Source organism: Capra hircus, chromosome 4 (genome assembly GCF_001704415.2).
Source record: "Capra hircus breed San Clemente chromosome 4, ASM170441v1, whole genome shotgun sequence".
NCBI classification, from domain to species: domain Eukaryota; kingdom Metazoa; phylum Chordata; class Mammalia; order Artiodactyla; family Bovidae; genus Capra; species Capra hircus.
In genome coordinates, this window is record NC_030811.1 from 8,296,287 (window position 1) to 8,438,402 (window position 142,116).

Below are 142,116 nucleotides of genomic sequence, written 5' to 3' on the forward strand. Positions count from 1 at the left end.
GGGGTGAGGCACCCTGGGGAAGTCATTGATTACCCCCTTCTAGGGCCCAGCTCCCCATGAGCCTGCTCTAGAACCAGGGAGCTCTTCCTGTGCTGAGGTCTGCACCCCAGTGTCCAGATCCCATGAGGTGCCTCTGCTCTTGGGAGGCATCCTACAGGGACTTCACCCTCTGGCCAACACCCTTCCCCAAACCTCCCTCTGCTGACCTTGGGTCGGCTCTGTGTCCTCTCAAGCTACCTTGATCATCCCGTTTGGGGAAGGACACCCAGGACAGTAGGGAGGACGGAAGGGATGAAGCTGTTGTGAGTCCGGGCCTCTGGGGGACCTCGGTTATTGTGTGAAAACAAAAGGGACTCCTAGCAAGGGACCAGGGGCTTCCCAGGGGGCACCAGTGGTAAAGAATCTGCTGGCCAATGCAGGAGACCCAAGATATGAAGGTTCAATCCCTGGGTTGGGAAGATCCCCTGGTGTAGGAACTGGCAACCCACGTCAGTATTCTTGCTTGGAAAGTCCATGGATAGAAGAGCCTGGTGGGCTACATTCCATGGGGTCACAAAGAGTTGGAGCAAGAGAACCAAGTGAGCATATGAGCATACTGTAATAATAATAATAACAACAGAACAGCAGCAGGAATCCTAGGGCCCTGGAATCAGAGAGAACTGGGGTTGACTCCAGTCCTGAGTTTCAATCCTGGTTCTAACCACTTACTAGCAGTGGGATCATGTATAAGTCATTTCACCTCTATGAGCTTCTAATTCTCTATCTTTAAAGTGAGCAGCAGAGGATGAGATGGCTGGATGGCATCACGGATTCAACCGACATGAACTTGGGCAAACTCCAGGAGAGGGTGAAGGACAGAGAGGTCTGGCATGCTGCAGTCCATGGGGTCGCAAGGAGTCAGACACGACTTAGTGACTGAACTCAACAGCAAAATGGGGAAACCAGTAGTACCTGTTCTGGTTCATTGGATGCTAAATGAAACAGGTCACTTAGAAGTCCCTGTAACAGAGTAAATATTCAACAAACATTAGCTCTCAGGACTATTGCTAAAATGTTACAAAATGGCCAAGTGAAAGTGAAAGTGTGAGTTGCTCAGTCGTGTCTGACTCTTTGTGACCCCATGGACTATACAGTCCATGGAATTCTCCAGGCCAGAATACTGGAGAGGATAGCCTTTCCCTTCTCCAGGGGATCTGCCCAACCCAAGGATCAAACCCAGGTCCCCTGCATTGTAGGCAGATTCTTTACCACCTGAGCCACCAGGGAAGATTCCTTAACAAACTCCCTGTCCATCACAAGTCTCCCTAAAATGGAAAGGAATTTGAAACGACCTAAATATCCAAGCTTTAGGTAACTGCGCAAGTCAGGTGTATCAGAGGATGACATGGAAAACCCCTCCCTGTCTTTCCAGCCTGGCTCCATGACCAAGCTCTTTTGCTGGTCTGCCAGGAATGTTCCACACTCTCCACCCCCAGAATCCGCCAACCAGACCCTTCTGGTCTCAAACAACTGTTGGTTAAGCCAAGGTCACGTGTCACTGTGTCTGTAGAGACCCCCACTCCCCCACTGCCTCCTGCTCTGACTCCCCCGGGGCCTCATGCACACCTCCATCATCACACACGTCTCTGTATTCCTGATGGCTGGACTCTCACTGGGAAGCAAGGCTGGGGCCAGGACCACTAGCATGAATCATGGCAGACAACGTCAGCGCAGCCACACTTGCGCCTTCACCTTGGAGGTCTTGGTGATTTGAGGAGGAGCGTCGGAGCTTATGGTCCTCTCCGTGCGGTGACTGATGGAGCCCGAGGAGGAGAGAGGCAGGTGGTGAAGTGTCCTGGGCGTTTGCAGCCCTGTTCTAGGAAAAGAGGGATGTTTCCAGGGTATCTGGGTGGGAAGGGGTGGGTGACAATACAGTTTCATTGAGGTGGAGTGTGCTTGCCTCCACCTGGAGAGCCTTCCAGGAGCCCCCCAGATGGCTGCTCTCCCTGCAGGACGCCAGGGTTGCTATCAAGCTCCTGGGTTTCATTCCTATTTCAGTCTGCGCGAGGGGAAGCCATCAGAGGTTTGGAGCGGCAGGAGAACGAGATCTCGCTCCGGCCACTGCGGGGAGAATGGATTCGAGGGGAGGACAGTGCAACCCAGGAGATGAGGCTGGAGACAGTTGGTGGGGTGGGGAGCGTTCTGAAGGAGGAACTGCTGGGAGTCACTGACAGGCTGGGTGTGAACCCAGAGGAGGAGAGTCAGGGGCCACGCTAGGCTCTTGGTGGGGCAGCTGGGCAGGTTTGGGCCCCTGTGTTCTACTGCAGTAGGGTTAGGAAGGAGCAGACTGGGGTGAGGGTGGGATAAATTAAGCTAGAGAATCCCATTAGGTAACCCAGGGGAGGTAGGTATTCAAGTCTGGAGGGTAAGGAGTAGTCCAGGCTGGGGACGTAAATCATCGACATAAGTCACCAACGTGTTACAGGAATTTGAAGCCACAGGACTAAGAGGTGAGAAGTCAGGCCAGGACATCACCCTGGGTGTCCCAACATTTCCAGGCTGGTGGAAGAGGAGAGCTAGACAGGAAGGCAGAGAAATAGCACCCCGTGGGGCAGAATGGAAGCAAAGTGAGGCTAGAAAGCTTAGCCTTTACAAGTTTTGAGGATGGAGTGATCATCCTTGTAAAAGTGCAAGAGGCTAAGTAGAGAGCAGAGAGAGAGCTGGTCTCTGCTGTCAGCAAAATATTACTCAAATACAGGTCACTGATGACCTTGATGAAGGCCATTTCAATGGACCAGGTATTAATACAATGAAAACTGGACTGGAGTGGGATATAAGAAAGTGGAGTCAGCGGGTACAGACAATTCTTCTGAGCCGTTTTCTGGGAAATGGGAGCAGAGAAACTGGGCAGGAACTAGAGGGGTCATGGATCAAGAGCTGCTGCTAAGTCGCTTCAGTCGTGTCCGACTCTGTGCAACCCCACAGACAGCAGCCCACCAGGCTCCCCTGTCCCTGGGATTCTCCAGGCAAGAACACTGGAGTGGGTTGCCATTTTCTTCTCCAATGCGTGAAAGTGAAGTCGCTCAGTCATGTTCGACTCTTAGCGACCCCACGGACTGCAGCCCACCAGGCTCCTCCATCCATGGGATTTTCCAGGCAAGCGTGCTGGGGTGGGGTGCCTTCACCTTCTCCAACGGATCAAGAGAGGCTTTTTCAAAAGTAAGTGCTAGGGCTTCCCCCGTGGCTCAGTGGTAGACAGTCCATCTGCCAATACAAGAGACACGGGTTCAATCCCTGGCCCGGGAAGAACCCACATGCCATGGAACAACTAGGTATGTGCGCCACAACTACTGTGCCTGAACTGGGGGGCTGAATATGCTGAGCCCACACGTGGCAACTACTGCAGCCCACACGCCCTAGAGACTGCGCTCTGCAACAAGAGAAGCCACCGCAGGGAGAAGCCTGAGCACCACGGCTAGAGAGTAGCCCCTGCTCGACACAACTAGAGACAGCCCGCATGGCAGCAAGGACCCAGCACTGCCAACACTAAATATTAAAGAAAAACACCCAAAGCCTCAATCAGGACTTCCCTGGTGGCCCAGTGGTTAAAAAGGTGGGTGATATTAAGGCATGTGGTGCGCCTAAGACAACACAATCCTGTAGAGAGGAATTAAACGCTGATGCAGGAGAGAAAACGCAGTGGGGTTCTTGAGGAGGCAAGAAGCGAGTTTAATTCACAAGTGATAGATTGACCTTGACAGATGAGAATGAAAACATTTCTTCTTAACAGAGCCAAAGGCAGCTGCTATGAATGCAGACAGACTGGTTGCTTGGAATTAATGAGAGAAAGGTGGAAATAGTTTTCATCTAATTGCATCCATTGTCTGAATTGTTAAGATATTCAGCTACAGTAGAGGAGAGGGAGGGAGTGTTGAGAATTTGAAAAGAGCATAGAAGAGGTGAAGAAGCTGTCTCAGAAAGTGAGAAAGCAAGCATATACAAGACTCCTGCGTGTGTGTGTGTGTGTGTTTGTGTATGTGTGTGTGTGTGTGCCGTGCGCTCTCTCACATCTGATGCTGTGACCCCATGGACTGTAGCCCACCAGGCTCTGTCTGTGGGATTTCCCAGGCAAGAATGGGTTGCCCTTTCCTCCTCCAGGGGATCTTCCCAACCCAGGGATTGAACCTGCCTCTCTTGTGTCTCCTGCATTGGCAGGCGGATTCTTTACCATTACTGCCACCCTAGCTACATCCAATACTGACTTGAGATTTTGGTCACAGGTGAAGTTTGTCAAGACGGCTGGGTGATTGTCCCCAGCAATGTCCGGCTGCTTGGATGTGGGCATGGAATAAGTGAATACCTGCACTGTGATTTTGCCAGGTAGATTCCATTCAGGGAGAGAGGGCCGGATACGTAAGAGATTTGAAAGAGAGCTGTTGGTTTGCTGGGTCAAGGGATCCAAGCTGTGTGGGCAAGAGGAGAGAACACGGGGAGGGGAGGCAGGTGATGAAAAGCCATATGGTGCCTTGAAAGAAGGCATGGCAAGGTCAGCAGACAGCGGTGATGGTCCGATACTGTGTTTGACATCAAGACCTCGAAGGCAGCAGCCTCACTGATGAGCACAAGATACACATCTCAGGTGCCTGCTTTCTGCACCACAGTGGACCCATGCGCTGGTCCATGAGCCCCTTGAGAACAGGGATCCCACCTCACTTTTCTTAAGGATGCTCAACCCTGAGCCTGAATCTGGTACGTCATGCGTGTGTGCTAAGTCACATCAGTCGTGTCCGACTCTGAGGCCCTATGGACTATAGCCTGCCAGGCTCCTCTGTCCATGGGATTCTCCAGGTGAGAATACTGGAGTGGGTTGCCATTCCCTCCTCTGGGACCTTCCAGACACAGGGATCGAACCTACATCTCTTGTGTCTCCTGCATTGGCAGGCAGGTTCTTTACCACCAGCACCATTTGGGAAGCTCCAAATCTAGTACATAGTAAGTATTTTAATTTATATTTGTTGAATGAAAGACAGGGAAATAAATCCTACATGAGCAGCTGTGCGAAGTGCCCCTACCTCCTCAAGGTGGGAAATGAGCTCCTCTGAGTTTAGGGCCGAAGGAAGGACAGGACTTGGGCCAGGTGGCCGAACCACACGTGAAAAATTCCAGGTACCTCTGTACAAGCACAGTGTCTTTCTACCAGCTTGGATTCCCCAGAGCCTGGTGCTGACCTGCAGGACCTTCTCCAGGTGCCCACCCTCTCTCTGAGCCTTTTCAGCAAGGACTTCGTTTCCAGATTTGCACCCAGGGAAGGCTGGGGGCAAGGCTGTAGTGAGAAGGGAAAGGATGCTGAAGGGACTCTGGAGGTCAGACATGGAGAAGGGGAGAGTGGGGAGGGCCCCATAGCCGGGTCATGTCTTCAACAGCTATTTCCTTTTATCTTGGGCTGTGCCATGTGGGATCTTTGCTCCCCCCTGCCCCCAGGAATCAAACCTGTGCCCCCTGCATTGGGAGCATGGAGTCTTAACCACTGGGTCACCAGGGAAGTCCCTCAACAGACATCCTTTGAGCCCCTACCGTGTTCCCATCTGTGCCAGGTGCTGAGGACTCCTGGCTGATTAAGGAGGTTCATGGTTCAGAGAACTGTGCCCGCTGCAGATATAACCGCCGAGGGACAGCGTGATCATCGTGGTTTCAGCCCATCAGGGTTAGTCTCTGCCCACAAAGCCAAGAGTCCTTTGTGAACTGAGCCGAGATGTGCAGGCTGATGAGAAATGATTTTCTTGCAAACACCTTGTGCACAGCAAGAGGGAGGGAAAGAGAAGGCAGCGAGAGCCGGGGCCCAGGAGAGGGAGCAGGGCTTGGGTCAGCTCCTCTTGCCATCAGCAGCAGTCTAGCGTCTCTCCTTCCTGTCCTGTCTCCTCCAGCCCAGACTGTGCAGGGCCAGACGTGGTTTTGTTGTCTCAAGTCTCAATCTGTTCACTCCCTCTAGTGGACATCTGTTGAGTCTGTTTACCCAGCATCCATCTCTCTAGCTCTTCATTAATCTCCCCTTTCTCACCTTTTCCCCCCAAATACTTTCTCCTGAAAGATAAGCCCTAAGGTGGGTTCTGTGAGTGAAGAAAACAAGGGGGCACCCGGACTTGAACCAGGGACCTCTTGATCTGCAGTCAAATGCTCTACCACTGAGCTATACCCCCAGTCACAACTGTCTAGCTAATATTTCATGTCCAGAATCATATCATGCTAACACTGACAATCAGTGGCAGAGTTAAATATCAACTGATTAAACAAACTCAGTGGGTAAAGAGTCAGCCTGCAATGCAGGAGATCACGGGAGACCCGGGTTCAATCCCTGGGTTAGGAAGATCCCCTGCAGGAGGAAACGGCAACCCACCCCAGGACTCTTGCCTGGAGAATCCCATGGACGGAGGGATTGGACAATCCCATGGACTGGTGGGCTACAGTCCATGGAGTTGCAAAGAGTTGGACAGGATTGAGGATGAACACGAAAACAAATCTTTAAGAAATTTAGATCAGAGAAGAAACTGACTTTCGGAAATTCAAAAGTTATCAGGACTCTCCGTTCAGCTTTTTTCTTAGCTTCCTTCTCAAATTAGCTTTAATCTCTCAAACAAACCTCTCCAGGCAGCTGAGACTCCCACATCAAACACCTCTAGGTGTACGTCACCACACTTGGGATGCCAGGGAGAAAAGTGTTTAATTCTGAAAAATCCTAGAGCCGGACCCTTATTGCCCTGGCTGGGGTTCTAGTGCAACCAAGGGGAGTTCAGTGATACAACTATTTCAGGAGTGGAGATGTCCTGAAATACAACTATATTGTATTGTATATATACAACTAATACAACAATAGTTGTCCTGATACAACTATTTCAGTGATGTCATGTGAGAATGTATCCGCTCCCACTCAGAATCCATGTCTACAGTACAGGGAAGGGGGGTGACTCCCCTGAAAGAAGTCAAGGGGAGCCAGGACACAGCCCAGGGGGCCAACTCTGCAGCTCTGGGCTCACCGGTCAAGTCTACTACGTGAAAGAGGAGAGCAGTCTATTGTTTCTGCTGCTGGAGTCAGCAGACGCCCTGCACGGCCCAGATTAGTTGCTCTGCCGGCATGCGGGATCATCCTGGATCAGGGATTGAACCCGTGTCTCCTGCATTGGCAGGCAGGTTCTTAACCGCTGCACCACCAGGGAAGCCCTGTGCCAACTTCTAAGGCCCACCTTAAGAGCAGGGAATAATGACTGCTCCTTTTTCCTGCCCAAGGTAGGCACATTTTTTGTTGTTGTTGTTAAATAAATGAATGAATGGAGATCATTCCAGACCACCAATATCTAATGGCCCCCCAGATCTTGAAACACTATGCCAGATTGTGCCCCCAGGACTACAGGGTACAGCTCTTCCCTTTCTGTAGCTCATGGAAGAAACTTTGACACAGCCAGCCCAGCCACTTGCTCCTGGCTGCCACACTTTTAAAAAACATTGTAGTTGACTTACAATGTGGAGTTAGTTTCAGGTGTATAACAATCTGATTCAGTTATACATATATAGACACATACATTTTCTTTTACAGATTCTTTCCCTTATGGGCTTCCCAGATGGCCTTAGTGGTAAAGAACCCACCTGCCAATGCAGGAGACATTACGAGACCTGGGTTTGATCCCTGGGTCGGGAAGATCCCCTGGAGGAGGGCATGGCAACCCACTCCAGTATTCTTGCCTGGAGAATCCCTTGGACAGGAACCCGGCACTACAGTCCATAGGATGGCAGAGTCAGACAAGACTGACAGTTTATTACAAATTAATGGGCATAGTTCCCTGCGCTATACAGTAGGTCCTTGTTGGTTATCTTTTTTATATATAGGAGTGTGTATGTGCTAATCCTAAACTCCTGATTTACCCCTCCCCCACCCCTTTCCACTTTGGTAACAGTAAGCTTCTTTCCTGTGTCTGTGGGTCTATGTCTATTTTGTAAATAAGTTCATTTGCATCTTTTTAGATTCCTATGTAAGCAATATCATATGATATTATGATATTTGTCTTTGTCTGGGTTACTTCAGTTAGTATGATAATTGCTAGGTCCATCCGTGTTGCCACGAATGGCACTGTTTCATTCTTTTCAAGTATATATATACGCAGCACTCACCTGTCAATGGACATTTAGGTTGCTTCCATGTCTCGCCTATTGTAAACAGTGCTGCAATGAACATTGGTGTGTTTTTTGAATTATAATTTTCTCAGGATAAGTTCTCAGGGTTGAGATTATAGGATCATATGACAATTTCATTTTTAGCTTTTTAAGGAACCTCCATACCATTTTTCCATAGTGACTGTACCAATTTATACCCCTACCAACAGTATAGGAGGACTCCGTTTTCTCCACGCTCTCTCCAGCATTTATTGTTTGTAGACTCTTTTGATGGTCATTCTGGTCTCAGTGTGGTGATACCTCACTGTCGTTTTGATCTGCATTTCTCTAATAATTATCGATGTTGAGCATTTGGAGAAAGGGCTGTTTAGGTCATCTGCCCATGTTTTGACTGAGTTATTTTCTTTCTTTTTTTTTTTTTTTGATGCTGAGTTGCATGAGCTGTTTGTATATGTTGGAAATTAATCCTTCATTGGTCACATCATTTGTAACTATTTTCTCCTTTTCTGTAGGTTGTGTTTTTGTTTTGTTTATCGTTTCTTTGCTGTGAAAAAGCTTTTAAGTTTAATTAGGTCCCATTTGTTTATTTTTTGTTTTTATTTCTATTACTCTGGAAGACAGATCCAGAAGATATGCTGCAATTTATGTCAAAGAGTGTTCCGCCTATGCTTTCCTCTGGGAGTTTTATAGTGTCTGGTCTTACATTTAGGTGCTTAACCCATTTTGAGTTTATTTAATATGGTGTTAGAGAATGTTCTAGTTTCATTCTTTTAGATATAGCTGTCCAGTTTTCCCAGCACCACTTATTAAAGAGACTGTCTTTTCTCCATTGTATTTTCTTTCCTCCTCTGTCAAAAATTAATTGACCATAGGTTCGTGGGTTTATTTCTGGGCTTCCTACCCTGCTCCTTTTACCTAGATGTCTGTTTCTGTGCTAGTAGTACACTGTTTTAATTACTGTAGCTTTATAGAATAGTCTGAAGTCAGGAGGTCTGATTCTTCCAGTTTCTTTTTCTTTCTCAAGATAGCTTTGGCTATTCAGGGTCTTTTGCATTTCCATACAAATTTTAAACTATTTTGTTCTAGCTCTGTGAAAAATGCCATTTGCAATTTGATAAGGATTGCATTGAATTTGTAGATTGCCTTGGATAGTACAGGCATTTTAAGAATTTGATTGTTCCAATCTAAGAACATGCTATATCTTTCCATCTGTTTGTGTTGTATTCAATTTCCTTTATCAGTGTCCTAAAGTTTTCAGAATATAGGTCCTTTGTCTTCTTAGGTCAGTATATTCCTAGGTATTTTATTCTTTTTGATGTGATGGTAAATAGGATTGTTTCCTTAATTTCTCTTTTTGATCTTTGCTAGTGTATAGATATCATCAGATTTCTGTGTGTTAATTTTATATCCTGCAACTTTACTGAATTCATTGAGTTCTAGTCGTTTACTGTTACTGGCTGCCACACTTAGATCAGGACTCTAACAACCAGGTTCCTACCACGCAGCCAAATCCAGGAGCTCCAAGGGTGCAGCTGATCAAAAGGTGCCAACAGGAAAAGGTCCCTAAGACATATTTATTCCTCAGTGAAGACAGCAAGCTGCAGAATGATACACAGAGTATGGTATGTGTGCTTTTTAAACCCTGTGTTTTTCTGCACTACCTACCTGTATGAATATGCATGAGAAAGAAGCCTGAAAGGCTACACACCAGAAGGAAAATAGTAGGGGCCTGGGGGAGAGGGTGGGGGATGGAGGGTGGCAGGCACAGAGAGCCCTTCAGCTTCATCTGCACACATTTTCTTGGTGAGAATGTACTCTTGTGAAAACACATTTGCAGAATCAAAAAAACAAAACAAAACAAAAAAAAAAACACTTTCAAAGGTTAGAGGCTGGTTAGTGTCTGCTCAGAGGGTTCCCCAGCCTTGGTTCTCCAATGTGGACCTGCCTCTGAATTCCCCAAGGAACATGCTAGAACTTTGTAACCCAGATCTCCTGAGGGAGAATGCAGTCTGCACCTTGCCTAGAGTCCCAGCAGGAGAAGCCGGCCCCTGGAAATATGAGTAAATAAAGCAATCTGCTCACATACTGTCAGCCCAAGATTTGAGCCAGAGGGTGTGGAAGCAGCTCCCACGAGCAGGGCCTGTTCTGGGGGTCAGGCGGCAGAGGGGCAGGCAGGAAGCAGAGCTATCTCCTGATGAATCTGGAAAAGCTTTCAGAGAGGGTAGAATGCAAGAAAGTAATTGCTGAAACCCCAGGGACCTCCTAGATCCCACGGTGGACCCCAGGTGCCCCTTGGACCTCATGCCTCCACCTCCTAGTGCTCACTTGAGCCCCCACTCAGGAGCAAACCCCCAGGCTCCACAGCTCAGCAGAGCTGAGCCGGGGCTGGGGGGCTTCTGCTCCCAGGGTACCTCAACCAGGCCTTGCCTGCTTGGCATCTCCATGGGAACCACCAAACAGCCCAGTTCTTCCACAACTGCTGTAGGAACCCAGCCCTGGTGGCTACGGCTGACCGCAGTGCCAGGCCCACCTCACTCCACGCCCTGCTGTGGAGGAAGTGACACCCCGGTTCCTGCAGTAACAGCACTCACAGACAGGTCAGAAACCACAGGGGCCACCCTGCCCCAGCAGGAGTCTGAAAATGCTACTTTTACCACCACATTTATATGCGACCTACTCAATACCCTGGTTGAGTACACCACCTTCTTTCCAGGTCTGAGCTCATGGTGATTTAATTTACCTATTCAAAGGACCAGCTTAAAGGCAAACTTTTCTCCCCAAAGAAAATGTCAGAGTCTAGAAAGCAATGGACAGGTGTCTTGGCGCGATTCTTTATGTTCTGAGAGAACAGAGCTCCAGGAGTCCTGTCCCCTGCTTCAGTTAAGGTGGTCCCACTTTGCCTTGTGTCATTTGAATAAAAGATTCCTCTTTTTTAAAAAAGCCTTGAAAACTGCATTGGGCCTTGGATCCAATGCTATTATTTGAAAGATGGAGAAAACTGAGCTCCTTTTGGTTCGTCCTTCATTTAATAAACACTCATTATTTGTTACTCACATATGTCAGGCACTGTGTTAAGTGCTGGGGACATTCCAGGAAGACTCAGCGCCTTCTCACAAGGAGCCTGAAGCCGAGGAGAAGACGGAAGAAAGCAGAAACTGGAGCTCAGAGTGAGGACTTGGGAGCAGGTGTGGAGAGACGTGGGGGCAGACACAGGTCGGAGAAGGTCTCAGAGGCAGGCCACTCTCCAGCCCACGATCGCCTTGCCATCAGGACTCTGCTGCATAACACCCTTCTCGACCTCAGGACGGGGTGTCTGGTCTGCCCTCCTCCACGCTCCCAGGACCATCTCAGGCCACGGTGACGTTTGTGTGGTAAGTGGCATGCCGCTCCCTGGATCTGCCCTAACAATCGGCCATGTGACTGCAAGCGGCTTATCCCACCCTCCTCTGTCTCTGTTTTTCCAGAAACATGGACCCCTGACACCAGGCTGCCCTCTGCAGGCAAAGGTGAGAGCCAGGCCCACCCTCATCCTGAGATGCAGGCTCCAGGGCCTCCCCACACCATCTCCGCAAGGGTGGGCAGCAAGGGTTGGTGGTGGCACCCTCTATGAGGGAGGAAAGGGAGGAGGTGGGGTCAGCTCTGCAGGCCCGTTTGGTCGGTCACCACATCCTTGTCCCTTCTCACGTTCTTCCACAGCACAACTGCTCCATCTCGGAGTCTGGTCTCTGCCCAGTGTAAGGTGTAGCCTGGAGGAGGCAGGTTCCGCCTTCACAGGTTAGGGAACAACAGCTGATCTCCTCACAAGTCTGGACTCCAGGCATGGATCTAAACCACTTTGAAGTTATGTCTACCAGGAGGTGACTCCTCTACCTTCAGAAACAGAAAAATTGTTACCGAAACACAAGTTGATGTGTCCGACTCAGTGAAGCCAAACAATACCAAGATGTTGGAGTTTGGAACAGAGAAAGGTTTTATTGAGGGTCCCACAAGGAGACAAATGGTTCATGCCTTAAAAAGCCCCAACTTCCCAAAAGCCCTCAGCAAAGCCCTTTTCTAGGAAAGGGGAGGGAGTAGCTGGGTGAGTTGTTACAAATGTCTTGGGGTCAGATCCTTTGTGCTCCGAGGTCAGGTCACACTCAGGTCAACATATATCTGTAAATATCTAACAAATGTTATCCTCTATTCTGACAAGAAAGGGCTTGGTCCCCAGACGCAGCTTTCACCCTTTCAGGTCCGAGGGCCTGGTTAACAGGCTGGTCTCAGCTGGCTCCCTCAGGGCCGGGTCCCCAGACCATGCCCAGCCATCATCGCTGAGGGAGACTGTGTCCACGGCTCAGCTGGGCCTCAGGTCGCCCAGATGGTAGGGGCATCCTATAAAGACAGCTGCTGCCTTTAGATCACAGAGGTGGGGAAGGGGGTGAGGTTCAGAGCTGCCTCAAGGCCTGGGTCCTGTCAGTGGCCTTGATGAAGGCTCTGGAGCCCTGCTGGACACAGCCCCCAGACTGTTCCCGGGGTGCCCCCCGCTCACCTGCTTACCTCACTCTTTGCCTGACCACCACTACTCTACCAACAGTTGGCTGAACGGCCCACTAACCGTCAGTGGTTCATTTGCTGTTGGTTGCTTGTGGGAGGGGCCCACTGCAGCAATGGGTGAGCAGGACTCCCCACCAATGGCTGAGCAGGACCACTAATGGGCACTCCCCCTATAACCGTTGCTTGGCAACAGGACACAGATTAAGGGCACACATAGTAATGGCTGTGCTCTGTTACAAAAATCTTGATAGCCCTTGTCACACTGGCCAGGGATGGGCCCAGTCAAACTGTAACAGAGCAGGATGAGCACGGCCCTTGGCAGTCAGCCATTGCTGGGCCTCATTACTCTGCACCCTGTTACTAGGCAACAGGTCTTGCTCAGCCATTGCGAGGTGCCTCAGTGGGCCCCGCCCACAGCATCCAATAGTCAGTGAGCCACACCATTAGTTGTCCTGCTCGGCTATTGGTTACCTGCCCACTGGTAACAGTCGGTGAGGGACCACTGGGGAAGTGATTCAGTCAAGGGTCAGCGGTGTGGTGGTCATCAGGTGGAGAGTGAGCTAAGAGGGAGATTCAGGCCTTCTCCTGGAGGCCCTTCAGCTTACCTATCCTTGTTGGGCCAGCAGGTGAGCAGAAGGGCTCAGGGAACAGATTGGGCACTGTCCTGAAGGGCTCCAGAGCCCTTACTAAGGCCATCAGCCTCGTTCCAGGCCTTGAGGCAGTGGGAACTTCTCCCCTGTGTGACCTAATAGCAATGACCATCTGTCTGGTCATAGTCTGTGAGACCTGGTCTCCCCCTTTGGTCCGCCTGAGGAGACTGGGGGCCAGTTGGGTTGAAAGCCTGGCTCCCTCAGGGATGACAGCTGGGCAGGGTGTGGAACCTGCTCCTTCGACTGAGATCTGCCTTCTCTTAGGCAGGACTGGGACCTGGGAGGGTGAAAATTGTACCGTGGGGCTTTGCCCTTTCTTGTCAGGACAGAGAATAGCATTCATCCGGTAGAGATTTATAGGAACATCGTTCCCCGACCATGACCAGACCTCAAGAACAAAAGATCTGACACTAAGTCTGCAACTAGCCACACTCACCCCTCACCTTTCGCTTTTAGAGAGACTTGCTGAAAGCTTTCAGTAACTTTGGGGTTCTTAGGGCAGGAGCTACCCATCTCCTTGTACAAATCCGTAATAAGCCTTTCTCTGTTCCAAACTCTAATGTTTGGTATTGATGGGGCCTCACTGTGTGTCCAGCACACAGGCTTGCAAGTTCGGTAAAAAAAAACAGAGGTTGAGACACTAGCCCCAAATCCTCTATGACACAGACCCCCTCTTGCAGCAATAGGAGGGACACCCTGGTGACTTGCATAAAAGAGTGAGTAGGCACCCAAATACATCCTGATAGGAATCAGAGTTGAGACCTAAAAGAGCTTTCCGGGACCCTCACACAGCTAGAGGCAAAATTGCTGACAGAAGGAAGCCAAGAACCTGGACTGGAGTGGGAATCACCTCCCCAGACAACATCACTGACCTTAGCTTAGGAAGGGGATGCTAATGGGGTCATGATCTCCCTGAGCTCATCAGTTAAAGGAAAAGTGAAAGTGTCAGTTATGTCGGACTCTTCACAACCCCATGGACTGCAGCCCACTAGGGTCCTCTGTCCATGGGATTTTCCAGGCAAGAATACTGGAGTGGGTTGCCATTTCCTTCTCCAGGGGATCTCCCAGACCTAGGGGTCAAACCTGGGTTTCCCCGCATGGCAGGCAGATTCTTTACCGCCTGAGCCACAGGTAAGCCCTCAGAGGGGTGACAGCTAAAAGACAGATCCTCAGGAAGGGGCCCCTGGAGCATCTCTGGAGTGAGGACAGTCAGTTCATCCGCCCCACATCCCGATCCCGAGCAGGATCCTAGGATGTCAAAGCTGGCGGAAACCTCGGAAATGTGGTTGTCTGCAGGTGAGCAAACGGGCCGAGAAAAAAGGGATTTTTATCCTGTGAGCTCAGACACCCTTCAGCTTCAAGTGCTGTTTACGTCCCCTTTCCTCTACCCAGGCTATGGCTCAGTTGGTAAACAATCTGCCCGCAATGCAGGGGACCCAGGTTCGATCTCTGTCCCCTGCAGAAGGAAACGGCAACCCACTCCAGTATTCTTGCCTAGAGAATCCCATGGACGGAGGACCCTAGTGGGCTACAGTCCATGGGGGTCCTAAAGAGTCAGACACGACTGAGCGACTGACACTACCCAGGCTGAACCTCTCTAATTCCAGGGCAGGGTGTGGGCAGGGTATCCTCTGTGAGGGCCGCCCTCACGGGAGCTGGGCCACCTAGACCATGGGCCCAACACCGTGAGGCCAGGCCAAGGAGTCGCCGCCTCCACTGCGGACGCCTCACGCAGGCCAGCTCTGGGGCTCCCCGATTGGCAGGCTGCTCGAGGCACTTGGGAACACAAGAACTCCAGGAAGGACAGCAAGTAAACCAACTGAGCGCGGCGAAGGGTGCCCCAGGTCTGCAAGCAGGGTCCCGGCCCCCCGCCCCCTCCACCAGGGCCAGAGGCAGCTCCCCATTGGCCTGACCAGGAAGCCCCGCCCCCCGTGCAATCCCAGAGCCCACCCCCATTGGCCGGCCCTGAGGCTCCGCCCCTGCGGCGTGAGCCCTAACGTGGCTCCCGGGGTCCCACTGAGCAGTCCACTCTCGTGGGGGGCGGAGACTTCCCACATTGCCGCTGACTCCCAGAGAGCAGGAATCAGATGACGTGCACTCATTTAAGTCCAGCATATTTACTGAGCAATAAGGCAGCCAAGGTTCCGCCACCGTCACAGTTCTTAAGGGCCTTTAACACCAGAACCCCAACTTCTCCTTTACGAAAGAGGCACCCGAGACCCAGAGCTGAGTCTGGGGGTCAAACCAGATTCCATCCTTCCAGGTCACGCAGTCTCCACTGATTCATTTTATTGTAAAGAAAGGTCCTTTGAACACCTATTGAGTGTCATGCAAACTCGCAAGGCCTAGCCTGGAGCCTGGCACACTGAATGCTTTGGAAGAAGGGGAGCACCAACGCATAGTCTGAGTCTCTGTATTTACATAGGGCATTAAGCATTAGAAAGGCCTAGAAGCTCTGAGCCCTGAGGCATCCCCAAGGAAACACCTGAGACTAACTCTGTAGCTGAGGGTTAAGCTCTTATCAGCTACACTAGCACCACATCCTGTGCAGTTGCTGACAGCCCAGTCCGGACTGTGGGGCCTCTGGCAAGGGCTGGAGGATGCAAGAGCAGACAAACAATCTATGGCAGGCCTGGCTGAGCTGTCATTGACGTGTATACTCTGTCCCAGAAATGAAAGCAGTGTTTCCATCTGCTCCCAACTCTGCTCAGGACTTTAGGAGAGGTAGGGAAATCACAGGGGGGCAACACGAAGTGGCACAGCTAGGGACCCAGGCACCTGGAAGCAGGCTTGAACACTGGACACTCCACACAGTGCCAAACAAATAAGACAACAATCAGAACAGCTGAGGACTCACGACTGCAACTTCAAAATCAGCCAAACCAAGGGCTGGTCTCTAGGTAGCACCCAAAGTGGTGTGATTTAAGAGGCACAAGAAGCTAGCTGCCATCAGGACGTCTCCTGGAGGCCCGATGCTATTGTACAAACCACCCATCTGAACCTCTTTGCTTTGGTAAGAGTTTGTTTCACTGAGGTACTGAAGGCACCTGCGGGATACAGCCCAAAGGGAAAGTCTCATCTCACTCTGCACCCGAAGTACCTTCCACTCACTCCGGAAAATAAAGGTCCTTCTTGAGTGATTCTGAGTGGAAAAAGGGCTGGAGATGAAGGGGGCCCTGAAGGTGAAAGGAAGGTCAAAACTAGGCTGCCTATGGGTTCTGTTGACTCCAAATCTATTATGACCGTGACTAATCTAAGGTGGAGGATGCACGTGGGTCACCTTTAACCGATAAGGAACATGAGGCTGGTGGTGGCTAAAAGTTTCACCTAGATCTCTTGGCCTAACTCTGCCATGAGCCCCAAGTTCTAGAAGACATTCCATCCTTTAACATGACAAGTCAGGCCTGGCAAACCCACAGTCCACGCTGGGTCACCAGCCTCACTCTGAATAGGACCTTTCCCTAGGGGAAGGACTTCCTGGGCCCATGGTGCACCTGACCACCCCCCACACCCCCCCAGGTATCAGGTGGGGTCCATGGAGCGTGCACACCCATGAATACTGAGACCCTGGGGGAAATGTCATCCACTCCAGGCTTTAGCTCCCCCCAGTCTCAGCTGATTACTAGAGTTAATCATGGATGCAAACACCCACTGAGGAAAGAACGGGAAATACTGGGAATCACTCTGGGCCAAGCACACACATCTAGGAAGACACCTGGTTTCCAGGGCAGCAGCTGAGGCACCACCATCAGCAGGGATCCCCAGCTGGTCTGCACAGTGCCTCTGCCATCCCCACACAAGGAGGCGGCAGGCTAATTCCTGTCCCTCAGGAGATCTTGGTCCCCTTTACAACCACACACAATACTTAACAAAAGCACTTAGAAAAACTATTAAAAAAGAAACAGTAACAAATTCAAATTTCCAGCGCCTCTTCTTCAGGCTTTCTGTCTACTCTGCTGTTTGTCTTGTTGACGGAGAAACCCCACGCCCTCAATGCCCCTATCACCCTGGCTCTCGTGTCCCTCCATGCTACTAGTCAAAGGCCCCCACCAAAGTGTGGACTCCCCTAAGCCTTAATGGAGCCGTTATAAGTCAGGAATGTAGCAAAGGCAGCAAAAAGTGACAAGGAACTGAGGCATCTGGTCACCCCTATACACTCTCAACATAAAGGCCACTGCTTCCCATTTGAATAAAGGTGGGGAGGCGGGGGGGGGCGGGAATCTCTCCTGAGCCATCTGAGAAGGAACCAGCATCAGGCACGAGTGGAAAAGCTCCGTAGGGGCGGGGAAGAGAAGGTCCTCCCCGGGATGACACTGCAGGCTCGTGTTGGTCAGCCTTCCTCCGAGCGGCTGGGCCGGGGCCGGGGCAGGCTCCCCAGGAGGGTGGGGGGCCCGGGGCAGGGCGGGCCCACCTGGCCCCGGGCGTGCGTCTGCATATGCATCGCTAGGTGGTGGTTGCGGTTGAAGGCCCGGCCGCACTGAGGACACCGGTAGGGCCGCTCGCCCGTGTGGATGCGCTGGTGCCGGAAGAGGTCGGAGGGCCGGCGGAAGGCCTTGCCGCAGTAGGGGCAGGTGGGCCAGCCCTGGCTGTTGCCCGTGTGCAGGCGCTGGTGCAGCAGCAGGCTCTTCCGCTGCTGGAAGAAGCGCAGGCACTCGCTGCAGTGGTACACCTTGGCTGTCGCCGGCCTCCGCCCCACGAAGGGCCGGCGGCCCTCGCGCTCCTCGGGGAGCCAGCGGATGACCGGGCCGGGCACCACCACCTCCCCCGGCTCCAGTGCCGAGTGCGCGTCCCCCCACCCGGTGGGCGAGCCGCCCCGGGCCTCCCGGTGCTCCTCCTCCACGTGGCTTCGCTGGTGAATGGTCAGGTTGATCTTCAGGCGGAAGCTCTGGCCGCAGTCAGGGCAGGGGAAGGCCCGCTCCCGCCGACGCGGGAGGACACGGGGCGGCTGGGCCCCAGCCCCCGTGGGCCGGGGGTCCCCCGCTCGCGCCCGGGGGATGCCCCCCGCATGAAGCCGGCCAGAACCCCCGGTCCTGCTCCTGGGCCCTTTGGGGATTCCACACGCGGCCCGGCTCGGGGACGCCCCGGGGAAGGGCGGCTCTGGCGTCATCTCATCCTCGGATGGTGCTTCCGTCTTGATGACCACAGCATCACCCCCTGGCAAACGGAGTCTGCGTTGATCTCAGGGCGGGGCAAACCCCGCCCCCCAGCGGGCCCCCCCTCCCCCCACCCAAGCCGGGATCCGGACACACCAGCCCGGCCCACACCGCCTTCCCAGAGCCCCTGCTCCAGAGTTCTCGCCTGGGGCAGGGAAACCACGCTGCAAAACCAGGAGCCCGGGCCAGGGCTCAGATCAGGGGACACAGATGGATGGAAAATGAAGAGGAGACAAAGACAGGCCCATATCCTCAACCCTGAGACATGCTGGCTTCACCGGACCCTCCAAAGTTCTGAAGACTTTAGCTCTGATCTATGACAATGAGCGCTGCAGGCCTCACAGCCCCTAGACTGTAAGAGGCTTCATGCCTGGAGCTGGCCAGTGACTCTGCCGGGTCAGAGCTACTGGGCTACATGGCAAATCCACACCAACTGTCCACCGCCTGCCCCACAGCGCGCTCTCAGGTGACAGAAAGCAGGCACGAGGCCCGGCTTCCAGGCTGGGCCTCAGGGTGGGTCCCCCTAACTCTGAAGGCAGCGACGGGCGGTCTCAGCCCCAGCTCGCAGGGGTCGCCATGGCCGGGGCGGGGGGTGGGGGGCAGGCCCTGGCCTCAGTCCTGCCTGGAGCCCTGTGTTCTCCCACATCCTCCATCTGCTGCTCCTCTGGCTTCCTCTGGAGCCAGCCCCCAACCACACTCTTCTCTGACCGACCCCCACCCCCAGACCAGCATCCGCCAGCCTTACCTGCCAGACCACAGAGTCGGCTCCCCGGTGACAGCGAACCTGGACCCCTGCCTATGAGAACAAATACCTCCACCCCCAACAGGCAACTTCCAAGGTTCAGGACAGGAGTGATTCCATTGTCGCTGAAGCCTGAGCTTAAACCACAAGCTGGGAGACCACTGAGGATGAGAGCTGTTAACTGGTGAGACCCCAGGGCAGCACCCGACAGCAAGACTGTGGGTTCTCTGCTCACAGCTCACCTAGGAGTCCTCACAGATAACTCATGGCAGAACCTCATTTCTACGTTAGAAATGACCCACTGTTTTTAACTTAGTCCTCCAGCTACAGAATCATTAAGAGTCTAAGAATTATCTAAACTTTGGGGTAAAAAACCCTGTTGCACTGAATAGGCTGCCACGGTATCCTCGGGCTTAGGAACCAGTGAAGGTCTCAGGCCGTCTTCTCTGAAGAGGCAAGCCTGCCAGGTCTCTTCATCTGAGGCCACCCACAACCCCACGGGGGACCCAGATCACGCACGTGCCTCCCCCAAAGCCGGAACCCGGGTGGAATGGGGGCAGGCTGGATCCCTTTCTATTGGGCCAGAATAGGCAATAATCGCTTTACTTTTTCCTGCTTATCAGGGTGTAAGGCCGGTTCACAGAATATGCACAGACTCTCAGCAGGAAGAACTAATTTCAATCACAGGCCATACTCAAACTGTAAGACGTGAGAGGCGGTCCAGCTGGGCTGTGTCACAGGGCGGCCGTGAGGAGGCCTCTGCCACCTGACTGCCCCCTGGCAGCTTGCGGCTTGTCTGCAAGCAGCACCTTCCCAGCCAGAGCAGACGTCGACGGGGAAAAACCGGACCACAGGTGACCGGGGTCCTCAGAGTCCCAGGAAGTAATACTTGGGGGTGAGGGAGGCGCCCTCCAGAAGAAAGCCCTCCCCAGGTCCATCATGCAAGCCCACCCCCACTCCCAGAGGGCCCCCAAGGTCTCCCGAGGCTCTGCTGAGGCCATGGGGCCTCCTCCCTTCACTCACCTGGCCCCAAGCTGGGCAGGATGTCCCTGGGAGGACAGGTTGGTGACTCCCCATCTGAAGAATCTTCCTCCTGTTTAACTGAAGACAGAATGCTGACGCCGGCTGGGGGCCCTGTGAGAGAGAGTCCCGTGAAGGCCTTTCCCAGCCTCCGGCCCCAGAAGGAGACACAGCCATCCCCCAGCAGGCCCAGGACGTGCTCCAGCTCCCGGGCCCAGGAAGAGGAAGCACCACGTTCTGTCCCAAGGGTAGCAGCCCCCCACCTCCAGCCCCCCAACCTCTGCCTCAGAGGTGAGAGAGGTGCGGCAAAGGCCATACCCCCAGCTCCCACGCAGGTGGTGCTAACAACTGGCCCCTAAGCTTCAGGAGGCCTCCCTGATGGGCCTCAAAAGGACAGAGAGTTTGGGGAGGCCCCAGAGCCCAGCACCAGAGCAGGGACAATAAGAAGGTCTAGTCCTCTGACACACTGGCTGGGAAGGACGGACACAAGGAATGGGGGGGGGGTGTCACCCATATTCAGAGGGGCCCATAGCCAGTGGGGAAGCACGGAAGTAAACGGACAGAAAGCGCCCCAGAGACTGAATGGTCAGGCTGGCAGGGAGGGGGATCACCAAGTTAGCAAAAGAGCAGTCTGGAGACAGAAAACAAGGCTCTGGGTTATCTGCTAGGTGCTCTCTGGATTATAAGCCATTTTTGTGACAGGACGGGCAAGAATGTTCCTCTAAACAAAAGCATAGAACACTGGGAGGGGTGACTGGAGCCACAGAGCCCCCAGAGACCTTCCGAAGGAGGACACTCACTGAGGGCTGCACAGGCTGGCACCGTGCCAGACACACAAGTCATACTGCTCCGCTGACCTGATGGTCCTCACCCCCTGCAGAGGCCCCACACCCCCCTCCTGTGCCCTTCTTCACTCTAGCCAAACTGGTGTATCTGGCCCCCAGCATACCTGAGGAACTCACACCGTTGCTCAGGCTGTGTTCTCCTGCCGAAAATACCCTATGTTCCGAGCAAAATCCACCTCTAAGACCCAGCTCGGGGCCGTTTCCTGGGAAGCCTGTCTGGCGCAGAGCAGCCTGGCCGCCCCCAGCCGTCTCTCCCACCCTCGAGCTGCAGCGCCTCTTCTCAGTTCCGCTTGTCGGGCCCCGCTGGCACAGCCGCCCAGCGGCCCTCACTCACCAGCGCCCGGTTCCGGCGGGGTCACCCTTGCTTCCCAGTCTCGCTGGTGCTCTAGGGCCTGACCCTTTTTCGGCTCCTCCTGGGCAGGGCTGACCGGGCTGGGGATCTGCTCTGGGCATGGAGGAAGGCCTGGGGAATGCAAATCAGTGCCACTAAGGGCGACGTTGAGGTCTCCCAGGACACTGGGGAGCAGCTGACTGCAGTCACCTGGCCATGGGGTATGATAGTGAAGTGAACCTCACTTATTGTCTAGGAACTAGATTCCAGGCTAAAGAGAAAAGAAATGGTACATATAGTATGTTAAGGTATCCGACAGTACCGTGACACACAGGACCAAAGATCTGGCTTTTTTAGGGAGTCCTGGCTCGAGACAGTTTAACAGCAGTTCCCAAACCTAAGTCCTCCAGCAGGCTGGTGTATAAAGATCCCCTGCGGAGCACCCCCAAGATTCCCCTCAGTTAGTCCTAGGTGGGCCTAGGAAGTATGCATTTTTTTAAAAAAAAGCTTCTGAGTGGAAGAGACATGAATATTTCACAGAATGAAAAATTAAAATGGCCCATAAACAAAACTATACCAGTACCATAGCCAGACAGACACTACAAGAAAATTACAGACCAATATTCTTTATGAACATTGATGCCAAAACCCTGAACAAGATGCCAGCAACCTGAATTGGACAGCACGATAAAAAGGTTAAATAGCACAACCAAGTGGAAATTTATTCCTGGAATGCAAGGATGGTTCAACATGTGAAACTAGATCAGTGGAATACACCACATTGAGAATGATGGGGAGAAAAAAAAAAAACATATGATTATCTCAGTTAATGCAGAAAAAGTATCTGACAAAATTCAATACCCTTTTATGAAAAAAAATCACTCCAAAAGTTAAGACTAGAAAGAAACTACCTCAATATAATAAAAGTCTTACTAAGGCAGAAATTCAAACAATATGCTATGGCATAGATGAACCTTGATGATGTTACGCTAAGTGAAATAAGCCAGTCATACAAACACAAATACTTTATGATTCCACTTACATGAAGTACTTACTTAGAGAACTCAAGTTCAAAGGGACAGAAAGGAGAATTGTGGTTGCCAGGGGCTGACAAAGGGGGAGAGTCACTGTTTGATGGAGCAGAATTCCAGTCTGACGAGACGAAAGGAGTAAGAGATGAATGCTGGTGATGGCTGCACCACATGTGAATGTATGTAGTGTCACTGAACTGAACACTGACAGTCAATGTGGTTAATCTTATGTTATACGCATTTGATTAAAGTAAGAAAAAAAATAAAGTGCTGATACACAGTACAATACAGATGAACCTTGAAAATATTATAAATGAAAGAAGACAGACGTGGAAGATCATGTATAATATGATTCTACTTATAGGAAATGTCCAGAATCAGCCAATCTATAGAATCAGAAAGCAGATTTGTTGTTGCTAGGACTAGGGGGCTTGGAAGGGGTTCAGGTGATGGCTGAAAGATACAGGGCTTGTTTCTGAGGTGACAAAAAATGTGATAAAATGGACTGTGGCTGCACTTATCTGTGAATATTCTAGGAACCACTGAAAGTGCAAGTGAAAGGGGGCTTCCCTCATAGCTCAGTTGGTGAAGAATCCACCTGCGATGCAGGAGACCCGGTTCAATTCCTGCGTCAGGAAGATCCACTGGAGAAGGGATAGGCTACCCACGCTAGTATTCTTGGGCTTCCCTAGTGGCTCAGATGGTAAAGAATCCGCCTGCAATGCTGGAGACCTGGGTCCAATCCCTGGGTTGGGAAGATCCCTTGGAGAAGGGAAAGGCTACCCACTCCAGTATTCTGGCCTGGAGAATTCGAGTCAGACGCGACTTTCTCTTTCCCTTTTACCGAACTGTATGCTTTAAATAGGTGAACTGTATAGTCTGTGAATTATTCCTAAAAAAATCTATTTTTTTAAACTACACTGAAATACGGAGAAGGCAATGGCACCCCACTCCAGTTCTCTTGCCTGGAAAATCCCATGGGTGGAGGAGCCTGGTGGGCTGCAGTCCATGGGATCGCAAAGAGTCAGACACGACTGAGTGACTTCACTTTCACTTTTCACTTTCATGCTTTGGAGAAGGAAATGGCAACCCACTCCAGTGTTCTTGCCTGGAGAATCCCAGGGACAGGGGAGCCTGGTGGGCTGCCATCTATGGGGTTGCACAGAGTCGGACACGACTGAAGCGGCTTAGCAGCAGCAGCAGCACACTGAAATATTCCTTACCTATCACGCAGACTAAAATCCTACGAGTATGACCACATTCCCTAGTGGCAAGGCTGTGGGGAAAGAGGCCCTCTTTCACGACACTGACGGGAATGTAAATGATACATCTTGTGTGTCTGAATGCCATTGAAGTTACATCAAAATGACCTATAGGTCAACTTGAAGGGGTTCCCAGGAGCCAAGAATGGGACAATGTAAGCATGAAAATAATGGTTGCAAAGGACTGCATGTATAAAACATTCACCTACAAAGTTATAATAATAAAAAAAAGGAAGAAAGAAAAGCCCAAGTATTGGCCACCGTTGGAGACTTCTAAGGAAGCAACTCTTCATTCCGAAAATTGATGACAAGAAATATTTAAGCAGCTAACCTGCCTTTTCTGTACAGACTATATTTCAAGGTAATTAAAAGAGCTGGTTAGGGAAATTATTCTTTATAAAAGAATTTCAGCTACTAGGTGCTGATGCCCGCATGCTCAGTCATGTCTGACTCTTTGTGACCCCCTGGAATGTAGTCTACTCAGCTCCTCTGTCCATGGACTTTTCCAGGCAAGAATGCTGAAGTGGGCTGCCATTTCCTCTTTCAGGGGATCTTCCTGACGCAGGGAATGAACTTGCGTCTCTTGCACCTTCTGCATTGGCAGGTGGATTCTTTACCACTGCACCACCTGGGAAGCCCTCAGTTCAGTTCAGTCACTCAGTCGTCTCTGACTCTCTGCGACCCCATGGACTGCAGCAGCCCAGGGCACCTAATAGGGAAGCCCTATTAGGCGCCAAAGTAATGACCAAATTTCACCATTTTACAACCCCTAATTCAGTAATGAATCCAGAAAGTCTTCAATGGCCATAAAACTCCTTAGGTGAAAAGTTGATGGGGAATTTTATAATAGAAAGATAAAGCTGATAATCACAAAAAGAAAGGCAACTGAGTGAGACATGAAACTACAAGACTCCTAGTAGAAAACACAGGCAGTAAGCTCCTTGACATCAGTTTTGGCAAAGATTTTTTGGGGATTGAATATAAAAAAAGGGACATCAAACTAAATATAAACAAGGGGAAATACATCAAACTAAAAAGCTTCTACATAGAAAGGGGACCATCAACAAAATGAAAATGCAACCTACTGAATGAAAGAAAATATTTGCAAATCATTCACCTGATAAGGGGTTAAGATCCAAAATACATAAAGAACTCACACAACTCAATAGCAAAACAAAAATTCAATTAACATTTGAAGATCTGAGTATCTGAACAGACATTTCCCAAAGAAGATGTACAGATGGGCAGTAGGCACATGAAAAGATGCAAAACATCACTAACCATCAGGGAAATGCAAATCAAAACCACAATGAGACATCACCTTACATGTCAGAATAGCTATTTTCAAAGACCAGAAACGACAAGGATATGGAGAAAAGGAAAACTCTGTGCTCTGTTGTTGGGGATGTAAAATGTCTCAGCAACAAGGGAAAACAGTATAGGGATTCTTCAAAAAATTAAAAATAGAACTACCATAAGATCCAGCGATATAGGTATTTTTCCAAAGAAAACAAAAACTAATTCAAAAAGATATCTGCACACCAATGTTCACTGCACACTGCGGCATTCTTTACAATAGCTAAAATATGAAAATAACTTGAGGGTACTGATAGAAGAAGGCTGAGCGCCGAAGAATTGATGCTTTTGAACTGTGGTGTTGGAGAAGACTCTTGAGAGTCCCTTGGACTGCAAGGAGATCCAACCAGTCCATTCTGAAGGAGATCAACCCTGGGATTTCTTTGGAAGGAATGATGCTAAAGCTGAAACTCCAGTACTTTGGCCACCTCATGAGAAGAGTTGACTCATTAGAAAAAACTCTGATGCTGGGAGGGATTGGGGGCAGGAGGAGAAGGGGACGACCGAGGATGAGATGGCTGGATGGCATCACGGACTTGATGGACGTGAGTCTGAGTGAACTCCAGGAGATGGTGATGGACAGGGAGGCCTGGCGTGCTGTGATTCATGGGGTCGCAAAGAGTCGGACACAACTGAGCGACTGAAGTGAACTGAACTGAACCAATAGATGAACAGATAAAGTGTGGTGTGTATCTATGTGTGTGTATGTATGTATGTATATACATATATAAATATAATGGAATATTATTCAGCCATAAAAAAGAATGAAATCCTGTCATTTGCAACAAACTTCAGGGTATTTTGCTAAGTGAAATAAGTCAGAGAAAGCGATCTCACTCATACATGGAATCTATTAAAAACAAACAAAGATGGAGTAGGAAATGGTAACCCATTCCAATATTCTTGCCTGGAAAATTCCATGGACAGAGGAGCTCAGCAAGCTACAGTCCATGGGATCACAAAGAGTCAGCCAGGACTGAGCACATCAGCACGTACCATGAACTAAAATGGTTGTTTCCTTTTGTATTCCTATCAGGAGAGTTTGGGACTTCCAATTCTTCCATATCCTTGCCAATATGTTTAGTCTTTTAAAATTTTTGACCTTTTTAATAAATGTATATCAGTAGGAGAAAAAACAAAAAAACAAAGAGGGGCTTCCCTGGTGGTCCAGTGGTCAAGAATCTGCCTGCCAATGCAGGAGACACAGACATACGGGAAGGATCCCTGGTCCAGAAAGATCCCACAGGCCACAGAGCAACTAAGCCCCTGCATCACAACCACTGAGGCAGCACTCTATAGTGTCTGTGAGCTGCAACTACCGAGCCCACCTGCCCCGACTACTGCACCCATGCTCCCCAGAGCCCGTGCTCCGCGATAAGAGAAACCACCGCATTGGGAAGCCCATCCGCGGAAACTAGAGAGCAGCCCCCTCCTGCTGCAACTGGAGAAAGCCCGCATGCAGGAGCAAAGACCCAGCGAAGCCAGAACTTAACAAATAAATATTTAAACAACAAACAAAGACAAGATCACAGATACAGAGAATAGGTTGGGGGGTGCCAGAGGTGAGGGGCAGGGGGTAGGTAAAACAGGTGACGGCAGCCAGAGCGTGGCCTACCCTGAGATAAGGAGCCTGCGCTCCTTCCTGGCCTCGTAGTGTGGGAAGTGCAGGAGGGCGGGGACACGCATGCACTGTCCCCAGCCCCGGCCACGCCCCCACTCACCTGCACCTGGCCTCCTGGGGCACGCTTCCTCTCTCTCGTTCCCTTCCTCCCGGCCCCACGGGCCTTCAGGACAAGGTTCCTCTCCCCTCTCCATCCGGGTAAGGATGTCCGGTTTGGAGATGGCATAATCTGCGTGCAGAGTAGAGAGAGAGCTGGGGTCAAGACTGGACACCCGCCACCCAGGTGCCCAGAGATGCAGTGACACCTGGAGGAACAGAAGCCAAAGCTGAGACACAGCCTGCAGGAGGCCCATCTGTGGGCAGGGGCCCCGAGCATCATCTGGACAGCCTTACCCAGGGAGACCAGCATCTCGTAGTTGCCCCTCATCACGTGCTTGTACAGCTCCTTCTGCCACTCGTCCAGCTTGCCCCACTCCGGCTCAGAGAAATACACGGCCACGTCATCAAAGGTCACGGGCACCTGGAACCACAGGGTCATCAGGCTCACCCGCACACCGACGGGCAGGGGCCGCGGGCTGTCCCACCCCCGGTGCCCAGGGCTTACCCTGGGGGCCTCGCCCTTGCTGCCCGGGGGCAGCCTCAGGATCCAGAAGTTCCTGTTCCTCAGCAGGTTCTCCACGTTCTCCAGCCGCCTCTGCAGCAGCCCGTACTCCTGCAGCAGGGTCCCCAGCACGGCCCACTTGCCCTCCAGCTGGTTCCCGAGCTCCATGGCCGTCTTCTCGCAGTCGGCCAGCTTCTTCTCGGCTGTCCCTGTCCGCCCCTCCAGAGTCAGCAGGCGGGTCAGGCAGGAATCCACCTTCTTTTCCAAGGCCTGGATGGCGGCCACCACCGTCCACAGTGTGATCTCCGTGGAGTAGAGGTAGGAATTCTTCTCAGCAGCCGGCTGGGGTGATGGAGAAGGAGTCGAAGGCCTTTCAACCCCTGTTAGTTTGTCCCTCTCTGGAGCCTGTCCAGCAAGAGCAAGGGGAGATATGATCACAATTATCCAGTGAGATGTCCATCTCAAAGAGAAACCTCAGAATGGCACCATCCTGAGGACCCAGCAGAAAGTGGAGGAGAGGGAGGAGCAGGGGGGATATCCATCTTCAAGGAGAGGCTAGACCAGGGTGTTAGCAAGTGGGAATCAGGAGGAAAAGCATCTGTCACCTAGCACAGGTGACTTCCCTTCCTGGTCTTGGTCTCCTCCGCTGACACTCAGAAGCTCGGTGGCAGTGGTACTACTCACAAGCTGGCTGAGCTCTGCAAAGCTTGTTATGCATTTCAACTCCAACCCCACATCTGTAAAATGGGGTAATAATAATACCTACATGATGGGATTGTGAGAATTAACGATACTGGTGTAGTAAACACTTAACATGACGATGTCCAATGTGGCAAACAATAAACATGAGCCCTGTGTTGTCGACAACAAGGAGGATGTTGAACTGACGGTGGGTCCAACTCGGGTGCAGTGAGTCGCTCACATGGCCTTTCTGCTCCACCCTGTTCATTACATTGTCCTTCAGTGTCTTGGGGGCTTCCCTGATAGATCAGTTGGTAAAGAATCTGCCTACAATGCAGGAGACCCCGGTTTGATTCCTGGGTCGGGAAGATCCACTGGAGGAGGGCCTGGCAACCCACCCCAGTCTTCTTGGGCTTCCCTTGTGGCTCCGCTGTAAAGAATCTGCCCACAGTGCGGGAGACCTGAGTTTGATCCCTGGGTTGGGAAGATCCCCTGAAGAAAGGAATGGCTACCCACCAACTCAATGGACATGAGTTTGAGTAAGCTCCGGGAGTTGGTGATGGACAGGGAAGCCTGGTGTGCTGCAGTCCATGGGGTCACAAAGAGTCGGACACGACTGAGCAACTGAAGTGAACTCAATGTCTTGGAAAAGGGCTTCTGAAGTACCTCAGCTGACCTCAGGGCCTGATGACCAGGCCTCAGCCCAGTTCGTCTCGCTAAAAGCCTTGCTGGACAGAGGGACCACTTCAGCCCTTCACTGTACTCATCCCCATGGTCAGATCACCATCAAGGCCTAACTGTGCATCTTCTAAAAGTATCTCAAGTCCACCCTTTTCTCTCCTACTCTGCCACAACTAGTCCAAGCCCCAGTCACCTTTGCCCGGAACCGCTACTACTCTGCCCGGTTGGTTTCCCCAGTTCACCCTTCTTCCCTCGCAATCAATTTTCCACAAGCTGACCAGTAATCTTTTAAATACAGACTAGAGCATTTTAGTCCCCTGACTGATAGCTTCCTGGTGTACCCAGAATAAAATCGAAACGTCTTATCCCAGCCTACCTCCTTGACTTTATATCCTCCTGGGTACTAACTACAGGCCAGCTCCCCTAGCCTCTTGGGATTCTTATGATGTACCTGGCTCTCTCCTCTCCGTTTGCCTGAGCGCTTCCCTCACCCCTCTTTACGCCTGGCTGCCTCTTCTTTGTGACTCCAGCTTAAACACTGCCTCACAGAGACCTTCACCAAGGACACATCTAAACTAGGGCCCCTGCTGGCCCTTCCTGTTATGGCTTGTGTTGTTCCCCATGAGAACATAAGATCCATGAGGACATCAGCTCCATGAAGGTATGTATTATTCACCGCTGTATTCCCAGCTTCTAAAAGAGTGCCTCATTCACAGCAGATGCTCAGTAAATGCCTACTGAGTGAATGAGTGAGTGACTAAACAATTAAACACAGTCATTCAATAACAATGACTAAACACCTGTCAACAGTCAGTATAATGGGGATGCAGAAAAAAATTATGCAGTTCTTCCTTGTGCTGGAGAAAAGTTACGTACCTAGATAGTCAAATTAACAGTGTGATACCAGGGGCTAATGAAAGTTGAGGGCAAGTCTATCCTGTTGGGTGAATGTTTTGGGGATCTCAGGTTGCTGCAAGAGAGCAGAAGGAGAGAGGTGGATGAGAAGGGCCAGGAAAAGTGCTGAGAAAGTGGTCCTGGGCTAAGTGGGAGCTGAAGATGACACCTGTAGCCCCAGGGAAAGGCCTTGCTGGGGGCCTCCCCCAGGGAGCAGGGCTGTAAGTCCCAAGAAGGCCCATCCTCTTTTTCGCCCTTGCACTCAGAGAGCCCTTAAAAACACACACACACACCAAACTCACCAAAGAGGAAAGAAAAAGAAAGTAAAAGTGAAGTCACGTCTGACTCTTTGTGAGGCCATGGACTGTAGCCTACCAGGCTCCCTGACTCAGGGGTTGAACCCAGGTCTCCCGAATTGTAGGCAGACACTTTACCATCTGAGCCACCAGGGAAGTCTTCCTTAAGGAAAGAAAAGTTCCTCCTTAAAAAGTATCCAAAATAATCAGCATCTAGAAAAATCAAGGCTTCAAAAACCTTGTTATGATGTATTAATAATGGGAGATACGGTTGATGTCACAGTGGTAAGGAACCCGCCTGCCAACGCAGGAAACCCAAGAGAGGCTGGCGCCGATCCCTGTATAAGGAAGAGCCCCTGGAGAAGGAAATGGCAACCCACTCCAGTATTCTTGCCTGGAGAACCCCATGGACAGAGGAGCCTGGTGGGCTACAGTCCACGGGGTCACAAAGAGTCCGAGACGACTGAGCGACTCAGCACGCTTGCACGGTGGATTGAGCTCTTCACAAATGTTTTTCTACTATGTCCAAAAAAAAAAAGGCTAAAAGGTTATTTTCTCCAAACTGGACACACTGTATCAGTCAACATTCCAGTATCTGCTAATCTTTCATGAACCACAACAGAAAACAAAACCACCCGCCTACAATCCCTGCAGCAAACAGCACTCAACACCTTCTCTTTGCTGTCAGCGCACGTGTGCACCCGAGAGGGGACCCAGCTCCGGAGCCCCGGGTGGGCGTCAGGCTCTGGCCTCGACTCGGCGTGTAACTTCGGGCGCGTCCCGCTCCCCTCCCGCCCAGCCTCAGACCTCGGTCGTCAGAACCGATGGGGCCGGAGAGCCTGTCCACCCCCTCACCCCGCCCCACCCCCCGGCCTGTCTCCGGGCCGCCGGGCCTCCAGGCCTCCAGTGAGACAATGGACGGGAGGAGACCGCCCCTCGGTTCCAAGACGAGGGCTTGTCATCTTAAGCGTGACCGCAAAGTCCGGCCGCTCCCCCGACGTCGGGGCCGCCCACTCGCCGCGCACGGCCTGGCGTTTGGGCCGCCCAAGTCCCGGCCGGGACGAGGGCAGCCGGGCGGCCCGAGCGGGCGGGACGCGCGGGCGCGGGGCGGAGGCGGCGGAGAGGAGGCCGCGCCGCGGGCCGCCGCCCGACCGAGACCCTCGCGGGTCCATGCGAAGGCCCGGCGCGGCTGGGCGTCCGCGCGCAGGGCGCTTACCGGGGCGGGCGCCGCTTCGGCCATGGCTGCCCGCGTCCCTCGCTCCGCGGCTCTCCTCCCCGGGGGCCGGCGCGGCGCGGCGGCGGAGGCGGAGCGGAGCCGCCCAGCCTCGGAGCTCCTGCCGGGGCGGCCGCGAGCTGCGTCCGAGCCACGTGCCCCGCCGGCCCTTTAAACAAGAGCTGCGCTCGCGGCCGGGCCAGAGGCCGCGCGCAGCGCCCCCTGCAGCCCGAAGGACCGCACTCCCGCGGCCTTCGGTGTTAACCAGCCCCGGGCGGCCGCGGGGGTCCCGCCGGGCGTGGGGGGAGCCGGCTGCCCGCCCTCGCCTGGGCCGCGAGAGTGGACGCCGGGGCCGCACGCGCCGCGGGGCCCACCGGCCCGGCTTCCGTCGGGCGAAGCCGACCCTCGCGCCCGGGCCGGGCGGGGTGCTTGGGGGGTGGCGGCTGGAATCCAGCCAGTGAGCTAACAAAGGAAACGCGTTGGAAACTTCGAGGTTTTGGGGTAAGACGTTCAGTCATCGCCGGGTGACCTCAACTGTGTATGCACTTGATCTGCCGTTTTAACACCTCTAATGTTAGTTTGGGTATACATTTTGCGCGGGGAAAGCCAAGGTGGGGTGGGAGGGATCCATAAGTATTTTTAAACTTTTATTAGGTTTCCGGAATAACGAAAACTGCATTTCGTTAAATAAACCAACCCTGCTTCCTTCGTTCCCTCTGGGGATCCAGGGTCTCCTCCGCCTTTCCTGGGGTCCGCCTTCCCAGCAGGTACGCGGCTGGAAGGCCCGCTCTGCCACATCCAGTTGCCACTCGCCTGTCAGCTACCAGCTGGGGGGTCCTCTGGATCGGGTGGACTAAATCCACCACTAACTCAGGCCCTGAGGCATTTGGAATAAACGACTCAATCTGGGACCTACTTCCCCCTCATTTGCAACCCACAGAGCCTTACACTAGAAAACCTCTTAATCACCGAATGTAAACTTAAATGGGCTTCCCAGGTGGCTCAGTGGTAAAAAATCCGTCTGCAAAACAGGAGTCTCGGGTTCCATCCCTGGGTCGGGAAGATCCATTGGAGGAAGGCATACCCCACTCCCGTATTCTTGCCCGGAAAAGCCCAAGGACAGAGGAGCCTGGTGGGTTACAGTCCGTGGGGTTGCAGAGCGGAACATGACTGAGCCTGCGCTCATGTGCGTACACCTAGAGCGAAATACACTTTACTTCCCTGGTGGTCCGGTGGCTAAGACTCCGCCTTTCCAAAGCAGAGGGTGTGCGTTCGATCCCTGCTTGGAGAATTAAGGTGCAGGGCAGCCAGAAAATAAAATATGCTGTATACAGTTTAAGCTTCTACATTTCACAACAATCTCACTCTGTCCGACAATCCTGGAAACTCTTCCGGGTTTGGAAGAGTTAGACATCAGTCTGCAGTTTTGTTTCTTTATGTTTTCTTTCTTTTTTTCTCTTGGGAGGGATGGAGAAGATGATTAGCCCGTATATCTGATCCAAGCAAAAGTGAGGTCAGTTAACATAGTAGGAACACAAATAAATTGATACTGTCTTCAGGTCAGGTTCACCCCTATAATCTGGTTAGGAAGTATTACTTTAAGGTAACAAGAAATAAAATCTATATATGGCATGGTTCATCCTGGGAATCCTTGTTGAAATAACCTGATCTAAGACAGTTGGCAAACAAAAGAGCGCCCCTCAGGTCTCAGCAGGGGTCAGGCAGTGTATTAAGGATTAAAAATTTCTTATAATTTTATAAGTTGTGATCTCATAAAATAAGAGTTAATGTCCAAGGCAAACAGAAAGAGTCTGGAAAATGGATGGGAGAGGAAGAAGAAGTTAGAATTTCACAAGCTTTGCCCCGGGAAGAGTGCTCTCATTTTTGACAGCTGGTCGGAGTTTTTTAGAAAAGAGTTTCCGTAATCAGTATTCAAGTTTTAGTATCCTGATCTCCTGGAGTGCTTATTAAAATACAGATTGCTGGGCACAAGTCTCAGAATTTCCAGGTCTGAGGCTGGAGTGGGTGGGGCAGGAGCGCATACAAAATTTTGTTTCTGTTTGCCATGAGATGTTGATTCTGCTGTTGAGTGATCACACTGCCGTGCCCATTAGCTCCCAAAGCTGCCTCCCGTTCCCAGGCTCTGATTTTATAAACATATTAAACAAAAAATACAAAAACGTGATAACATCATGTGGTTTCCTGAGCAGACCAGCCTGGGTGTCAGGCCAGGAGCAGCTCTAATATAAATTAAGATGGGGGTACTCTTTCTGCCCCCTTCTGATGCCTATGTCAGAAGCTTTCTCTATCTCCTTTATACTTTAATAAAACTTTATTACACAAAAGCTCTGAGCGATCAAGCCTCGTCTCTGGCCCCGGATTGAATTCTTCTCCTCCGGGGGCCAAGAATCCCGGCGTCGTGATTCAACAAGAACCTTTCATCTTGGGGGCTCGTCCGGGATCCTTCAGGACAAGATGGGAGCTAACAATTCCAGCCTCACTCCTTTGAACTGTATCCTGAAAAACTGGGATAGACTTGATCCCCAGGGCTTAAAGAAGGCACACCTGGTCCTCCTATATGATACTGCATGGCCAAGGTAAGAATATAAAGAAAACTTTAAAGAATATTATCAAAAGGTGTGAGATTTGTCAGAAAAATTACCCAAAGACTGAAAAGCTAGCAAAATCTGGATTACAACGAAGTGGGAAGTATCCTGGAGAGGACTGGGAAATTGATTTTACTCACATGCCAAAAGCTAATGGATATTCTTGCTTACAAGTTTGGGTAGATACTTTTACTGGATGGATTGAGGCTTTTCTCTGTTGTAGTGAACAGGCTAAGGAGGTTATAAAGATTCTCTTCATCAGTGGAAGGCTTCCTGTGGTGGACATCTCCACTTCAAGGAAAGGACTTTCTCCAAGTCTGTGAATACCTTCGACAACAATCACATGCGATGCCTCTTCTTCATCTGATGACAGCTACCAACCCTAAAATGGACTGGTACAACACTTTGTACTTAAACTATGGACATAATGTGACTTTTAATTTTGATTTTCACTTGTTTTTGCTGTTTGCTCCCTGCATCTGTAATTGCATAACTGGATTTGTTTCTAGCCGCATGAAAGCTTTTAAGTTACAAATGGTTGCTCAAACTCCTGCTACTGCTGCAACTTTCTCCAACTACTATTTGGGGCCCCTGGATCAGATATCCTCAATATGAGGATTAGGAGAATATGTTGCCTCGCCAATTTAGGGACAATGCCCCTTCTCAGCTCGGAAGCAGTTATGGAAGGAGAGTGACGCCCCTTTTCCCTAGGCAACATAATTCTTCTAAAAGAAAAAGGGGGAATGAGACAGTCATTTCCTAGGCAGGTTGATAAGAAGTCTAGGGGTCCCCAAGGAGAGAGGGGTCTGGAATTCTCAAGGAGGAAGAAAGGACAAACTCTTTTTCCTTCTCTACATTCCTTAGGATTATATAACAATAATGTATTCTGCCTGAGGACAGTCTCTGGATTAAACCTTCTGACTAATTCTGTTATTTTAAAATGTAAATTATGGGAGTAGGTCTGGTGAGGTCTTTACAACCTCCAGACATTCTTTGGATTCATTGGAGAGTATATAACTTCATTGCTAACACTATTTTGTGTGTGTAACATTATTACACACACAAAAAAATAAATTAAGATGATGTGCATCCTTAGTCATTAATCTTTCTCTTGTGCATTTGCTCCTTTCTGGAGCAGGTCTCCAGGGCCTGAGTACCTCTGGGTGAGCCGACAACACTGGATTTCCACAGTAGAGGCACAGACCCTGGAGGGACGGGGTGACTCCACTCAGGTGCAGGCCACTCTAGCACAGTCAACCATCGGCCTCTGCAGCAGAAGGTAGGCTTGTCAGAGGTTGAGGGCCACTCAAACAATACCTAGGGTCATGTAGGGTGAGGGAAGTGTCAAGGTACTCTAATGCTAGTGACCCCACCACTGCATCCTCCACCAGGAGATGGGGCAGAGAATTCCCATGCCCCCTACCTTTAGATTGGGAAGTAGACACCCCCCTCTAAAGTAGCAACAGGGGAGGTATTAGCAGAGGGAGGCCAGAGGGTAACCAAATCCCCTTGCTCCACGAAGCCCTCCCTTGTTGACAGAGCGCTGGGCTCCCTGTTCTGTGAATTCCTGTTAGAGCTATTCCCTCAGCGGACGCTCCGTGAGAACGTCCGTGCCAAGCCCGCAAGCGCGGAGCTGTGGAATCTGGATTCGATCGACACCTTGCTTTTAAAAAGCATCACCTCCTGTTGACTCTACCTCTGTGATCTCGTCCACTGCTCTCTTCCAGCCACAGCTACACCCAATCAGACCTTCATCGGCTCTTGCTGGTCTTACTCAAAAACCTCTCACATATCCCCCGTGCGCCCCCATCCTCAACAAAAACAAAAGCTCTTATTAGGGTAATCGTCCCAATTCGCAGCTAGATACGAATCACCCTTTTGCTCAAAACTCTCAGCTCCCCATTACTAACTCAGTAAAATCCAAACTCCCTAGTCTGACCCCAACCGCTCTTTCCAACTACGTCCCCCACTACTCCCCTCCTTCCACCCCACCCTCAACTGAGTCAAATGAATTGCTGTTTATTGGTACACACCCCATAATATCTAGTTTGGTCATATCACTCCTTCTTAGAATGTACTTCAAGGTCCAGCTCAAAAGCATCTCTTCCAGCCCAAAGGCATCTCTCAGAATGCCATTCCCAATGTCCCGCAGCTGAATGTAACTGTTCTCTGAATTCTTAGATTTTAGCTTCACTTAGGACATATCATTTTCGATCTTCTATTAGATATCCCTGACAACTTTTAAGCCCAAGAACAAAGTCTCAGATTTATTAACCTTTTATCCTTTCCTCTGTAGACTTTGCACATGGAGGAGACTTCGATATTCATGAGTGAACAAAATCTAAGGCTGTGCAAAGGTACAGTACACGAGGGGAACAGATTTCCACCCCAGGGTTCACAGCAGCAGTTTACAATAGCCAAGACACGGAAGCAACCTAAGTGCCCGTCCACAGATGCATGGAGAAAGAAGGTGTGTACATACATACAACAGGATACTACTCAGTCATTAAAAAAGTGGCATTTTGCCATTTGTGACAACATGAATGGACATGATGGGTGTTATACCAAGTGACGTAAGTCAGATACAGAAAGACAAATACTCTATGATATCACTTATATGTGGAATCTTAAAAATACAACAAACCAGTGAATGTAACAGAAACTGACCCACGAAGAACAGCCTAGTGGTTACCAATAGGGAGAGGGAAGCGGGGAGAAGCAACATAGGACAAGGGGATTGAGAGGTACAGACTATTATGCACAAAATAAGCTACAAGGATATATTGTACAGGGCAGGGAATATAGCCAATATTTTTAGTAACTATAAATAATCTTTAAAAATTGCGAATCACTATAGTGTGCACCTATAACTTACATATATCAACTATACTTCATTCTTTTAGCATTCTTTTTTTAAAAAATAACTTTCCCATCTTTTTTATTTTACTGCTACAGTACATGGTATATATTTTTTAGTACTTTATTCATTTGGCTGCACCAAGTCTTAGTTGTGGCATTCAGGATCTTTAATCTTCATTGCAGCACGTGAACTTAGTTGCAGCATGTGGGATCTAGTTCCCTGACCAGGAATCAAACCCAGGCCCCTTGCTTTCGGAGCATGGAGTCTTAGCCACTGGACCGCCAGGGATATCGTTATACTTCAATTAAAAAGATTTTTTTTAAGGAAACAGATTTTGATAGAATGTACATCACCGACTCGATGGACATGAGTTTGGGTGAACTCCGGGAGTTGGTGATGGACAGGGAGGCCTGGCATGCTGCAATTCATGGGGTCGCAGAGTCGGACATGACTGAGTGACTGAACTGAAATTCAACCAGGGCTAAGATTGTTGTTTTCTACACTGCTTTAACCCAAGCATTTAAAACAGTGCTTCAGTAACAGGTGCTCGACATCTATTTGCCGAACAAAAGAAATGAACGAGGGAAGCTTTCATAGAAGCGGGTCTACAAGCTGAGTCAAAGTGTCAAGTTGCTCAGTCATGTCCTGTGACTCCGTGAGCTATACAGTCCACAGAATTCTCCAGGCCAGAATACTGGAGTGGGGAGCCTTTCCCTTCTCTGGGGGATCTTCTCAACCCAGGGATTGAACCCGGGTCTCCTGCATTGCAGGTGGATTCTGTAGCAGCTGAGCCACAAGGGAATGGTATTGAATAGTTGGCTCACAGAGAAGGGCATTCCCAGGAGAGGCAACACATGAGCTGAATGTGGCCACGGGGAAGTGCGGCTTATTGATTAAATGACAGGACTCCCACCGCAACAGCAGCATAGAGAATTTAGTATGAAAGGTGAAGAAACCCGGAGCAGGTTAGGTGGTCCAAGTCTTGAGTTCTACACTTAAAAGCTTGCCCTAAGGCTCTGAGGAAAGGCCATATCCAATTTATGTTCCAGGACAATAACTCTGGTAGTAAAAAGGATGTGAAATGGAATAGGAGATCAATTAGGTTACTGAATGAAAAGCTAGGTGGACGACAATGAGGACCTTACCTGCAGGAACAGCAAGAAGATAGTACAGATTAGTCGCTGGTGTTTGGCATTTCATTCTTCACTATGTGTTGATTTCAAGCTAACTTGATCATTCTTGTCCTTCAGGCAGCTGCACCGCCTGTTACCTTCTCATCACCCAACAGAGCAGGCTTTCAATGAAGGACAGCTGAAGCAGGCAAGATTTTTTTGTATCAGTGGCAAACAGGGCATTCTGTGAGCAGAGCATGACCCAGAGATCTTGTGAAAAGGCAGATTCTGATGCAGTGAGGCTCAGAGTCTGCATTTCTACCAGGCTCCCAGGGAAGGCCGATGCTGCCGGTGCGGAGGCCACAGGCAACAAGGACTTAGAATCCAACCCAGACACAAGGTCCTTAATCGTGGTCCACCAGAAGCAGCAGAGCCTGTGGTCAAGCGTGTGGGCTCTGAGGCAAGATGGCTCGGTTCACAGCCACCTCTGCTTCACATCAACTCTGGGGTCTCTCCTCACATCTCACGTGGAAAATGGGGAAATACCCACCACGTAGGGTCTTGTGAGGAGGAAGTTCATTTTGATGTGAAGAACTTAAAACAGTGGTTCAGTCACTCGGTCCTGTCCAACTCCTTGCAACCCCACTGACTGCAGCACACCAGTCTCCTCTGTCCTCCACTACCTCCTGGAGTTTGCTCAAACTCACGTCCACTGAGTCAATGATGCCCTCCGACCATCTCATTCTTGCCATCCCCTTCTCCTCCTGCCCTCAGTCTTTCCCAGCATCAGGGTCTTTTCCAGTGAAAACACCGGGCTTCCCCTATTGCTCAATGGGTAAAGTATCTGCAATGTGAGAAACACAGGAGGTGTGGGTTTGACCCTGGGTGCCGCTACTACACTAGTCTGATGGAGTGATACAATCATTTCCCTTCCTCAAGAAGAACCTGACCTTGCTGGAGAAACAGGACCCTATCTCCTATTTTGCTTTTCTCACCACGATGCAAGGCAAAGGCCAGGCACGTTAAAGCACTCCTGGGATGGGATAAGGGGGTGTCTCTAATGCAAAAGGTCATGGGGAGGAGGCTGAAGAAGGGATTCAGGAGGTGCTCCAGAGGTTTCCTGCACATGGTGAAGCTTGAGCACCTCTCAGGGCCTCGTCCTACAATAACCTCCCTCCCCACCGTGTCTCTACACCAAGATTACCCCTTACCTTACAGAGACCAAGCTCGTTTCTATTTAATCTCCACATCCCTCTCGCTCATCTCACGGGCAACCGTAAAGCCTGGTATAGAACTTTTCAGCTGTGTGTTCTTAACAAATTATTTGATCCCGTGGACAGAGGAGCCTGGCAGGATACAGCCCATGGGGTTGCCAAGAGTCGGACCCGACTGAGCAACGCACACACACATACACACACACACATTTTTCATTTACTGAAATAGTACTGTGTTACAGATCTCATTCAATTTCTTACATTTCCCATCAGCACCAAGTACTTAAGATGGACCCACACGGCTATGTGGACACCTAAGCCAACACTCCTGTCTCCCCAAGACTCCTTGTGTACCACGGCATTTCACCTGCCCTCCCTACCGCCCACCTCCCACGACTCAGACACTCAGCCTGTCTGCAGCCCTCGACCACCACAGATACTGGTGAGTATCCCCTGCGTGCCCTCCTCTCTGCTGCCCAGGTTTAAGGAAGGTGCAGGCCAGGCTATGCCACTAGGCCTTCACCCTGGCCGTAGGAGGGAATTCTCGACAAATGGAGAAAGACATCAAACAGGAGCACTTTTTTTTTTTGCCAGTAGCAAGTTTTATTCTAGGCCAACTGCAAATCATCAAAGGGGACACTCACACAGGACCCAGGAGCCTGCTCCCACCTCCCCCACACAACAGGGGGCGGGCATCCAACACCCCTAAGAGACACGGTGCTTTTCCTCCGTCTTCTCAGGAAGTCAGGCCCAGAACAAGTGTGGAGTGTGTGTGATCTGAACAACCTCAACGAACAACTGGCGTAACTTGGACCAACTCAAGGGACCACTGCACGGGAACAAGCTGAGCCACCGAAGTGAAAACGGAGCTCTCCACCCCGGGAGGCTGTGGAACCACAGCGGGGACGGACTGGAAGGGCAGGGAGGAGCCACCTGCGCAGGAGCAGCCATACCCCAGCTCCTTTCCTGGACCCTTCACACCCAGCAGGGGCTCTGGGGGCTCCCTCACCACGCTGTCCCTTGTGGTTGATTAGGCCCCCTGGAGAGCCCAGGACTCCCACGACAGGGTGCTCAGCACTGCGTCCCGGTCTCTGGCTTGACTGAACGTGAGTGGGCTGAGCGAGCCTGTGAGTGACTCCCTCCTGGAGGGCAAGCCAGGTCCCTGTTAGGAACAACTTCTACGACTCTGAAAATTTAAAGAGCGCCAGGCTTTCTTCATAAACTAAAATCTAATCCCCCCAACCCCCCAAAAAAAGGTTCTTCAGAGCAGGGTAAGCAGTTCCCTTTAATTACCTCCTCTACTTGTCAGGAATCAGACCATGGAAGAGGAGGACCCACGGGGCTGTGCTCCCACATGCCTGCTCACTCCTCTGGTCCGACTCAATCCCTGGGAAGACCCAGAGGCTGGGAGAGGTCACTAGCCCGGCAGGGTCAGACAGCCACCCCCAGCCTGAGACTTTTGGCTCCGACGGGAAAACCAGAGACAGCAGGAGAGGCCTGGCCCAGGCTCCCCGCCTCCCCTGGATTTTAGGACAGCCTCTGGGCTCGGCCTGGCGCCCGGTCACAAAAGCAAACCAAAGAGAGCCCCCTCAGGAAGAAGTCAGTGCCCGACTCTGCAGTGTCTTTTGGGGGACAGTGCCAGCTCCCCCCACCCCCCCTCCACTGGGTGAGGGGCTGGCACCCCTAGAGCAGGCCGCTGGGCCTGGCGGGCTGCAGGGCTGGCCCGCCCCGCTCCCGCTGGTGGATCTTCTGGTGCTGCAGGAGGTGCTGCTTCTGCACAAAGCTCTTCTCGCACTCGGGGCAGCTGTAGGGCCGCTCGCCCGTGTGGATGCGCTGGTGCCGCACCAGGTCTGATGGATGGCTGAAGTTCTTGCCGCAGTAACCGCAGAGGAGGGAGCCCCGGCTCCTCTTCCAGGGGATGTGGCCGGGCAGGGCGACCAGACTGTTGGGTGAGAACCGCTCCTGGGCCGGGCGGCCGGCCCGAGCGGCGGCCTGCAGGTGGCAGCGCTGGTGGGTCAGCAGACTCATCCGGCAGCGGAAGCTCCTCGCGCACGCATCGCACTGGAGCGGCTGCGCCTTCCGCGCCGGCGGCTTAAGCTGGGGCCGGGGGCGGGGGCTCGCCTCTGGCTCCGAGGGCGTCTGCGGGTGTGGGGTCTCGCACTCGGGACATCCGCAGGGCCCAGCGCTGTCCCTTCTCAGCTGCAGGCCTTGCCCACACTCCCGGCCCGGCTGCAGCTGCTTGTGACACTTGCGCTTCGGGGTGCAGCCCAGAGTTCTGCCACTGCCAGGGTCTCTCCCACCCTCGGTGGGCTCCTGCAGACGAGTGTCCCCGGGACCTGACTCCAAGAGGATGGAACTGCCCTGCCCATCCCAGAGCTCAGCCTGCTCCGGGCTCCGGAGAGCCTGCTCGTCGGCAAAGCCCAAGCACTTTCCGGGAAGGTCCGCGGAGCTGTCCTGCGTGTACCGGGTCTCCTGCTTGGCCACGACCTCCTCCGCTGCCGAGAGAAAGGAGAGCCACAAAAGAGAGCACAGTCTAGGTTGTCTCAGAGCTAAACGCGCCTCGGCCAGCTTCAGAAGGGCTCAAATCAGAGTACTCCAGGACCAAGGGAACTGGGACAGTCTGAAAGAGGAGACTGAGCAGCTTGCAAGGCCTGAAAAACTAGACTGTGCTCAGGGAGAGACGTGCTGGCTGGACTCTGAACACAGTGTGCTTACAGGACACTGTTATATTCTCCAAGCTTGTCCACAGATCTGCTTTCAACCTCTGTAGAAAATGGCTAGATAAACACAGGTATAAGCTACTTTAAGTGTTAAGAGTGTTAAAATAATAAATGTGAATAATAAAACAAACACACACCTAAACCTGTACCTTAGAAATCCACACATCCAGCTCGGTTCTTCCTGCCAACTCTCCCCAGATGACCCGGTTCCCGGTGGCTTCTCCTGCCTCTTACCCAGCGAGCCTCACTCCTGCAGCTCTGACCCACCCTGCTCTCAGTCTCCGCCGGGTTCTGACTCCGGTCTATTAGGCACCCTACCCTGTACGGCACACGGAAAGGCGAGGCGGCCACGAGTCTTAAGGACTCCCCGCAGTAGTGAAGGAGGTAAGAGCCACGTGTAAGAGGTGACCTGACGACAACCATAAAGGAGTTTAGAACAAACAAACGCCAGACAAGGTGACTGCTGATCAGCATGGGGCAGTCTGGTGGTGGCAAAGCTCACAATAGGCTGCCGGGGACGGGACAGGGCTGGAATATTCTGGAGCCACTCACCTGGGTGGACACCACGAGACTCTTCCTCCTCCAAGTCACCCGGCATCTCTGCACCCAACTCCATTTCTCCTTCGGGCTGGCCAAGCACCTCTGGGTTGGAAAGGGCACAATGTGAGCCCAGAAGACAGGACTGGTCATTTGCCAGTGAACAAGGCAACCGAGGTCAAGGAGCTGACGGTAAAACTTCAGAAGATTCACCGTCACTCTCCCCGAGCAGTTTCGGACAATTCAGAAAGTCATGGCCAATTCGAAGGAGCCACTCGGCTAACGGCTGCCTTCACGTTCCTTCTCAGGCGCTGGGGGCCAGGCCCCAGAGCTCCCTGCTTTCCTCCCCACACCACCCCCACCTCCCACGGTCGGGGGCTCCTTTCCGGGGCTTTAACTTCATCTGGGCCACAGCCCTGCAAGGCAAGGTCAGGACTGCTGTCCCCACTGGGACAGACAAGGCAACAGCCACCAGCACCAGTGACCCAGCCAAGGTCACAGACTCCTCTCTGACCATTTGCCCCTTCCCTCTCCCTCCCTCCGCTTCGGTCACAGCGGCCTTCTGGACAAGCCTCCACGGACCTCGGTTCTAAAGGAGTTTAGAACCAAACAAAATGCGTTTATTATTTTACCTATAAAGATGAACATCTATCAAGCAGCACTTCTAATCAACACAGCATGAATTTTCAAACCACAGGACTGGCTAAATTAATTCCTCCCCACAGATAAATGCCAAGAAACATTGGTGAGTCCCTGCTGCCTGGCCATCCCAGGTAACAAAGGACTTCTTGTCAAGCCGTCCCAAGTATTAAAAACAGCTTGAGGTATCCTAGCTGTGTTACACTCTAACGCGTATGATGACATCTTATCTATCAGTATAAACACTATCAAGAACTGACTACATGAATACAAAACCTTCCCAAGAGTCGTCCTAAACCGAGGGCCTGGAGATTCCCATTACTCAACGCGGCGGAGGCCAAGAGAGGACCCACAGCCACGAGAATCCCAGGTGTAGCCTGGGTCACAAACGCCTCGGTCAGGAATTGCAGGATGTCTGAGGGCAAGGTCTAGGGAAGAAACCGCTACCTACTCAGAGAGACCAGAGTCTCATAGTTGCTCTTCATCACGTTGGCGTAGAGCTCCTTCTGCCAGTCCTCCAGGTTCTCCCACTCCTGCTCCGAAAAGCAGACGCCGTCATTTTCAAGTGACCTGGACACCTGGAGTCACAAATGTCACACAGTGAGGGCCTCCGATCAAAGATACAAAGGAAAAGCCAGCCCCTGAGAATCGGGCTTACCTTGGGAACGTCCCCGTTGCTGCCCGGGGGCAGCCGCAGGACCCAGAAGTTCCTGTTCCTCAGCAGGTTCTCCACGTTCTCCAGCCGCCTCTGCAGCAGCCCGTACTCCTGCAGCAGGGTCCCCAGCACGGCCCACTTGCCCTCCAGCTGGTTCCCGAGCTCCATGGCCGTCTTCTCGCAGTCGGCCAGCTTCTTCTCGGCTGTCCCTGTCCGCCCCTCCAGAGTCAGCAGGCGGGCGGCCTGGGACTCCACCTTCTTCTCCACGGCCTGGATGGCGGCCACCACAGTCCAGAGCGAGATCTCTGTGGTCTCCAGGTAGGGGCTTTTCTCCAGTGCTTGCAGGGGTGGCGTGGAAGAAGTCAGAGGGCTGGAGCGGTGCTTCCTCCTGTGCTGAAGAACCAGGTGCAGGGTCAGGCGGTCAGCGTCTCTTCCAAACAACAGGTTAGAAACACACAAGGGGTCCAGGAACGCTACGGCACCCAGTTTTTACTTTTTCTTTTAGTTTAAAAAGCACGTGCCTTTATATTCTGATACTTTAAATTACACGTATATGCCGTAACAAGAAAAAACTAACATGTATGTAAAATATCACCGTCCAGAAATAGGCTGTTGGGATCTTGGTAGGTTTCCTACAAGGTTCCCCCCGCCCCCCATCTTCTAACTTATTTTATTCAACAAAGCTGCCATCGTGTTGTAAGTGTCTTGTTGCCTGCGTTTCACAGCCTGCCTCTTCAGTACGCCTTTCCAGTGTCAGTATTCATGTCTTTAAGCCGATTTTTTTCTATTTGATATTAGAGAGTCTGTGTGATACTCTGCTACGATAAATGATGTGATTTCCATCCACTCTCACCTCCACATTCCTGCCAGACTTCACAGTGGATCACGTCAGCCCTGCAGGTCGCTCCCCACAATCAAGACAAAATTCCTTAGCAGGACCTACAAGACTCACCACATCCACCTTTGCACCTTACCAACCAGGAGAGTGAAAACTGAGTCCTTCGGAAACATCTACTTAAATGACCAGACTGAGTCCTCTGGCACTGTCCCGAGGCTTCACGTTTTTAGGGTCTGTCCCTGACAGCGGCTGAAGCTCAGAGCTAATAAAACCAGCACTTGGGAAGTGTTCTGAGCTGTCCTCTTGCCCACAGTATTCATGGCAGTCTTAAACCCCAAAGCTTCATATTCTATTATAAGGCACACACTTTAATCAAGGCTACTTCTCTAACTATAATGAGGACATGGAGAACAAGACATTGGAAGGAAATAGCTTTAGAAGAACTGCCAGGGCCTGAGCTTATGGTCTAGAGAAAGAGGGGATGAGATGAGGCCAACCAATGGCACAGAACTGAACACTTAAGTTTGGCCGTGACCTACTCCAGGTAACCAACTCAGTTCGTTACTGAGCTATTTAAGCCAAAGGCTTAAATATCCCCCTTAAAAATATCCCCCTTAAAAAGCATGTAAAGAAGTTTAATGTAAACGAAAAATACAAATGAAACCAAAAAATTCGATTACTGGATAAATTCACTTCCCCACACATTCTGTTCTTAAGTCTCTAGTTTTTCGGCATCTCTTTCCCTTCTGTGGCCCAGCACTGTGTTACTTGCTAGCACTGTTTTCCAAACAGGAAGGTGGGTTGGGATCTAAGCAGAGAAATAACATCCCTCCTCTCCCATGTCCTCAAAGGCTAAGAAGAGCAGGCAAGCCAAGCTTCCTCTTTTCTTTTGTTTTAAATTATCATGACAGAAACAATTTGAATGTCCATCAACTGGTGAATGGATAAACAAGCCAATGGTGGTCCATTCGTTCGTTATGGGTTGAATTATGTCTCCCCAAAAGGACAGGAGGAAGTCCTAACCCTGCACCTCACAATGTGATCTGACTTGGAGATAGTCTCACCGCCCATCAAGTTAAAATGAGGTCAGGAGGGTGGGCTCTAATCCAGAGTGACTGGCGCCCTAAGAATGGGGGAGAAATGAGGGAAGGCACACAGGAGCAGGTGAACGCGCAGCTCTGGAGGCAGAGGAGTTACGCTGCCACCAGCCAAGGGGCACCACCAGAAGCCAGGGGAGAGCAGGGGTCAGATGCTGCCCCACGGCCCTCGCAAAGAGCCAACCCTGCGGGCCCCTGGATTGCAGACTTCTAGCCTCCAGAGCTGAGAGACAATCAATTCGTTGGTTAGGCCACCTAGCTGGCTGGCCTTTGTTACAGCAGGCCTAGGAAAGATACACCTTATATCAGAATGGTTCATGTTAGTCACTCAGCGTGTCTGAATCTTTGCGACCCCGCGGCCTGTAGCCTACCAGGCTTCTCTGTCCATAGCATTCTGCAGGCAAGAATACTGGAGTAGGTTGCCATTTCCTTCTCCACCTTATATCAGAATCCTCCTCAGCAATTAAAAAGGAACAAATTACTGATGCCTGTAACAACATGGATGAATCTCAAAATCACAAACGTGAACGAAACCAGACACAAAATGCTACATACTGCATCCATTTACATGACATTCAGGAGAAGGCAAAACTACAGACACCAAAGAGACCAGCAGTTGCCAGGGGCTGGGACTGCTGCTGCTGCTGCTAAGTCGCTTCAGTCGTGTCCGACTCTGTGCAACCCCATAGATGGCAGCCCACCAGGCTCCCCCGTCCCTGGGATTCTCCAGGCAAGAACACTGGAGTGGGTTGCCATTTCCTTCTCCAGTGCATGAAAGTGAAAAGTGAAAGTGAAGACGCTCAGTCATGTCCAACTCTTCGTGACCCCATGGACTACAGCCTACCAGGCTCCTCCACCCATGGGATTCTCCAGGCAAGAGTACTGGAGTGGAGGAAATTAATTTCTTAGGGGGTACTTTTGGGGATGATGACAATATCCTGTAACTTGGTAATATGATGGCTACACATTTTTCAAAACTCATTGAACTATAGTTATGCTTAAGGAGTGAATTTTACTGTATGTAAATTATGTCTCAGTAAATAGGACGCAGAGTATCAAGGAAGGAGAAAATGTTAGCTATCATAAAAGATACCATAAACAGAGTCTAGAAACAAACAGGAAGAGAATATTTGTAAACAGGATATGAATCGGGAAGAAAAGATAAATAACCCAAATATAAAACTGCAGACTATAAATAATTTGCAAAAGTGCAAATGTAGGCGGTCAGTAAGCAAATGCAAAGACAACCATATTAGCAGTTAGGAACGCAGATACAACCAAGTGAAATCACTTTTCATCGACCTGGTTGAGAAATATGAAAGAGAGGGAAAGGGAACAACAATGAGAGCTGACTATGAAGTGGTAAATCTGGTACCTTCGTAACATTCCTGGAACAAGCTTTGCGGGAAGAAAATATCCCAAAGGTCCTTAAAAACCCTCTCACCTAGTGATACCACTAAAGGACTCTTCAAAAAAAAACATTACTATTCAGCGACATACACACGAAGATGACTGATTACTGGCAACATTCTTCGGAAGAGCCAAAACCTGGAAATAATCTCGATGTCTTTTTTTTTGTCTGCACCAAGTGGCTTACAGGATAGTTCCCCAATCAGGGATTGAACCTGGGCCACAGTAGTGACCAGCTCTCCACGTGGCTCAGTGGGTAAAGAATCTACCTGTCAGTGCAGGAGATGCAAGAAACGCAGGTTCAATCCCTGGGTCGGAAAGATCCCTTGAAATAGGAACTGGCAACTCATTCAAGTATTCTTGCCTGGAGAATTCCATGAACAGAGGAGCCTGGCAGGCTACAGTCCACAGAGTCGCAAAGAGTCCAGACACGACGGAAGTGACGAGGGACACGGTGACGGTGCCAAGTCCTAACCGCTGGACTGCAAGGGACTCCCTCTAGATGTCTATTAAGAAGAGGATGGTCACATAAACTGTGGCACAAAGATGGTGTCACACAACTGTTAAAAAGAATGAGTGAGACCTACGTGTATGACCTGGAAGAATGCTCATCATACACTGATAGGATAAAAGCCAGCTCTGAGGGAAATACATTTATTACGACTTCATTTTCCTAAAGAAGAGACAAGATAAGTGTTTATGTTTCTTTTAGTACACAGGAAGGTGTGGGAAGACATTCACCAAACTATACTAACACAAGTCAGCCTCAGGATGTGAGAGGGATCTTAATCTTTGATTATAAACTATTGCTTGTTTGACTTTTTCACTAAACACATACTTCTCTATAATTTTTTCCTTAGATTTCATACATAAGAATACTCCTGAAGGAAACGAGAATTCTTTAAAAAAGTACTCTTACACGCACATATTTCTGGATTTTCTGGGACATTCCTGCTTGCAAATTGTATCTTGCTGTCAGATCATGTATCATACACCGGGCCTGCAGCTATGGTCTGAAACCCACAGTCACTACCCATGAGACACAGTTCCTGCTCTTAGGAAACCTACACGCTGCTTGAGTAAAACACTAAGCAAGACTATAAAGTGATGCCTGACACAGCTGGCCTAGATGGTATTGAAGGCTGCTTCTAGCGCTGAGACAGGCGACTGAACAGATAAAAAACATTTACATGATACAGAAAATTATATAAAGTAGTGACAACAAATCTCTGTGTAACCAGCATTCAGGTAAAAAAGCTATTTAATTAAACACATATGTGTACACACACACTGAGAATACCTTGGCGATACCGTGGGTTCAGTTCCAAACCACCACAATAAAGCAGGTATGACAAGTCAAATGAATTTTCTGATTTTCTAGTACATACGAAAAGGTATGTTTCTGTAATTTAATGTAATAGCGTTATGTCTAAAAAACAGTATATACCTTAATTAAAAAGTAGGTTATTGATAAAAAATGCTAACCACCACCTGAGCCTCCAGGGAGCTGGAATCTTTCTGCAGTATTAACATCAAAGATCATTGATCACCATAACAAATGTAATAACAATGAAAAAGTTTAAAATATTTTGAGACTCACCAAAACGTGACACAGAGATAGGAGGTGAGCAAATATGTTGGAAAACTGGCAGATGACAGACTTGCTTGACAGAGAGTTGCCAGAAACTTCAACTGCTAAGAAACACCGTCAAGTGCAGTAAAGCAAAGCACAGCACGGCAGGGTACGCGCGCACGCACGTGTGTGACCTGTATATCAGCTTTACAGTCCTTCGGGCAACTCTCTGAAGTAACTACTATCCCAAATTTGTCTTTTCACTATTAACTGCCCCTTTTCATTTTTTTTACCACGTTTGTTTCCAAAAAATATATTCTTCTAATTTTTCATGTTTTAGGATTTTACATAAACAAGTTACTCTTCTACAACTCCAGGAACAACTTGGTATTGTAGGTGGCTTTGATTCATTTTCACTGCTGTATAATATTCTACCACGTGACTTCACCACAATTTACTTCTCCATCCCACTACTGATGTTTCCTCATCTTTGTCACTACAAACAGTACTATGATGAATAGAACTGTGCCTGGCTTCTAGTGGATATGGGCAAGTTTCCCAAGGGCATAGTGCTAGGAAGGGAATTATTGGCTCATAGGGTGTATACACATCCTGAACGTAAACAGATAATGTCAAATGGTTTCCAAAGTAGTTGTACCAATTTCACTCCCATCAGAAGTCTATAAGTATTCTGGCTGTTGCACAATATCATAAACATTTGTTACTGTCAAACTAACATTTGTGTCCCTCTAGCAAACTGGAAGTGATAGTTGCTCAGCTGTGTCCGACTCTTTGCGACCCCACGGACTGTAGCCCCCAGGCTCCTCTGTCGATGGAATTCTCCAGGCAAGAATACTGGAGTGGGAAGCCGTTTCTTTCTCCAGGCGATCTTCAGGACTCAGGGATTGAACCTAGGTCTCTTGCACTGCAGGCAGATTCTTTACCTTCTGAGACACCAGGGAAACCCTTGTGCATGTCCCTCTATAGATCTGAAATGATATCTCATTATGGTTTTCATCTTCATTTTTGTTATTACTAGCAAGGGACAAGCATCTTTCCTTAATGTTTACTGGCCATTCAAATTTCCCCTTCACTGCTGAAATCTTTAGTCCATTTATCTTTTGGGTTACCTGACTTCTCTAAGTATTTAAGAGGTTGTCTGATACAATTTGTAGATTCTGTATGCTAATCTATCAGTTATATGTATTACAAATCACTTCCCTTATTTGTGCCTCATTTTAAAATTCTCTTTATTACTGTTCAATATAAAGTTTTAATGTAGGTGAGTTTATCAGTATTAATTCTCTTCTGGTTTGAACTTTCATGTCAGGTGTACAAAAAACATCTGTACCACATGATACTGTCTTCTAAACACTTGATAGTTTTGACTTTCATATTTAAGTATTTATCTCAACTAGAATTGAGACAGTATTGTGTACAGTGCAAGCCTCAATTTTCATATGGGAAGTCAACAGATCTAATACTATATATTGAAAAACCCATCATTTACCTGTTACCTCTGTCATAAATCAAGTTTTCATACATGAAATCAGTCTGTTTCTGGCATCTCTCTTCTGTTCTATGGATCAATTTTCTACTGCTTGACCAAAATTACCATCTTAATGACACAGCTTTTTGATAATTATTGATACCTGGTACAAGTCCTCCTACTTATTTCACAGGAGTATCGTGATTACTTTTGGCCTGGTGATACTCTACAAGTTTGAAAGGTTTCACAAAAATATATCTTTAGAGATTTTGTCTGGCACTGCATCAAATTCATAGATAAATCTGAGAAATGACATCTTTAGAAGAAAAATGTTTCAATCCACTCACAGTACATACTCCTTTTCTAACATTTTTAATACCTTTTGCTATTTAAACATATTCCATAGGTATCTGCTCCAATCATCAATTGCTATATTATAAATAATTCTAAAACATAGCGGCTTAAGACAACAACATGTATTTTGCTCACAAATCTGCAACTAGAGGAGGCTTTGTCAAGGACAGTTTGGTCTACCGCACTCCAGGTCAAGTGGAACACACTATGGGCACGTGCTAGAATCACCTGAAGAATCCCAAGCCACATGGATAGGGATGATCTTGGTGGTAATGGTCATGTTCTGTTCAACAGCTCTGCCTATGGTCCCAGTCTGCAGTCAGCATCAACCACTAGAACACACGTGCATTTCTAATAGGGCATTTTTGCCTTCTCTCTTTTTTCTTCATTAATCTCTCTAAACACTGAAATTATATATTGATAGCTATGTGGATAAAAAATTATTATCTTCATGCTGCACAATATAACTGAAGGAAAGTTACACAGCTCAAAATAGCCTGGAGTTAAAACTCCCCTCTGGGTCCTCCCCACCATCTATGCAAAAAAAAGAATTCTCTCACCGGAAGAAAAAAAATGGACATTAAGGTTGATTATGCCCAGCTCCCAGCTGGTCCAGCCTCTGGCCGATAGCCAGAATTCCTTGCCCCAGCTGTTTAAGAGCTAACTACTCCAAACAACCTTGGAGAAGAACAGGCCTTCTTAAGACAGCAGATTTCCACATATATGCCTATATATACTTACTCTTTTCTTGGGTAAGTGCAGCAGCTCACTGGTCTAACTGCTGCCCCTTCTCCCCTCATTAAAGGTGACCTGTTCCTGTAAAATGCTGGTCTCATTCTTTTTCCGAACCTCGCCTTCTCTTAACTTCCTTACCCTACAATAACAGCCACCAGAAACATGCGGATGCTAAAATTTAATTGAAATTGATTAAAAACTGAGTTCTTCAGTTCCTCAGCTATTGAGCTACATTGCAAGTGCTTGACAGCCACATGTACTTTGTTCCTACTCTACTGAACAGGGCAGAGAATATTTCCATCATCTCAGAAAGCTCTATCGAATGCACTACCCCCTTACTAGTTTTTTATTCATAAAATACTAAGGTTGTGTTAAAATTTCTACTATGACAGTAAATTTTCCTTGTAGTTCTATCAATTTTTGTTCAATATATTTTGAGGCTATATAATTAGATGCACATAAGATTAGAAACATTCTATCAGAATGGTAATTAAGTCTTTCACCATAATAAAAGCAGTAGTAGCCCTTTATCTCTAGCAATATTAATACAATTAAGCCAACTTTCCTTTTTAAAAAAATGCTGCTTATTATTTTATCTTTGGCTGCGCCGGGTCTTTGTCGCTGTGCATGGGATTTCTCTAGCTGCAGCAAGTGGGGGCTTCTCTTGGTGTGGAGCACTAGCTCCAGGAGCTGCAGCTCAAGGGCTCAATGGCTGTGGCACATGAGCTCAGCTGCTCCATGGCATGTGGGACCTGCCCAGACTGGGGCTGACCCCGTGTCCCCTGCACTGGTAAGTGGATTTTTAACCACTGAACCACCAAGGAAGTCCCCAATTTTCCCATGATCAGTATTAGCCTGGTACATGTTTTCATATCCTTTTATAGTCAACTGTTTCTATAACTTTATCTTTTAGTCGTATCTCCTATAAACCATTTGCTCCAGATGAGGAGATCAATCTCTGCCTCTTAACTAAAACACTTAGTCCATTTCCATTTATTGTAATTGTTGGTCTATTTTTATTTATTTTTACCTTATTTGTGCTATTTATCCCATCCCGTTTCTTGCCTTCTTTTAGACTGATTTTTTTTCTTATTCTATTATTCCCCCTTTTGAATTTTAACTTATATAGCCAATGTCTAGTCTTTTAGCAACCATCCTAGAAACTGCTTACAAAGACTTCAAACATCTGAATTTTGATCCTCTCTTCCTAACGTTGGAGAAGGCAATGACAATCCACTCTAGTACTCTTGCCTGGAAAATTCCATGGACAGAGGAGCCTGGTAGGCTTCAGTCCATGGGGTCTCAAAGAGTCCACTGAGCGACTTCACTTTCACTTTTCACTTTCTTGCATTTGAGAAGGAAATGGCAACCCACTCCAGTGTTCTTGCCTGGAGAATCCCAGGGACGGGGGAGTCTGGTGAGCTGCCGTCTATGGGGTCACACAGAGTCAGACTGAAGTGATGCAGCAGCAGCAGCAGCAGCAGCTTCCTACTGTTTATATCAATGCTGCCATGTATTTACTCTATCTTTGTTTTTAACCCACAAGAGAGTATTACTCTTTTATTCAGACAATAGTTGTTTAGATTTACCCATTTTAACGGATTATCATATTTTCTTATATTATCACTTTCCACTTAGGATAAGTTTCCTTGTACCTTAAGTACATTCTTTAGAATTTCTTTAATGAGTATACTAGTAACAAATTGTCAGTTCTGTCTGAAAATATTTTACCATTTTTTTTAAAAGATACTTTTGAGAAGTATAAATATGGGACTACATAGTTATTTTCTTTTAGCCTTTCCACGATGCCAGTCTACTGCTGGTTGGCTTCCAGAGTTGTCGAGATGAACCTCATCAGTCTTAAGAATGGTTCATTTGAAGCCAATCTTTTTAAAGAATTGTCTCTGCATTGTATTCTGTACCTTCACTATCGTGTGTCTAGGTAGAGATTTCTTTATGTTTATCCTGATTGGGATCTATTGGGCTTCTAAGTATTTGTATTTGCACCAGTCCTATGATATCCTCGGCCATTAACCACTCATCAAACATGGCCTCCAGTGCAGACTGAGTGTGTTTCCTATTGGAATTCCAATAGGTTTTTCTTCTGAAATTGCAACCTCTGAAATCGCTGAATGACTAATTTTTTGTCCATTCATTTTACTGGCTTTTTCTCAGAGCGTTTCATTACTTTCTGCATAGCTTTTATTGGGAATTCATTTTTTCTTAGATGTTCTCTATGAGGATTATTTGAAGTCTGAGTTAAGTGTTGAATACTTCAGAGATTTGAGGTCATATGAATTCAGGCAATAAGCCCACTGGAGAGTCAACATGAATTCTCAAGAGGCACCTTGTACCCATCTCTCGGCACCAAGGTTTGTCATGATTTTCTCTGCAATCACTCCCTAGAGGTGGGAGCTTACTTCCAGTTCACCCTTAAGGTTGCCCTTTGAAGTTTCAATGTTATGAGACTGGAGTTGAAGGCGTCTGAGACTTCCCATCTTAGGCTCTGAGTTTTGCCTATTTTCCAATGTCCCTTGAGGTTATAAACACTACCAGTGAATGTTCAGTAAATGTCCTCAAAGTTGGCTTCAGAAATCCTTCCTATCTCTTAAGAGCATGCTCTTTCACTTAGTCTTTGGGCTCTTTCATATGTTCTACTAACTACATTTCAAATATATTTGTTCCCTCACCTCAGGATTTTTTGTTGTTTTCATCAGGGCACCCTTTGGCCATACTGGCCAAACAAGAGTTACAGAATCTTTTATCTGAAGACGAGAAACGAAATATGCTTGAGAACAATTTAAATATGTTCTGCACTGATAGATCCATAAATTAATTAAAGCATACTTGGGGATTTTGGAGGACAAGACTTCCTTTTAACAAGATCTGTTGAAGACATATAGGAAACTGCACTGACCAGTTAGAAAGAAGTATTCTGGAAGTTAGTAATGTATCCTCCAGCCCAACTTTAGTATTATAACATGGTCTTGAGAAAAAAGGCAAGTCTTTGACTAGATCACCTTAGCTTAAAGGAATCAAATGAGGTAAATATAGTGATATCATGAACATTTGTGTCTTGTTGTCATAATTCATTGAAAACACACACTGTATTAAGTCTCCCAATCCTTCCCCTCAGTTCTTACCAACTTCCCACAAGAATCAAATACAAGGCACCCAGCTCACGGTCAAATTTTCACAACAGGATCTCCATAGCCCTCTCACATGATTCTGAAAGTGTCTTTAGATCAAGAAATGCTGCCCTGAAGACCAACTGAACTCCACCTGCCCTTTCTACAGCAAATCCTCTCATATCATCAAAGTAACCAACACTTCATAATAATAAAGAGACTGTCAGAGCTGCCAAGAACCTTGTGTGATGCAAACTCAGTCGCTTCAGTCCTGTCCTAGTCTTTGTGACCCTATAGACTACAGCCCGCCAATATCCTCTGTCCATGGGATTCTCCAGGCAGGAACACTGGAGTGGGTTGCCAAGGCCTGCCTCCTCCAGGGGATCTTCCCGACCCAGAGATAGAACCTGGGTCTTCTGCATTGCAGGCGGATTCTTTACTGTCTGGGCCACCATATCACCTAGTAACTAGCCAAACACTCAATTTACAGCTAAGGAAACAGAAGCTTACAGTGAACACAGTTACCTAAAATCACTAGACTGGATAGCTGACAGCTGAGTTACGGGCTAAAACCCGGTTTCCCGACTCCGTGCCCAAGCTCCACGTCTTGCCATTCCCTGAATGGGGACATGTGGGAGAGGAGGAGACGGAAAGAGATCGACAGCTTCCCAGACAAAAAGCCAGCAACTTACACCGTGAGGGTAACACCTGCCCCCCAGGGAGAGAAAGCCCTGCCTTAACTTCAACCAGCGTGGCTGCAAACCAGTGCAGAGTCTGCAGCAGGAGAGAGCACGGCAGAAGGAACGAGGGCAACCCCATTAGGCCGAGAACGAGCTGGTCACAGAGAAGCAGAGTCCTGGGGTCCCGGAACACGGGGCAAGTTCGCTGGCAATGACAGGGACTCAGGGTTTCCCATCCGCGCCTCCTCACCAGCCAGGAAACGGGCTCTCTTAGCGCGCGACGAAAACAGGTCGGGACGGTAGCAAATCCAAGAACATGAAACAAGCCTCGGCGAAGTTTCTCGGGAAGACGCCGGGCATACGGCCGACGCGGAGGGAACGGTCCGCGAGAGGGCAGGGCGCTGGGGTCGTCGGGGGAAGGTCAGCGTGGACCCGCGCCAGCCGCTGACTACCGACGCCCAGCCCCGCCGGGGCCGCACCTCGAAGCCCAGCCCCCGGCCAGGGGCTCCCCCACCCCCAACGCGCCCCCGGGCCCGCACGAGAAGGACTCTTACCCGAGCAGGTGCCAGCTCCGCCATGGCTGCCACCTGGGGCCCGTCTAATACGCCTCGAGCTGCGTGCGGGGTTTCCTGGGGGGCCCGCCGGCACCTCCTGGCAGCCGCCCCAGCGCCGTGTTGATGCAAGGTGCATTATGGGAGTCCGGCCCTCCCGAGCCAAGACGGGCGCCACCCGCCGATCCTCGCAGCGCGGGGTTTCCCCTGGCGCCTCCGTGCGGCAGGAGGGTGAACAACACCTCGGCATTCAGCCCGAGAGGGACGGACGACTAGGACTTTCCAAGTCAAGGGCAGGTTGCAAATTTAAGACGAACCTCCTATAAGCACAGCTTCATTAATAAACCCCAAACAAGCAATTGTCTAAGTTTTTATCGTGATACGTTTACCACTCCTTATCAAACACTTAATCCATTTAAATTCATCTCTCAGTGGTTTGGAGGGCTTCCCTCGTGGCTCAGACGGTCAAGAATCTGCCTGCAATGCAGTAGACCCAAGTTTGATCTCTGTGTAGGGAAGATCCCCTGGAGAAGGGAACGGCAACTCACTCCAGTATTTCTGCCTGGAGAATTCCATGGACAGAGGAGCCTGTTGGGATCGCAAAGAGTTGGGCACGACTGAGCGACTGACACGAACACAACGCGTAGACCTCTGTTTCTCCAGCACTCTGGTAGGTGCTTTGACGGATTAAAAAAATGTATAAAACTCATGGGGGAGAATGAAAGAAATGAAAGTGGACGTCGCTCAGTCGTGTCGGACTCTTTGCGACCCCATGGGCTATACAGTCCATGAAATTCTCCAGACCAGAATACTGGAGTGGGTAGCCTTTCCCTTCTCCAGGGGATCTTCCCAACCCAGGGATCAAACCCAGGTCTCCCACATGGCAGGTGGATTCTTTACCAGCTGGGCCACAAGGGAAACCCATGGCAGAAGAATAGATACATGTATACCTATGGCTGAGTCCCTTTACTGTCCACCTGAAACTATCACAGTATTATTATTGGCTATGAAAGTGAAAGTGAAGTCTCTCAGTCGTGCCCAGCTCTTTGTGACCCCATAGGCTGTAGCCTACCAGATTCCTCCATCCATGGGATTTTCCAGGCACGAATACTGGAGTGGGTTGCCATTTCCTTCTCCAGGAGATCTTCTGACCCAGAGATTGAACCCGGGTCTCCCACATTGCAGGCAGACGCTTTACCACCTGAGTCACCAGGGAAGTCCATATTGTAGTATATATATTGCTGGCTATACTCCAATATAAAGTAAAAGGTTTTTTAAAAATGTAATACTCAGACATTTCTCTGAGGGAAGAAGCTGTAATCTGGTTGGGGAAAAGAGACACGCTCCCAAACGGCAAGCAGTTTTATTCAAAAATACACCTGTTACTTTGCTTTTTAGAAACCAGACACACATTTCTCATATCAACAGGGGGTTAGGTGCCCAGACCATCCCACTGAAGTCTATCAGTGAAAGTAATCATGCTTTGGAGAATCCAAGAGAGCCCATCCAGCCTACATGCCTCATGTTAAACCACGCATTCTGAGTTTTGGGTTGAAAATCATGGCTGCTTTACCGTTTGAGCGTGCGACACGCAGCACTAATGCAGTGATGATTATGTGATTCATGCACATTGTCTCCATAGAGACAGGCGATGAATTTACGTTTTGAATGATAGGCATGAAGCACTTTCCCTGAGAACTAAAATCTTAAGATCAACAGAAAAGTATGTTCATGTGACTGACTCCTTAGCGTGAGGGCTTAGTTCAGACTTTACCTGCTCTGAGAGACATTCCCTGACCACACTGTCCACAGCCCAACACCCTCCTCCATCCCAACACTCAGTGTTGTCACCTAATAACTTTTCAGGGCATTTCTCACTATCTGAAATAACCTCATTTTCCCATTAGTTTGCATAGTAATTATGCAAACTAATTACTATGCATAATGTAATTATGGAGAGTGGATAATCCATAACAGTGGATAAGCCCACCACTGTTATCCTCCATTTCTTGCACACAGAAATGTTCATAAAGAGTTTTGGATGATTGAATGGTGAATCAAAAAATAGGGCTAGGAAAAGTCAACTCCAAGAGAAGGCGTGATGCCCAGGGCAACCAGATCCACAAGCAATTGAATCATTAACATACCTAAAGAAAAAATGGGATGGGCTGAGAAAATTGGCTGAGATATGTCTCAAACCAACAAAAATTTACTGTCAGACAGAAAAAAAAAGTATCAAGTTTGTGAAGGCAGACATATCAGGACATAGAATACCAAGATCATTAAATGGTTCATTACTGAATTCACGTGTGCACCAGGCAAATTTCTAATGATGTACGTTCCCGTGTAGCTTCTGGGAAACAACATGTAGGTCAGGCTGATGCAAATATCCAGACCACCCATGGACATTATTAAACTGACACTCTGGCTTATCCATCAGTTTCTGAGAGTCAGCTGGATTCAGCATCCCAGCCTGAAACTCTAGAAAAATATTCACATCAAATTTCCAGTGTCAAGGGAGGCAGCACCAGGCAGTGGTTTGCACTCTGATTGCCTTGCAGAGATGGTGCAGCAGTTCAGAAAGTGGGCTGAGGGACTTGCCTGGGGGTCCAGCGGTTAAGAAGACTCCTTGAAATGCAAGGGACACCGGTTCAATCCCTGGTCTGGGAAGATTCCCCCAGACCACCTAGCAACTAAGCCCACGTACCACAACTACTGAGCCTGTGCTCTAGAATCTGAGAGCCACAACTAATGAACCCATGTGCTGCAGCTCCTGAAGGCCGTGCACCCTAGAGCCCATGAGCCACAAATAGTGAGCCTACGCACCCCAGAGCCTGTGCTCTGCAACTAAGAATAGCCCTCGCTGGCCACAATTAAAGAAAGCCCATGTGCAGCAACGAAGGCCCACCGCAGCCAGAAACAATGAAATAGAATAAACAAATAAATCGTAAAAAAAGAAAGAAAATAAAGTGGGCCAAGGAGTGATGCCGATCAAGATTGTGAAGGCAGACATATCAGGACATAGGATACCAAGATCATTAAATGGTTCATTACTGAATTCACGTGTGCACCAGGCAAACTTCTAATGATGTAGATTCAGATCACTAGATGCAGACCTTGGGCAAGTCTTGAACTTCTCATCACCTCCATGACCTCACTATTAGTGAGGAATAATAGTAGCACATATTTCATAGTTATTAAGTGAGTTTGCAGATTAAATGTGTTAGCTGAAATCAAGTGCTTAGAATGGTGCCTATCCCAGGTTAAGAGCTCAAGAAGCATGCCTCATCCCACTACTCTGTGAAATAACAGATACAAGTAAAGGTGCTTGTGTGACGGAATGCCTGCCATAGAGCAAGCACTCAGTAATGAGTAATATCTCATTTTGGCTTGTTTTCGCTTTGGCAAAGTCTCTATGCCTTACCTGCAATGAATTCACCAAGATAAATGTCATCTTGTTGCATCTCTCAGAAGCCACCCATCTTCCTTCCCCAATGACACTCACTCTTGACACAGGCCTTTAAATGAACCTCGGTGCCGTTCACAATTATTCCCATTGGTGGCAGCGGTGTTAGAGGAATCAAGGAAATTTACTCTTAGTACTTGGATCCTGTCGTCTCTACATCTGTAGAATATGAATGTAACGTGCAGAGCTGAATGGAACCTTAGATGTTATCTTACTCAAACCTTCATTTTTAGTGATGGAAAAAGTATTCTTCGAATCACAAATAATATAAAGTTTAAAATAATGCTTTAGGGCTTCCTTGGTGACTTGGTGGTAAAGAATTCACCTCCAAATACAGGAGATACAGGTTCGAGCCGTGGTCTGGGAGGATCCCAAACGCTTAGGAGGAGCTAAGCCCGTGCACCACAGCTACTGAGCCTGCGTCCTACAGCCCAGGAGCCGCAACTGCTGAAGCCTGCGCACCCCAGGGCCCGTGCTCCGCAACAAGAGAAACTGCTGCAATGAGCAGCCCTGGCCCAGCAATGAAGCGCAGCCCCCACCAGACGCAACTAGATAAGAGCCCGCGCAGCAATGAAGCCCCACCACAACCAAAAGTAAACCTATAAAATCATAAAAAGAAAACAATGCTTTAAAATGGTTATCTTGTCCCTTAAATTTTCTATCACATGATTTATAGCATACATATCAACATATATCTGTACATATGTGTACACCCAATCGTCTTTTTCAACTCAAGAACGTTCATAGACCACAGCTTTGAGACCTGCCTTTGCAGTCTGTTTCCCCTTACCACCTTGCAGGTCTCCAGCTGGCAGGGACCATGGCTTTTTTGCTCCTTTCCCATCACTAGCCCTTTAGGGAGCATGCCCCATGCAGCTTCTGGGTCAGTGAGAATCCCAGAGTGAACACTCATGGGCTCAAGCTGCCCCACCCCAACCTCAAGTGTGTGTATTCGTGTAGTGGACGTCTGTCGGTCTCGCCGGTCTAGCACGTCCCCCTTCCTCTGACCAGATAGGCACCCCCTCCCCTTTGGGGACGGCTTCTTCTAGGCTCTAGTCATGTAGTTCAAAGGGCTGCCACCATCTCTTTCAGTGACAATTCCAGCCTGGTCACAGTGACTGTTTGATATATATATATATATATAATCTAAATATTAAAATTTAAACATAAAATAAATACATAGAAAATTTAAATATAAAAATGTTATTTTTATATTTATCTAAAAAAATAAAATGTTAAATATGTATATACTATAAAGTTTTATTTATTTATTTTAAATTGTATTTATTTATGTTTGGCGGTGACGGGTCTTCCTCGCAGCACGGGTTTTTCTCCAGTCGCAGCCATTGGTGGGCCACTCTCCAGCTGCGGTGCCCGGCTTCTCATTGCAGTGGCTTCTCTTGCGGGGGAGCACCAGCTCTAGGGTGCAAGGGTTTCACTAGCAGAGGCACGTGGGCCCAGTAGTTGCGGCCCTCTGACTCTAAGAGCACAGGCTCAATAGTTGCGGTGCACAGGCTTAGTGGGATCTTCCCAGACCGGGGATGGAACGCCTGGCTCCTGTACTGGCAGGTGGATTCTTTATCAGTGAGCCACCAAGGCAGCCCCACAGCGACTGTGGGAAAGGCAGGCGTCTGACTCAAAGCAGCCCAGTCACAGCACCCTCACCTCCCGGCCACAGCGACTGAGCCGGGGGTGGGCCTGGGATTTAAGTTCATCCCTGAAATCTTTTTAATTGGAGCTGAGGAAGCAGGTTGATTTCCTTTCTGGTGAAGTTATAAATGCGAGTCAGGAAGAGTCTTGTCCCCCATTTTTTGGAGTAGGTCAGCTTGAAAGAATGCTCCCAGAGAAAGGAGCAGAGATGAGTCCTTTGTGTCCCTGTGGGGGACTGATGCTTCAGTGGCTCCTCTGCGTCTGTGAATAATTCTGGATTCCTCCCAGAAACTTCCCCTTGCTCCTTGGTTGACTGGTCAGGCTCAGATAGGGGAACTGGGTACCTGGGTGACAAGATTTCTTTTTTAGTTGCATATCCTTTTATCCCTTTTGAATTTTGAGTGGATCAATGTAAAATCGATTCAAAACTTCATTGATTGATTAAAAACTGGTGCAGAACTCCTTTTAGAGGGAAAACAGTATTTTGTTCATCAAAAGAGTTTTACTGTGAAAAAATAGGCTCCTGGGCAGGGCTTGGAAGGCAGAGTGTGAGCAAAGATAAAACTAAACTGCCCTCCGGAGTAAATTAGGATTTGGGGGTTTCTCTGGGGCTTCCCTGGTGGCTCAGAGGTTAAAGCATCTGCCTGCAATGCGGGAGACCTGGGTTCGATCCCTGGGTTGGGACGATCCCCTGGAGAAGGAAATGGCAACCCACTCCGGTACTCTTGCCTGGAGAATCCCATGGACGGAGGAGCCTGGTGGGCTACAGTCCACGGGGTCACTAAGAGTCGGACACGACTGAGCGACTTCACTTCACTGGGTGTCCTAGGAGTGAGAGACTGCAGAAGGGGGAAGGGAGCTAAAGCAGAGATATGTGAATTTGAGAATCCAGAAAGCATGCATTAACTAAGGAAAATAAACCTTTCCTCACCCCCAAATCGTTGAGAGGTGGGGCAGGACTGCAGATTTTGACACTCCATGTTACCATTAGAGGATATTGATCCCACTGGGATGCACCCAGGTAACCAACACTAGCTTACACTTCTAAGACTGGATATAGATCTTTCCTGACTCTTAAATGGGTGTCTTCTCTTATAATAGGAGATAGTCAGCTGATAGCAATTATAATGCTGAGGGATGATATGGGTTTAAAACATGTCTAAAGGGGTGTGAGCACAGGTTCTCAGCCTTCGGCAAATGATGCCAGCATCTCACTTGGAGACTTATAGGAGACCTATGGGAATCTCAGTGGATGGGGTAGAGGGACATGAGATTCTGTCTTGTACCCAGGACTCCCCGAGAATTACCATTCCTGAGATGTCCTTCCATGGCGGCTCCCTAAGGAATCAGTTTGGAGTGACAGCCGTGGCCTTGTCCAAACTGTTAGGGTCCCAGGATGATAAAATGCTGCTACGTTTTAAAATTTTCTTCCCCCCTCCTTTTTTTTGGTGGGGCCACGCTGGCTTGTGGGATCTTAGTTCCCAGACCAGGGACTGAACCCAGGCCCTTGGCAGTGAGAACAGAGTTCTAATTACTGGACCGCCAGAGAATTCCCTACGTGTTTTTCTAACGGTAACAATCGGACAGACCATTACTGGAAAACCCAGACACAGGCTGGTTCGTCTTGTGCCTGGTGGGAAGTTGATTCATCTCCCCCTCACCCTCTGCCATCACCTGATATTCCCGGACTAGATCTCAACCAGGAATGGTGCCCAGATCCTGGACCACAGGATAACCTTGTTCATCTGTGGCTCTTCATTTTCAGTAGCAGCTAGCTTAACCTTGTCACCTCCAGACTTCCTCTCTCAAGAAGCCACTCGCTGCTTTTGAGCCGTGCTAAGGGGCTACAAGCGGGTCTGTGGCACCGCGGGTCTCAGGTTGATTGGCAGCCTGCTATTGAAAGGTCTTGGCATTGAAGGCCAGCTGTGGCCTGGCCGTGACTCACCTTGCATCTTCATCACCTACAACTTCACACATCCCGTCTCTGGCCAGGCCAGCCTCCTGCCTTCCAGCTCCCGTTCCTGCCTCCCCAGCGTGTCCCATCCACATCCCACATCACCCCTCCCTCCTCCCCTGCTCCATTCAGGTCATCCCTTTATGCCCCGACTCCTCCAGGTCCAAAAGGACATATAATCTCTTAGCAGCGGATGCTTCTCAATGGGGATCTAGTAGGAAAGAGTTTTACTCTTCATATTTTTTTTAAAACCAATTTTTACTGCATGCATTCATTTTTTTAATTAAAATACTTTTTAATTAACACATCAGTGGAAGGAAAATAAAAATCCACCGCAGAGCAGGACCACCCTGCTTCCGTAGATGGACTGCTGGGTCCACACCGAGGATCCTCGCTGTCTGGGGGATGTCCATACTGACTGTCACCCGCTTTGGTCAGCTCACACGAGGGCTCCAACGGGGCCGGAGCTGGGGCTTGGGTTGACTTGTGGCGTAACCGAGGGGGCACTTGGTGCAGTGGGGTCCGCCGGACTAGGACGCAAGAAACCAAACCCAGACTCGGCTCTCTCGCTTATCATCCGTCACTAAACCTCTTTGGGAATCAGCTCCTTAAGGTGAAATAAAGGGACAGACTCGAGCTGTGGGCGCAGATGTTTCAAACTCATGTCTCCCATCCAAGTACTAACCAGGCCCGACCCTGCTTAGCTTCCAAGATCAGACAAGATCGGGTGCATTAAGGGTGATTTGGCCACAGACAAAACTCATGTCTCAATAGGGGTTTCTCCCTCTTCCTTCACACACTCAGCAGCCAAAAAGCAAAATACGACCCCGTTGGTCTCACTTTCTATGATTTAGGTTATGAAAATGGTGATTTTCTCCACATGCTTTTGAAAAGCAGAATACTGCTGCCTCCCAACCAGAACCACAGACTAGAGGTTTCCCCTCCTGCTCCAACAAAACTCCACTGAGCTTGTCTATATTTAACTTCTCATTTTCTTAAGATGTGCCTCCTTCCGAAAGCAGAATAGAAGAAGAAGAAGAAAAAAAAAAAATCCCAGTTAACTGGATTCCAGTTCATTGAGGGTTTACTATAGGAAGCCACGCTGGAGAACCCTCCAGCCTTGTGAACATGCAGTCTGCGATCTGGACACCTTTTATTTAATTTCAGGAACTCCCTTTGCATGGCAAAAAGGGGTCTGAGGAAAGCAGAGCGGCACAGATGAGGGGAGGGGCAGAGGCAGAGCACTCAAGAACTGTGGCCCCCCCGGCTGGGAGAGAAATGGGATCCAGGGGAGGAGCAGAAGTCATTCTTGACGCAAACAAGGGGCCTGGGGCGCGCCACCCCACCCCAGTGCCTGGCCATGCAAGACGCAGAAATGGAGACTGTGGCCCATCAGGACCACGGAAGAGATGCACCGACTGGTGGGGAGTCCCCTGGGGGCCACCCCCTACCCCCCGCAGGCGCTTGCAGGGTCTGGAGCCCAGGAGGGTCTGTGTCCGAGTCCACGGGGCATGGCCGGTTAACAGATAGCACCAGTTGGGAGGCTCAGGGCAGGAGAGAGACAGAGGCTCTCAGAGGCTAGCACCTACTGGCCCGGGCCCTCCTGGGATGAGACTCACTTCCTGCCTGGCTGCTCTGGCAGTAGGAGCCTCAACCTCACCCCGCGTGTCCCCAGGAAAGGGGGAAATTGTCAGGACGAGGTCTGAGCTGGGGCACCAGCTGCCTCCGGAGGGCCAGGGGCACCACATTGAGGGGCCAACGTGGGAGGGACAGGTTGGGGGTCCGACGGGGGGGACCTCCCTCCCACCCAGCAGTGCCCCAACACCGAGAACCTTCCAGAAGCACATTCCTGGGGCATTTTGTAGTCAACCCGTTCCCCATTCCCCGCCCCATGACCCTATGAGTGGGCCCCCTGTTGCTTCTGATTTATGTGTGGTGGGTCAGGGGCAGAGAGACCAGGCCACAGAGGTCTCTCCAGTTCCAGAGGTAGGCAGCGCGTGTGTGGTGGGGTGGACACTCCGCTGGAGGCCTGGCCCTGGTCCCTTGCCCGCCCCTCTAAACCATCTCAGCTATGTCTCCCCTTCCTCAGCTATCCAGTCGGAAATTCCGACCCCACCTACCTCAGAGGGACAGGCTAAGGGTGAAAGTCGATAACGGATAGAAAAACGTGTTTGTTTTTAAAAAAAGTATAAAGCGCTATTCAAACGCGAGGCAGTGTTGTCATCACGGAGATCCACCCCTTAGCACGTCCCTCCTCTTTCACCTGGACACCTCGTCTTCCTTTTTTAGGGTCGCTTTAACCCTTAGGACCCTATTTCTTGATCTCGGCAGGGGTCTGAGACTCCCGGGTGACTTTCCCTGACCACGATCTGAGACCCCAGAGCCCAGAGGCCAAATGGGCAGACTAGGTGCCCGAGGGGTGGTGGGGGTGTGTGCTGGCCTCCTCGCTGTCCTTTCAAGGACCGTCCCTGCGGGAGGAAGCCCCTCGGTCCACCCCGTGAGAAGAGCTGGGCTGCCCCTTCGGCCGGACAGGTCTAGGGGACTCCCGCCCGCCCCTCCCACCCTCAGGGGAACCCCTGTCTGGAGTGCAATTCCTGTTCCCAATTTCCAGCAGGTGGCGGCTCGAGGGAGGGAAGGCGCCCAGAGAACCGAGGGCGGGATCGTGGTGGTGGGGGACGGGGGGAGCCTCAGGACGCGCCCCCCAGGCTCGCCCCGCCATCCCCGCCCCCCGGCCCCGGCCCTGCTCCTGTCGCCGCCGCCGCCGCCGCCGCCAGGCCCTAGTCTCGCTCGGGCGGCGGCTGCAGGGGCCGCGGGGCGCCCAGGCCCGAACCGCCACCGGGGCCGCCGCCTCCGGCGCTGTGCACACGCAGGTGGTCCTTGAGCGACTCCTTGTAGCGGAAGCTTTTGCCGCACTCGCCGCACGTGTAGGGCCGCTCGCCCGTGTGGATGCGCTGGTGCTTGAGCAGGTTCTGCTTGCGGATGAAGCTCTTGCCGCACAGCGCGCACTGGAAGGGCCGCTCGCCCGTGTGCAGCCGCTGGTGGTTCTGCAGGTGCTCCTTGCGGCTGTAGGTCTTCTCGCACTCGGAGCACTTGTAGGGCCGCTCGCCGCGGTGGGTCATCTGGTGGCGGATGAGGCCCGAGTGGCAGTTGAAGCTCTTCTCGCACTCGGCGCACTCGTACGGCCGCTCCTTGGTGTGGCTGCGGTGGTGGATGATCAGGCTCTTGCGCACGCCGAAGCTCTTGCCGCACTCGGGGCAGGAGTAGGGCTTGCTGCGCGCCCCGCCGCCGCCGCCGCCGCCGCCGCTGCCGTGCAGGAGGAGGCTACGCCGGAGGCCGCCCGGGGAGCAGCAGCTGCCGCAGCCCCCGCCCGGACCCCCGCCCGCAGCCCCCACGCCCCCGCCGCCGCCGCCACCGCCGCCACCCGCGCCCCCGCCGCCCTCGCCGCCCGCACCGCGCTCCCCGGGCAGCGCAGGGAAGCCGTCGTCCAGCAGCGCGCCCCCGCCGCGGCTCGGGGGGCCGCCCGCGTCCTCCGGGGGCGCGGGCAGCGGGGGCAGGCTCGGCGGGGCGGGCTGCGGCGGCGGCGGCGGCGGCGGCGGGGCCGGGTTCTTCACCATCAGCAGGCTGTCACCTGTGGGGAGAGACACGAAGAAGCGACATGCTGATACGGCTCGTCTGGGGCGCGGGGGACCCAAACCGTCTCTGCGAGGCGGGGTGGGGGCCGGGTCCTTGATTAGGTCCTCTGAGGCCTCCTGCGAGTCATGGGCTGGCGGGCCCCCAGCTTCCCCCGAGGATGAGGGGATTAAATACGGCTGCCTGACCCTCGGACCCGCACAGAGCCGTGAGCCGGAGGCACCAGAAACGGGTAGCTGGGGGGCACGCAGCTAGGTCAGGAAACTCCCGCAGATGCTGGGAAGAGCGGCGCTCTGCTAAAGCTCCCTTGAAAGGCAAAATTGCCCGGAAATAGACTTAACTGTATTGATGTTTGATGCTAATTTATCTAAAGAGAATTTCTTGACAAGAAGGAAAGAATTTGCCAGAACCTATCCCAGGTGAACCCACCACACAGGTGGCTCAGGCAGTAAAGAACTTGCCTGCAGTGCAGGAGACCCGAGGTTCGATCCCTCGATTGGGAAGATCCCCCAGAGGAGGGCATGGCAACCCACTCCAGTCTTCTTGCCTGGAGAATCCCATGGACAGAGGAGCCTGGCGGGCTACAGTCCATGGGGTGGTGGCAAAGAGTCGGACTCAACTGAGCCACCGAACCACCACCACCATCCCAGGTGAAAAGCCTGTCTAAAGGCCTAGGGGAGTGGAATGCAGGGAGCTGGGGGCATGCCTCCCACCTCCCTTGTGAGGCTGCATTTCCACCTAGCATGCAGCCTTTGGCCTCCTACAGCAGTGGGGTCAACTGTGTTGGTGTGAGTCCCATCTGGCCTCAGATCCCGTTTGTGGGGAGCAGACGTCATGACGCTGTGCACCCCCTCCTGTGGAAGTGGCTGCTCGGCCAGCCTCCCCAGGAAGCACCAGTCTTGCTCCTGCAATGATGCTCTTTGCTTGCATCCCTGCCTCTCCATAGTCCATGCTCCCGCACTACCATGGGGTCAGAGGGACACAAAGCCTAGAGCATCGATCAGAGCCGTGACCTCAGGCCAGGACTCTGAGCCCCAAGGAACCATTCGGTTTGATGACCGTGTTCAGGAGCCTTCTCCTTCCTTCACCCTCCATCATCACCTCCTGGATCCCTCATTCACAGTCCCTTCTTCCTACAGGAGCCCCAAACCATGACATGTGTTCCTTACCAGCTGCTCCTAAACAGACTGGGCTGAGCCCGCCCTGCACCCCCCGTCTCAGCCGACACTGCCGGGAGGTCTGGCTGTGGCCTCTGTCACCGCTGCACTGTGGGCCCTGCTTCTCCCTCTCCACAATCTGCTCCTCTCATTCCTTCGTAGGTGTTATTCCCAAGAGGACCCCCAAGGAAACCTCCATCTCGGGGACTGTTTCCTGGGAAACCCAACCCCAAACGGTCCCAATCCTCCTCTTATCCTTCGTCACGCTCAGTATGGGCACGTTTTTTGGTGCTCTGCCTTCCTGACCCAGCTTAGCTCCTGGGTCCCTCTGCCCCTTCCTTTGTCGGGGTTGCCCAGGGGACCCCAGTGTGGGTAACAGCACTCAGGCAGCTGAAGACTGCTGGAGAAGATCACACGTCTCAGACCCTGGCCTCCTACTCTGCAAATCAGTGTGTCCCATTTTTCCATTTTCCAAGGAGATGTCACACCTTCTCCTCCAGGGTCTAACGTGAGGACTTGATAACTCTGGAAATCCCTGGCCAGTAGCTGATTCAGATACAAGCACATGACCTTGTTCTGGCCAATGAGATGTGTTTGCTGGGAAGGCTTCCTCACTCCCTGGAGAGAGTGTAGGGGAAAAAAAGACGGTTTTTCCTTCTCCTCTGGGGCTGGAGGTGATGCTTGGAACAGCTGTGGCCATATTGCTCCATCCACACCACAGGTGGACGAGCAAGGATTGGAAAGAACCTGGGGCCTTGGATCCTTGAACTAACCGAGACTGAAACCAGAGCACCTCTTCGTTACGTAAGAGAATAAATGTTTTTATTCTTTGAGTGTGGATGGGTGGGTTTCTGTCCTCGGCTACCGCAATTCTCTTTTTTAGTTTTATATTTTTGTCTTTATTCTTTAAGGCAGTTTGAATGAGGGTTCGAAAGCAGTGAGTATCCTTCCAGACACAATGGTACAGCTTCACCCAACTTAACCCTCCCTTGACTTCATGTGCTCCCCTATCCAGCTACCAGCTCATCTCATTCCTCTGTTCCTTTTCTTTTTAAGAGTTAGCTATACTTGCTTTCACTACTTCTTTACCTCCATTCTCTTTCAGACTTTCACAATCAGGCAGCATGTCCCAGCATGCCACTGAAACTTTTGTCAACATTCAGCTCCTCTCGCTCCCAGTCCACTCTCCTTTCCCTGGCCGTTCAGAAGACTCTTGAGAGCTCCTTGAACAGCAAGGAGATCAAACCAGTCCATTGGAAGGACTGATGCTGAAGCTGAAGCTCCAATACTTTGGCCACCTGATGCGAAGGGCCGACTCATTGGAAAAGACTCTGATGCTGGGAAAGATTGAAGGCAGGAGGAGAAGGGGACAACAGAGGATGAGATGGTTGGATGGCATCACCCACTCAATGGACATGAGTTTGAGCAAACTCTGGGAGCTAGTGAAGGATGGGGAAGACTGGTGTGCTGCAGTCCATGGGGTCACAAAGAGCCAGACATGACCTAGCAACTGAACAACAGCAACACAGAAGATGTTATCTCCAAGACAGACATATCTCCAAGAAGATATGTCAAAATCTGGATCCCCTCAGTGGTTCAGAGTGTGACCTTCTTTGGAAATAGGCTCTTTCCAGGGGTAATTAGTTAGGATGAGGTCATACTGGAGGAGGGCAAGCCCTTGATCCCACGTGACTCCTGACCTTACAAGACATAGACACACAGATGGTGTGAAGACAGAAGATTAGGGTGATACATCCACAGGTCAAAAGACAGCAAAGATTACCAACAGACACAGAAGCTAGGAAGAGGCAAGGTGGGGTCCCCCACAGCTTTAAGAGGGAGCAGGGCAGTGCCAAACCTCTGACTTCAGACTTCAGGCCTCCAGAACTATGCGAACAAATGTCTGCTGCTTCAAGCCACACTGTTCCGTATTTTGTTAAGACAATCCTAGGAAACTAACACCCCTGCATCCTCGAAAGGAAAGGGGTCAGTGCTTTGATACAGGCCTTTGAAAGGCTGCCACAACAGAGCATCACCCTGTAAGGGGCAGGGTGGGTGAGCAACCATCCCTCTGGACCAAATACCCAGGGGCCCGGCTGGGTGCCCCACTCACCAGGGCCAGAGTCTAACCCGAGCTCCCCGTCCATGGAGTCGCGTGGGCCCCACGGGTACGGCTGCTCCTCCTGCTTTATCCATGACAAGATATCGTGGGCGGAGATCAGAGACTCTGTTTGGGGAGAGAAGGCGGACTTAGAGCCTGTTCATTTCGCTGAGCATCCCACCAAAGGCTCAAACACCACCACACGCAGAGGCCACTGCTCTGCTCAGAGGGCGTGTGCCAGTCTGGGTATCCTGTGCCCCCACCCTCTTCAAGGTCCTGAATGGACCTCACTGATGCTGCTGCACCCGGGCTCAGCCAGGCAGGAGGCCCATCTCTCAGGGGGCCCGTGTGGCGACCGAGCCAGGACTGGGATCCTGGGAGCCCCAGGGCCATCTGTGGGGCCAGGCCAGAGGGGAGCCCAGCCTCTGACGGCCCACAGGACAGAGGGAGGAGGGCGAGGCCTTCATGATCAGCGACGGCAGAGGCAGTGGACAAGGTTCATTAATAAGAACTGCAGCAGAACATCCGCCTCCCTTATCAGGAGGCGCTGCTTCCTCCTCTGTCCTAGAGCCCTTCATCTCCCCACCCCAAACTGTGTGACCCTGGAGAGCTGACAGACTACGAGGAACCCCAGACTCTACATCGGCTTTTCTGCCTGGTGTCCCCAGGGGTCACAACCACCAAATGAGATGACGCTGGCCTCCTCCACTCTGCAAGTATACGTGAGTGCATGCACATATACACACACACGTGTGCGCACATAAGCACATATACACACATGCGCACATGCACGTGCGTGCACACACACACACATACACGCACGTGGGGCCTGGGTGGGCAGAGCATCCCTACTGCTCTTTTATGCTCCCCTTTATGCCTGGACTACCCCCAGAAATTTTCTGGGAGTCATCTAGCTAGTATTCGCTTAAGGAAAATTCCAGAAAATGTAAATTACTTTCTGTCAGAAATATGCGCAACCTTTAAAAGGCTTTTGAGGGACTTCCCTGGCCGTCCAGTGGTTTAGACTCTGTGCTTCCACTGGGGTGCAGGTTCGATCCTGGGACAGGGAACTAAGATTTCACATGCTGCGTGGCATGGCTGAAAAAAGTACAAAATAAATAAAAGGCTTGTTGATTATACTTCAGAAATCAGCTAAGTCATTTCAGTATCAGTTCACTGACAGGACAAATTATTGATGTAAGGATTCCTTTAGAGAAATCCTCCTCGCTTTTCTAGTAGTTACACACAAAAATGGGTACAAAGTCGTCCTCTGGGGAACACACAGTGGTTCATTCCCTGAGTTTCTCATTGGCCTTGGACCAAAGTGACTCAGTCGGGTTGATTTCCCAGAAGATAGGAACGTCACCCCCCATGTGCTCTGGCGGCCCGCTCACCTGAGTTGGGGTCTGTTGGGATGTCCCTCTCCGCCAAGTCCTGCTGGTCCCACACGCACGGGGGCTCCTCCTGTTTGATCCGGGACAGGAGATCCTGGGCGGAGGCCGGTGAGTCTGCTCGACGGGACAGAGCGGCAAAGGGGTTAGGGGACACGGGCCCGCCCACCAGGCACTGCTTTATGTCTCTCAATAGGTTCTTTTCCCTAAACATCAGCGGTAATCATTCGAGGTCATTAAAGCTTTAGGTCTGCTTGGCCCCCACTGCTGGCGCTTTTGCTGAGAATAAGTGGAAACTATGGGGGAGTGATGACATCACAGGGATGCCGCTGAGAGAGCTTGTCTGTCCCTCAGGAATGTACCCCTTCCACGGAGCTTCACACCCGAAGCCTAAGCACCGGCATGAGGGAGGTCTTCCTCCTGCAAGGACCAGCCAGGGAAATGACACTTCCAGGAAGACTTTGGGAGACGGTGAAGGACAGGGAGGCCTGGCATGCTGCAGTCCATGGGGTCGCAAAAAGTCAGACACAACTGAGCGACTGAACAAGAAAGCCTTTTATCTTCACCATCTTAGCGGGAATTTTCTAAGATGTAACCTGCCTGTTCTTTCCTCTGCAGACTCCATTAAACTTCATCTACCTTTTATTGCCTTCTTATCTCAAAGACTCCACTGGAGATAGTAACATGGCTATCTATATAAGCTTTTGAGGAATGAGCTGGATGAACTGGAAAGCTGTCTTCCTCTGCTGGGGGGCTGTTATTACTCACCTATGAATATGAGGCTTTGACTAAGGGGATGAAGCTTGTGGAGCTCTAACCCATGGGTAAGTTAAGAGCTTATCTTAACTTATAATATACTATCATCTTAACTTATAGTCACAGGGCATTACTGTATCTTGTGATGGGTAATTTTATGTGTCCGCTTGTCTAGGCAACAGTACCCAGATAGCGGGCCAAACATTACTCTGGATGCTGTTATGCTGTTTTATTTTGAGGAGTTTAACACTTAACCCATAGACTTGGAATAAGGTGGATTACCTTCGGTTATGTGGGTGGGCCTCTCCCACCAGCTGATGGCCAAACAGGAAAAGACTGACTCCCCGAGGAAAAGTGAATCCTACCAGCAGACTGACCCCGGTTTCCAGCTGGCAGAAGCCAACTCCTTCAATTTAATCCCTCTCTCTTTACACATGTGTGTGCACGCACACACCCTAGTCTTCTTTGGAGAACTCTGACTAAGCCACATCTTCTCAAACAGAGTGCTCACGTACACATGTTGGATGGATGCTGTCAAAGAAGAAGTACCCAGACTGCCCATCAGGACGGCGCCTAGGGCAGGGGGGCGGCTGGCACAGAGGCAACAGCTGTGTTTGTTTAAAACAAATCAGTTCTTCCCACTTGGGAGCAGGTCTTAGGGACCCCCAGATTCCCTACCCACCGAACCTCTAAAATGCTTCACTCTCGGTACTTCGGCAGACACTGTTTTTCGAGGGGAGAAACGAATAGTTAAAACCTGATGTTACAAAGAAGAGAAAACAGAACAGCTAAGGCTAGAGGTGCTGGCCCCTCGTCCCCATCACGCACCGTGTCTGTGCCTCGTGGGAAACCCTGTCTTTCCTATCCATGAATCGTGGACCCACACTTCATCTTCAGCTCAGGCCTCTGGCCGGGCACACCTGTCAGAGAACGCTGGGCACCTGCAGACCACGCAGACCCTTCCCTCAGCCACTCAGCCCGGGCAGCCAGGTGGCTCACTCACCGGTTATGGACTCCGTGGGGATGGCTCTCTCCTCCAGGCCCCGCTGAGCCCGGGCGCACAGGGCCTCCTCCCGCTTCACCTGAGAGGACGCGTCCGGTGCCGGCCCCAGGGGCTCTGCTCCTGGGGACAGAGGGTCACACGGTCGGTACTGTTTTCAGGAATGATCGTCAGCTCGGGGTCAGGGGCACAGCCGACAGCGCTCGCCAGGGAAGAGAGCACAGGGGCCTTGGGTTCCTATGGGCCCCAAGAACCCTGAGGAGCAGAAGGGCCTGGGAGCAGGGGGTGATCAACCCCCAGGACAAGGGGGTGGGCCATGCTGCAGAGCAAGGTAAAAGAAGGCAGGCAGAGAGCACGGAGACGGCCCGTGCTGGGTGGCTGCTGTCAGGGTGGGCCACAGGGCTCCCTCCATGGGGGAGACATCCGGCTTCATTCTGCACCCCAGCCAGAAAGATTGGGCCAGACACACACACACACACACACACACACCTGCACCAACAGACACAGACGGACACACACACCCACACCAACAGACACAGACAGACACACAGATACACAGACACACACAGATAGACACACCAACAGATAAACACACAGACACAGATACACAGACACACAGATAAACACACAGACACACCAACAAACAGACACACAGACATACACACACAGACACACACACACACAAAGACACACACAGACATACTCACAAAGACACACACACGGATACACAGAGACATACTCACAGACACACACACAGACACACTCAGACACAGACACAGATAGACACACACTGACACACTCATAGACACACGCAGACACACCAACAGACACAAATAGACAGACACACAGACACAGACAGACACACACACATACACACAGACACACACCCACACCAACACAGACACACAGAGGCACACACTTACACACAGAGACACACAGACACACACCCACACCAACACAGACACACACAGACACATACAGACACACCCAGACACAGACAGACACACACAGGCACACACAACACACACAGAGACACACACACAGACATGCACAGATACACAGACACACAGATAACACAGACACACTCACAGACACACACAGACATACTCACAGACACATACACACACACACACACACACACACACACAATTAGCAGGAAGTTAGAGTGGGCAAAGGGAAGCAGCCCAGCCCCATTCCTGGATGGCTGTCGCACAGCATCCTATGCATAAGGGACAATAGCGCATGTTCCATGTAGACCTCAAGACGCGACCACAGGGCATCTTCCACCTAGGAGGCTCTCTGGTGTGACCTACACCACCAGCCCCAGCAGGAGACAGCTCAGGCAGGAGGAAAGAGACTAGATGAGGAAACGGAAGACTCGGATCTGGGTTTCAGGTCTGCTCTCCGCCCAGCCGATGAGTCACTTGGCCTCTCTGGCTCTCAGTCTGCTCCGTCCCCGGTTAAATGGACACCGTGGTCTCTGTCCTATGTGACACAGGGACAGATGACAACTCAGTGGAACAGCTGAGGTTGCACTGCTTTCATGGAAAGGTCGTCACAGCTGCTGACCTCAAACATGTGTGCTGCTTAAGCCAGGGAAGGAGCCATTTAGACAAAATGTCCAGAATAGGCAGATCCATAGCGACCAGTGACTGGCGGGGTACGGAGAATGGGAGTGACTGCTCCTGGGTGTGGGGTTCCCTATGAGGAAATGTTCTGGAATTAGATAGTGCTGATGGCTGCACCAGCCTGTGAACCACTAAATCCTACACTCCAAACGTGAATTTATGGCAGTGTGAATCACATGTCAATAAGGACCATCAAAAAAGCAAGAGAGTTCCGGAAAAATATCCATTTCTGCTTTATTGACTATGCCAAAGCCTTTGACTGTGTGGATCACAATAAACTATGGAAAATTCTGAAAGAGATGGGAATACCAGACCACCTGACCTGCCTCTTGAGAAACCTATATGCAGGTCAGGAAGCAACAGTTAGAACTGGACATGGAACAACAGATTGGTTCCAAGTAGGAAAAGGAGTACGTCAAGGCTGTATATCATCACCCTGCTTATTTAACTTCTATGCAGAGTACATCATGAGAAATGCTGGGCTGGAGGAAGCACAAGCTGAAATCAAGATTGCCAGGAGAAATATCAATAACCTCAGATATGCAGATGATACCACCCATATGGCAGAAAGTGAAGAGGAACTAAAGAGCCTCCTGATGAAACTGAGAGGAGAGTGAAAAAGTTGGCTTAAAGCTCAACATTTAGAAAACGAAGATCATGGCATCCGGTCTCATCACTTCATGGGAAATAGACGGGGAAACAGTGGAAACAGTGTCAGACTTTATTTTTCTGGGCTCCAAAATCACTGCAGATGGTGACTGCAGCCATGAAATTAAAAGACGCTTACTCCTTGGAAGAAAAGTTATGACCAACCTAGATAGCACATTGAAAAGCAGAGACATTACTTTGTCAACAAAGATCCGTCTAGTCAAGGCTATGGTTTTTCCAGTGGTCATGTATGGATGTGAGAGCTGGACTGTGAAGAAAGTTGAGCACTGAAGAATTGATGCTTTTGAACTGTGGTGTTGGAGGCTCTTGCAAGTCCCTTGGACTGCAAGGAGATCCAACCAGTCCATTCTAAAGGAGATCAGTCCTGGGTGTTCATTGGAAGGAATGATGCTAAAGCTGAAACTCCAGTACTTTGGCCACCTCATGCGAAGAGTTGACTCATTGGAAAAGACCCTGATGCTGGGAGGGATTGGGGGCAGGAAGAGAAGGGGATGACAAAGGATGAGATGGCTGGATGGCATCACTGACTCAATGGGCGTGAGTCTGAGAGAACTCCAGGAGTTGGTGATGGACAGGGAGGCCTGGCGTGCTGCGATTCAAGGGGTCACAAAGAGTCAGACACAACTGAGCGACTGAACTGAACTGAACTGAACTGAAGGAGAGCAGACTGGGAGGGAGGGGGCTGTCTTCGAGCAACCTTCTAGGGAGGTTTCGGTGAACACGCCCTCCACATGTAAGACAGGAGGGGCAGAGGGCCCCGACAGGAAGGCTGCTGTGACGAGGCAGAGAATACGGTCGGAGGACCGGATTTCACCTGGTCCGACACCGTCAGGAGAGCTGAGTCCCTGAGAACCCGCACACTTCCTGTCACCAGGTGTGATGTTCTCAGGGAACTGGATCCTTAGAACATAAGATTCCCCTCGGGTGAGGGGACAGCCTTGGAGGGTAAATCTGCCTATGAGAACAGGCTGAGAATGCTGGAGATGACAGCCGGGCACAAAGCAACCAGCCACGTGCACCACGCGCACCACTCACACCACGCACCCTACGTACAGCATGCATACGAAGCACCCTGTGCATATCACGCACACCACACACCCACGCAGAGCCCTCTCCGCCCACTTGCCTGGGCAGGGCCGCTCCCATGTCTAGCGCCCCAGTCAGGCCTGGGAGGCCGCCCCTCTCCATCGTCTCCAGTTTACCTGGGCATCTCAAGTGACATGCCTCTAACCCAAAAGACGAACCTCCATGGTGGCCTTCCTGGCCCCGAAACTTCCTGTATGTGACCGCCCAATCTGCAAGGCGGCAGAACCGGCCCCACGAACAACTAAGAGAAGCCACGCCCCGCTGCCCCCCGGAACTCATGCTGGGATGGGGGCTTCTCTCCCGCCCCACCCCAACTTGGGGCTCTCTGCAGCTGCCATCACCTGTGTCTGGATCCATGAGGATCTCTCTCTCTTCTGGGTCACGCTGCTCCCACACGCAGGGCTCTTCCCGGGGCTCAGCCTGAGATGGGGCTTCTGGCTTGGACACGGGTCCCTCCGAGTCTAGGGTGAAGTGGAAGGCAAGGAAGGGCTGAGGGAACTTCACCAAAGGGTCTCCATCAAGGGCGATGGGGAGCCCTCCCCCCCTCTACCCTGGCGCCCCTCTCGGCGGGCGGAGGTGACCATTATGTCAGGTCACCTCTCAGGAGAGTCTAAGACAATGGATCCTCCAGTTCCTGGTGGAGAACTAGCTGGGTTCTGGGACCCAGAAACAGCAGCAGAGACCGGTGGCTTCTCCAGGGCTGCTGGGAGGTAGCGCCTAGGGAGCTGTTGGGCTGTATTCCAGAATAGTAGCAGCAGAGTGTTCAGTTCTGTAGTAACAGGCCCTGTTCCTGGGTCTTTACTTTCCATATTCTTATCAATTGCTCTAACTTCCTAACAGGGAAGCACATTGTCTCTTGAATTTCTGTGAAGTATAAACATGGAACACCTTGCCTAGGGGTGCACCCTGGGTTGGGAAGCATGTCACTCCTCACTCCGAAGATGCTCGCCCGGGGAACGGAAGGCACACTTACCCAGGGACATCAGGGTTTTGTAGTTCTCCTTAACCAGGTTGTTGTAAAGCTCCTTCTGCCATTCATCCAGGTTCTTCCACTCGTCCTCGGAGAAGTAAACAGCGATGTCCACAAAGGTCACTGGAACCTGGGCCAACAACAGTGTTAGTCTGGTGCTTCCTGCCTGCTGCTCCTCCCCAGCTCCCGGGAGGGGTACTGACCGCTCCACCCCAGACTCTGGCCCCAGTCCCCATGGCCCCAACCTCCCCATCCTGCTTGACCTGTCTCAGTGGAGTCAGTCCACTCTGATTCTCCTGAGCTTCCAATAACAGATGGTCACCACTGCCTTTTAAAAATGAGGCATTTCAAAGTTAGGTGACAGCCTGGATTTGGGAGAGAATTGATACATGCATATGTATGGCTGAGGCCCTTTGCTGTTCACCTGAAACTATTACAACATTGTCAATCAGCTATATGCCAATACAAAATGAAAAGTTTAAAAGTTTGAAAAAATAAATAATAAAAAAATTAAAATGAGGCATTTAACCACATCCTTTGTAAATTCACTTTAAGGTCAACTGGGTACCCAAAGGTCAAGCTTTTGGTGTTCAGGGTGACAGACATAGAGTAGGTTCTTGGAGTCTCGGGGAATCAAGTACAAGAAAATCCTGTTGAGAAGCTGTATTTCTGTCACCTCTAGGTGCACAGCTACATTTTTGTCACTAAAACTTGCTGGTGCTAAGGTTCTGGCATCTTGATCTGTTTTGGGCACCACTATGACCAACCTAGATAACGTATTCAAAAGCAGAGATATTACTTTGTCGACTAAGGTCCATCTAGTCAAGGCTATGGTTTTTCCAGTAGTCATGTATGGATGTGAGAGTTGGACTGTGAAGAAGGCTGAGCACTGAAGAATTGATGCTTTTGAACTGTGGTGTTGGAGAAGACTCTTGAGAGTCCCTTGGACTGCAAGGAGATCCAGCCAGTCCATTCTGAAGGAGATCAGCCCTGGGATTTCTTTGGAAGGAATGATGCTAAAGCTGAAACTCCAGTACTTTGGCCACCTCATGTGAAGAGCTGACTCATTGGAAAAGACTCTGATGCTGGGAGTGATTGGGGGCAGAAGGGGACGACCGAGGATGAGATGGCTGGATGGCATCACTGACTCGAACGTGTCTGAGAGAACTCCAGGAGTTGGTGATGGACAGGGAGGCCTGGCATGCTGCAATTCATGGGGTCGCAAAGAGTCGGACACGACTGAGCGACTAAACCGAACTGAACCGAACTGATGTCCCAAGCATCTAGAAGCTCGTAGTTCGGAGTCAGGAAGCATTTGCTGGATGTGTTGAATGGTCTTCGCCCACACTAGGAAGGTCCCGCTGGAGCTTGAGTCGTCAGTTGTCTAACATCAGTCACAAGGTTCAAGGGCATCTCGTCTGCCCCATAAAGCTGTCATCTCGGGTGGGCGAGGCCTCCTGTCTGCCCATTGCGGTCACTCACCAGCATGACCTTATCTGCATAGAATCGTTCAGGATGGTTTCAGTTCTGTGACTTTAGGATCTGAGCTGCCCTGTGCTGACCACCAGCCTCACCTCCTAACACTTTCTGTTCCTGCTGGGCCAGCCTTTCCCCCTCACCCTGAAACCCAAGCCCTCGGTTCTCCCCAAGCCCTGACTCTTGGTACCATCCTTCTTGGTACCTGACACATGGTACCTTGGTGTGAATTAGAAAAAGCTGCCCTCTTGGGCAGGCCCACAGGCACGCTGTCTGGTGTGTGGGCAGTGCCTCTACACAGAAGAGAGGTGCCAGTGCCAGGGTCAGGTGCCACATGCGCACCTGGGTGCTGCCTACCGCCTGGCAGCTCACTCCCATCTGTAGAAACAGAACTAGAACTTCTAATCCCCCGGACCTTCCACAGACTTGGGAGAACCCCCAGCCTAGGAAAACTGAGGCAGAGCCATCTTCATTTAAATTCCCTGCCCGAGATTAAGGTCACGAAATTCTGCAGGTGACAATCGCGATACACTCTGACCTCTTGGCTGAGGCTCCAGGCTGCTTCGCAAGCCTCTTGGCCAGCTTGTTCCCATCTCACTGTGTTCCCCAGGAGGCTTCTTTCGAGCTCTTCGCTCTCCCCAGCCACCCCCAGTCTCCCCTTGATGGCAACTTGCTGGTCGCAAGCTCCTGGCTCGGCCCGTCTCCCAGGCGAGCTGACTCCCCACACGTGCCCTTCATTTCTCCTTCTCCTCCTGCTTGTGACACTCAGTCCACGCCAGCTTCTCCCTCTGGCATCTTCCGTCTCTCCCCACCCTGCTCTCACTTCAGGGCCTCCAGCCCTCCACTCTGCCTCCTTCAGTGAGGCTACGTGCCTTCTTCTCCTGAAACATTCCAAGGACCTCCCTGTCCAGGGGTGAAGACTCCACACTTCTACTGCACGGAGAATGGATTCCATCCCTGGTCAGGGAACTATAAATAAGATCCCACATGCCACTTGGCATGGCTCAAAAAAAAAAAAAAAGAAACATCCCAAGATGCACGCTCTGTGTTTTCTTCACAATCCACACATCCCTCACCCCCTGAAATCTGCCCATGGGCCCCCCACTGTCTGAACCACCTCCTGGGAGGTTATCAGCTTCCTGCCGTTAACCCTCGACCCCTCAATCCTCACAGAGGCCAGAGTGCCTTCCTGAAATCTCCTTCTGCTTGCTTCCCACAGCCATGGAGCCCGGCTCTCATCTTCCTTACAGCTCCTCCTTCTTCCCCCCGAGACCAAGGTCCGGCCCTCACTCTTCCCTGTTTCCTTGCTTTCCCCTTGGCAATTTCTTTCTTCTTTTTTTTTTTTTTGGCTTGTGTCTTTTACAAGTTCTGTGGGTACCTCTTTGTAGATGACACTCTTCAACTTTCCCTTCAGAGTTCACATTTCAACGGTCTTCTGACTGGCTTCGTTTATTCATCTTTTAAGGACCTCACACTAAATGTATTCAAAACCAAGTTGGTGGAATTCTCTGGAGATACAATGGATAAGCATCCACCTACCAATGCGGGAGATGTGGGTTCGATCCCGGGTCCGGGAAGAGTCCACGTGCCGTGGAGCAACTAAGCTCGTGTGCCACAACTACTGGGGCCCGCGTGCCCACAGACCAGGCTCCACAGCAAGAGGAGCCACCACAGTGAGAAGCCTGCACGCCACAGTGAAGAGTAGCCCCTGCTCGCCACAACTAGGGAAAGCTCGTGTGCAGCAGCAAAGACCCAGTGCGGCCAAAAAAAAAAAAAAAAAAAAAATCTGTTACCTTTTCCAACACACCAACTCCTCTGCCTCCCTTCACCAGTCAAAATTCTGGGACCATAGTCTCCCAGGTGGAAAAAGATATCACTTTGCAAAAACTTCACTGTGCTAGGATGTGGCAGAAGTCTGAAACATGGTCCAAGACTACAGGCAGCCTACAGTTCAGCCAGACAGAAAAGATTATTCATGAATTATCCATGAATAATTACACAATTAATAGAACCCACAAGGCACAGAGCAGCTGAGAGACAATGGCCTTCCTTGGATCTGACAAAGAGAATGCATCTAACAAGGCCAAGAGTCTACAAGGAATTAAAACTATGGCCCGCAATATTAACAGTCTCATGGTGCCTTATGGCTGTGGATATTTTAAAATACATCCACAAAGCCTTTGTCCCTTCAAAAAATAGAGCCTAATTCTCTTCCCACTGAGTGTGAGCAAGACTGAGTGACTTGCTTCTAATAACAAAAGAAGTGATGGTCTGCAACTTCTGCTGTTCTGTTGTTCAGTAAGTCATGTTCAACTCTTTGCAGCCCCAGGGACTGCAGCACACCAGGCTCCTCTGTCCTTCACTATCTCCTGGAGTTTGCTCAAATTCATGTCCACTGAGTTGGTGATGATATCTAACCATCTCATCCTTTGCCACCCTCTTCTCCTCCTGCCCTCAATCTTTCCCAGCTTCAGCATCTTTTCCAGTGAGTCACCGCTTCAGATCAGGTCGCCAAAGTATTAGAGCGTCAGCATCAGTTCTTTCAATGAACATTCAGAATTGATTTCCTTTAGGATTGATTGGTTTGATTTTCTTGCAGTCCAAGGAACTCTCAAGAGTCTTCTCTAACACCACAATTCGAAAGCATCAATTGTTCAGTGCTCAGCCTTCTTTATGGTCCAATTCTCACATCTGTACATGACCACTGGAAAAGCCATAGCTTTGACTCTATGGACCTTTGTTGGCAAAGTGATGTCTCTGCTTTTTAACGCACTATCGAGGTTTGTCATAGCTTTCCTTCCAAGTAGCAAGCGTCTTAGTGGAGGTGATGGAATTCCAGTTGAGCTATTTAAAATCCTAAAAGATGATGCTGTTAGTGTGCTATACTCAGTATGTCAACAAATTTGTAAAACAGCTTCTGAGGTTGGGTCATAAAAGCTGCTACAGCTTCCATCCCGGTCTCTCTTTCTGGATCCTTTACTCTGGGGGAAGACAGCTGCCATGTTATAAGGATGCTTGAGCAGCCTTACAGGACAGGTTCAAGCAGTGAGGACCTAGCTGAGGCTTCCTGCCAGGAAGGAAGGAGCAACTGGAAGCCAATCCTCCAGCCTCAGTTGAGCCTTCAGATGACTGTAGCCCCAGTCAACAGCTTGACTATAACTTCATGAGACTCTGAGCCAGAACCACTCAGCTAAGCTGCTCCTGAATTCCTAACCCATGGAAACTGTAAGATGATAAAAAATAATTTTTTTAGGCTGCTAAGTGTTGGGGTATTTGTTACACAGCAATGGACAACTAATACAATGAGCTACACGGTGTTGTCACAGCAGTCCTCGCAGCTCCACAAATCAAGCGTATTATCATCTTCATGTTACAGATGAGAACACTGAATCTCAGAGGGACCTGCTGGGAATTCACTTACTGAATGACTTATTTAAAGGTCAATTCTTTCCTAAGAGGGATTGAGGAGGCCCAGAGACAACAAAAAACATACTTGACCTGTGGTAGGAAAACTGATGTGTGGTGAAGCCAAGATTCAAACCCAAGCTTTCTGCTTCTGGACCCCACAAGTAAGCCATGTTCCGTGAGGTGCAAATCAAGACCCTGACACGTGGTTCAATGCACAGTGGGGCCAGGACTCGGCACTGAGTTAAAGTGCAGAGCACAGACAACAGCAAAGGGCGGCGTGTGGGGAGATGAACACAAGCAACATGGTTTATATGCCAAACTCTACACAGACCAGCCCCGTGGGCTGCAGCGGCAGAGGGTGGCTTAGGGAGGAACCACCGTTAGGACTCAGCTCTGCGAGGCCTCGATGGATCACTGCCCAGCACCTCCTCTGGCCAAGCCACTGGCTTGACTGCCAGAACCAAAGATAAAAAAGGGCCAGGCCCTTATGTGGAAGCGTGAGCCCTCCAGCTGCAGAGTCACTCGGCACACATGTTTTGCTACAAGCAGGTCCTGTCGCAGGCACTGGGATGCTGCAGTGAACCACGCGGAGGAAAGCCAACCAAGAGACACAGAAAGGAAATGAGAGCAGGGGCCAAGGAAAGAGTGTGCTGGGCTGGGTGGCCATGAAGGGGACACTGATCCAGTGATGGCTAGCAGACCCCTGATGGGAGCGACCTGCAGGGGGGGTGGCTTCAGTGAAGGGAAGTCCCTGCCAGGGGGACCCTGTGGTGCGCTGGCAGCAAGGAGTGGGCAAGAGGGGGTGGAGGGAGATAAGGTCAGAGGGGTGGGTTCGAGGGAGGGGACCACTGACAAAATGGAGGTTTTTAAACTGAATAACCTGGGGAGCCATTTGAGGGCTTTAAACAGAGGTGATATGACTGATTTATATTTCTCAAAAGGATCAGTCTGGCTGCTCTGTTGAAAATAGATGGTCTGGGGTGGGGGCCAAGGATGGAGACAAGGGGACCAGTGCGGAGGCCACGGCAGGAATCAGACAGGAGGCAGCGGTGGTTACAATTAGACAAAGGTGGGAACAGTGACGTGGTGGGGGGTGGGAGGAGGGCTGTGTGCATATTTTGAAGAAAAATCATTAGTATTTACTAATATAATGGAAATCAGGCACGAGAACGAGAGGAAGCGAGGATGACCCCGAGGCTTGCGGCCTGGGCAGCTGGAAGGATGAGGATGACTTTGAGGAGAACAGGGTTCGGGCAGAAATCAGAAGTTCAGTTTAAGTAAGTATGTAAGTGAAAGTCGCTCAGTTGTGTCCGACTCTTTATGACCCCATGAACTGGGAATTCTCTCTAGGCCAGAATACTGGAGTGGGTAGCCTTTCCTTTCTCCAGGGGATCTTCCCAACCCAGGGATCGAACCCATGTCTCCTGCATTGCAGGCGGATTCTTTACCAGCTGAGCCATGAGGGATGCCCAAGAATATTGGAGTGGGTAGCTGATCCCTTCTCCAGGGGATCTTCCCGACCCAGGAATCGAACCAGGGTCTCCTGCATTGCAGGCGGATTCTTTACCAACTGAGCTATCAGGGAGGCCCCAGTTTGGTTTGAGTTAAATCTAAGATATTTACTGACAGCCTGATGGAGATGCTGAATTAGCAGGCAGGAATGCGAATCTGGCATTCGAGAAGGAAGTCTAGGCAGGATACAGAGAGCAAGAGTGGGAGGGAAAGACTGCACTCGGGAGCTGACAGCACACAGACTCCATCTACAGCGCTGAGCCTGGATGAAATCACGAGGGAGGGAGGAGAGACCGTAGGCAGGCCAGGAGGAGCCCGGGACCACTCCAAACATAATAAAAGGAGAGGGAAAGGCAAAGAAGACTGAGAAGCAGCAGCTGGTGCTGTAGGGAAAGAACCAACGTGGGGAGGGGGGTCTGGAAGCCAAGAGTTGTTTCTAGGAAGGGTGGTCTCCTGCATGAAAGGGCAGGAAGACGAAGACTGGGAGGTTAATACTGTGGTTCCAATGATCCTTGGCTCTATGGACACCATCAGAGCTCTGGCAAGACCAACAGGATGACGAGGTGGCGGCAAGAGCCTCAGCCACATGAGTTCAGGGAGAATAACCCAATCCCCAGGTTACTGGAAGACTGAGAAGAGAGGAACACAGTAAATGAGACCAGGGAGGACGCAGCAGCAGAGTCCAGACAGCGAGGAAGTCCACAGGTCAGGTGGCCTAGTACTACAAGGGGATGTGGGAGAGACAAAGGAGGCACTTACAGGGGGAAAAACTTAGAGACATAGCAATCACAGTGTACAGACTTATTTACGTTCTCATTTGGGCAGCTCAGTTGGTAAAATATTGGCCTGCAATGCTGGACACCCAGGTTCCATCCCCAGATCAGGAAGATCCCCTGGAGAAGGAAATGGCAACCCAATCCACTATTCTTGCCTGGGAAAGCAGCCCGTTGACTGAGAGTACAGGGTTGATGGGCCAGGAGAAGGTGGGAGGGAAAACAGAATAGGAAACGGAGCATGAATTCTGATCATGAGATGGGCCCACTGGTGACGGTCATGACTCCAGCAACTCTGCTTGGAGTGGTTTTGGGTCTGTCTCCAGCCGCGTGCAGAGGAGCACGCGCAGACCGCAGCCAACGACAAACGGTCTTTGAAGGTGTCAAGGTGAAAACCCAGGCGGGAAAAGCTTCAGGAATTTGCAGACACCCAGACCGCTTGGGAGGGACTGGGAGCAGAGAGGGCAAAAGGCTCACAGACAGAACCCGCGGGCTCTGTGGGGAATGGGTGGAGGCCAGCCTCCCTGCAGAAGAATGTTCCAGACGAGGTTGTTCAAATGGAGGCCGGCTTTGAGAGGACACCAACATTGGGCAACAGGGTGTCAGAGACGTTTGTGAGAAGGCCTGACGAAATGAAATCAAGGTCCTCACCGGCCTCCCTGCCCTTTGGGGACCACCGCTTACCTTGGGGACCTCGCCCTTGCTGCCCGGGGGCAGCCTCAGGACCCAGAAGTTCCTGTTCCTCAGCAGGTTCTCCATGTTCTCCAGCCGCCTCTGCAGCAGCCCGTACTCCTGCAGCAGGGTCCCCAGCACGGCCCACTTGCCCTCCATGTGGTTCCCGAACTCCACAGCCGTCTTCTCACAGTCGGCCAGCTTCTTCTCGGCCGTCCCCGTCCGGCCCTCCAGGTTGAGCAGCTGGCTGGCCTGGGCGTCCACCTTCCTCTCCACGGCCTGGATGGCGGCCACCACGGTCCAGAGTGAGATCTCTGCCGTGGGTAGCTGGGGCTCTCGCATCATGCGGTCGGGGAAGACGGGGGCCCGATCTGGGAAGGGTGGGAACTGGAAAGGCATCGGTCGCCGGGCGTCCATGTCCCATTCCTGAGCCTGCGGGCAGAGTGGGGGAAGTGATGGCCGGCATGAGACCCCGTGTAAGGAGCGAAGGTGGCCTGAGAGCAGGGGACAACGCGTCAAATGCTGCAGATCCCCATTCTCCCACCAAGCGCCTTCCTCTCCGGCTATGGTGTTCACTAAGGTCCGCAGCAGTAGCTGGGCACCCACCCACCCGACCTTCCCACTCCCGGCCTGTGGGAGTCGGGATGGTCGCTAGTCTACCACCCACCTTGACCCATGGCAGGTCAAGGTGGTGGACCCTGGCCTAAACTGTCACAGGCCACTTCTCTTTGACGAGACCAGCTGCTTTCTTCGCGGGCTAGACTTAATGGTGAACTCCGAAGAGCTTGCCCAGCATTTGCTGCTTCAAAGCAAAAATGTTCACGTCAGTCACGCGCCCCCTAATCGTTCCAGCAATCTCTAAGCAGGTTAGGGCAAGAACGATTATCCTAGAGCTCTGCTTTAAAGATGATGAAATAGAAGCCCAGAGAAGTGCCTTTCCAGAGCACAGCTCTGCACCGCCTACTGGAGCGGTTCTAGGTGCTGCAGGTTGACAAAAACACAGTTCAGATAATGGGGCTGGGGGCACCGGAGACACTGGGAGCCCGAGCCAGAGAACAAGCGAGCAGCCTTGTCTCCTTACACAACTGTGTATTCATATTTTCCAAAGTGGGTGTGCCCGAAAATGTCATTCCCTGAGGAGGGGGGAGGGGGGAGCATTTCTAAGAGGAGGAGAAGATCCCCCCACCCCTCCTGCTTCCCCAGGGGAGGGGTACCCAGTGGCCCTGGCCCTCCAGTACCCCCAGCTCTGGGTCCTCACCCAGAAAGGCAAAGTCCCCAGGATGCAAGTTAAGAGTTGATCCCTATGACCAAGAGAGGGGTGGTCACTGTGTAATGTTGACCCGGGGACTGGCCCCATACCCCACCAGCACCCAGGGCTTGCTGGACAGCAGGGCTGAAATGGTCTCTCCTTGCCATGTGACAGGGGAAGGGTCACCTTCTGTTCTCTCTGTTGCTGCTGAAGGGGCCCTCAGGATGGGTGAAGTGGAGACCTGTTACTTAGAGGTGAGTTGGGCAGCTCGGGACAGACATGCTCACGGCCCTCTCAGACTCGGCACGGCTGTGGCAGCCACAGAGGAAGATCACACAGGTTCCAGGGAGCGACTCCTGACATGGGAGAAAAGGCAGCAGGGCCTGGGCGAGAGGTCCTGGCATCTCCAGCAAAGCTGTGCCCTCAGCACACAGAGGTGTCATTCCAGCCTGGCCCACCGAACAGGTCAAGGGCTGACGGGTGGAAGTTCAGAACGTCACTGGGCCCAGTTTACTTTTTGCAGGTGTTGGGGGAGAAAAATTTTCCTTCTACCCTTCTAGGTCCTTCCCTGGTCTCACAGTCAAATTGCCATAAGTCAGATCAACATCAGAAAAACAAATTCAGTAACACGTATACCTCCTGTATTGGAGAAGGAAATGGCAACCCACTTCAGTATTCTTGCCTGGGAAATCCCATAGAGGAGCCTGGCAGGCTACAGTCCATGGGGGTGTTAGACTCCAAAGAGTCTAACACGACTGAGCGACTAAACAAACAAACATACCTCCTGTAAACATGGCGAGACCCAGAGACCTGAGTGATCTGCCAAAATGACCCAAACCACTGTATGAAGTACCGTCTTCAGCTAAAGACAAAGGATGACGTTGGGGGGCTGGGGAGTTAGTTATGGGGGTGCCCAGGGAAAGGATAGGATGTAAGGGCACAGGTTAATGCAGATATAAGTCGCTGCCTTCTCTGATAAAGAGTTTTTAGTGACTGAGTCATGCCCTCTTCCTGGTATAGCGATGGAGGTTTCTCTTCTACAAAGGGAACTCCTACTTGGTTTTCAGAGCATCTCCTGTGCCTGCAGCTCCTCTAAAATAACCATCTTAAAATAATCCTGGTGCCAAGGAGGCAGATTTTGGGGCGGCAGATTCTGTTCCCCTAAACAGGTTTGGAGATGTAAGGCTGAAACATGGTCAGACAGGACACAGCAACTCCTGGCCAATGTGTCAGAACCTGGCTGGCTGAGAACCAGACCAGGGACAGAGAGGGGCTTGGCGGAGTCCAGCCGAGGTCAGGTCCCACCCTCTGCCCCTGGCAAAGCCATGGAGGCCTGTCTCCGCCTCACACACAGCCCTGGAGCTCTGGCTCCCCAATTCGTCTGCACCGTGAGCTCCTCCTTAAGGACCGGTGCCCACTCTCAACCCCAGAGACTCAGATTTCACCGGTCTGGAGGAGGCTTGGGAGTCAGGAGTCTTGAAAGGTGCTCAGGTGCTTCTAACAGTGCGGCCAAGTTTGCCCACCGCTGGCAAGAGGGCAAAAAGCACCTCCCACCGGCCCCTTCCTCGATCACAGCCGGTGCCAGGGAGAAACGTGAATCGCTGTTACCCTTGGGGAGAGATGATGGCCGTACAACATTTAAACACACCTTTCTGTCTGAGTTGGCCGCAGCGGTAAAATCTGACCAGGGACCCCGCGCGTCCAGGTCCCCAGCCTGGCGCGAGGCGGCCGGCCAGCCCCTAGGTGGGCCGGGGCCGGGGTCGGGGACGCGGTCACGGCGAGGACCGCGCGTTCCGGGCCCTCCCCCCGCAAATCCCTGGCCCCGCGGGGGCCTCCCCGGGGCGCCGGCTCCGGGCCTGGCGGGCACGCGGCCTCGGGGGCCCGCCGCTCCGGGGTGCGGGCGGGGGCCTGCGAGGGCGCCGGGCCCGGCCTGCCGCGCGAGCCCCTGTCCCCCCCGACCCCACCCCCGCCCGCGGCCCGGGGCCCCCCGCCGCCCCGGCCCCGCGCCCCGCCCCCACGGCAGGCGGGCGGCCATGGCGCCGGCGGGGGTGCACCCACCTGCATGGGCGGCATTCCCTCGGCCATTTCCCCGCGCAGCGCCGGCTCCTGGTGGCAGACCTCCTCCGGGGGCAGGGCCTGCGCCCAGCTCCAGCTCCCGCTGTCCAGCCCCAGGCCCTGGATGCCCAGCTGCTGAGGCTGCGGCCGTGTTGACACAAACTGCATCCTGGGAGCGCTGTTCCCCCGCTCGGGCCGGCCAGGGAGAAGAAGAACGTTTTCCAGGCGCCTTCCCCCTCGCCGGGGCCGGACAGCTCCATCTACAGCCCGTAGGAGCAAACAGTCCCCTTCGGCGGCGCTCCCCGCCCCTCCGCCGCCCGCGCCGCCAGCCAATGGCCTCCGAGCTCCTGCCCGCCTGCGGGGACCGACGGGGGCCGCTCCGGGGCCGGAGCCACCGCCACCCCGAGGTGGCCCTACAGCCCGTGGGCCCCTCGGTGCGGGTGGCCTACCCCAAAGTCCCCAACCGCTCAGGGTCCCAAGCCCGGGGAGGGATTTCTGTCCGTTGGGCTAATATCTATTGGGCATTCCAAAGGACCTGACCCTTCTGAAAAATGTTGCAGTTGTCTTCAGCCACCTTTGTTCTGGCCTTGCCTCTTGCCTCACTCCTTTGCAGGCTTCACCTCCCCCACTGTCCCTTTTCTCGATCCAGATTTACCTGGATCAACTCCGGGCCTTTGCCTGGATGACAGAGAAGTGACTTGGGTTGGGTTAGAAGAGGGCCAGACCTTTCCAGCCAGGAAAAGAGCCCTGGGTTTTAACAGCAGCCTCATCTGGCACCTTTAATTGCAGCTCAACAGCAGTTTGGAACACCAGGCCAAGTCAGAGGAGGATGGGGGAAGAGGACAAGATAGGCTGATGGAGAAAGCGTGGGAAGGGGAAACTCATTTACTCATTCCACAACTGTTTACTGAGCACCTACTAGTGTCAGGGCTTTGCTGGTGGCTCAGATGGTAAAGAATCCGCCTGCAACACAGGAGACCTGGGTTCGATCCCTGGGTTGGGAAGATCCCTTGGAGAAGGGAACAGTTACCCACTCCAGTGTTGTTGGCTGGAGGATTCAATGGACAGAGGAGCCTGGTGGGAACCAGTCCATGAGGTCGCAAAGAGTCAAACATGACTGAAGCAACTTAGTGTGCACACATACCTGAGTTTAAATTCCAAAATCACCACTCACTAGCTGTAACTGAGCAATGTCACCTCTCTGAGCTTCACTTGGTCTCCTCGTATATAAATGAAGAAACTAATGAGACATTCCACAGATATAAAATCAAATGAGATGACAACAGTGCTTATAGGCACGCAACAAAGGTATTTACTTCGAAAAGGTAAGTCCTTGTAATTATCCTCAAAATAGTGTCTACACTGTTTTCCTAAATGACTGGTCCCTGTCTTGTTAAGACAGAGATCTCCAAGGGTTACTGTTGCCCTGTGTAGAGGCAGACCTGGCCAGAGAACCACCACAAACTAGTACTCTTTTCTTCCACTGCACTTAGTAAAGGGCATAATTGGCCCAAAGGAGGCATGTGCTTAGAGCACCATATTAAGAAGGACAGTTATCAAGTACTTTCTCTGTTGTGCATGCATCCAGGATACAGACTGCGCATCTCACAGACTTACTGTTATCTCAAGGAGCTTACAGGTTAGCAAAGGCTATGTTCCCAGAAGTCAGTGATTTCCTTCCCTCTGTTGCCTGGCCATGAGCTGCCCCTGATTGGAAATATCATGTCACTATTTTTAGGGGAACCAGACAAGTAGAGTCTAAAGAGCTCCAGGTGAATTCATTTCCGCTGGTGAGACACATTTCAGAGCATATATTCTGATCTATATACATCATCAGCATCTTCCCTCGTTCCTAGAGGTGGAAGAGAGGCTAGGTTAGTTCCAAGGGTTTAAACTGTCTTTCCAGTATTAAGTAGGTAAAATTACTTCCCTTCCTAAGCATTAAACTAATTATAATAACTGCTTCTCTTTTTACACACTAAGGTACCATATAGTACATCCACTTTACGTTTCTCCTTCACGGAGGGTGAATTTTGCACATTGCAGCCAGCCATCACCCTTTCACCCCTGGCAGCCAGAGTTCAGTTCACTGTCATGAGATATGAGCGAAGCTACTCAACTCAAACAGAATTTAAATGCACAGGCTTTTTATAGCTGCCAACCCTAGCAACCACAGATCACAAAAGCCAGTAGTGGATATAGCATATGGGTGGTGAATGGTGGGGTGGGGGGGATGGAGGGGAAACAAGAAGGGCGGGAGGAGAGGGCTGCTATAGCAACCCAGGCCATGGACCCATGGACTCCAGGGACCAAAAGGCTGAAGGGGCTGAGAGATCCCACCCAGCGTGGCTGGGAGAGAGCCTCGCTGGGAGAGGTGGCCAGTCCTCAGACTTGTCTCTGCGACTCACTGAGTAACTACGAGGCAGTTATCTAGCTTACCGAGGAGCAGAATGAGCAACTGGATGGAGTGGATTACAGATGTCAAGCGTCACTGTTAATAAACATTTGAAGGGGGAGGACCTGGGGCTGGGCCTTCAGTCTCTCGATGGGCTGCTTTTCATCTCCTCACCCAGGAATTAGATAGCGTATGCACTGGACCGGGTATTGGAAGTGATAACGTGCTGAGCTAAAGGATATCAGAGAGGACAAAGGAGAGGGAATTCAAAAATGCCAGAATATCTGTGTGTCATGTGGCTGATTTTATGCGTCAGCTTGATTGAACAAAGGGATGACCAGGTAGCTGGTAAAACGTTATTTCTGGGTGGGTCTGTAGGGTTGAATCCAAGACTGATCAAAGAAGTTGTCCTCACCAATGTGAGTGGACACAATCCAATCCGCTGAGGGCCTGAAGAGAACAAAAGGGCAAAAGGAGGGCAAATTTGCTCTTTCTTTGCGCTAGGACAGCAACTTTCTTCTGCCCCGGAAAACTGGTGCTCCTGGTTCTTGGGACTTTGAACTCAGAATGAATGGACACCACCGCTTTCCTGGTTTTCCAGTTTGCAGATGGCAGAGGATGAGACTTCTTAGCCTCCATAATTGCGCGTTTAATTTCTATGATAAATCTCCCCTTAAATCTCTCTCTGTATCCTGTGGGTTCTGTCTCTCTAGAGAACCCTAACACATGTGTCTACCACTCCAACTCTTGGTGCTTCCTGTATACTTCACGTCCTTTCAACAACCACAAGCTTTGAGGAAGAAAACCTCTAGCTTCCCTCTTAGCTAAGTGAAGAAGGTAACCAGATTTGCCCTTTTATCTCAGTGTCGCTCCTTGCTTAGTTTAACAAGCAGGCTTAAGGACTAAGTATAATCCTCAAGTTCCTCTCTCCCACTGATACTTCCATGGTTACAACTTCCTATCTGCACTTTTAGACACTTTAGGCCAACCTCCAAGGAAGGATAACACCTTAGATTTCAAAGTCATTGACATCCTGAGTATAACTAAATATCAGAGGCAAGACTTTATGAAGGGGAGGGTTGCTGGCGGTAAGATGATAAAGTTCTAGACTACTTAGAAGAGGCAGAAAGTGTTAATGTGAATCCCAGTCAAATATTTTGTATTTTACAATTTTAAGGTCCATTTGCTCTTGCTAATGAGTTTTCAGTGTCCTTGCCCTTTCGCCAACATTTTAATTCAAACTTTAGATGCCCCCCCACACACACACACATTTTTCTCTCTCCCTCTCTTTCTCAGTAACATTCTGTTTTATACCTATGCCAAGTTTGGAGAAAATACGACTTTTCCCCTCTTGAGTTCATTTTCAGCCTACTGGAAATAGGCATTCCATCACTTTCTCTGTGAGCTTTGACACAGGAGATGAGTTCACAGGAGTTCCTTGGCTTCTCTTTGGTTCATACTGACTCTGCGGTACTCTCCTTAACACGTGACTGCTTGGTGACTGAGCCAGCTACTCATAGTCCTAACACACAGGCACCAGGGCCTAGAAACCCTTTATGCAGAAGACATGCTTCAGGCTGGCGATGACTGCGCTGTGTTCTCTTGAATCTTCCCAGCGGGCAGCCCTTCAGCACATAAGTGTGGATTGATTATTTAAAATGGCCAGAATCTATTTAAAATGAAGTCTAGTGTTCATCCAGAATAATACCGATTTTTCTAAATGGGCTTCCCTGGTGGCTCAGATGGTAAAGAATCTGCCTGCATTGTGGGAGACCCAGGTTTGATCCTTGGGTCGGGAAGATGCCCTGGAGAACGGAATGGCAATCCATTCCAGTATTCTTGCCTGCAGAATCCCATAGACAGAGGAGCCTGGCGGGCTACAGTCCATGGGCTAACAGAGTTGAACATGGCTGAGCGACTAATACTTTCTAAATTCAACAAGTAAGGTATTAAAATGTGTATTAAGTCTGAGCTGGTAATAACATCACCCCAGTCCCTTTTGGTTCTTTAGCAAAGTTTTCTCACACAGAGGTACTGGCCTCACCTTGATGGAGGTGAGGGAGAACCATGATGCAGATGCTGGCATCTGTGCCCGTCCAGCCTCCTGTCCGTGTTCTTAATAGCGGGTCTCTGGACAGAGCCTGCAGTGGGCACAGCTGAAGTGAATGCTGCCTCTGGAGGGCCTCACTTGACTATTGAGATCCGTCAGCACTTTCCAACAACCTTTCCATAGCCTTGTTTCCTTCTGAGTCCTGCCTCAAGAATCAAATCATGACTTTCTATTGTGGATTCAAAGATTCTTTATTCATCTTCAGTCCACAGCTCCCTGTTTTAGGAAGGCAGGTTAACTGGTCATTTCCAGTCCTGTAATTCACTTTTCCTTTCTATGATCTTCTAAACTTGCAGGCACAGTAGAATTACATAACCTGTGGGCATGCTCAGTCACTCAGTCGTGTCTGACTCTGTGACCCTATGGACTGTAGTCCATGTACCAGGCTCCTCCATGCATGGGATTTCCCAGGCAACAATACTGAAGTGGGTTGCCTTTTCCTTCACCAGGGGATCTTTCTGACCTAGGGATCAAATCTGCACTTCCTGAGTCTCCTGCATTGACAGACAGATTCTTTGCCACTGAGCCATCTGGGAAGATGTAGAATCACTTGGGAGAACTTTAAAAACAAAACATCCAGGCCCCCCTACCACAATCCCAGATTAATTCAATCATGTCAAGGTGAGCCCCGACATACATATATATTTTTGTTCCCCATGTTATTCTAATATTCTTCCAAGAACAAAGCAGCATAAAAAGAAAGCTCCCTGCTGGTCCTCAGATCCTTGTCTTAGCCCCACAAGATCTCCTTGGGGACATAAGCATCGTAAATTATTACTTACTACTAACAAAATATTATTGACATAACTATTCTTTTGTTTTTGTCCTGCTGTTTACTCTTTGAGGTTGGCTTGCAGATATTATTTTTCTTACATAATTTTTAAAAACTATAATCGGAAAGCCAAGAACTGGTTTGATGTACACAGCTTCACATACATCCTTAATTTTGAATTGTTTAACCACTTCAAGGTGGCACAAGTGGTAAAGAACCCACTCACCAATGCAGGAGATATGAGATGTGGGTTCGATCCTTGGGTCGGAAAGATCCCCTGGAGGAAGGCATGGCAACCCATTCCAGTATTCTTGCCTGGAGAACCCCATGGATAGAGGAGCCTGGTGGGCTACAGTCCATAGGATCGCAAAGAGTTGGACATGACTGAAGTGACTTGGCGTGTGCGCACACACACAGACACACACTCCAGTAATGTGCATGCCTTTCCAGTTTTATCATTCCACGTATACATAAAACTGGTTATCTTGCCTGAGTTGCTGGTAGAAGTCAACACATTACATAGGTCACGTTATATATGTCAATCTGATATTTTCTGCACCAAACTTGGTTTTCAGTCTCTGCTCGCAAGTACTTCTGCTCTCTCACTGCTTCCCAAATTGCGGTCTCAGCTAGCTTCCCCCCAGCAAAGGCAAGCAAACCGGAAGTGAAGCAACAACCACTGCCCATTCTTGAATGAAGAGAGGCATCATTTAAGGAACGCCCAGGAAACTGTTTGACTGATCAACAAGTAATTCTCCTGTACTTCCTATATGGACACTTCCTTTTTAGGCCTGCAGTATGTTTCAAAGCACTTTTTAACACCTTCCTTCATTTGAGCCTCACAACCCCTTGGATTAACTTGGTAAAGCATATACTATCCTCATACTACAAATGAGAAAACCAACCAAAATTAAAACTCTGGCCTCCCTGACTTGCTTCCAGGACCTCATTCATTAGCATAATCCTTATTCTTACAAACACTTTAGAAATGCTATATACAAAATGTTTCTTATGACACAAAATTTACAGGAAAAAGTAACCACTGAATGACCCCAGCACCCTAGACCAATCATTATTTTGTTTTCCTATGCTTAAAAATGCAAACACATACTGTGTATTTAAAATGAATTCTTATAGTTTTGCTAGAATTTTGTCAGTCTGTGTGTGGCTTTGGAATAATCATACTATGGTTAGAATGAGACACTTTAATCTGTTAATAATACTTACCTCTCCAAGGTGTTCATTCTGCTGTGTGCATCACTCAATAGGGCAGGATTTGGGGAGAAACCAGGCAAGAAAACCAGTCCTAGTCAGTAAAACCTTAAATTCTATGATTGTAGAGTTGGAATTCAATTATTGTAGAGTTATGTTACCACCTTGTTCAATCTGCCCATTAGAATTAGGATATGTAATCTACACAATCAAAGTGGCTTGCATTGTACCAAGTAGGTAGAGAATGTTAATCTCAACCAGAATCCCTACTCTTCGGAGCTTCCTGGGTGGCTCAGTGGTAAAGAATCTGCCTGCCAATGCAGGAGATGTGAAGTTCCCCTGGAAAAGGGAATGGCAGCCCACTCCAGTATCCTTGCCTGGAGAATTCCATGGACAGAGAAGCCTGGAGGGCTACAGTTCATGGGGTCGCGTAGAGTCGGACACAATTGAGCGACTAAATAACAACAGGTGGTCTTCCCACTGCACAGTCATATTAATCCATCAAGGATCCATGTTCCTGACAGTATGTGGCACCAGAAGGGACACACAAGACGTGGCCCCAGTTCTTGGGTAGCTTCATTTTTAGATCAGCTGCAGGATTTTTCAGTGAATGCTGGCTTTGCTAATAGCAGACACAAAGCCACAGAGCCCAAAGAGGTTTTATCAGATATTTTATTTGAAATGTAACCTGGCAATTTTACGGACATTGCAGGACGGTGCCTTTGAGTCCTCTCTGATTTGACTGTATCTCTCTGCATTCTTTAGCGAGGGTTGGTCTTAAGGGGCGGAGTAATTTTTTGTTTTCAAGAGGCAATGCGACAAAAGTCATTGTGTATGTGTGTAGAGATGGAATTAGGGCCTGAGTCACCTATTTGAAAAGGAAGTGGAGCCTGGCTGGGAAGGCAGACTAACACCCCAGAAAGTAAAAATTGCTTCTTTTGCAAGATACAGCAACAGCCTCCTCCAGGTCCTTTCTGTACTGGCCATGAGCTCTGGTCTGCAATGTGCTGCCAGAGCAGAAGTCTCTCAAGGAAGCCTGACACAGGGGAAGCAGAGTCTTTCCTCCCCAGGCAGTACTAGAAACGCCCCACCGTCTGCCCGTTCCCAAGAGTCTACCAGCCCCAGATCCCGCGGAGGGACCTAGGACCCTCCCTCCCGACATGGCTGACTGAGCCACGGTGAGCACCTGACCCAAGGGCAGCGAGTCCAAGGGTGGGCTGGAGACTTCTGTGGCCTGGTATAGAAAGAGGAAGGGAAGCCCCGGGGCAGTGGCAAAGAATCCGCCTGCCGATGCAGGAGATGGGGGTTCGATCCCTGGGGTTGAGAAGATCACTGGAGTAGGAAATGGCAACCCGCTCCAATAGTCTTGCCTGGAGAACCCCACGGACAGAGGAGCCTGGTGGGTACAGTCTGTGGGGTTGCAAAGAATCGGACACAGCTGAGCGCGAACACACACACACATAGCAAGAGAAGGGCCAGATTCCACACCTTAGAATCTGGACCAGCTGGTGTCACGGCACACACAAACTTAAGGGAGCCAGGAGATACAGAATAGGTAAAAGAACAGGCTAAATGGAAGCAATAGATGGGAGGCAGGAGCTAAGTCATCAAGTGGCCACGCACTTCTGCAGCACGGCCTCAGTTCCCTCTCTAGTTGGCCTGCACCTTTCCTGACTGCTGCCGATCTGACACCTCTGTGTGCCAAGCTCCATGCCAAGTACTTTCACAGTTTCCCCTTAAACCCTGACACGTCCAAGACCTAGCATCATTCTATGTTACAGATAGGAAAACTAGACTCACGATGATTAAATTGTTATGTCACTTCTTACGACGTCAGGACTCGCTAGGTCTGGGCCAAACCCATGCCCTACACCACTAAGCTGCACTAACCCACAAAACACGCCTTTGCGAGGCCTGAGCACTCCCTGTCCCCATCTCCCACCCATGTGCCCCAACTGGAGGATCCTCTGCTTATAAGAGTCTGGCTCTTCCCAAGTCAAAGAATGTCCTCTGTGTAAAACCCTGTGAGAAGACTGCTTCCTTTGTAGGGTGAAGAGGGCAGGGTCAAAGGTTTCCACCAAGAGCAGAGAACACGGCGCTGACGGTAACAGAGTTCCTGGTCTCTGAGAGCATTCTGGGAGAGTCTTACTTTTCCTCCCAGGTTCTCAGTGGTCCTCAGGCAGCTGAGGAGGACGCTTTTTATTGTCTAAGAAGCTACAGTGTGGGATGTAGCTGGGGGTGGGGGACAGGGAGACAGTGTGTTCTGCTCCTCCTCCAAAGGACATGTAAGCGGAGTTCTCCATCCCATTTGGAATGAACAAATAAAGGGACTCGGGTTCTCTCTTATCAACCAGACTTTCTAAGACTGAGACAGTAAACATTTATTACTCCCGGGTAAGCTCTAGAGTCTGGTTCTGTCTGAGATAGCCATGGATACCCAAATATTTAAAAATGTTCCACAAAGAAGCCCAGCGGAGTCCCCCCAGCGGGAAGTCTGCAGGCTGTTATTAATGGTGAGGGAAGTGCTGTAAAGCACTGCTAGGAAGCTATGTAAAGCAGCCAGAACCCGGCCAGGGTGTTCTAGTAACAAACACCCAGCATGAAAGATCAGAGTCATCTTCTGTCACTTTCCAGACGGTCAACTCCATTTAGGTTCACATCGGCGGCAGAACCAGAGGTTCGTCTTATGGTGATAACGAAAAATCTAGTAAGGAAGCAAAGCGTGAATCTGGTTACAGTCAACAGCTGGATCCACTCCGCGGAGATGGTGCCTGTTGATGTGCGACAGTACACACTTCCTGGCCAGAGGGCCGACTGGTGGAGCACAGGTTTCCCAGTCTTCCACCTTCCTACTGAGTCCCGTCAGGACGACCAAGCCTCAGATACTGTTAAGGGTATGATTTGCCTCAGAAGCCCCAGCTGAGCCAAGTTACTCTACACAGTGGAGCCTCTCTGTTGGACTTATCTTTCCAAATGGTCTTTTTTCCCCCACTTATCCACTTTTGCATCTCAAGCAAACAAATTCTAATTTAGACCCGGCCTGGGTTTCTATGTGGTGAGAAGACTGTGGGAGGGAAAGGAGACCAGAAGGTACAGAGGCTGCACCCCTGGTCCGTTTGACAGTTGACAACTGGATAACCTCCACTTCTATCTTTCTGGCTTGACCCTGCCATTCCCTTTCACTCAGCTTCATGGCTCTTACCTCGTGGGTACGTGAACTCTTCACTTCTTGCCAAACTGTGGGTCCCGGTTGGCTAGAGTTCCTTGCAACAGGGACTGTGGGACCTCTCTGCAGCATTTCAATCCCCAGGTCTCTTTCATTAATAAGCTGTGTCCTCAGGAAACCTTCGAGTAAAAGAGGCTTCTCCAGGTTGTTTCATCCATCACCACATCTAGTTCAGGGAGGGGTGCCTTCTCTGGCAAACCCTGGAGAATGTGCAAGTCCGTTTCTTCAGAAGGGAGCTCCCCACAGGGGGACAGCACTGTGACTCTTCTTCCTTTTCGTTAGGGACATGCAAACCAGAGCTGGATCTCAGTCTTGAGTTCCTGGCAGGGAGGTGGTTACCCGTGAAGCTGGAACTCGGGCTCTGAGATCCCCAGGACTCCCCAGTTTCCATGGTAGTGGATCCAGATTCTAGCTAGAAAACTCTTCAATCCAGTATGTCAAGGTTCTGTTCATCATCTCTTGGTGTGCTCCATATCCTTGCCTTCAGACTGTAAGTTACATCAGGGGACTAGGTCTCACACACATCTCTTAGGGCTCCTGTGATGCCTGGTGTTGTGAATGTCACAGAGCAGATATTTTATACATGTGATTATCCAGAGAGCAGCATGTGCAGACAGCACCCTCCTGGAAGTGAAGCTGGCTGGGCTGACACTTTTTCCTAGTGCAGTCACACTTAACTAGGCAGGGTGAAGTGTGCGCTGGGTGACGACGGGGAAAACGGGTCCTTCCCTTATCATTTTGTCAAGAGAGTGTCTTGCCTAAATGCTCGCAGACCTCGTCCCAGTCACCATAGGGAGGTTCCGGGGAAACAGGAGAGTGCCAGAGGTACAAACAACGTTTCTGCCCAGGACTTGGGGCTTCTGCGCTCTCATCTTCTATCCCAGTTTCCAACTGGGTCAACAACAAATCAGACTGATTTCAGTCAAGTTTCAGCAAGAACTTCTCTGCCTTGATTTTGCTGTCTTATTTTGCTTTCCTTGGATAACAGCCAGAGATAGAGATAGGATTTTGGCAGGAGAAGGAATGTACCACAATATATATATTTTTTAATCCTAAAGGTTCACTTTTTCCCTTTCACCAGCCTCACATTGCAGATGAAAATGTGAGAACTGTAAAGGGGAAGTGGCCCGACTGCAAAGTCACTTAGGAATGGGACCAGGCTCAGATGCTGCCTGGTGACTGACCGACCCTTTCAAAGGTACACATGGTGGCAAATTTCCCCAGAAGCAACGCCAGCGGGAAGAGGTTGCCCTCGTCCCGTTTGGCACTTAGCTCTCAGGGGTCTATGAAGCCCCTCAATCTGTCCATCACCAGGAGGGGTTGAGCAGGCAATGCTGGCTCAAGAAAGCTGCATTGTAACTGTCATCTCACTACTGAGGAAGCAAAAGCTGAGAGGCCATGGGCACTGTCCAGGACTCTGTAATGCTTCTAGAAGGTGCTGTAGCCTTTTCCGTTGATGATTGTCAGAATATCAGACACCAGGAATGGAAAAGCCAGCCTACTGGCTTGGAAACGATAAGGAAGAATATGACATATAAGTGGCTCTCAGGAACATGGTTCAGGCACAAACTCTAGGCTGTTCTATCATTTCTCTGGGATCTCTAGCTTTTAAAGCTGGGGCTGCATATCCTGCCTCCAAGTCCTTAACCAGGACCTTGGCAAAGCTTTCTAGTAGCTTAAATGGCAGTAAAAGCCTGGATGCTTCAAATTAAGCTGATGAAAGAATTGTTCTCCTTAAGAAGCTTTTAACATCAAGATTTTTGCTCACTCAATATTAAACAAAATATATTAGAAGGATTACTCTGGGAGACCTAGGAAGGCAGTCTTGAGTCATCATTTTGGGCAGGGCAGGACACTGGAGCTCTGCTAGGGGAGCAGGAGCAGGGGGGAGGGCTTGGGCACTGGCTTCCAGCAGCCATCACACGACCAAGGAAGTGAGGAAGGTTTGGGCAAACATTCTCTGCCTCACGGTGGGCTTCAGTGCTTGGAGGCTCTTCCATACACCTGACTCTACATAGAGCTCAACCACTCTCAACTTACTAACCTATGATGGATCATCAGAGGCTGAACCTTGCTTTCCAACCTCTGCGACATTCTTCTAACTTCTGCTTCGGTCATATTTTTGAAAAGATGGGGAAGCTGGGCTTTCTTCCAGGTCTTCCTGGATTTCGCAACGTGGTGCTCTTCCGAAGTTCCGAAACTCAAGCACGGTTCTAGTCAAGTGTTCAGGACCCCACATTCCTCGACGTGCCAAGCAGTCCTTACCGCGGGGTGAGGGGTGGCGGGGCTTTCCTCTTGCCCCTACCCTGCCCACATAGATAACCCTGAAAGGAGACAGCTTTACAAAACCGCGCCCCCACTGCCTTCCCCATACCACTGATTGGCCTCCAGACCTTCCGGGTTGACGCCCAGGGCCGAGGCTTCCAGCCCGGGTAGGAGGGGCCCCGGCGGGTCCGGCGGCGGTCCAGAGGGGTCCCGGTCCCCGCCGCAGCCACCCCCGTGGCCCGCACGCAGGTGGTCCTTGAGCGTCTGCTTGTAGCGGAAGCTGCGGCCGCATTGGGCGCAGGGGTAGGGCCGCTCGCCCGTGTGGATGCGCTGGTGTTTCATCAGGTGGTGCTTGCGGATGAAGCTCTTGCCGCAGTGCGTGCAGCTGAAGGGCCGCTCGCCCGTGTGCAGCCGCCGGTGGTTAAGCAGGTGCTCCTTGCGCATGAAGCTCTTGCTGCAGTCGGTGCAGGGATAGGGCCGCTCACCTGTGTGGATCATCTGGTGGCGGATAAGGGCCGAGTGGCCGTTGAAGTCAATGCCGCACTGCGGGCAGGAGAAGGGCCGCTCCTGCGCGTGGCCGCGCTGGTGCAGCAGCAGGCTGATCTTCAGGCTGAAGCTGCGGCCGCACTGCGCGCAGCGGAAGGGCCGCTCGCTGGCGTGCGCTCGCCGGTGGCTGGCCAGGCGCGCCTGGTCAGCGAAGCGCTTGGGGCAGTCGGGGCAGGGGAAGGGGCGCTCGGCGCTGTTGTGGACCCGAAGGTGGTAGGTGAGTCGGGACGGGTGCGTGAAGGTCCTGGCGCAGTGCGGGCAGGTGGGGGGCGTCTCGCGGGCGGGGGCTGGGGGGCCGCCGTCGGCCGGTGGGGGCAGGTGCTTCGGGCACTGGGCGCAGGGGGCGGCGTGCTCGCCCGGGGGGCCGCACTGGTGGGTCAGCAGGAGGTCCTGGCTGAGGCTCTTGCCGCAGTGGTGGCAGGAGAACACTGGCTCCCCGGCCGGGGGAGGCAGCGGGTAGGTTCCCAGCTGCGTGAAGGTCACTTGTCCCTCCGAGGCCTCGGCCAGGTCGGCGGCTGGACGACCAAACGGTGCCAGGGGCGCGGACTGCGGGCTCTTGAAGGTCACGTCCGGGAACGGCTCCTTAGCTGCGGCTGCTGGTGAAGTGAAGGCGACGGGCACCTCGGGGCACAGGGAGGCTCTGGCGAGGCCTTCGGCCTTGATGACCAGCTCTTCGTCTGCAAGAAAGAGCTCAGGGTCACACCCGGCCACCCCCCGGGCTCCCTGCAGCTCTCCCGGGTCCCTGCCCGGCGCAAAGCAGGAAGTCAGCAGAGGGCTGAGACAACCACCAGGGTGTCTGCCGGGCTCGCGGTCCATCACCGGAGAGTTCGCTACCCAGCCTCTGAGGTGCTTCCGTTTGGACAAGAAGGGCCCTGGCATCTGTCTCTCCAGTGACTTTCACTGTTTCATTACTGGCGCACACACTCTGGGGTGTTCTCTGTTGCCTGTTGTGACCAGGCCTAAAATCGTCTATTTATCTAATCCTGTTCCTTCTTACTCTGTCAGATAAACCCCTCAACATAGTTCTCTGTCCCTTTATCTTTCAGGAAATACAGTATGCATTTCTGCTCCTGTATCTTCGCTCACCCTGCCCTCCCTTTTGTAGAGTGCACCCGCCCTTCCCAGCTTCCTAGGTCACACCCAAGCACTGGTACTGGTTTTGTAAGTCCAGTTCCAGCTTCATGTCCTTCTCAGGCTCTATCTAAATGCCTAGAGGATAACTGATGGAATGTCCTCCAGACTCCTTATTTCTTGTGTATAAGTTAAGTCATCCATCCCACTCACCCTTGACGTTTAATAATAGGCATGCCTAGTACTGAAATGTGTCCCTCCAACAAAACTTCTGGAAGAGCAGAAACTCTTTTTCTCTTTTGATTTTCCAGGGTCTAAGCACAGAGCACAAAAGACAAATAGGTTGCATTCAGTTGCATGAACCATTGTGTCTCCTCTGACCTTGAGATTCTCTTCTGTTCAGACGGCAAAATACAGATGGCGCTAAGTGTCTTAGAAGACAGGTGTTTTCTCCTGTCCTGGTTTTGTCCTTAGGGAGAGCTCCTCACTAAGACCCTCATTTGTGCCTTGGCTTGTCTCCCCTACCCCCATCCAGCTTCGGCCCTTTCTACGCGATCCTCCAATGTTCTTCTGCCCTTCTCTCCCCTCATACTTTTCATCCGTGTGCACTTCTTTTCCTTCCTCTGACAGTTCTAATTTGTCTTCACATTTAAGAGTGTGTTTTCTCACTTAAAATTTATCTTAGTTGGATTTCAGTTTCATTTCTTACTTGAACAAGCCTCCCCCTGCCCACTTTTCTTATTCCTCACCCACTTCCTTGCCTCCACAACCCCACTTCCTCTGCAGCTTCTACTCAGTGGTCTGACATACTCTGAGCCTGGGCGGCTTGGTACTCACCAGCATAGGTGCCTTTGCACATGTCACTCTCCTTGGGCTCCTGCGGGGCACCAACCTGGGTCTCTTCCTCTTGTTTAATCCAAGACAGAATATCTGATGTTGAAATGCCAGGCTCTGTGTGTGGAGGGGAGGGGGTGTGGGGGGAAGAGAAACGTCTTCAGGGCTTGACTCAGAAAGTGGAAATAATCATGCTGGTGTGCTGAATACTACATTTTGCCCCAATATTTATCTCTAATTAACTATAACAACAAAACAAAATCAGCCTTAAAAAAACAAAAACACATAAAACATCCAGAGAGCCAATTCAAAAGGAAACCAAATGTATGAATCTTTCCATGATAGACTCACCTTGATTCACTATTTTTGGTGGTGAAAAGTGAAAGTGATAGTCGCTCAGTCGTGTCCGACTCTGCGACCCCATGGACTGTGGCCTGCCAGGCTCCTCTGTCCATGGGATTCCCCAGGCAGGAATACTGGAGTGGGTTGCCATGCCCTTCTCCATGGGACCTTCCCAACCCTTCAAAACAAATAAAAATTTTTATTTTGGAGATGACATCCTGAAATCACCTAGAAGCATGAGTACCTTTCATTTCATCAGCACACTTAATTTCAGAGTGTTTTCACATTTTTCTCTCACAGCATTTTTATGAGATAAGGAAGCAGGGGATCTCCTCTCCATTTAAGTTAGAGGGGGCCCACAGAGGTTAAGTAAATTTCCAGTAAGGAAACATTTACAGTGAAACACCAGATTATCAAAGGTTTACTTTAAAATACAGAAAAAACCACCACCAAACAAACAAGACTGACCAAAAACTTTTTAAGAATGTTAATTTAAAAACAAATATATTATCAGAATTACAAAATCAGATTTAAGCACAGATCTGATTGCTCAGAAACATTTTTCAGGTTCCCAATTCCATGTTCTTTTCAAGACAGCATATTACTTTTGCTTATTAATGACACAGGTTTTTGTTTCCTAAACCCTGAGAGTAGGGAGAATAATATTTGCAAGTTCCTCAGGCCTTGGGGATTCTTTTGGAAAATAAAAAAGAACAGCCTCTAAAGATTTTGCACATAACATGCCTCATTTGATCAGTACAGAAACAGCTGTGCTTGCTATTCCAGCCAAGGTCTATATAGCCTTTTTTGGCCTAAAAGAACAAGCTGGCACACTGACAGGGTCCAGAGAGTAAATTCAAGCTCTCTATATTATTTACCAAAAAAGCCTTGTATGCAGGTTATGGTTTTATTCCTAGTGAATGAACAGAACTCACTGTTATTGCTCAATGCCTTTTAAATAAGTTAGAGACTGCTGGGATCTAAAGGTATACACAAAGCAGAAATAAGAGGTTGGACAAGGCCCAACAGACTGTCAGGTTATGCAGACAGACAGGAGAATACAGGGTTCTATACACATTGTGGGCTGCCTTTCGAACTTCCTACTTTGAGCTATAAGGCTGAAGTGTACTAACTACAGTCCAACCTTATCTTTTCTTCCTCCAAGATTTTATAAATATTATACATATGTTTATACATGTTATAAACATATGTATATAATATATGTTAACTGCTTCATTCATCAGTCTTCTAAATAATGAGTTAGTGCTCTAGAACCTCCAAATGTGATTCAAGTGGTTCTGATAACTTTTTCTCTAGTTTATCATTATGAACTCATAGAATGTTATATATTTGGTGAGTTTCAACCCATTGCAGTCATTATTCTTTTCTGAAACCATTTTTTAAATTGAGTATGATTAATTTACAATGTTGTATTAGTTTCAGGTATACAGCAAAGTGATTCAGTTCTACCTATATATATATATATATGTATTTTTTGTCAGATTCTTTTCCATTATTGGTTAATACAAGATGCTGAATATAGTTCCCTGCATTATACAGTAGGTCCTTGTTGTTTATCTATTTTATATAAAGTAATGTGTATATTGGAGAAGGCAATGGTACCCCACTCCAGTGTTCTTGCCTGGAGAATCCCAGGGACGGGGGAGCCTGGTGGGCTGCCGTCTATGGGGTCGCACAGATTTGGACACGACTGAAGTGACTTAGCAGCAGCAGTGTGTATATGTTAATCCCAAACTCCTGATTTATTTCCTTCTCCCTAACCCCCACTAATTCCTTTGGTAACCTTAAATTTGTTTTCTGTGTCTGTGAATCTGTTTCTGTTCCAGAAGTAAGTTCAAGTCATTATTCTTTTCGATGCTCAAATTGTCCCTTTTTGGCTAGGGGGAGCCCCTTCAGATCAGTTCTATGTCTTTTCACATCATCAAATATCTAGTTTCCTCCATTTCTGGTATAACAAACTAGACCAGATTCATCTTGTATGTTTTCCACTCCAACCACACAATCAATAATCTGAGAAATGGAATTTAGAGACCATAATCTGGATGATAAGGATGCTAATTGTTAATAGGTTGTCACTGCTTCTAGGTCTTTTCAATAGACAGAGCTATAAAATATCATTTAGAAAAACAAAATATAATGAATGTATATTAATATTTATGAAACTGCTTTAATACTTGTATCTGTTCTCTCTTATCCTGAGAATCTTGGTTCCCAATAACACTGCATAATGTTTGCTTTATCTGAAGGTACATTTCAAAACTATACCAGTATTATTAACAAAAATATGGACTCAACTTAAGATTTTTTGTGGTATACAGTTTATTTTTTTCAGCATGTGTTTGATTTTGTATCTTATTTTTTTTATGTAAAATATTTACAAGGCTCCAAAATCAAAAGTATAAAATACATTCAAAGAGATCTAGCTTCCATCTCTAGTCTCTTTCCTTGTGTAGGAAGCCATCCTCCTTGGCTTTCGTTTTAATCTTCCATACATCTTCATTTTTTCCCTTTTTAAGAAGCATACTACACCAACTGTCCTGGACCTTATTTTTTCCTTCACAATATATTCTGGGATGCGTGTCTGCAGCATTATACAGAGACCCTCCTCCTTCCTTTCTGTAGCTGTACCATTGTGCATTCAGCGTCTCCCGCTGATGGGCATGTGGTTTCTTTCCAGTCATTTGTTACAGTATTAGTCAGCAGCCAACCATAAAAGCTGAGGAGGACTGAAACACCAAGGCGGTTCTCCAGAAACGGGAGTGGCTATTGTTCCCGTCACTGGTTCAGCATGCCTTCACTGAACCTGGGGAATCCTGGGAAGGAAACCCAGGGTCTTCTTGAATAGTGATGCTAAAGTAAGTTCCTCCCATCATTTAACTAACTAAATTAGGACAACAAAGTAAATATTTATTTTATTAAATAACTGGGTCTTAGCACTGCTGTCACTGAGTGCATGGAATATGGTTGTGCCTGCTACACTCGGTGGGAGTGGTGGGAGTGCAGGGCTGAGCACCTTTCGGAAGTGAGATGAAAGCAGCAGGAGACGGGAGTGGTCGGGGGCCTCGTGGTCAGGGGCCTGGTGACAGAAGGGCGACTGCTGGCCCAGTCACAGGGGGACCTGGAGCACATCCTCACAGGCCTGGGGGACCCTAACAGTGGACACGTAAAGAGACATGGAATAAAAGTGAAATCACAGGTTTATGCAAGCAGCAGGCTTTGGGGAAAGCTAGAGAAGAGAGAAACGGAAAATACTGATCAGGTAAGAGGAAATCAAGAAATGCTGAGGTTTTAGGTTCGACAGGTGGTTAAAATAGAAAGGCAGATGGCAAGAAAATATAAAATTTTAATGTCTACGCTGGTTGAATGTTATCATGTGCGCTTTAAGCAGGTAGGGCCCAAGCTGTCTGAGAAGGAGCTGGAGCCTTGAGGTTCTGGGATGTGTACAAATGTATTATGAACTAAGTGAGTTAGAACTGATGCTGAGATATGAATTCTTAAGCAGAAAATGAAAATGCCTGGTACATGAAACTACCATTGGTAAAGATACAAAACTCTTTTTGCAACTTTTGTGAAGCAGATATGGAACTGCAGGTGTAACACAGCAGGTGATTATGCTGTGTTTTTGTGTACTAAGCTAAGTTTTATTTCCAGGGTAATTCTTATCTGCATGTAGGCTAAACAAAAATAAAGAGTTTACCATATTGGGATGTCTTAGTCACTGATTTTGTTTAGGAAAAGATGGTCTTGCTGGACAAGAGTGACCAGTGACATAGGAAATAAGGGTGATGGACCCTAACCAATGATGAGCAAAGAAGTCTCCTCAGGACTGCAGGTTTGGGAATGAATTTACTTTACTTTTCTAGAATGTAGGCTCAGGTCCATGGCTTCCAAACTAGAAGAAGGGCTAGATAATGGGCTTTTGGTTGTTATTCTGTTTGAACTGCTTAGTTAAGGCTTTTCTCCAAAGAATTCTAAAATACTGGAGTTCAATATTACAACTATCAGTGACCAAATAATGGCCACACACACACATACAGAGCTGGTCTGCATTTTGGCCCTAGTAACAAAGAATTTCAGAAAATCTCAGGTTTATAGTTTTCTGCATTCTCTCATTCATTACTATTTTCTACTAATTGAAGCAATTTTATCTAAGATATGAGGCACCAGTGACTGCTCCCTGGAAGGAATAATAATTTCTTCATCAGATTCAGATAATGATGACTAAGACAGAATATAAAATGAATTCCAAGATATTTGGACATAAAAAGGAGGGGGTGCCACACGGTATCCTTACTATCCCCAAATCTATTCTACCTGTATGTATTTTTACTTAATTACAATGCACAGTTCTTCCTAAAGCTCTAAAATGGAGTAAGATAATAAATTATGGGCTTTATAAGAAATAAGGATAAAATCCAAAAATATTTTAGAAAATTGTTTCTAAAAATACATCAATATTTTAATATGAACATACTGGTCTACTAACAAATTACAAAGTGTGTTAAAGTTAATTTTGAAGGGCCTCCCTGGTGGATCAGTAGTAAAGAATCCAGCTACCAATGAAGGAGAAATAGGTTCAATCCTTGATCTGGGAAGATCCCACATGCCGAGGAGCAACTAATCCTCTGTGCCGCAACTACTGGTCCTGTGCTCTAGAGCCCAGGAGCCACCATGACTGAAGGCCGAGTGCCCTAGAGCCTGCGCTCTGCAACAAGAGAAGCCATGGCAACAAGAAACCCTCGAACCACAGCTAGAGAGCAGCCCTCGGTGGCGGCAACTAGAGAAGAGCCGGCACAGCAACAAAGACCCAGCACCGCCAAAAATATATAGATAAATAAAATTTAAAAAAAATTTTTAACTTTAAAGATGATGATGTTAAAGAAGAGGACAGCTGCTTGCTCAATAATGAGAAGTTTTTCTTCTTTTCTTTTCCTATTAGAACAAGATGGGAAAATGATATAAACAGAGTGAAGAATAATCAATGAAAAAAATATTTGATTAGTCCCATTTCTGCAGTGGCCCAGCATTAGTATCCACCTGGCATCCACGCAGACAGTCTGTTAGGCACCTTGATGACCAAACAGTTAACACTATTCTCCACTGAAAGGAATCAGGATGTTTTTAATGTGTTAGGAGAAGGAAAATCTAAAGTGGCCCCATGTCAACACAGCAGGCCTGAGACTGCCTGTCCTTGGAAGGCCTGCTCCCAAGGTTGGCCCCTGGCTGATAAGTAGTTCCCTGTGCTGATCTCAAGCTCTCCTCAATGTTAAGAGTGCCTCACTGGGTCTCAGCTGTTTCTACATTGTGGTTCATGCTGAAGATCCACTCCCCTTCTGGGAGTCTGGAATCTTGGTACATGCCAGACAGAGGGGGCCTATGGGACCAGCCTTGGGTGCTGAGTCTCTGGAGAGCCTCTCTGGGAGATGATACTCCATGTGTATTGCCACAACTTGTCGTTGGAGAAATTAAGTATGGTCTATGAGGCTCTACTGAAAGGGGACCCTGAAGCTGGCCCCCAGTTCCCTCCAGGCTGCATCCTGAGCACCTTTGATCTTTGCTGATTTTGCTTTGTGTCCTTTCACTGTAATAAATCTCAGCCCTAAGTATGGCTATATGCTGGGGCCTCTGTTCTCCCAGCAAATTACTTGAGTGTAGAAGTCTTGGAAACCCCAACAGAGTCAGGAACTTTTTTTTTTTTTATGGAAGCAAGTACTGGCCGGCCAGGGTGCTCTAGGTGCAGCGCGGAGACCCTCTGCACCCGTGCGAACATGGCGCTGCGCGCGGTGCGGAGCTTGCGGGCTGCGATCGGCAGCCTGCGCGCCATCTCGGCACCCAGTGCGCCCTGCTTGCCACAGCCCTGGGGACTGCGAGCGGGTACCATCCGGGCGCTGCGCACCGGCCCTGCTCTGCTATCGGTGCGAAAATTCACAGAAAAACGCGAATGGGTAACAACAGAAAATGGTGTTGGAACAGTGGGAATCAGCAATTTTGCACAGGAAGCTTTGGGAGATGTTGTTTACTGTAGTCTGCCTGAAGTTGGGACAAAGTTGAACAAACAAGAGGAGTTTGGTGCTTTGGAAAGTGTGAAAGATGCTAGTGAACTCTATTCTTTTCTATCAGGAGAAGTAACTGAAATTAATAAAGCTCTAGCAGAAAATCCAGGACTTGTCAACACGTCTTGTTATGAAGATGGTTGGCTGATCAAGATGACATTGAGTAACCCTTAAGAACTAGATGAATTAATGGGTGAAGAAGCATATGAGAAATACATAAAATCTATTGAGGAGTGAAAATGGAACCGCTAAATAAACTACTTTGAAACAACTTAATCTAGCATAGTTGTCTTAAATTAGTAGTGGATAGATATTTAAGAAGCAACTTTTAGCAAAAGAAACTACTTGTAACAATGTTTCCTGAAGAAAATACCCCTTAACTTTCTAATGACTTCAGATAAACACTGCATCTTTTCCACAGCATCCTGTGATTTTTAGGCTAGGCTCCAGTTATAATATTCAGAATTCCTGAAATTACCTCTGGTAAAACTAATTACAAAAATTATGTAATTCAAGGATAACACGGTTATCTTAAACCTTGTATGACACTGTAACTTGCTTACAGCTATCCTTGGATTTGGGTCAAAATTATCTTCCCACTAGAAACAACTGCCAGTGGAGAAAAGTTTGTTAGTTGTATAGGGTCCAATGAAGAATATTACTATCTTAATTTTGCAATACACTGTGTTTGCTGGTGCTATTTTTACACAGTGAAGTAACAGCCTTGCAGGAGAATAAACAATTTAATAATAAAATATTCAACTTTTTAATCGTGAAAAAAAAAAGAAAGCAAGCACTGAGGCAGTACTGACAGGACACAGGAGGTGGTTTAAAAGTCAGCTGTTGACAATTTGAGCAACTGAAAGAAAGCAATTGAATTAAATGAATAAGAAGTCATGAAAATGTAATTAAACCTAAAAGGGGGAAAATATTAAGGGTTCTAAAGGTTAGACATGTATGATTTTTTTTAAATGCTATGTATTGATCAGTCTAAATTCTGTGACTCCTGTCTTTAAGTTCAGGGAAATAACTAGGCTGGTAATTACCAATGCAAACTAAAATTCTAAAGAATAAAACCAGAGTATTAAATAAATTCAATGCTTACACTCTTAATTTTAAGTAAAAATATATTAAAGCATAAAAGGTGACTACCCACAAATGGAGTCTTGAAAACCAAGGTAAAAATAAATTGACAAAACGGCAGCTAAATGAAACTTTCAAGTATGATCACAAAACCAAATTACTTACACCATTTCCATCCATCCGCAAACAATAAAATGACATACTCATTTTCTCTCACTGAGGCCTATGTCAGGTAACTAATAAAGTTGACTAAGGAGCCACTTCCAATAATGAATTTTTCTGCAATCAAATAACCCATCTTTACTTGTGATGTGATTTTAGACTCATTATTTATATCCAAGGTATACAGATTAATAAAATTCAACCTGTTACACTGCCTAAATATAATCACCTACACATTCTTAAAAACAATGTGTGGCAGACATACATTCCTCAAAATTCAGAGAAAGTTCACTTGAGATTTGAGCATTTCATTGTATATAAACTGTGTATCACAAAATATATAAACAAATATTGAACTCTAGGTTAATTATATCCATGCCGAACTAGTTAGGAGGAAAGGTCTTGCTATTTGCACTGATTTTGAAATACACAGAAAATAGGATGTATTGATGGATGGCAGAGGGATGCAGAGATGGACACACATATAATAAGGAAGTAGAATAAAATGCCAGGGATAGAATCTTAAGTGATTAGTATCTCTGTGTTCATTGCAAAATCATTTTGACTTTTCTGACTGAAAATCTTCATAGTAAAATGCTAGAAAAAAAAATACCAGTGCATGGAATGAGGGTGGGTTGTCAGAGATATTCATCTCACAGAGATGTCTGGAGGATGAAATTTCTATCTAGCAAACAAAATCTATATGAAATTTTTCTGGTAACAGGTGGGACTTGAGAGAAATAACAACTGAACTTGGGCTAGCAATCTTCCCCCCATAATATCAAATAGGTGCAAACCAAAAAAAAAAAAAAAAAGTAGGGGGAGTTAATTAGTGATAACTGGCTCCCAAACTGGGCAAAATCCACTTCACCCAGGTGGACATCATCAGGTCTGCCCTTTTCGTGCATCCCTGAGGGACCATGCAGACTCCCAGCCCCTCAACACTTCTGAACAGCTGGACACATGCTCCCTCAATACTCTCAGGCATGTGCTACTGACGGGTGAAGGCTTTGGACAAGGTGATTTCCAGGGCCGGCTGACCCATTCACAGTCTCCTTGCTTTAGGACTGAGAGCCTCCAGAAGCCCCTGCTTACCTCTGCTCCGAGCTATCACCTCTGACCAGGAAAGGGAGACAAAGGGTGGATCTCTCTTCTCCACTCACCTTCACCGGGGTCCGTGGGAATCCCGCTCTCCTCTGGCCCAGCCTGGTCCTCTGTATTACGGTCTCCTTCCGGCTGAATCTGAGATAAGACGTCGGGTTGATTCATGGCATAATCTACGAGAGGAAAATGGGAAGGAGGGTATGACAAGTGATCAGTGAGGAAGACAACTAACAGCCATCGAAGCTGAACTCAAGGCTGTGAGGCCCACAGTCCCAGGGAATTTCTTTGAGTCTAGCACATGGGTCCCCAAGGCATGGTCTGGTACCAGTCTGTGGCCTGTTAGGAACCGGGCCACACAGCAGCCGGTGGCCAGTGAAGTTTCATCTGCTGCTCCCCATCACTCATATTACCACCTGAAACATGAGCCCCACCCCAATCCGTGTAAAAACTGTCTTATTCCACGAAACTGGCTCCTGTTGTCAAAAAGGGTGGGGACCACTGGTCTAGACCACTCTCCCCATCCATTCACCTCCAACCATGGACAGTGTCTATTGGGAAGGCGGTGGGAGGAGAGGTGATGAGTGAGAAAGGCTTGTGTACCCCTCGAGCACCGACTGCTGCCTCCACGGAGTAAGAGTGCGTGCACCTCAGCGAGGAGAGGCGAGGCCCACCGATTGCTGCCTCCATGGAATAAGAGCGCGTGCACCTCAGCCAGGAGAGGCGAGGCCCGCCGACTGCTGCCTCCATGGAATAAGAGCACGGGCGCCTCAGTGAGGAGGGGCGAGGCCATAAATAGACAGGACACCATGGAGACCACTGAAGCCGGCACACCCACACCCCTGAACTTCACCCTCTGTCCCCTGACTTGGCAGAAGGAGAAACTATGACTTCCTTTTTAGCAAGGGTGAATTGGACATCTTTGGCTTGGATCCAGAAATGTATGAGGACAGAGGGAAAATGAGGACGCTGGAGGAAAAGGGATTGCTCTGAGACTGCTCCGAGCTGCTGTCCCCTCATTCAAACGGTGCCAACTTAGCCTCACCCATGGAGATGAGAGACTCATAGTTGCCCTTCATGATATTCTTGTAAAGTTCCTTCTGCCATTCTTCTAATTTTTCCCATTCTGGAGTGGAAAAGTAGATGGAGATATCATCGAACGTCACAGGCACCTGCAATTGTAACACACTGGGGTTAGTTTCTCTCACTGCAGTTCAGTCACTCTGCTACATCACATCTCTACTAGATGCCTGCAGGCATGCTAAGTTGTTTCAGTCGTGTCTGACTCTGTGCAACCCTAGGGCTGTAGCCAGCCAGCCAGGTTCCTCTGTCCATGGGATTCTCCAGGCAAGAATACCGGAGTGGGTTGCCATTTCCTTCTCCAACTATATATATGCCTACTAGTTACAAAAAACCTATGTGAGATGCCAAAAGGATATAGGCAAGACTTAAGACACAGATCTAACCTCCAAGAGTTGATGATGTTGTCACTGTGACAAACTTTAAGGCTGTGAGTTTTAGTCATCAATAGAGATAGGTACAAATGCAAAGCAGTACTTAATTCACAGAACAGAGCCTATAGTGAATATCCATGAAGTACGAGGCTTATCTTAAGCAGCAAGATTATAAATATACAGTTTCAGTCTAAAAGAAGCACACGACTATATTCAGCTTAATGACCTGGACAACAGATTTTGGAAACAGCTATAAAGAGGCTGGACTAAGTCTAGAAAAGGTGGGACTTTGGTCAGTCCTAATAGGTAGGTTATAAACAGACCTAACAGGCAAGGGAAAAACACTTAAGCATGGAAAATTAGAGAATGCATTCAGAGAACAATTATGGATTCTGCCTAGCTGGAGTCAAGTTGCATGAAGGGAATGGTCATAAGGAACCCCACCTTCCAGCATAATGCTATCTAAAGCTAGGAGCTTATCCATAGGCAGATGGATATGTCTTTCTGTAGAGAAATCCAAGAGGGGCCTGGGGTATTAAGGTACCAGGTGTGGGCACTGTCGCCTAGTATAAAGCTTCTCTACTTCTGCCATCATCATAACGGCTCATTCTTCCTTCGCCCACTTGAGAGCTTTCCACAGTTTTATTCTTAAATATGAGTTAACTTTTAAATACCGTGACCACTGAGAAATCCTACAGCATGATCAAGATAGACTAAAATGAAAAGAGGGGGAGGATGAGTGTGGAAAAACCAGGCAACAGAATCTTTATAAAAACCTTACTAGTAATATCATAAGGATTTGAGAGAGATTAAATTCATAAAATAAAAACAGGATCCTATGGAAAAAGGAAAGAGAATGAGAAAGACTCCTGGTAATTTCATATATATATGTTCGTGTGTATTTTTTTCTCCCCAAATTAAAAAATTCAATAAAAAGATACTCATCTTCATAAACTTCACATATCCTTTAAAATACAAAGGTCTATACAATTCTGTGAGGCAATTACATTTTCTAATTGCTTCATCTGTGTCATCAACCATAAATTTTGTTCCTTAGGAGCTACTAGCATCATAAACTACTCATTTCACATCCTGTTCAGTATCTAAAATCAAGCTGAGGGCAAATGTAGATGAACTCAATAGTCAAGTTTTTATCTAACCTCACTACACAAAAGATGTGTGAAAGCTTACAACAGAAACACATATGATAAAATGACAAAAATGAAGGATCAGTATGGGTTTCTGGTTCAAGATGGCGAACTAAACACACACGTACTTCCTTTCCCACCCAAGTTCCATTGAAATGACAGCAAGTCAGACCAGGAGGGACTAAATATTAGTAACAGTACCAAGAAAGAGAAGGAGAGGGTGTGCCCCAGTCAGAACTTCTGACGAGTTTCTCACTGAGACCTAGAGGACACAAGAGCGCTGGGGCTGGGGTACAAGGAAGCGGCGTCTCTGACAACGCATGGGGAAGGACGGCAGCGAGGAATGCAGAGAATGGCAAGCTCAAAGCTGGCAGGGACACTGAGTAGGAGTAACAGTGGCTGGAAACTGCAGTCTGAAGGTCTATCTTTGGAACAGTAGGGCCCCCTCTCTTGTCCTCATCAGCCCTGGTAAAGAAGCATTTACCCCAAAGCTGAAACCCAGACTTCATCTCTAAAGAAATCTAAGAACCTGTCTGGAGACAGTACCCATACTGTCTCATCCACTGTGCCCCATCCTGGTGTGGGGCTAACTCAGAGTCCTGCCTCACTCCTGGCCTCTTGGTGGGCCCCGCACTGCCTGTTTGCTCCTTGCATGGCCCCCTGAAGCGAAGCCCACCTATATGTGGCATCTAAGGAGAGAGCCTCTCGTGCAAAAGGAAAGATCCTTTGGTTAAAAAGACTGACGCGACGGTAGAGAAAAATGCAAGCTTCCTCTAATTACCCTATTAATCAAATCCTTCGCTTATAAATATGAACAAACAACCAAAAAAAAAAAAAACTACAAAAAATCCTAGATTAAAAAATATATATTTTAAAAAAGATTACTCAATACTAAAAAAAGTAAAACTGGGACTTCCCTGGTGGTCCAGGGGCTGAGACTCCATGCTCCCGAATGTAGGGGGCCCCAGTTCGATCCCTGGTCTGGGAACTAGATCCCACATGCCACAACTAAGAGAGTGAGCCGCAACTAGGGACTCAGTGTAGCTAAATTAAAAAAAAAAAAAGTAAAACTGGACTTCCCTGGCGGTGCAGTGTTAAGAATCCACCTGCCAAAGCAAGGGCCATGGGTTCGATTCCTGGTCTGGGAAGATTCCACACGTTGTGCTGTAGCCTGCACGCACTGGGGCCCACAAGTCACAACTACTGAGCCCCTGTGTCACAACTGCGGAGCCCAAGTGCAGCAACTACTGAAGTCCACGTGCCTAGAGCCTGTGCTCTAAGTGCAGCCAAGAAGTAAAGCAAATGAATGAATGAATAAGCAAAATTAACAGCATCGAGATGAACATACACTACAAAAAAATCCTAGATTAAAAAAACTACATTTTAAAAAGCTCTAACACATATTCCCAGAGACATCCAAGTAGCTATTGCATCCATTAAAAAAGAAAAATTCAGGCTGCTTTAAAAAAGGAGAAAATAAATATTCTTTACAATTAAATATACAATTGTTAAAATAAAAGTCAGAAAGGCTGGAAGGAAAAGTAACAGAACTCCAGTTTAAAAGGTGAAAAATACGAAGGAAAAGTTAAAGAGACAAAGACAAGAATCCATCATCTGTCAAACAGTAATTCCACAAAGAGAACAGAAAAAAAAATGCGGATGGGGGAAACAAAAGATTGTAAAAATAGAATCACAGAAGAAAATTTCCCAGAGCGGAAAATCAGTCTTCTGATTGTGAAAGGTGACACCAAGTGCCCAACATAAATTTTAAAAGACCTACACCCAAGACATAACAAGTACAAATAGAAGATAAAAGCTTCCAGAGAGAGAAAAAAAATATATTTCTTACAAACAAGAATTGATTTGTTATTAAACTTTTCACCAATGGCATTTGATGTAATGAAAAAAAAGGACTGGTGCCTTTAAAACTGTGAGAGAAGTGGAACATTACTCAGCCTTAAAAAGGCAATTCTGACACCTGCCCAGACATGGATTGATCTTGAAGGTGTCAAACCCAGGAAAATACTCCCTCACAAGGAAACAGATACAGTATGAGCCTGCCTAGATGAGGACCTGGAGCAGACAGATTCACAGAGACAGAAAGCAGGACGGGGGTCACCAGGGGCTGGGGGAGGGGGTCCTGGGAGGATTTATGGGTACATCACTAAAGTTTTGCAAAATGAAGACGTTCTGAAGATGGATGCTAGTGATAGCTGCGTAACAAGGGAAATGTACGTAATGCCACTGAACTGTCTGTTTAAAATGGTTAAAATGGTAAATATTTTTTCTTTCACCTCCTCCCCTAAAATGGTCAATTTTATGTCACACATATTTTACCACAATTCGAAAAATGAAAATTAAGAAACGATTTTTGAGGGAGAATTATTTTGAACTTAGCATTCAAAAGTAAGGGCAGAGTAGGAGCATTTTCAACAAATCAAGGACATGAAACTATTCCTATGGCCCATATTTCAATCTAGTAAATCTTCTATATATTTTAATTTCATGAAGTAATCTTTGAGAGGAATCACATTATTTTATATACAAATTGGGAGTTTAAGAAGGACAGTTTAAATGTTATCCATTTACCCACAGACAGTAAGTCACTTTAACTTACCGCCTCTGCTATCCTTATGGCCCAACAGCAAGTCTAAATTACTCCAAAGAACTTCAGGGAGCACTCAGGTACACACACGCCATACAGCGGGGAAGGCTCTCTCAGATGCTGCTCTGACCTTCCCGGCCACCTGCTCACCCCTGTTCCTTGAAGGGGTCTCCATCTCCTCTGTTTGCCCCCCAACCCACACTCAGTCTTCTATCCCCCGCTCTCTGCCCTGCAGCAGCTCTTGCAAGGTCCCCGGTGAAGCTGTCAAACTGCATTCACCATCCTCATCTTTCTAGACCTCTCAGCAACGTATCAGCCCACATGACCACTGTCCCTTGACCCTGTGACCCACACACTCACTGGCCGCCACTCCCACCCCTGGTGCTTGGTCCTGGGACTAGTTTCTCCTGCCTCGCCACCTTCTCTCCCGAGGTCATTGTTTCTGGCTTCATGACTTATGATACAATCTGCACGTCAATGATTTCCAAATATTTCTCACCTTTGAGCTTCAGAGACCGCTTAGCAGCACTCCTGAACATATCCCAGGCATCTCAAACACTGCCAAAGGGGCACTAATTTCTTCCCCACCTCCATAAATGCCAACACCATCCCCCCAGACCTCCAAGTCAAAAACCTGAGAGTCCGTGGTTAAGAGCACCTGCTCTGGAGCCAACTGTGTCACAATCTAACCCTGCTATTTATATTTACTGACTGTATGAGCTTGGGCAAGTTCGACTTCTTATGAAAGTAACCCAAGTACTTACAACAGTAAGTGCTCAGAAATTATCATGCAGTAAATTTACAATTATTATTGTTCTTAACTCCTCATTCCCTAATTCCCATCAGGAAATCTTACTGTCAATTTTACCATCAAAATGTCCCGAATCTGCCCGCTTGTCTCCCCCTGCACTGCTGTTACCCTCAGCCAAGCCGCTCTTGGCCCTCCTGCCCTGACGGCTGCCTTAGGGTTTTCTCCCTGCTTCTGTTCTTACTCCCAAGAGCCATTCTCCAGGTAGAGGCCAAAGAGATTCTTTCGGAATATAAACCAGATACAACTCCTCCACTTAAAGCCTTCCAACCTTCTCATTCTAATTCAGATAAAGACCACATTTCTCACCTCGGTCTCCAGGGCCCTACACTGATGGTTTACAACCAGAGTCGCATGTTAGAATTGTCTATGGAGTTTTAAGATCAATGGTTAGGCCCCAACCTGACAAATTAGAACATCTAGACATGACACCCATCAGAATTTTCAGTCTCCCAGATGACTCCTGTAGAACCAGGGCTGAAAAACCCTGCCCTAAACGAGTCACCCCGTGTCTCTGGACATGCACTACTTGTTCACGGCACACCAGCTAGTTGGCCTTTTTCCTTCCTCTTGGTGTTCCAAGTTTGTGCCTTTGGGACTTTGCACTAGGTATTCTTTCTGCCTGGAAGGTTCCTGTTCAGACCTTCTCCCAGTAGGGTCCCTCCTGTCATTTACTCTTAGCCTAAATACTTTACTAGACCTTCTCTGACATCCAATCTAAAAAAGAAATCACCAGATAACACTTTTATTTTTTACTGAGGCACTTAAATGGATTTATTTTGTTTGTTTGTAACGTCTTTCCCTCTAAAATTTAAGCTTCAGGGGAGCTTGCATGAATTGTTCACTGCTGTGCCTTCAGGAACTAGATACCAAGCAAACAGTATGTGTTCAAGACATACTTGCTGAATGAATGAATAAACAGGCATGTTTGGAAACTAGCTGCCTCTGTTTTCCAGAGCTCAAGAATGGTGTTTATTTCCTGTTGTTTTATGGGCTATTCCCTCCGGAGAGGCTGGGCCCAAGCACTAGAGCGCACCTTGTAAAGGGTGAAGGACAGGCCCCCCATGGATCCTAGCCACAGACAGCCCCCCATCCTTACACCAACCATTTGACTCTACATCTCATTCCTCTGTCCTTTTTTTCAAAACCAGGATTCCCAACAAATTCAAATTGACTGATTTCAATGCTATTTGTTTCCAATCAAGACTGCGGCAGACAGGTTAATACAGAAAAAAAGTGACTTGGCGGTAATGGGTAGGAGAAAGAAAAAAAAAATCCATCTGCCGGATAGCCAGCTTTGGGCCAAGAAGAGTCTTCCAGTCTGAAGTCTGACATTTTCCATGATCAGAACATGTAAATTGAACATGGAATGCTTCCCAAATAGACAAAGAGCCACTTCCTGGTTCCTTCAGCCTTCACTGATTGACCAAGACCACCCGTTACTAACAGTCTAAGGATGAGGGGACGATAGAGGACGAGATGGTTGGATGGCATCACAGACTCAATGGACGTGAGTTTGAGCAAGCTCCGGGAGATGGTGAAGGACAGGGGAACCTGGCGTGCTGCAGCCCATGGGGTCACAAAGAGTCGGACACGAATGAGCGACTGAACAATAGCAAGGACGAGGGGTTGCACTCCCCACGCCGAAGTGCAAGGCCTACCTTTGGAATGTCTCCTTTGATACCCGGGGGCAGCCGCAGGATCCAGAAGTTCCTGTTCCTCAGCAGGTTCTCCAAGTTCTCCAGGCGCCTCTGCAGCAGCCCATACTCCTGCAGCAGGGTCCCCAGCACGGCCCACTTGCCCTCCAGCTGGTTTCCGAGATCTGCCACTGTCTTCTCACAGCTGGCCAGCTTCTTCTCCGCCGTCCCCGTCCGGCCCTCCAGGTGCAGCAGTCGCCGGCTGTGGACTTCTACCTTTCTCTCGATGGCCTGCACGGCTGCTACCACCGTCCACAGGGAGATGGCCGCGGTCTGCAAGTGAGCTTCGTTTGCCGCTGGGGCTGTGGGGAGAGGGAGCGCCTGCAGGGAGGTAAGGCATTCGGAATCCCATTCGGAAGTCTGTGCGCAGTGGGGAGATGGGAGGAGACACTGAGTGTTAGAAGGGGCCCTAATCCAAAGCAAATCAGATGAGCGCTGCTTCCGTGGCCAGTTGCGATTACCCTAAGTACAGTTTTAGTACTGTCTGCTTAAGCCTCATCTTTGTGGAGCTCAGTGGCACCAAACGCCAAGAGAACTCATGGGTGGATGAGCTAAGACAGTGACCAGGTGAAACTGGACCAAGCAGCAACCTGGGGCATTCCCTGGGGTGGAAGGCCCTGAGCCAGCCCCCCAGGGGCCAGGCTGCGGTGGCATCCTCTGCCTCCGCAAAAGCTCGAAATGCACCAGAATCTCTCCAGGTTTCACCGAGCTCCATGCCCTCTGATAAACCCCTTCTTTATTGACTTAATTAAGCTCCCGCCCGTCCACCACCTGGCTGACAACCACGGCCACACCATGAAATAGTAGTTGAATAAGCTACGAATGTTGCGTGTGGAGAAAACACAGTGGCTGTTTTCTAATACTTGCAGGTTATAAAACCGAAGGCAGAACAGACTTGTTTAATCGGATCCACTTTGTGTTACTCCAGAGGGCAGACAGAACTAGAACCAACATAGAATTTTCGGGAAGGGAAACTTTGGTCTGTATGAATGAGTATGGAACTAGGTCTTTCCAAGAAAATAACAGGCTCCCCCCTCCCCCGCTCACCGAGCATACTTTGAAAGATGAGTGTATTTTTTTAAAAAATTAAATTCCTACAACGAAGAGGAGGTTGGACGAGGATATCTCTGCAAAGCCTTCTGGCTATAATTTGATAACCTGCTCTCTGGCCACAACCTCTGATCTCTCTGGCTCCCACGACCTTACTCTTCTTTCACCTGCTCTGCAATCCCATTGAACCCTTGACCCTTCCATTTGCTTCTGGTTTACCAGCCTGCTCCAGGCTTTGCTTTCTTCCTTGGCTGATCATTTCAGCTAACTTCAACCCTTCACTTCTCTTTCTGCCTCAGCGGCTCGGCTAACTTCCAGCTTTGAATCAATTGTTCTTATTCTCTGTTCCTGGAAGGAGGCTGGGAAGCCCAAGGAAATGAAGTCACACAACAGGGTAAACTGGTGTCACCACACACCCCTGGTCTCTAAGCTCAGCAGGGACACTACACTGCCTGGTTCCCACCATACTGGCCATTATAAGCCCCTGGCCCTCTTCAACTTGCCGTAAAAGCGCTTCTCAAACTAATGAGCACATCTGGAGATCCCCTTAAAATGCAGACTCTGACTCAGTAGGTCTGGGAGGAAAACTTAGAGTCTGCATTTTAAACAGGCTCCCAGGTGATGCCAACACTGCTGGTTCAGGGATCACAGGCTGAGCCTCCTGTTTGCTGCAGGCCCCCTGCCTCTCAGGAGATGACATGGCCTCCTACGTTAAGAATTAAGAGTAATTAGACCCTGGAGAGTGGGAATGAGGGGAGTCTCTCTCAACTTTCTCTTCTTTTTCTTCACACTCCTCACTTCAAATTCAGCAGTAGCTTAGTATATATGCTTTCTTCTTTCCTTCCCTCAGGAAAAAGATTCATCCTACTCAAAACCTTGGGCTTTGCCACCTCCTTCCACATTTTAAAATACACTGATCTTATCTCTTTTTTATAGTCAATATTTCAATCCCTCCTGAGTCTTCTCCATCGGACCTGCACTGTTCAATATGGTAGCCACGTGTGGCTACTGAAAACCTGAAATGCCCTCATTTCAATTGAGATGTGCAGTGAGTATAAAATACACAGCAGGTTTTGAAGACGTAATATGAGGAGGCAAATGTAAAACTTCATCGATAATTTCTTAACACTAATTACACAGCGAAATATTCTGTATGCACGGGGCTAAATAAAACATATCATGAAAGTTCATTTCATCTGTTTCTCTTTACTTCTAAAAAATGTGACGACTGAGAATTCCCAGCCGGCCTAGTGGTTTGAACTCTGTAGCTTTCACTGCAGAGGGTCTGGCAAAAATAAATAAATAAATAATACAGTGTGATTATGAGAAAATTTAAGGTTATCTATATGGCTTCCATTATATTTCTATTGGACAGGGCTAGCATAGACACACGATTGTCTCTACCATATTGGAAAAACAAGATCCGAAAGGGAAAAAATAGGTCTCCCCCGCTCTGTCCCCAGCCCCATTGCTGCTGCTCCCCTTTTCCTCCTCTCACTTTGCAACTCAGTAGGCCAGTCTGTCTCCTAAGCCATTACAGTGGCTGAACTTGGGGTGCGCAGAGGCTTCTTAGCTGGCAAATCCTGGGCCCCCCTATCCAGTCCTGGTATTGACGCGTCCCTGGCTGGTTCTCACGAGGCTCTTGTATGCAGGGACGGTCTCGGCCAGCTCTGCTGGCTTAGCCATGGACAGAGCCGGCTTGGCCCCGCGGCCGGCCTGCGGTAAACATCCGCGGGATGAATAAACACGCAGAAGGTAATCCCGCGCTCGGAAACCAGCACTCGGCAATCCCGACAGAGGGCCTCCTGTGTGTCCGGCATCCCCCGACACGCGCTGGGCACTGGGGATCCCTGCGCTCTCGCGGTCCTTCAACACACCTAACTGTTGCCGTCACCCCGCATTTGTGGCTGCACGAGGCTTGGGGTGGGGGTGGAGGTGTGGGGGTGGGGGGCTGCAGTGAGGGTGACTCTTGTGGGGTCCGCTCCCAGGGCTGGAGAACAGCTGATGAAAACATCAAATCAAGCCACCACCCTCCCCTGCCCCCGCGTCCTGCAGCGGGGCTGGCACCAGGCGGGGGGATTGTTTCTGAACTCATCCCTCCCATTGGGGTAAGAGGCTGTCTCTGCTGCAAACCTCCAAGCGGGATGGGGAGCCGGGGACTCGCACGGAGGTGCGGAGACCGCACGAAGCGGAGAGCGAGCAATCCCAGACCCGCGCTCGGCGTCGGGGTCCCCCCCGCTCCCTGGCCCTCCCCTGCTGGCGGGACCCCGAGAGAGGTGTCTTCTGCTCAGTCGTCGGGGCTGCGCCGAACTCCGGGGCCCCGCGCCTGACAGGAGGCCGGCTCCCCGCCCTCCCCCGCCTCCCCTCGGGTCCGGGTCTCAGAGCCCGAGGCGCCCCGACCCTCCGGGGCTCGCTGCGCTGAGCGCGGCGCGGGCCGCCCTTACCGGAGCGGGGGCCGCCTCGGCCATGGCCCCTGCGCTGTCCGGCCCGGAGCCGGAGTCGCCGCTGCCGCCGCCGCCGCCCCACGCAGGCCGGCCCCCCGGCCTCTCCGCAGGCGGCGCGCGCCCGGCCCTGCCTTCCCCCGCCCGGGCTCTCGCTAGCCCGTCGGGCCCGGCCTGCTCGGGACGCGGGGACGCGGTGGAGACGCGGGCGGCCGTGCGGCGGAGCTCGGGTGGCGGGCGGGTTCGGCCCCACTCGCTCGGCCCGCGGCGACCCCTCAGCTGGCGCTTTGTGGGCACCGAGCGCACCCCGGGGACCGCTCGGGCCTAGACGCGCCGCCCGCCAGCCGCGGCAGCGCGCCCCCTGCCGGCCCCGGCGGCCACTTGTGCCCCACCGGGCTTCTGCTCGGCGTCGCTCGGCTCCGCCACGGAACTCAGGGGGTCCCGTTTTCTCACGAGCCCCCGGGAGTGCTCCACAGATGGGTACTCGGGGCCCAGCCACAAACCGGGGCTCGTTCTGGGAAGAGTTTTTCTTCCTAGACCCCAATCAGCGGGAGCCGCCTGAGGGGAGGCGCCAGGGGGAGGGCCGCCAGTTGCAGGAAGGTGGAAATGCGCGGAGTGCCAGGGCTAGGTGCTGGACCGGGGCGACCGGAGCCAGTGGGTTAGAATGAGGGACAAGACACAAAGATCTGTGATGGAAACCACGTTCATCGCTGGCAGAAACTGCAGATGCGGCTCCCAAGGGGAAGCGGTTCCCGTCCCATGTGGGCAGTGTCAAGACCAAAAGTTACTCGGCAGTGGTCTTTACATCTCGGATGACATGACGGGAGTTGTGGTTTGCTGGGTCTGTGCTAACCGACAGCGCAAAACTAAGTGTTATCTACGAAGGTTGTGGATTTCAGGCTGACAGAGCGTTTGTTACAGTTTAAAAAAAACAAACAAACCATAAAACACATAACTGTTTCCAGCCCAGCCCTCCTTTCAAACAGGCTGAACCTGACTGGAGTCCTCCTGAATCTGTATTTCAGTAAACGATTCAAGTCAATGCCCCTAACAGGCAGAGTAGATGCGAATCGCAAAAGTATGAGCAGCGTCGTGTTGGGGCACCTACTCTTGAGCATACAAAGCTATTTTTAGACTAGCTTATACCTGCAGTGTGTCCTTTGAGGTCTACCGCAAAGGAAAACATATTTTGGTCAGATGACTAATGACAGTTAAAAGTTGCTGTTCTCTGAATCAGAATATCACCATGACAGAATGAACTTCTAGAGAGGAAAAAAAAAAAAAGGGTGGGGGGAAATCTGAATTTTCTTGATAAGGAAATTCATTTATTATTTAAAATTATTAAGTACTTAAAATTTTGATGCTGGGAAAGATTGAAGGCAAAAGGAGAAGGGAGCAGCAGAGGATGGGATAGTTAGCATCACTGACTCGATGGACATGAATTTGAGCAAACTCTGGGAGATAGTGGAGGACAGAGGACTCTGGCCTGCTGCAGTCCATGGAGTTGTAAAGAGTCAGACACGACTCAATAATTGAACAACAACAGAAAAGCTAAAATTTTAAAGTTTAACTTATAAGGCAAGAATGGCAACTACCAGCCTGTCAACTGCTGGGCACAGAAACAATTGTATTACTAAATACAGTATTTTCAACTGAACTTCTCTGGGCAGAAGGCTAGTTCTGACAGTATAATATGGTAACATTACCATTAAATGTTCTTTCCTCTTGAGTTGTTGTTGTTCAGTTGCAGCTCTTAGTGACCCCGTGGGCTACAGCATGCCAGGCTTCGTCTTTCATTATTGCCCTGAGTTTGCTCAAATTCATGTCCTTTGAGTCGGTGATGCTATCTAACCATTTCATCCTCTGTCTCCCTCTCCTCCTCTTGCTCTCAATCTTTCCCAGCATCAGGATCTTTTTCAGTGAGTCAGCTCTTCTCATCAGGTGGCCAAAGTATTGGAGCTTCAGCTTCAGCCTCAGCCCTTCCAATGAGTATTCAGGGTTGACTTCCTTTAGGATTCACTGGCTTGATCTCCTTGCTGTCCAAGGGGCTCTTAAGAGTCTTCTCCAGCACCACAGTTTGAAAGCATTAATTTATAGGTTATGGTCTAACTCTTTTTCTTTATGGTCCAACTCTCACATATGGATAACTATGTATGTAGCCATCCATACATAACTACTGGAAAAACAATAGCTTTGACTAGATGGATGTTTGTTGGCAAAGTAATATCTCTGCTTTTTAATAGACTATCTAAGTTTGTCATACCTGTTTTTCCAAGGAGCAAATGTCTTTTAATTTCATGGCTGTAGTCACCATCTGCATTGGTTTTGGAGCCCAAGAAAATGAAATCTAACACTGTTTCCACATTTTCCCCATCTATTTGCCATAAAGTGATAGGACCAGATGCCATGTTCTTAGCTTTTTGACTGTTGAGTTTTAAGCCAGCTTTTTCACTCTCCTCTTTCACCTTCATCAAGAGACTCTTTAGTTCTTCTTCACTTTCTGCCCTTAGAGAGTATCATCTGCATTTCTAAGGTGATTGATATTTCTCCTGGCAATCTTGATTCCACCTTGTGCTTCTTCCAGCCCAGTGTTTCTAATGATGTACTCTGTATATAAGTTAAAGAAGCAGGATGACAATATACAGCCTTGATGTACCCCTTTCCCAATTTGGAACCAGTCTGTTGTTCCATGTCCAGTTCTAACTGTTGCTTCCTGACCTGCATACAGGTTTCTCAGGAAGCATTTAATGTGATCTGGTACTCCCATCTCATTAAGAATGTTCCACAGTTTGTTGTGATCCATACAGTCAAAGGTTTTAGCATAGTTAATGAAGCAGAAGTAGACGTTTTTTGGAATTCCTTTGCTTTTTCTATGATCCAGCATATGTTGGCAATTTCACTCTGGTTCCTCTGCCTTTTCTAAATCCAGATTGTACATCTGGAAATTCTCAGTTCACACACTGCTGAAGCCTAGCTTGAAGGATTTTGAGCATAATCTTGCTGGCATGTGAAATGAGTGTAATTGTACAGTAATTTGAACATTTTTTGACATTACCTTTCTTTGGGATTGGAATGAAAACTGGCCTTTTCCAGTCCTATGGCCACTGCTGAGTTTTTCAAATTTGCTGGCATAACGAGTGCAGCACTTTAACAGCATCATCTTTTAAGATTTGAAATAGTTCAGCTGGAATTTAATCACCTCCCCTAGCTTTGTCGTGATGCTTCCTAAGGCCCACTTGACTTCACACTCCAGGAAATCTGGCTCTAGGTGAGTGACCACAAATAAGAGCTTATTAAGGTAACGACTTTTTTTTAATTCTTGGCCTTCAAAATTTGGGGGGATGGTGATGACATTTTACTGAAGCATTTTAATGACTGCGGTTTTACAAACTGTTTCAAGAAAATGCATATTTTCAGAAGCAAATTCAAGATGGTCATACTCATATTTTTTATTTCTAAACCCTAATGACAAAGGATGAGATGGCTGGATGGCATCACCGACTCAATGGACATGGGTTTGGGTGGACTCTGGGAGTTGGTGATGGGCAGGGAGGCCTGGGGTGCTGCAGTCCATGGGGTCACAAAGAGTCAGACATGGCTGAGTGACGGAACTGAACTGAATGTTTTGGGGCTTCCCTTGTGGCTTAGCTGGTAAAGAATCTGCCTGCAGTGCGGGAGACCTGGGTTTGATCCCTGGGTTGGGAAGATCCCCTGGAGAAGGGAAAGGCTGCCCACTCCAGTATTCTTGCCTGGAGAATCCCATGGACGGAGGAGCTTGGTGGGCTACAGTCCACGGGTCACAAAGAGTCGGACACGACTGACATGACAATTCCAAAAATCGTTGTGTGACATGTCATTTGTCATTGGCTGAATGGAAATTGTGAAAGTGGTCTACCATCTTTCTACAATATGTCTACAAAATCACTGAAGCCAGTTATTTACTATTACATCTTCTTAAGGCATAACCATTTTCGGATATAGAACTGAAGAGCGTAAACAAATTATAGTACGCTTGTTCTCATTGCTTTCACTGTATTTGTTCCTTAGTCGATAATTTTATGCATTTCTCTTTACAAGGTTTACATTCCATGAACGTTTCCCAAAGTTCAGTTCACTATGTGTGTGAGACCTGGGAATCTTTCATCAAATAAGGAAAGAGGTGACACAGTTGAAGTAATCCTTAATCCTCTATGTTGTCAAACCTTAAAAAAAAAATTAAGGTTGATTCTTCAGGTCCAGAAATACATACTGTGGTAGCATATTTTGTAATTTCAATAACCTTTTGGGGCACAACAAAGTATAAATCAGGAAAAGATTTGGGGAATGCTTCTAAGATAAATCAATATTTAGAATTCATAGCTTGGGCTAATGTCAAAAATCCTTTCTCTTCAATTGCTGAAAACTGGTTATCAGTGTACAGTAATTATTTCTACAAGCTTTAAAAAATATTACCCTTCACAGATCCCAGGTTATGAGCCACTATCTTATTAAAAGGATTCTTGTAAAGTCCATTGTTTAGAGAGAAGAATGTATACTGGGTGTCTTGTTTTATCTAAGCTCTCCCCTTTTTTTCCCCTGCTGTCTCTATATTTTTAATCACATCTCAATCAAAGATGATTTATCATGTCTTGTACATGACATTTTTGTCCTTGTGAAATTTGATGTAGCCATGTTCACATTCTGCATTTAATTTTACCCTCCTAATATGTGAAAAATTACCAAATAGGGCTTTTTCTTTTTAAAGAGCCACAGACTAAATGGAATTAAATAATTAAACCTTAGTTTCTAAAGATTACTTTGTGTTATGAATGCAATTTCACCAAATAATTCTATAGTAATTAGAATTGTGATATAATCTAATCTTTATTATTTTGCCCTGTGGTCATATTTATATTTTTCTGAACACCTGTAGGCTCATAAAGGATATAATAAGTTATCCAGGTAACATTCTTTCAATATTCATATTAACTGGTAATATGTTTATTTGAAAGTTTTTATTTATTACATAGACTCAACACACACCTATCATAACTGTCAGTAATTATTGTAGCATTTTACTTTGGCAATATTAAACATACATTCACTGTATACCTCAACTGACTATTAGAATTTCAACATCTAAAGCAGATCAACAGAGTTGCCACCTCAAGTTAAAACTAGAATTTAGAATACTTAAGTTTGAAAGTAGAGATTCATATACTAACAGTGAATAGCATGCCATGTTGATGTTACTGAAGGCTGGTGCCCTGATGGGATGCGATGGAAATCTATCCAACAATACAGTCTTACTCATTTACAGGTTTAAGGCTGCCAGAAATGGTATTGCGTAAGCATTCACCTATTCCACTTTGCAGTAGCCAAGGCTGAAGCCACAGGTAAACAGCAAAATTTGGCCAAACACTGAACTTGAAGCCAAAGAGAAAACAGTGCCCTCCCAGGACATGTGCATGTAGTTCTCATCTGGGAATATGCAAAAGGCCTGGGAGTTGTACAGTGATCAAATTATTATGACTGCAGATGGAAATCCAAGCGGCTTATTCACCTCAGTTGAAAGAATGGGTGTTATTTTTTAATTATTTAAATATTTTTTATTTATATGATGCAAACAGGTTGAAATCGTTTTCTGTTTTTGCCACCAGTGACCACCAGAATTCTGAAATTGACACCTCTACATTTTCTTTTTTTAAAATTGGCCGTGCCATGCACAACATGTGGAGTCTTACTTCCCCCGTCAGGGACTGAACGTGCACCTCCTGCACTGGCAACACGGAGTCTTAACCACTGGACTGCCAGGGAAGTCCCTACTTTTGCCTTTTGTCTTTCTCTAGTAACATTTATTATACTTTTTCATGCTTTGCAGAATGTTTGAAATATACAGTGATGTAGAAAGAAGACAGGGGCTTCACTGGTAGCTCAGATGGTAAAGAGGCTTCCTGCAGTGGCAGAGACCTAGGTTCAATCCCTGGGTCAGGAAGATCTCCTGGAGAAGGGAATGGCTACCCACTCCAGTATTCTTGCCTGGAGAACCCCATGGTCAGAGCAGCCTGGTGGGCTACAGTCCATGGGGTTGCAGAGTCAGACACGACAGAGTGACCAACACTTTCACTTTTTCATAAAGAAGACAAAAGCTACCTATAACTGCACTTATTCAGAGATACTCGCTCAGCCTTTTGGTGTCTATCCTTCCAGGCCTCCTTTTTCCCTCTGTATTTTTGTTTGTCTGTTTGTTTAACATAGTTGGAACCATAAGTACTATTTTGCAAGCTGCCTTTGTTACTAAATATACTTGAATATCTTCCCCAGCATTAAATATTCTTTTAAGATATAAATGAATTGCTCACACAGCATTTCATTGTAGAGGTTTTAATAATTTATTTATACATTTAGGTTCAAATTTTTACCAATACATACATTTAAGATGAGTCTCCTTTTCCTGATCTTGGGTGGCCTCGTTCTACAGCAGCTTGAAGCAGGGTTTCAGTTCTGGCCAGGGATTAAAGTCAGGTTGCCGCAGTGAGAGCACTCTATCCTAGCCACTAGGCCAATGGTCAGTGACAAGACCTTGGCCCTTCGGCTTTACAGAAAAGGATACCCACAAAGATGGAAAGTACTAAAACAACTAAAGCGTTTATTAGGAGGAGAAAGAGTCGAATACATGTGGATAGACACATAGGAGGACTCAGAGAGAGAGTCACGCCCTGCTGCTGCTGCTGCTGCAAAGTCGCTTCAGTGTGTCTGACTCTGTGCGACCCCATAGATGGCCACGCCCTAGTGGTAGTTTAAATCACTTGCAGGGCGCATTCTTCAAGGTTTTCTTCGGCCAGTCATCTTGCTTTATCTGGCTCTGAGTCCATATTTGGTTAATCTCAGAATCCACCCATGTGTGCACACGCATCCCTCAACCAAGATGGATTCCAGCGAGGAGGCCTATGGGTAGACTTGACATCACTTCCCTTTTGACCTCCAAGGAGTTTTCTAGTCAGGAAGGTCTCCTTGACTTCAAGAATAAGAAATATGTGGCCTCTTATTTTATCTGGGCAGGGCTCAGCTTGCTCGCTCGACTGCCCTGCTATTTTCACTTTGGTTGTTGGTCTACAGGAGACGAACTCCAACTGCTCATCCTTGGGGGGTGTGGGGTGGCCATCTATCTCCTGTCTCAGTTCATAATTTTTATAAGCTTTTTTGATCATTTCCTTAGATGCAGTTGCCATGAATGAGAGATTATTGGGCAAAGTATGATTATTTTAGACTTGTGAGATATATGACTAGATTTCTATCCAGAGAAGTTAGGCCAGTTTACATTCCCACCAGCAATACATAAATCTCACTTTTGCTTTATTTTTGTTGTTATTGTTGTGTCTTTTATTGTTCCAAAGTTTTGTTTTGGTTTTGGCTACACTGTGCGGCATGGAGGATCTTAGTTCCCCAACCTGGGATTGAACTCCTGCCCCTTCCAGTGGGAGTGGGAGTTCTAACCACTGGACCACAAGGGAAATCCCCCAAAGTTTATTTCTATGTATTCAAATCTGTCAGTGTTTCCCTTTATGCCTTCTAAATTTGTGTTTTGTCATGTTAATCTAAAAGTATGAAGAAAATTCTTAAATTTTCTTTTGGTTATGGGGAAAAAAAACAAACAAAACTTCAAGTCTTTCCCTTGCATGATTTGTTATAGCAACAACCACTAACATTTATTGAGTACCAAATGTCAGGGACCGTTCTTTGCTCTTTAAATATGTTATATAATCCGATCTTCTCAGTTCAGTTCAGTCACTCTGTCGTGTCCAACTCTTTGCAACCCCATGGACTGCAGCACACCAGGCTTCCCTGTCCATCGAACTCCCGGAGCTTGCTCAAACTCATGTCCATCGAATCAGTGATGTCATCCAACCATCTCATCCTCTGTCCCCTTCTCCTCCTGCCTTCTCAACTAGTCTGTAATAGAGATAACATGCCTTTGTGAAATAATTTGCCCAAGGTCACAGGACTAAGAAGTGCACAGGTCAGGATTCAAATACAAGTTCCTTTAACCTCTCAGCCCAAATTTTTCCTTTTTCTTTTAGTTTTATTGAAATAGAATTGATTTACAATGCAGTGTTTAATTTCTGCTATACAGCAAAGTGACTCAGCTGTACATGTATATATGTATTCTTTTTCATATTGTTTTTTTCTTATGGTTTATCACAGGATATTGAATTCAGTTCCCTGTGCTATAGAGGACCTTGTTCTTTATCCACAGCCCAAGCCCTTTTTTAAAAAAATATTTACTTATTTACTTTGTTGTGCCAGGTCATAGTTGCAGCACTCAGCATCTTCAATCTTCAGAGGCATGAGGAATCTTTACTTGTGGTATGTGGGATCTAGTTCCCTGACCCGGTACTGAACCCGGGTCCCCTGCATTGAGAGCATGGAATCTTAAATATTGGACCACCAGGGAAGCCCCCACAGCCCAAGTTCCTGACCACATTGCTGCACTACTTTCTTTATGGCCTTTAAACCAAAATTAATGTGAAATTGTTAAATGAATGAGGTAAGAAGAGAGAGCCTACCAGAGATGGCTGAAGATGGCTACAGATTTTTCATTGCAAAGACATTATTATTTAAAACATTCAGTAGTATGCAGCATTATCTTTTTCCTACCAGGTATAAACGGATGAGGGCTTCCCAGGCAGCTCAGTGGGTAAAGAATCTGCCTGTGATACAGGAGATGTGAGTTCAATTCTTGGGTCAGGAAGATCCTCTGGAGGAGGGCATGGCGACCCACTTCAGTATTCTTGCCTGGGGAATCCCATGGAAGAGGAGCCTGGCGGGCTACAGTCCATGGGGTTGCAAAGAGTTGGACACGACTGAAGCGACTGATCATGCATGCATAAACAGTTGAACAACTTTAGGGTTTTGGAAGAGTCAGCAACAACCATTGACATCACAACATTTCTTTTAAGTTTTATAATCACTTATGAGTACCTCCAAGCACCAGCTATTGTACAGGGGATAAAAAGTAGAGTAAGACAAACTTTCTCTCCTTGGGGGCCATGGCTTTATTTAGGAATGGGAAGTGGCAAAAAAGCAAATAATTTCAACTCAACGCATAATGTGTAATTATATACTGTATTCATTTCCTAGGGTGGCCACAACAAAGTACCACAACTGGGTGGCTTAAAAAAACAGAAATTTAGTTTCTCACAGTTCTGGAAGCTGTAATTCTGAAATGAAGGTGTCCGCAGGGCCATTCTTCCTCCGAAGCTCCAGGAAGGGAGCTTCCTTGCTGCTACCTAGCTTCTGGGGTTTGCTGACAATTCTTGGTGTTTCTCGACTTGTAGACACATCGCCATCACTGCGGCCTCTGCCAGTGTCATCCCATAGTGCCCTTCCTGTGTCTCTGTGTCCCTGCTTCTCTTTTCCTCCTCATTTTTTGTTTTTTAAGTATTTATTTGGCTCAGTTGCGGTATGCTGGGTCTTTCAGTTGTGGCACCAGGGATCGAACCCAGGCCCCTGTATTGGGAGTATGGAGTCTTAGCCACTGGACCAACAGGGAAGCCCCTCTTCCCCCCTCTTAAAAGGACACCAGTCACACTGGATCAGGGGCCCACCCTACTCCCACATGACCTCATCTCAACTTGCATCTTAGTCATATCTGCAAAGCCCCCATTTGCAAATAAAATCACATTCATAAATACCAGGGATTAAGACTTCAACATGTCTTTGAGGGCATGTAATTCAGCCCATGACAGATATAAACATGACATGAAAGAAGCTGTAGTAGGTAGCATATATCACAGAAATTTTTTGCACGTCCTGGGAGCTTCAGGGAGCAGGTGACATGATAGTTGGGGCCTCATGCAGAAACTCGGGGCCTCGCCCGTGGTCCGCTCTGCTTCTGCGCTATTCTCGCCCTGTGCCGGGGCTCTGCAAATGTCCTGATTTCTCTTGGGCTCAAGTTCTGAGTGCTGCTGAAGAATGTAGCCTCGGAGAAGACCATCTTTGTCAGTAAATGAGGAAAAGCTAGGAGGAAGACTGGAGACAGCTTCCTCTAGGAAAGGATAGAAAACTTAACCAGTTTGAGTGGTTTTCCTAGCTCAGAGTTACCATGAATACAATAGTGTTTTAATGAAAAATTTGAATACTGGTTTTAGAGTTTAAAAGACATATCCCAAGCCTAAGCCAGGAAACTCTACATTCAATTAAGTATAACCTGCCAAGTATGGACTCATATCTAGAATATGTAAAAAACTCTCAAAACACAACAGTAACAAAACAAACAAAAAATGAAATTAGAAAATGGGTAAAAAAACATAAAGAGACAGTTCACCAAAGAGGATATGTGGATGAGAAATAAGCACATGAAAAGATGTTTCTCATCATTATTCATTAGAGAAGCACAAACTCAAACCACAATGAGATCATTGCACAACTATTAGAATAGTGAAAATAAAAAATAGTAATCTTACCAAATGCTGGTGAGGATGCTGAGAAATGATCTTTCATATGTTGCTGGTAGGAATATAGAAGGGTTCAACCACTTTGGAAAATAGTTTCTTAAAAAACTAAACAATTCCAATACCAAAAAAAAAGAAAACAAAAACCCAACCCTAAACAAATAACATTCCATATGACCCAGCAATTATAGTCCTGGGCATCTGTCCCAGAAAAATGAAAATGTACCCCCACTCAAAAACTTACATGTATGGGATTGTTTATAGCAGCTTTTTGGGTAATAGTAAAAAAACTAGAAACAGCTACATCATCCTTCAAAAGGTAAATGGTTAACCAAACTATGGTACATCCATACCATTGAATACTACTCAGCAATAGAAAGAAATGAAATATTGATAATGAATAAAAACAACTTGGATGGATGTCAAGAGCATTATAATGACTGCAAAAAGTCAATTTCAAAAGATTGTATGCTATGACTTCATTTTTTATAATGACAAAGTTACAGATAGTTATAGATACGGTGAGTGTGATTATGAAGGAGTAGCCCAAAGGAGACCTCTGGTGATGGCATAGTTTTTTTCCTCCATTGCAGGCTGATCACATGAGCCAACCCATGTGATGAAACCCCTAGAACTTTACACACAGTGCTAATGTCAGTTTCATGGTTTTGACAGTGTACTGTAATACACTTTTCTCTACTACCATTGCAACTTTCTGTGAATCTAATCATTTCAAAGTGAAATGTTTCCTTAAAAATTAACACATCTGAACCAACCTAGATGTCCATCAACAGATGAATTTATGGATAAAGAAGTTGTGATACATATATACAACGGAAAATATGACTTGGTCATAAACAGGAATGAATCTGACTCATTTCTAGTGAGGTGGATGAACCTAGAGCCCGAAATAAGCCAGAAAGAGGAAAACATCGTGTATTAACACATATATATGAAATCTAGAAAAATTATACTGATGAACCTATTTGCAGGGTAGCAAATAGTGATGCAGGCATAGAGACCTGTGGCACAAAGTGAGAAAGTAACATGGAAACATATACATTACCATATGTAAATAGATGTGTGCTCGGTTGCTCAGTCGTGTCTGACTCTGCAACCCCATGGACTGCAGCCCGCCAGGTTCCTCTGTCCATGGGATTTCCCAGGCAAGAATACCGGAGTGGATTGCCATTTCCTCCTCCAGAAGACCTTTCCCAAACCAGGAGTCGAACCCGAGTCTCCTGCATTAGCAGGTGGATTCTTTACCACTCCACCACCTGGGAAACCCCAATAACTTGATCAATTTATGTAAATGCACCTTGAAACATTCAAGCTATTTAAAGGGTGTAAAGGATGTTTGCCTCTGTGCCCTTGGCTCAACTTAAGATGTAAGGCATTAGTCAAACTGACGGAGTACCTGTGTGAGCAGCTCTGGTTTCTGCCATCACCTCTTCAGCACTCCTCCTCCGCCCCAGTCCCTATCAGTCACCACTATCCCAAACTGGGTGCTTATTCCTGAGCAGATCTCTATCATTTTCCTATATATATATTACTGATAAATAATATATATTGTTTTATATGTCCTAAAGTCTTTGTAAATGGTACCATCCTGTGTGTAATCTCTAACATGTTTTTTTACTCTGCATTATGTTAATACTATTCATTTGTGCTGCCTTTAGCTATAGTTCATTAATTTCTACTGCTAGTTTTCAGAGTATAGGGAAAAAAAAACCCAGCCCATAACATATCTATTCTCTGGGTGATTGGACATTTAAATTATTTTCCTGTTTTTACTTTTAAAATAATGCTCCTTTAGAGATCCTAGGATATGGCTCTTGTGTATATGTGCAAAAATAGCCCTGAGATAAGAATTGCCAGATGACAGGATATGCACATTGTCATAAACATATTGCATTTGCCTGACTAATGGTAAGATGGAACATTGTGGTGCATTTATTGCCTACTCATTTTTTTTTCTTTTCTGTGAATTTTGCACATTTTCCTCTAGTTTATGATTTTTAGCAGTTATTTATATGTGTTTATATGCTATTCCATGTTGCAAATATTTTTTTTCTCAATCTGTGACATAGTTTTGTCTATTATGTCTTTCGATGGAAAAAGTTTTAAATCTTTTTTTTTTTCAATTAACTACAATTGATTTATGGTGAGAGTTGGACCATAAAGAAGAACTGATGCTTTTGAACAGTGGTGTTGGAGAAGACTCTTGAGAGTCCCTTGGGCTGCAAGGAGATCAAACCAGTCAATCATAAAGGAAATCAATCCTGAATATTCATTGGAAGGACTGATGCTGAAGCTGAAGCTCCAATACTTTGGCCACCTGATGGGAAGGGCTGACATAAAAAAGACCCTGATGCTGGGAAAGATTGAAGGCAGGAGGAGAAGGGAAGGACATTCTAATCTCATTGAAGATGAGATGGTTGATGGCATCACTGATTTGATGGACATGAATTTCAGCAAGCTGTGGGAATTGGTGATAGACAGGTAAGCCTGGCTTGCTGCAGTCCATGGGGTTGCAGAGTCAGGCACGACTGAAGGACTGAACTGAACTGATAGGAACAGTTGATTTGGGCTTCCCAGGTGGCTCAGTAGTAAAGAATCCACCTGGCAACGCAGGAGATACAGGAGATGTGGGTCCAATCCCTGGATTAGGAAGATCCCCTGGAGAAGGAAATAGCAACCCACTCCAGTATTCTTGTCTGCAAAGTTCAATGGACAGCGGAGCCTGGCAGACTAGAGTCCATGGGGTCGCAGAGAGTCGGACACATCATAGTGACTGAGCACACACACACGCACGCAGAGGCGTGCACGGTTGATTTACAATATTATATTAGCTTCAGGTGCACAGCACTGTGATTCAATCTTTTTATAGATTGTACTCCATTTAAAAGTGAAAGGCAGAGTAAATTTAAGATCCATTTCATATTTAGGTTATAGACCTTTTCCTGGATTTTACAGACTGAATCGTGTTCCTACTTTAAGTCCATTGGGTCAACGATGCCTTGCCCCGGCCTGACATCCTAAGGATGAATACCGAGTCTCCCCGCCTTCGGCAGAACTGTTCTCAGGGTGGCCTGCACCCTGAGTTCCCAGCAAGATGGACTCCCAGTTGCCCACAGGGGAGACCCGCTCGTTAATCCCCCTTGATTTCTCACCTCCTTCACTTGATTCCTGGGACCACTTCACAGGTAACCCCTTGAACCTAATCCTTGACTAGGGAAGGCTTTGGTGAGGAATCAAACCCCTGCACTAACTCTCACTGTCTCCATCTCATTAAAGAGCAAGTCTCCTCTCCTTCCATTTGCAGTTGACGTTGCATTTCACCCCCGCACCTCCTTTCCTTCTCGGTCTCCCTCCCCTGGCTCTCCCAACACTCTGCCAGGACTGGTCATCCAGCTTGCACCAGATGCCAGGTCCGCACAGAATGGGCGGCTCCCGCTCCTCCCGGCCGCAGGGGGCGCTGTGGGGCGGAGATGCCTGTGAGTTCCAGCGTGCACCGCGCCCGGGCCGGGCCTGCGGGTCGGAGCGGAGCGTGAGGCCGCCACGGGGGAGGTGCCGCGGGGCCACCAGGAGCTTGGCTTGGCGGTAGCCCGGTCGGGCACCTGGTGGGACCGCGAGGGCCCATGGCCGAGCCGGCTCCGGTAAGACGGGCTCCCCCCGCGCGGACGCCCAGACCCAGGCTCGGGGAGGGTCCGCGGGTTCCGGCTCGGTGGGTCAGCGTCCTGGGGTCCTCGCGCGGCGGACGCGGACCAGTGGGCGGGGTATGAGGGTCGCGCTAGGCGCATGGTGTGGGGACTGGACCCTGGACGGAGCCGGGGACCTCCGCTCCTCCGTGGCCAAACCCTGAACAAAGCCGAGCGTGAAACTGCAGAGTCTGGGCCATGGGCGACCGTGAGTGATGGGGCCAGACGACGGAAGGGATCAAAATTCGTGTGCGGCCAGCGCTGGGTGTTAAAGCTCAGTCGGTTTTTACATTATAGTTACCGAATTTAGAATAAATATTTTTTAAAGTTTAGATTCTGAATGGTTGAAATGATAGCTGGCAGGGTCAAAATTAAACCCTAATGTGTTGAAGTGTGTTGAGTGTAAGAAGGAAGGAGGACACGTTGGAAAGAATAGAAGTCGAATATAAAGACCTAAGTAGGATATACATTATTTTATTTAGTGTTTTGCTGAAATTGAGATTTTATGTCTTTCCGTATTTTATAAATTTACGTATTGAGCGTTTTTACACCGAGTTCCACAAGCAAGTTTCAGATGGAGGAGTAATTTCGTCTGCAAGTCTTACTGCTTAAGAAATACGTTTCATAAGGCTATAGCTGATTACTAAATGAACTCATGAGATCATTACTTTTAAGGTATTGTTAAAGACCTTAGCAAAATAAAACATAGCAACAACAACAAAAAAGACTGAAAAATATAATAAATAATCTCAGCAAAAACTGTAATTCCTAAATACGCAAAAGATATGCAACACATTTATAGTGAAAATTACAGATGCAGGCATACCTCAGGGATATTTTGGGTTTGGTTTTAGAACTACTGCAATAAAGCAAATATCACAATAGAAGAAGTCTTTTTCTTTTTTTGGTTTCCCACGGTGTATAAAAATTATGTTTACACTATAGTTTGTTGAGTATGTAGCAGCATTATGTGTTAAAAAGCAATGTACAACCCTTAATTAAAAATACTCTATGGCTAAAACTTCTCACCATCATCTGAGCCTCTAGGAAGTTGTAATCTTACTGCTGTTGGAGTGTCTTGCTCCATGTTGATGGATGCTGACTGATTAGGGTGGTAGTTACTGAAGGTTGGCATGACTGGCAATTTCTTAAAATAAGATAACAGTGCAGTTTGGGGGATGGATTGACTCTTCCTTCCAGGTATGAGTTCTCTGTAGCATGTAATGCTGTTTAATAGCATTTCACCAGAAGGAAATGGCAACCCACTCCAGTGTTCTTGTCTGGAGAATCCCAGAGATCGGGGAGCCTGGTGGGCTGCCATCTATGAGATAGCACAGAGTCGGACACGACTGAAGCGACTTAGCAGCAGCAGCACTTTGAAAATTAGAGTCAGTCCTCTTGAACCTTGCCACTGCTTTATCAGCTAAGTTTATGATATTCTAAATCCTTTCTTGTCATTTTAACAATCTAAATGGCATCTTCAGGAGTAGATTCTTCAGATTCCATCTGGAGAAACCATTGTTTCTGCTCATCCATAAGAAGCCTCTCCTAATTTGTTAAACTTTTATCATGAGTTTGTAGCAGTTCAGTCACACCTTCAGCCTCCACTCTGAATTCTAGTTCTCTTGATGTGTCCATCACATCTGCAGTTGCTGCCTCTGCTGAAATCGCGAACCCCTCAAAGTTATCCATGATGGTTGGAATCAACTTCTTCCAAACTCCTGTTAATGTCGATATTTTGACTTCTTTTCATGAATCATGAATGTTCTTTGTGGCACCTCGAAGGATAAGTTTTTTCTAGATTTTCTATTTACTTTGCCCAGACCCATCAGGGGAAGTACTTTAGCCTGATGAAATGTATTTCTTAAATAATAAGACTTGCAAGTCGAAATTACTCCTTGATCTGAAGTTTGCCTGTAAAAGTGGGTATAAGAAGGGGTGGAGCTTTAGAATTACTGTAAAGTAGTGAAGGAGCATTATCTGAACTCAGAGGGAAGGTTATCACACCAAGTGGGAATAGGTAGGGTTCACCACAGGGTAATCTAAGGCAGCTACAAGGTGTTAAGGGGATGTATGTGTGCACTTTGTGTGTTCCTACTCGGTTCAGTTCTCATAGTAGCAACCAGAACTCTCAGATTCCTACGAATGAATCTGGCAAGACTTATATAAGATTTGTACAAAGAAAACATTAAATTTTACTAACACAAAAAATCTAGGTAAAAGATGTTCCTGGATGGGAAGATGTCATGATTTAGAGATCCAGTTCAATAAAAATTTATATATTTAGTATATTCTCATCAGAATCCCAATAGTATTTCTCTGTTTATTTAGAAGAGAAAAGAGACAAGAAAGGTCATAACAATTTCCTTTAAAAAAGGTGGGGGGATGATGTGAGTGAGGCTCAATGGAATGAGAGTGTGTACATACATACACACATATATATATACATACACACACACATATATAAATGACTTGTAATGTTGTACAGCAGAAATCAACACAACATTGTAAAGCAAGTATCCTCCAATTAAAAATAAAAGATCAGGATCTAGGTGGTGGTAGATGTTGGACACGACTGAGCGACTTCACTGGAGATGGCCATATCCCTTTAAATGGCAAATAATTTGATAAAAATTATAAGAATTAAACAGTGCAGTATTGGAGCAAGAATACACAGAATCACCAGTGGAACAAAAATATAACCAAGTATAAGTGGAAAACTAGTTTATGAAAAAATGATCCCAAATCCATGGTAAACAAATAGACTAGTCAGTATGTTTCGTGACAGCTGAATATCTCTTTGGAAAAAGAATTCTGTCCCTTCTTGTTATGATATATGTAAAAATAAGTCCCAGATGGAAAAAGATTTCATTCTAATAAAGTCATAAAAAACATTACAAAGATTTCAGAATATCTTTTATAATTTTAGAATAGGGAAAGTCTTCTAAGTCATCTATTAACCCTAATGTAAGAAAGTTCGATTCATGGGGTCGCAAAGAGTCGGACACGACTGTGCGACTGAACTGAACTGAAGAAAGTTAATTCAGACAATAAAAGCCCACTAAAATGCTGAGCCAAGGATGAGAGCAGGCATGCACAAAGATATGTGGGGAACCCCCTCCCCCTCTCCCCCCGCTGAAATATGAAATAAGGTTGCAGAGTCTCACGAATGCAAATTAAAACAATGAAATACAATTTTTTACCTGTCACATAGGCCAGTAAATAAACAAGCGAAGTTTAAGAACATCTGTGCTGGCAAAGATATAAAAAACCTTTTACACCTTTGGACTTGCCTGGTGGCTCAGTGGTAGAGAATCCACCTGCCAATGCAGGAGACACAGGTTCAATCCCTGGTCCAGGAAGAGCCCGCATGCCACGGAGCAACTAAACCAGTGCACGACAACTATTGAGCCTTCACTGTAGATCTCAGGAACCACAACTAGTGAAGCCTGTGCACCCTAGAGCCTGTGCGCCACAACGAGAGAAGCCACCACGACGAGAGGTCCAAGCACCACAACTAGAGAATAGCGCCTGTTCACTGCAACTAGAGAAAAAGCCCACGCAGCAACCAAGACCCAGCACAGCCAAAAACCACTAAATCTTATTTTTAAAGTGGGCCCTACAAAGCATTCTAAAGGAGCTCTTTAAACAAATGTCTCTCTTTATTGGCAAGAGTTAAGTGCTGGATTCTTTTTGGAAGGCAATCTAGTGATATCTCGTAAATAGAAGGCGTTTCTATCCTTCGATTTAGTAGTTCTCATTTTTAGCCTTTTCCTGCAGAAGTAAAACCACTTATATATAAAGAAGCATATCAGAGCATTGTTGGTAATTCATAAAGGAAATGGAAAATATGTATCATCTGTGGGGTATGTGTACCCATGAATAATGCAATTTAGAAAAACCCGATTTTGCCTATATAAATTGACCTAGGACTTCCCTGGTGGCTCAGACAGTAAAGTGTCTGTCTACAATTCGGGAGAACTGGGTTCGATCCCTGGGTCAGGAAGATCCCCTGGAGAAGGCAATGGCAATCCACTCCAGTACTATTGCCTGGAAAATCCCATGAACAGAGGAGCTTGGTAGGCTACAGTCCATGGGGTCAAAAGAGTCAGACACAACTGAGCAACTTCATCTTCACTTTTCAGGAAGATGACATTGAAGTTACACAGTGATTTGTTCCCACTTTTGTTTAAAGGAAAAATGAAGGAATTCCATTCTATACATATGCATTCGGAGCTGGATGAAGCATAGAGAAATAAGTGGAAAGGGTGGTTGTGGTCACCACACAGAACCACACGATGGGAGTAGGGGAGGAGCTGTTCCCAAGGGAGAGGCTGCCTAACAGACAAAAACACTACACTGTGAAATTCTTAAATTGATGACAAGGAAGTGGGGTTTTGAAGCAATAATGACTGTATAAGCCTGCTGTGCTGCAGTCCATGGGGTCACAAGCAGTTGGACACGAGTGAGCGACTGAACTAATGACTGTATATGTATTATGTCTATAATTTCAGTTACCTCTGACTTTTGAGGATGTGGCCGTTTATTTCTCAGAGCAAGAATGGCAGAATCTAGAGGCATGGCAGAAGGAGCTTTACAAGCAAGTAATGAGAGCCAATTATGAGATTCTCCTTTCTCTAGGTAAGAAGTCTTTAACTCTGGCTAATGCATGGAGGGATTGAGGGCAGGAGGAGAAGGGGACGACAGAGGATGAGATGGCTGGATGGCATCACCAACTCAATGGACGTGAGTCTGAGTGAACTCCGGGAGTTGGTGATGGATAGAGAGACCTGGCATGCTGCGATTCATGGGGTTGCAAAGAGTCGGACACAACTGAGCGACTGAACTGAACTGAACGCATGGAACTGGCTCCTGTTAGGGGTCTCAGTCACTTGATAACCCCTGTTTCTCAGTTTGCCAGGTTTCTCAGAAATTAACTCAGAAAGGCACTTTTACCCAGAGACTTTCATTAATATCTGTAAGTATTGCTAACCCTTACTCAAGGGTAGATGTTGCTACATGAGAATACTTATGACTGTGTAATATAACATGGTCAGAGGTGACTAAATATATGGCAGGACTTTTAATCACTGTAGACTCAGAGGTTGCCATGATTTTCCACATGGACACATGCCTTACCCATATCCATAAACTACCCTGTGTATCTTTAACCTATGATGTTCCTCCGTGTGTGTGTGTGTGCTGTGGTCAGTTTTGCCCGACTCTGCGACCCCATGGACTAGCTGGACTCCTCTGTTCATGGGATTTTCCAGGAAAGAATACTGGAGTGGGTTGCCAGTTCCTCCTCCAGGATGATGATGTTCCTACCTGTCAGCTTTTACAGTCGTGTCCATATGCCTCAGGAAAGCTAATGTTATCTTTTTTAGCAATGTGATTTCAGAAGGCAATACACACTAAGCTGTTTAACTGCAGTTGTTTCTGGTAGTTATTCTAATGGTGTTCCTTTTAGTCTTTTTGCTTAGTCTTTATAATTTTATTATTAAATATGATTTTTTAAAAGATCAGTCTGTTTGGAAGAGCTTCAGAATGAAAGATAAAAGTCTCTTGCTTCACTCTCATCCCATCCCTGCCCCCACTCAGTTCATTCCTCAAAGGCAATAACTTTTAACCGTTTCTGCATTAGTTCTTACTTTGGTTTCCTTTAGTCTATCATGCTTACACCTGTGTTTCTTAGTTTATCTAGTTTAGACAGCATTAAATCCTTACTGTGTA

The 142,116-nt window shown here is 48.6% G+C and overlaps 5 protein-coding genes, 1 long non-coding RNA gene, 1 other non-coding gene and 1 pseudogene across 12 annotated transcripts in view; 3 read left to right on the top strand and 5 right to left on the bottom strand.

The window, feature by feature from the left end:
* TRNAC-GCA lies at positions 6,105–6,176 on the bottom strand. The gene has a single exon. It is a non-coding gene; the product is annotated as a tRNA-Cys (tRNA).
* ZNF783 (zinc finger family member 783) lies at positions 15,427–31,201 on the bottom strand. 2 transcript variants are annotated; one of them, XM_018046812.1, is made up of 7 exons: positions 31,056–31,201; positions 27,291–27,692; positions 27,080–27,206; positions 26,787–26,915; positions 21,420–21,548; positions 20,244–20,321; positions 15,427–18,479 (listed from the first exon to the last, which is right to left on the bottom strand). In XM_018046812.1, the coding sequence occupies exons 1-7, from the start codon at positions 31,077–31,079 to the stop codon at positions 17,656–17,658; spliced, it is 1,713 nt and encodes a 570-aa protein (XP_017902301.1). In that variant the 5' UTR covers positions 31,080–31,201; the 3' UTR covers positions 15,427–17,655. The 2 variants fall into 2 exon arrangements, with proteins under 2 accessions (XP_017902301.1, XP_017902300.1); XM_018046811.1 differs by having other exon boundaries at positions 20,244–20,354.
* LOC102189828 lies at positions 34,792–37,838 on the top strand. 2 transcript variants are annotated; one of them, XR_001917937.1, is made up of 3 exons: positions 34,792–34,937; positions 35,955–36,128; positions 37,769–37,838. It is a non-coding gene; the product is annotated as an uncharacterized LOC102189828 (long non-coding RNA). The 2 variants fall into 2 exon arrangements; XR_001917936.1 differs by having other exon boundaries at positions 35,955–36,015; positions 37,769–37,831.
* ZNF212 (zinc finger protein 212) lies at positions 39,423–55,386 on the bottom strand. Of its 2 annotated transcripts, none has more exons than XM_018046814.1 (5): positions 55,254–55,386; positions 43,399–43,783; positions 43,192–43,318; positions 42,117–42,206; positions 39,423–41,339 (listed from the first exon to the last, which is right to left on the bottom strand). In XM_018046814.1, exons 2-5 carry the CDS (start codon positions 43,561–43,563, stop codon positions 40,528–40,530), a joined length of 1,194 nt encoding a protein of 397 aa, XP_017902303.1. In that variant the 5' UTR covers positions 43,564–43,783; positions 55,254–55,386; the 3' UTR covers positions 39,423–40,527. The 2 variants fall into 2 exon arrangements, with proteins under 2 accessions (XP_017902303.1, XP_017902302.1); XM_018046813.1 differs by having other exon boundaries at positions 43,399–43,788.
* ZNF282 (zinc finger protein 282) lies at positions 63,387–88,144 on the bottom strand. The gene is made up of 8 exons (XM_018046815.1): positions 87,857–88,144; positions 84,562–84,981; positions 76,712–76,838; positions 76,080–76,199; positions 72,359–72,478; positions 70,603–70,716; positions 69,221–69,334; positions 63,387–65,948 (listed from the first exon to the last, which is right to left on the bottom strand). Exons 1-8 carry the CDS (start codon positions 88,019–88,021, stop codon positions 65,098–65,100), a joined length of 2,031 nt encoding a protein of 676 aa, XP_017902304.1. The 5' UTR covers positions 88,022–88,144; the 3' UTR covers positions 63,387–65,097.
* ZNF398 (zinc finger protein 398) lies at positions 94,997–122,696 on the bottom strand. Of its 2 annotated transcripts, none has more exons than XM_018046817.1 (6): positions 122,253–122,696; positions 118,723–119,079; positions 112,092–112,218; positions 111,109–111,222; positions 102,288–102,401; positions 94,997–101,056 (listed from the first exon to the last, which is right to left on the bottom strand). In XM_018046817.1, the coding sequence occupies exons 1-6, from the start codon at positions 122,274–122,276 to the stop codon at positions 99,909–99,911; spliced, it is 1,884 nt and encodes a 627-aa protein (XP_017902306.1). In that variant the 5' UTR covers positions 122,277–122,696; the 3' UTR covers positions 94,997–99,908. The 2 variants fall into 2 exon arrangements, with proteins under 2 accessions (XP_017902306.1, XP_017902305.1); XM_018046816.1 differs by having other exon boundaries at positions 118,723–119,118.
* Positions 107,785–109,360, top strand: LOC102189549 (annotated as a pseudogene).
* Positions 136,211–142,116, top strand: part of ZNF786 (zinc finger protein 786) — a 13,243-nt gene continuing 7,337 nt past the window's right edge. Inside the window, exons 1-2 of one of the 2 annotated variants that reach the window (XM_018046819.1) lie at positions 136,211–136,341; positions 140,898–141,024. In XM_018046819.1, the coding sequence (XP_017902308.1) occupies positions 136,324–136,341; positions 140,898–141,024 (145 nt within the window). In that variant the 5' untranslated portion in view covers positions 136,211–136,323. The other variant, XM_018046818.1, reaches the window with a different exon arrangement.

Excerpts from the sequence above, each read along its gene's own strand:
- ZNF282 (XM_018046815.1), bottom strand. The coding sequence starts at position 88,021 with ATGCAGTTTGTGTCAACACGGCCGCAGCCTCAGCAGCTGGGCATCCAG. Across the intron at positions 76,200-76,711 it reads CAAAACCCTGATGTCCCTGG|ACTCGGAGGGACCCGTGTCC; the intron begins GTAAGTGTGCCT and ends ACTTCACCCTAG. Across the intron at positions 65,949-69,220 it reads CGGGTTAGACTCTGGCCCTG|GTGACAGCCTGCTGATGGTG; the intron begins GTGAGTGGGGCA and ends CTCTCCCCACAG.
- ZNF212 (XM_018046813.1), bottom strand. The coding sequence starts at position 55,277 with ATGGCGGAGCTGGCACCTGCTCGG. Across the intron at positions 43,789-55,253 it reads CGGAGCTGGCACCTGCTCGG|CACAGGAGGAAGCACCGCTC; the intron begins GTAAGAGTCCTT and ends CTGGTTCTTCAG. Across the intron at positions 43,319-43,398 it reads GCAACGGGGACGTTCCCAAG|GTGTCCAGGTCACTTGAAAA; the intron begins GTAAGCCCGATT and ends TTGTGACTCCAG.
- ZNF398 (XM_018046816.1), bottom strand. The coding sequence starts at position 122,276 with ATGGCCGAGGCGGCCCCCGCTCCG. Across the intron at positions 111,223-112,091 it reads TGAGTCTCTCATCTCCATGG|ATTATGCCATGAATCAACCC; the intron begins GTGAGGCTAAGT and ends TTCCTCTCGTAG. Across the intron at positions 101,057-102,287 it reads GTGCAAAGGCACCTATGCTG|ACGAAGAGCTGGTCATCAAG; the intron begins GTGAGTACCAAG and ends TCTTTCTTGCAG.
- ZNF783 (XM_018046811.1), bottom strand. The coding sequence starts at position 31,079 with ATGGCCGAAGCGGCGCCCGCCCCG. Across the intron at positions 27,207-27,290 it reads GCAAGGGCGAGGCCCCCAGG|GTGCCCGTGACCTTTGATGA; the intron begins GTAAGCCCTGGG and ends CTGTGGTTCCAG. Across the intron at positions 21,549-26,786 it reads CCCCAGGAGGCCAGGTGCAG|GCCTTCCTCCATGCCCAGAG; the intron begins GTGAGTGGGGGC and ends TGCATTCCCCAG.